The 144,179-nt window shown below is 35.7% G+C and overlaps 3 protein-coding genes across 15 annotated transcripts in view; 2 read left to right on the top strand and 1 right to left on the bottom strand.

Annotated features, from left to right (window-relative positions):
* LOC129272479 (myoferlin-like) overlaps positions 1-49,389 on the top strand; it is a 75,429-nt gene extending 26,040 nt beyond the window's left edge. The window contains exons 12-36 of one of the 13 annotated variants that reach the window (XM_064107755.1): positions 4,915-5,015; positions 5,837-6,253; positions 6,755-6,861; positions 7,571-7,766; positions 8,419-8,574; positions 10,314-10,364; positions 12,824-12,838; positions 16,880-17,023; positions 17,617-17,697; positions 18,133-18,212; positions 19,941-20,058; positions 20,786-20,888; positions 21,262-21,386; positions 24,250-24,423; positions 24,747-24,831; positions 25,332-25,409; positions 25,992-26,173; positions 28,703-28,855; positions 29,509-29,607; positions 29,994-30,155; positions 30,899-31,067; positions 35,980-36,111; positions 37,981-38,082; positions 44,964-45,166; positions 49,207-49,389. In XM_064107755.1, coding sequence (XP_063963825.1) covers positions 4,915-5,015; positions 5,837-6,253; positions 6,755-6,861; positions 7,571-7,766; positions 8,419-8,574; positions 10,314-10,364; positions 12,824-12,838; positions 16,880-17,023; positions 17,617-17,697; positions 18,133-18,212; positions 19,941-20,058; positions 20,786-20,888; positions 21,262-21,386; positions 24,250-24,423; positions 24,747-24,831; positions 25,332-25,409; positions 25,992-26,173; positions 28,703-28,855; positions 29,509-29,607; positions 29,994-30,155; positions 30,899-31,067; positions 35,980-36,111; positions 37,981-38,082; positions 44,964-45,166; positions 49,207-49,374 — 3,401 coding nt within the window. In that variant the 3' untranslated portion in view covers positions 49,375-49,389. Of the gene's footprint in view, positions 1-4,914; positions 5,016-5,836; positions 6,254-6,754; positions 6,862-7,570; positions 7,767-8,418; positions 8,575-10,313; positions 10,365-12,823; positions 12,839-16,879; positions 17,024-17,616; positions 17,698-18,132; positions 18,213-19,940; positions 20,059-20,785; positions 20,889-21,261; positions 21,387-24,249; positions 24,424-24,746; positions 24,832-25,331; positions 25,410-25,991; positions 26,174-28,702; positions 28,856-29,508; positions 29,608-29,993; positions 30,156-30,898; positions 31,068-35,979; positions 36,112-37,980; positions 38,083-44,963; positions 45,167-46,663; positions 46,778-49,206 lie in introns of those variants that run through there. The other 12 variants (XM_064107758.1, XM_064107756.1, XM_064107761.1 and 9 more) reach the window with 12 other exon arrangements.
* Positions 49,390-62,041: 12,652 nt separating this feature from the next.
* On the top strand, positions 62,042-125,323 carry LOC129273610 (myoferlin-like). Its single transcript, XM_064107883.1, has 13 exons — positions 62,042-62,182; positions 63,599-63,727; positions 66,665-66,820; positions 77,371-77,462; positions 78,148-78,318; positions 78,811-78,956; positions 79,659-79,887; positions 81,474-81,569; positions 82,358-82,496; positions 86,961-87,060; positions 88,863-89,047; positions 90,907-91,016; positions 123,047-125,323. Exons 1-13 carry the CDS (start codon positions 62,057-62,059, stop codon positions 123,228-123,230), a joined length of 1,863 nt encoding a protein of 620 aa, XP_063963953.1. The 5' UTR covers positions 62,042-62,056; the 3' UTR covers positions 123,231-125,323.
* A 286-nt stretch (positions 125,324-125,609) lies between these two features.
* Positions 125,610-137,035, bottom strand: LOC129272478 (cytochrome P450 26A1-like; the record flags this gene model as incomplete). The annotated part of the gene is made up of 6 exons (XM_054909621.2): positions 125,610-130,308; positions 130,913-131,173; positions 131,824-132,000; positions 132,656-132,871; positions 134,599-134,736; positions 136,886-137,035. Coding segments are annotated over 6 exons (1,398 nt in total), but the record flags the coding sequence as incomplete, so codon positions are not given.
* Between the last annotated feature and the right edge of the window lie 7,144 nt (positions 137,036-144,179).

Below are 144,179 nucleotides of genomic sequence, written 5' to 3'. Positions count from 1 at the left end.
ATAACTCTTTGTAACTCATTTTTTGACCTTTTCTTCTCATTTTATAATAAAATTACTCTTTTATAATCGTTTTTCACGGCATGATTGAAATATTTTTTACATTGAGAATGAGATAGTGAGTGGCACTCTATAATAGTGTGGTGTAAGCTAAGTTAGTGTTAACCGAACCAAGGCAATATAGAATACCACTTTACAAAGTCTATGGAAAATACAAAATTCACCAAATTTGTTAGATTGTGCAACTCTGTTTTTAAAGTGATATTTACACTAATTTTCATGCACTAAACCATTCATTTTTCCTCTTCATTTTCACCAAACCCCTCTACAACTTTCCTTCCATCAAACCATTTTGCATGTCTGTTCATTTCAATCATGTGATACCCATGACACTCATCATGTGACTGATCACATGATCAGTGTTGTTTGGAGGTAACAATGCCATTGAAGAGGAGGAGTTAGAGGGGCAGGCACCGGACGACTGTGCGGTGGTAGGAGGGGGAGGAAGAGGGGATGAATTAATAACGTTTACAGCGGGAGATGGAGATGGTATGGAGTAAATAATATTAAAGATGATATTTAAAAAAAAAATCTTGCTTCAAATATCCCACTTTCCAATTCCAATTTATCCTATTTTCCCTTAAAATAGTAAAGGCTCATGCATGCAATTCAGGGGAGTGTTTCATGAAACATGTTGTCAGTGAGTTTCACTGACAAGTCTGCTCTCAGCCAATCAGATGCAAGGATTCCCATTGCCTATAACATTAGTCAGGGAATTGTACAGATGAATTGTTCCATGAAACATATCCCAGACTGTTTTTATCAAGTGACGATAAGAGTGATACATTTACAGAATTTTAAGATTGAAGAAAAAATAAACAAGCAAAATCCATCAGATTCTTTGACTTTTAAAAAATCTGACTCATTTAATGATACCTGATTGATTTTTACAAATAATATTGCACTGCATTTCAATCTAAAATGGTGTGGGATTTGTTATATCACCTTTTTTCTCTCTCTTTTGGAGAATTTTTTTTTCTCCTGTTTTAATATTTCCTCCTTTTTATTGCCAAACAGGTATGATTTTATTTCCCTTTTTGGTGGTGTTGGGAGGGCAGTGACAAATCAAAATGTTTGCACAAATCACAGTGATTCTCCCCTTTTGACCTCTCTTTATCTATTTTACCTATTCTAGAGTTCCGAAGCTCTTAACCAAGTCTGAGCAGCATGTTAAATGTATTGATTTTTTTGTTTTAAAACGAAAGGTAGATTTGCAAAAAATCAGTAGAAATGATATTTCATAAATTTTCCCAAAATGGTGGTAGTAGACAAATTTTAGATTATGTAAAAAAAGGAAAATGTCTGAATTTAACCTAAATGATAAAATGGTCATGCTTGAAGTAAGTTTTCTATGCCTTTAAAAGAAAGTGTATGTACAGGTATCTCTGTATTTCTTAGTATTAGAGTTAGAAGTCAACTAAAATATTTAGATATGAGTAACTTATGATATTATACAAATATTCTGGTTGTATCTTTTTATATTATTGTGGTTTGCATGTGGAAAAAAGGACATCCGGTTCACATCACACATTATTTTTCATTTGATGAACATATAGGATTTATTGCAACCCATAATGATTTTATAGGGCAATTAGATTAGATGATTAAATTTTATGTTTTTCCTCCGTCTGTGAGCATTAGATAAATCTCATTGCTGCCTACCAAATTTATCCATTAAATAACCGTGACAGATTCAGTCAAATCCTGCTTCTCTGGAAGATTTTTGCATGGCAATGTTATCATATTAGCTTTTGTTGAAATACAGGAAGTTGGTGGTCCCCGTTCAAATTCTGAGTATTCAGTAGTCAAATGGTTAACCCTTAAACTAACAAAAATTGCCGTTGTAAGAGATTTTTGTATATGGAGTACTGCAGCAATATATATATTTTTTCATTTCAGTGTTTTTGATATAATATCTAGGTGGATGAAAAAACTTCCACAGTCCAAATTTGGTGGGAACTGGTCCATGCGGTCCGGAGATATGGTCGCATTAATATCTTTTTTGCCACATTGAAATCCGTGTGATTTGGCCTGGTTCCAAACAATGATTCTTGATAATTTACACTGATTTCAGTGGGGGTAATAAGGGGTTTGTGTGGCCATAACTTGGACCACTATGAACTGAAACAAATTTGATGTGTGGGCGATTTCCATCATGTACTTCCCAAAATGAGGTCATAAAAATGCTGAAATGTGGAGAAATAAAAAAAAAAGTTTCAATTTAGTATTCTACTATATGGTTTAAAATGCTGAGGATTTAATAATGAAGGTGACATGCTTAGATCATTTCCATCATATTTTAAAAGTTATATTTTTTCCATGCAATCCTGCCTATAAACAATTAAAAGGTAGGTGAATATTACAATTTTAGTTTTGAGACTTTCTGATTGTGATATCTCCTAATTTGAATTGATAACTTGCATTTGAATTAAAATTCTAAAGACACCCCTGAAAATCAATGAACGGCTGAGATAGGTAATGATGGAATCTATCTAAAATTACTTATGAGTTGATTAAAAGATAGGAAAGAACTAATTAACGAAAAAGAATCCTGCAATGTATATTTCATTCTCCATTACCGTGTTCACACGCTGCATCGCAGAATCGGCTTTTTCATTGCGTATAAACGCGATTAACTTGCATCGGCTCTCGGTTCAGAATCAGCAATTTGCACCACCAAAGTAGTAGGTTCAGAACCGCGAGCCGATGCAGAATCGGCTTTTTTACTACGTGTAAACAGAAAGCCGATTCTGCATCGGCAATTTCATTTACTTTACCATTATGACGTACTTCAAAGCGCACGGATCCAGCGTTATCTTTATTATGACGTATATTGTTGGTGTGCGTATCATTTCAGGTTTTTGACATGCGAGCCGATTCTGCACTGTGAGCTGTAACAGCATGTAAACGCGATGCAAGATAAACCAAAAGCCGATTCTGCATTGGCTTTTGGTTCTGAACCAAAAGCCGATCACATGTAAACACGGTGCTTATGGCACTTCTAGATATCGTAAATAACTAAAAGTATATTTCAGGATGTGTATGATGAAATGAACATGGCATTCTTGTTACTGTCATCCTGTAATATACATTGATATGCACCTGTTGTTTCAAATATCTACCTTCAATACCACCTGTTACTTTGCCAGTGTTTTTTCATGGAAGATGAATTGATGTACAATGAGAATCTACCATTTCCCCAAACAGCTGTTTGCCTACCAGATCTCTATTTTGAATTCAATACAGCATATTACGTTTGTTATTGCAGTCTTGACGTTTATTTTATTTGTTTCTACTTTTGTATGGATAGTAATAGTAACAACAATAATAATGATTGAAAATAAGTAAAACATTTATATATGCCTATATGATGACACAAAGAAAGAAGAAAGAAAGTAAAAATAACTTACTTAAAATCCATATCAGATACATTAATGCTATTGTGCAGATATACTTATTCTTTTAGAGCTCAGTTTTAGTACATCTTTTGTTAAACTTACATCAAATAAAATTTGGGCTTTAATTGAAGATTATTATAAATGTTTATTAACTCTGCTAAGTTTCTTTTTTTTTGTCATCTAAACTTCATTTTTCTGCTATGAAGCTGTTGGTGAAAGAATGTTTGATGGTGAGATGAAAAACTTCAGTTTTGATCACTTTGAACCGTGGGGTCTGCTAATGGTTTGGTCCTCTATTGATCCATGCTATTCACTGCATGCTATAGTTCAAATTCCCAAAGAAAACCCCTGGTATTAATACAAGAGGAAAATTAAGGATGTTCAGCAGAAGAGGTGGAAAGGTGGATATAAGTTAGAGAGGAGTTGTGAGACAGAAAAGGAGGAAAGAATGAGGTGTTGGAAATGGAGAGAGCAAAAAAGGATAGGAGGATGAAGTGAAATGACAAAAATATATTATACATGCATACATGCATATAGAAATATGTATTAATAGATAAAGAAATTGCAATAGGAATGTGAAATTTTTTCCCTGTCAAACTGTTCTAAAGGTATCCCACCCCACCCCTACAAAACTAGACACACCTGCCTTGAAGTTGCTTTGTTCAGTGCATGCCAATTAAGGCTCAATATATTAAAACCATAATACAAGTATAGATATTATTGGTGAACCAAAGAGTATCTTGAAATACCCTACTGTAGGGGAGCAGTGTTCTTTTTTAAAGTGCATGATTTTTATCACAATTTTATCATAATTATAAGTATATTCATTAATTTGAATATGTCCTTTTATATCCATTCTATCATTGTTTGTTTTGGGGTTGTTGCTTATGTTTTTTGAAAATTTTATTGCAAAAGTAGAAGGAGAAAAATAAACCTATCCTTTGTGAAAAATTTATCTTTGTTAGAGTGGTCAAGTGTCTAGGGATTTCTGTCCGGTCACCAACTCATATACAGCACATGTGTGGGAAGACATTGCATGTCCTATCTGCAAATGGTTTATTAGACAGAGCCCAAGAGAGAGATATCGCTGAATGCATGAGAAGCTTGGAGATAGCAGACCCTGTCTATATTTAATGAAATTTGACCAAGAATGCATTTGTACTGTTCATATTGTTCTGCCATACTAAAATTATAATTTTTTATCATCTGTTGACGAGACTGATTGATAAACAAAATCAGTCTTTATCAATTCAGTCCACTGAAATATCTACATGATTACAATTTCAAAAGCTGTTTAATTATCTTTTCTTTTTACAGGTTTCTATCTACTTTGGCCAACCATTTAAAACTTTATGGTTCCAGCAGAGAGTGCTCATTTGAACGAAGCCTCTTACGGGTTTAAGATTATTTTTCACTGTAATTCACTGAATCTTCTGTTTTATTATCTTTATTTGTTCAGGTTTCCTACCAACATTTGGGCCAACATTTGTGAACTTCTATGGTTCAACCAGAGAGTTTTCAGACCTGCCAGATCAGTTTGAAGATCTCAACATGGGCAAGGTAAATGGTTGAATTCAAATAGTATGGTGGGCAGATTAGGTGCTCAGTTCATTAAGATGTTCTTAAAGAAATGTATGATATTAATGATATTAAATTAATTGGAATAAACCCTTAGGCCCGTATTCCGAAGTCAGGTTTAACTTAGACTATGGTCTAAACTCTGTGCTAAAATTGTGGGAAGCCAAAAGGGTCAATTTTTTTTTATTAAGTTGTACGTTTCTTATGTTTACTGTGCTCTTTCCTGATTCATCGATGGTGAAGACAATCATCTATTTATACTTCCTAGACTGATTTGAGAGCCAAATGAGCTGAAATATGATATCTCTACTGTTAGTGATTTATGTAACAATTGGCTATCCATACTTAAACCACAACTTTAAACCTGAGTTTAAGTTAAACCCGACTTCAGAATACGGGCCTTTAAGTGCTACTAGTTTGCTCAAAGCTTTTTCTGACTAGTCTACAAGTATGGCATTATTTCTGAAATTCATTAAAAATGTAGCAAACAAGATACTTGCACTATTAGTAAAAATAATTACTCCTCCATTTATGCTAACAAATATTTGTTTTTGATAGTTTTCAGTATATTAAACTGCCAGATGGAAATAATTCCCAGTACAAAAGAAACATATTTGCTTATTGAAAATGAGATGAGTGCAGAAATCCGGGTGAGGATGTAGAGAGCATAATATGCAGGTAATGCAAGCATTCACACAGGTGATTACTATGCGCTATTTACCTTAACGCATTATAAAGATCTCTTGTTATTAGTAAGGTCAGTTCAATAACTCTCTAAAATTATCAATCAACTTCCTGCTCAGGGTGAGGGTGTGGCTTACAGAGGGCGTGTCCTTGTCAAGATCGAGACCAAGCTCGGAGACCACCCAGAGAAGAACCTTGTGGAGATCGAGAACGCCGAGGTACAACGAGTCGGGAAGTTCCTCAGCAGACGCAAGTACCGTCTCTACTGCGCCGTCCTGGACGCTACCATGGTCAGCGAGTCTGACGATCCCGTTGAGTTCGAGGTTAGCATCGGCAACTACGGTAACAAGCTGGATGACACCGTGGCTCCTCAACCGTCCACCACCCAGCCGACCAACGCGGTGTACGATGGATGCAGGTATTACTTCTTGCCGTGGAGTGAGAACAAGCCACTGCTGATTGTCAACTCTGACTGGGAGGATATCTCCTTCAGATTGGATACTCTTAACATGATCCTACGCAAAACTGAACGATTGGTAAGACTTTAAAAGATATGTCCAAGGGCTCATTACATAAAGGATAGAGATTAATCGTACGCTTGATTTTCAAGATTATTTGTACATTGTAGACAGTTCAGTCAATCGTAAAAAAATATGCTCTATGATGATTGCTAAGCTTTGTGTTACGGCCCCCTAGGAATGATTAAATATTCTGTTTCAAGAGAAGGAGACCCCCCCCCCCCCGAGAAAAAAAAGATTATAAATAAATCTAGACAAAAAAAAAAAAAAAAACCATCCCGCTTGTAAGCAATGAATCAAACTTGTATTGTTGTATTCTGTTTTCTGTTATTTTTCTACTGATACATTATTTCATAATGTAAAGTCTCTAAAAAAAGATTTCATAGAAACGGCAAGCGGTTTACATGTATGTATGTACAATCTGAGCGTTTCAGTGTTACCAGATGAATAGACTGCTTTCAGAAGAAGAGCCACAATTGTAATACTGTTCTTGTATTATTTATCATGTGATGATTGTAGGAAGCCAATATGGAGGAAGTCCGCCTGTCTATCAAGTCTGGAGCCCCACAAGCAGAGATCGCTGCTCAGCTCATCGGCATGATTGATACTCTCATTGCTGACTGCAGGTATGACCTCCAGTTGACCTCTAGTTGACCTCTTATGGACCTAATTGACTTTTAATTGACTCACTGTTAAAAAATAAGTTTAATGCATAAAAGGGTAAAAGGGGCTATCTTTAATGTACTTGATCCAAGTTTGTGTACGATTTATATGTAATACTGTAGTTGCCAATGAGACTGGAAGTTAGTTTAGATAGTTTCCTTATTCTTATACTGAAATGGTAATGGTTATACAATAAGTAAAAAGAAGAGATGGGAATGAAATATAGGATTTTAGAAGAATACAATGTGTATTTAATCATTCAATAATGTTAGACTGTTTGTGAAACATCTCTTCAAAAAATGAGAATTGCCTTATTGTTCATTTTGGGACACGAGGCATGTGTTAGGGCATGAAAGCCCATATCATAATGTTGTATTTTTCTAAAAAAAATAGACTGATTATACAGTAATAATAATATGCAACATTACATAGTGCTTAATGCAATGTTTAAAACGCTTTGGCTTGGCTTAAGCACAGCTACCCTGATCGGACACTCAAGCATTCAATGGGTATCTTCCTACCGGTTACCCATTTACTACCCCTTGGTGGAGGGGGGCAAATGTACAAAATTGCCTTGCCAAAGGACGTGAGTGATGTGGTGGGATTCGAACTCCGGACCTTGAGGTTGAAAAATATTTCATCAACCTTTCTTCTACTCTCACACTCTCTCAGGATGCCCCTTCCTAATATTGATGAGTTAAAAGACAAGGTCAATGAACTTGACCGCCGCAAGTACGATCGCCGTGTCTACGCCTTGCAAACCATCGCCAATGATGCCCTGAAGTTGCGAGAAAATGCGACTGATGTGAACGAGGCCATGGATGATGTAGAAGGATACCTACATCTACTGCAAGATCTTGCTGTAGAGGTTAGTTCACATATTCATTCTTGTATCAAAACTAATCTTGATTAGTTTTTGAAGGCAGTAGTTTTAGAGTCATATTATCAGAGAAATATATTTAATTTGAATATGACTTAAAAGGTGCAGAAGTCACAGAAAGCATTTCATTTCTCACACCAAAGTCAAACTCGAGTAGTTGCATTTGGCAATAATTATTAAGGAAAGTCAATGTTTATTGTGATCATATGATCATAAAAAAAGATGTAAGTTTTAACATACACGTTGAAAAAGTCAGAAAACAATAATTTGAGAGAAAGACTGAATTTTTATCATATCAGTTTAAAGAAGATCTCCTAAGTTTTGTTAAATTAAACAAACAAAATGTTGTAAAATAATGGGAATTGTTTGATGACCATGTTCATTGAAAATTGTTGACCTAGATAGCACTTGTATGCACATGCATTACTAGGAGATTTGAATAAGACCAGTCTAATAACATTACAATCCTTACAACTGAGCAATTATTATCTTTATACCAAAATCATTTGGTAAATAATAGTTATATATATGATTTGATTATCACCACCTGGTTAATGCTGAAACAGGAGTCTTGATGCAAAGAATAAACATATCAAATCTGTTGCTCACTTTTTATCAAATGCTCTTCTGAAAATTTCAGCCCCAGAACTGCATGCCCGATGTGATCATCTGGATGTTGAGTGGAAGCAAGCGTATCGCCTACACACGCTTCCCGGCCTACCATCTTCTCTATTCCTCCCGCTGCGAGGATGCTTGTGGCAAGTTCTGCGGAAAGATCTCAAGCTTCTTCCTCAAGGTCAGTACAAGGTCATATCCAGTACGGTTAGAAAAGAGCATGAGATCTTTAAGAGAGTTAGAATAGACATCTTACCTCTGAAATATACTACATTCTATTTAGAATTAGAAGCACACTTCGTATCTACCTGTATTATTCTAACTTTTCTTTTCCAACCCTCTTGAAGAGTTGAAGTGAGTAGTTTTTCCATTTTGTAGATTAGATTTTGATTAGGTGAGAGGTTCAAGACTAATTCTCGTTGGATACTTCCACAACAAAAGTTATTTTCACTTCAGAACCTTGTATGCAGAAACAAATTGTACCAATCACATTGGGTATGATTCCTCATTTATGTTCCTTTGAAATTCAAATTTGGTAAAATTCAGTCTTGTTAATAAAGAAATCTTTTTATTGATTTTCCTTCTATTGTGTTTTGGGAATTGATCTTTTAATAAAATAAGTGTATTAAAGATTCAGTAAAAGAAATGTCCTTACTTTTTTCAATTCTTTCAAGAAAACCCCCACACTTTTCACTGATACCTGTGTTTGTGTCCCAAGTCAAATGTTTGAAATAGACAACTCATAATCTGTTAATTCATTTGCTAACCCATTGATAGTAGCTTCCATACAGTTTTGGAACTGCTCCCTGACATGAAGTTCTTATAAAAATTATGTGGAAGCTTTTCGTTTTGTGTTCATCATTTAACATTGATATCCTCACTGCTTTACAAAATTCTGGCATTTGTTATTCATCGATAGACCCTCTTTTAATCTGTTCTCACTCAATGATTCAAGTATATTCTTCCTTCTGTGAACATTTTTAGAATTTCTCATATAAAATATAGATTCCATGTGATTACATGTAGAATAGAGGAAGTGGCATTTTAGTGCGTATATTGTTTTGCTTTTATCTCATTATCCATTTTCCGTTCAAATTTGATCAGAATGGAAAGTTAGAGGAGTATAAGAATATGTTTATTATAAAGAGAATTGTGTATAAAATGATCCCTGATAATTCTGTTACAAATATGAATAACTGCATGGACATTATGATATACATTTGTAATAGCACCCTTGATATTAAGATTTATTTTTGGAATGAAACTTAGCCATAATGTCATATAATTTGCCACCAAAGAAGTGTGTATATAATTTGATCTAATAAATATTGTCATTGATAATTTCTGGTTGCAGAAATATTTGTAAATGGTAGAATCTTTAAGATGCCACTTCCCAAACATTTGTCAACTTTAATGTTCCCAAGTAATTTTCCTCTTAATAATACATGTATATGGTGCTACCCAATAACACTTTATGCACATAATGAAATATATACTGTTTGTGTTGCTTTAAAAAAAAAACCTATACTGTTGTGTCCATGTACGATGTTTCTGTTTTGTATTCATATGCAGTGATGCCATTACTTACTTTTTGCAATATACTTAACAAACAAAAAACCCAAAGAATTGAAGGGAAAAGGTGTTATCCCTGAATTGTTTTCAATCATACATCTATATGTATATGTACTATATCTATACAATGCACTGCAGGAGATCTACATGTAAGACACTGTCTTTTATTTCACCAAAACTAAAGGAAAAAAAAAGATTTAGTCCTCAGAATATTGCAGTAATATCGGACAAATTTGACATCTCTGCATATGTTACAAACATTAGCCCCTTAGATCTTTGTACATATATGTCTGGTATGTTAAAATAATACAAACAGGGGTTTAAAGGAGATTGATTTTTTGGTACCAGGAACCAACGACCGAGCCCGACAAGAGAGCACCGGATAGAGTTCCATCCATGGTAAAAAACAGCTACAATCTTCTCTCTTTTCCCCTTCACGTCATATCGATGTATGCTCAGCATCTGTCTTCATTGTCAAAACCGCTTTTGCCCTTCCCTTTGGTTGTACCTGACATTTGGTTTTCAATGTGTGTGCTTTATACCTGTGCTTTTAACCCCCAAACCCTTGGCTGACTCGAGTATGGTTTTGGCTGATGTGTTTCATTAACCATCAACAATGAATTTGTGATGTCCAGCTGTTATTAATTACTTGGAGCAGAATCAGTATATTGGATGATTTTGAGTCTTTCCCCCTTTTATATAAACCAATCCTGTTGCTCTTTTGAAAGTGGCAACTGAACAAGAAAAAAAATCTTAATTGCTTTCATTAACACAAAATGAAAATTGGTGGAAATACCCATTACATGTACAAGTTCAATTCACTGTACATTTGTAGTTTGATTTACACAATGTATTCTACTGATTTAACGAACCATCTAGTACGGTATACAATGTACACTTTCTCTCAAATGAAATGTCATTATTGTACCAAATCAGCCAAAACTGTAATCAAAGCCTACCCAAGGGACACTTCCCAATGGTTTTTTTTTATTTCTTCTGACATTTTATTCAAGTGTTGTAAAGTTCTTCTCATGATACTTTTCACACTTAATTTTTCTTGCTTTTTAGCAGAAATTTGGAAAGCTTCAGTATCTGTAACATAATCCCCCTCTTTTCTCTTTCTTTTTTAAAGATATTGATGTGAACTCCCAAGTGTTTTTTTTTTTTCATGCTTATTAGATGATATGTTTGCAAATATATATTAAAAAGTTCTCACAGCCCCCCAAAAGAAAGATGAATAATACCATTCTAAAAATATGACACTGATTAAATGGTATTATCTTTCAATTTGATTTAAATTCCAACTTACTTTGACATCCCTCTTAAGGAGAAGTAAAAAAAAAAAAAATACCATTCTAGAAATGTTTCATTGAATATACTAGTATGGTATTATACATGTACCTTCGAATTTGATTGCAAGTTCAAATTAATGAAGAAGAAAAAAAAATAGAATGTTAGCTGCAAATATTGTCAGAACAAAGATTTCTTAATTTTTTGCAAAAAGTTCATTTTTTAAATACTCAAGTTTAAGGAAGTATATGTACTGACCAGAAAAAATGAATGTCTGAATGGAGTGGAGGTAGACCAACTATAAGAAATTAATTTTTTTTTGAGCCCTTAATTTTTCTCAGCATTGTTTAGGAAGAGTTTTGTCATTTCTTGCGTGAGTTTCTATTCATTCAACCTGCTTCTTCCCTGCTTGAGCTTCTCCTTTTTTTTTTTTTTACAAAAGAAAACCCAATTCCTAAAGCAAAATCTGACTTTTCTTGCATAGTTTATATGCTTTATATGCATACCCATTGATATGAATCGAGATATTAATAAAGTTACATGATATTTTCTTCATAAGTTTCAAAAGACAGTTTTAATCAAGTTTGCCCCTGGTTTATATTTGAACTAGGGATTAAATCAGTCTTAATTCGCATCTTGTGAAAAAATAATTTGATTTCCCAATTCTTCCTTTTTAAAATGACCCCCCCTCCTTATCTGCCATATCATAGTTTATGTGAAATTCACAGCTCCCTTATTCATGAACATATTTTTACACTGATTTGATCATACATGTATATTTCATATTTTTATGTAATTTTATTTTTCTTCCCCAACAAAAATCATTCATAATTATTTTCTATACCCACATCATGATGCCCTATTCATTTTCCTGGTCTTGAGAAGATAGTAATTAAATAAATGTTTTTGAATTATATTTTATCTATATATATATATATATATATATATATAATTCAAATTATTGTCTCTTTGATTCATAATAGATTATTGTCAGAGGCAACTATCTGATTTAGCCAATTAATACTGCTTATAACTTTCATGTGTTCCCGTAAAAAACGTTGAGTTATAAATGACTATTAATCTTGATGCAATCTATCTTAATGTATATACTGAATACTGATATATATATCAAAATTGTGTTAATATATAAAATATTTAATCTCTTGGGTGTCTTAATAATTATAAATTAAATACATGTATGTACTCTCTTGTATAATATGTATAACAAACAATTTTACAAAGGGGAACCCAAATTAATATGCACTTTCAACATATTTTTTCAGTGGAAAATGTATCTACTAATTACTGTTAATCACCTTAACTTGTTATTAAATGATTTGTCACAATAATTGAAGAAAATGTGGGAAACGGGAGGAAAACAGGAAAAATGTTGTGGGAAACAGGTGGAAGAAAGGAAACACATTTGAATCAGATCATATAGTTGATTCTTTATTTATGGTTATGTGTTTTATATTATTGTAACTTGGTTTTCTGACTATGTTTCTGTTGTGGTTTGTGTTCCCATGTGCACGCTATATCTGTCCATTACACACATACACACACACCAGAGTGGAATGCCAATGGTAAGATTTCTGCACCCTTCAACAAGATTGTCCCCACATGCACAACCCCAATGAAACTGGAATGGATTTTTATTGATTTTGTCAGCCAAATGACTGCACCCTGGGAATGAGTGCCCCCCCTCCACCATCTCAAATCAGTTATATACATGTACCCCCACTTTTCTCCTTCATATTCATGTACATGTATTTTCATAGCATAAGAATGTTGCAGTTTCATCTTATGGCTGCCATTTTATGAATTTCATTTCAGTATTTCTATTTTGTTTGCGAATGTTCATGGAATGTTTTTGCAATTTTAGTGATGGATGGCAGTGCATTTGGTTTCAAGTAGATTGGGTGTTCTGAGGAGATTTTGGTGTGGTTCAGGCAAGGTGGATAGGTACTTTTAAAGAATCATGCACGACATGGCATTGTAGAAGAAGCCAAGTATTAAAACACTAGACCTTTAATGGTTTTGTGAAAAGAAATGCAAGAAGAAAGGCATGCTCAATTTGAGGAGAAATCTGCAGGATGAACCACAAGTTTTTCTTCAATATTTTTGATCTGTTAGGTTTTGTCCTGAGTGACAGTAATAGTGCTTCTGTAGTTGGAATATATGATTGCATATATTTGCAATGAGTACTAAAAAGAAATTGCAATTACTTGTAGTTCAGCTTTGATGAACTGGGTAAACACTGCATGAATTCTGTGCTAATTTACAGTATATCAAAGGCAAAGCTATGAAGTTGAATCAAAATTAGTTCCTATTTGTCAGCGCAAATTAAGTATGAGAATGAATACCTGAAGGTCAGTTGAATTTTGCTTTGATTAGAAGGGTTAGCATTGTTGGACTAGATTTACTGAGAGGGAAACAAAGGATTTACAAGACATAAGTTTACCCCTCATTTCCTATTCACCAAAGAATCTCCCGAGGGAGTGGAAGAAATATTGCCTGAAATTAAAAGTCAATCAAATTCTACTCTTTCTTATTAGAGATAGAAATAGTGGATTAGATAGAAAGCTTAGTTGCAAGAAATGGAACTTAACTCCATTTCTCATATTTGCCGAGGGAATTTAGTTGAAGCTAATTAGCTGATGCATGGATGCTTGAAAGAAAATTAGAACAGATTTGACATGCAGATCTTTTTCTTTCTTGTGCTTGAGGAATTTCAATGAAACAAATGCATTGCTATGATTGCATGTTGAATATTTTGAATATTTTAACCTTAAGTGATATCTGTACCCGAGGCTTAATTACTATTTTTAAGACCTGATGTAACTTCATTTTTTCTGCCATCATTTCAATACATTTTCCCATATGCTTACAGGTAGTTTATTGATAGGAATATGGCTCTGAGAAGCAGATGTGCTGTGGGTGCTGTCACCCCAAAGTTTTTTTTTTTAGTTTAAAAAAAAATAGGTCATTGCTCCTAAATTACAGAGATTTGGGAGCAATGACCTATTTTTCCTTTATTATTTTTTATTCTATATTTTTTGCTTGTCAATTTTTTTTTCTGACAACACACCTCTGTAGTAAAAACCCTTGAACCCCATATTTAAAACCATTCCCAGGGCCCTAGATAGGATTACGAATATGTACAAGTATATTTATGAATTTTTTCTAAATTTATATTTCAGTACATCGGGTAGCCATTATGATCATCTTTAAATTAATATTTCAATAACCCTTACTCTGTTTTCTACATAATATTTACACTTTGGATAACTAGTACAGTGTGAAATATTTTAAGCTCACTTTGCCCATTTTGACATGAATCCATGGCCTACATCCACATGTACATGTATGTACCATGTCACTCAAAGGGGGTGTTGCAAAAACGTGTGATCAATTGCAAAAGAGAAGATATAAAATCAATAGTAAGCCTTGAAATTAGTTTCAATTTTATGATCAATTGCTGCACTGTTTGCAATAGAAAGATTTACACTGTAGATGATTTGCTAAGTTGAAATTGATCATCAGTTGCAAATTTGCATTTCCTATTTGCAATTGGTGGCAATTTAGATTTTCAATGCCCCCTTATAAACTTATGCAATGATCATTGGTAATTTTTTAACATACATGTATGCACTTCAAGTCCGTCAAACATGTATCATAATTCATAAACATACATACATTTTTATCCTGCAGCTATTTGTACTATACCTGTACATTTTGATTATTTTTTTTTCTTATTCATGAAAATGCAAATGGTAATTTGTCTTGTTTTTTTCATATTTACAGTAGTATGTGTAATACATTTTGCTGATATATAGGAAATCATTTGTTTTTATAACGAACAAATTTGTGAAATTTTGCTAATATTCTGAACCCATATTCCATCATATGTCCCTGTAACAAAGATTTGCACTGTTGTGAAACGTTAAGGTTTAATGTTGTGTGCATACAATATAAGCCTACCAATTATCACTCATTTAAAATCATTGTTTTGGAAATTGTGATTTATTGCAACTCTTTTTGTTGTGTTTCCCTATGTGAAAGTGGAACATAGACTACAGTATATTTACACTGTGTGATCAGGGGACATTTCATAAAAATTAAAATAATGGCAACTTTGACTTTATGGAAAATACTCCGCAACCTTGAGTTGATTGGCTGCTGAGCACTTGATATTATCTTGACAAAGTTACCATAATCATATACATATACATCATTTTTGTGAACCTGGCTCCTACTCTACATGTTACTGATTCCCTTTTTCTCTAATAGGCATTTCATCTGTAGATGTGTTTCCTCTGTGTTTTTTTCAGTGTATTTATGTATTTACTGGTATTCTTTATCAGATTGTACTGTATCCTATCTCTTTTTTAATTCTTTTAGTAAATCTACATTGTTTACTGACATCTTCCTCCTATGTCCCTTACCATTGTTTTTCTTTACTCTTTTCCTACTTTCCAATCATTTCTAATTATCCCAAGATGGCTTTCTGAATTAACTCAAACCTTTTATTGGTATTGCTAACAGGTGTATACATGGAGAAGGTGGATCAGTATGGAAAACTGATGTGGGGTACAAGCTACAAACCAACACATTATGGAGGGCATTTTCTGTGTTTTAATCTTGTATATACGTATTTCCATTTCAATTCAAGGTTATAAGAATTCATCATATTTTTGGATGATTGAGAGACACAAGTTCAGGCCACCATCGAGGAAGTCCATTTGCAAGCCCTTGCCTCAATTCAAACTCATTTCACACATGCATGTACAAGTCTTTGATTTTTTCTTTATTAGCAGTCATTTGCTCCTAATAGGTTAATCTCATCGGGCAGTCTCTGGACATTTGCTCTTGCTACAATTGCTCCAATGAAAAATCAGAGTTATTATAACGATACTACAGTGTAGCCTGAAACCTAACCCTAACCGTGCAATTCAACCCTTATCCTTATCCTCATCTTCATATTCTTATGACACAACCCCATGACAACCCTAATCCTAGACCGATTTCTAGTAACAAAAAGACAGGAGCAATTTTGTTAGGAGCAAATGTCAGGTCACCCTTCAAGCCCTGGGGGGGGGGGGGCATTGCATGAATGTTAATCATCAGCACTGACCAGATGACAGCTCTGACAATTTCAGCGAAAGCTTTGGTTTTGATTAGCTGAGAAGCGCTGGCCTCAGACTGCTAATATGGGGCAATTCCATAAAATATGTACGTCCGACCCCCTATATGTGGGACCTTCATGAAATTTTCTGTCTCTGATTTCTGGTTCTTTTGATAGTCTGTAATGCTCTCAAATGACCATGACTTGGTCAGTTTATGAAGTGAAGTAACACTGGAGAAAAATGGGGGTCGAATGTACAAAGAGGTTGATCATTTTATGGAATTGCCCTATGGTAACTTTTAACAGAATGGTACATGTAACTTGTCAGTGTTGTCAGGCTTCATGGAATGGTGCCCTTAACCTTGGTTGTTGATATCATCCATACTTAGCTACTCACATCAACATGTCCATTTTGCATTAAAACCAAGGTTACTCTTCATAAACATTCACCAAATTGATTCTTACACTGCTATTCTTTGGTTGCCTCTGTATCTGACAGTTCCCAGGGAAGAAGACCAGCAACATCGGGGTCAAGGAGGTACCGGGAATGATCAGGGCCAAGATGTGGCTCGGCCTTGAGAAGGACAGTCCTCAGTTCCAGGGTGGACTCACAGACTCCAGCATTGTGGTCTTTGCAGAGACGGTAAGCAATCCGAACCTAGCAAATTTTAAACTTACCTGCCAACTCTGCCTATTTCATAGCGTCAGTTCAGGATATTTAGTGAAAGAGAGACTCACTTCAAGCACTTTGTCCCGATATTTGTGAGAAATTTGTATGCAGTAATGTATGGGAAACTCTGCATTGTCCCTTATTACATTTTCTGACTATATGTTGGCAGGTATGAAAATTCAATTTTTGCTGTTTCTGTGAAAAAAAATTAGAGTAATTTGAAAGGAAAGGAATACATTGTTTTGTTATTTAATTAATTTTGTTACCTTAATTAGTGACTAAATTTGACATTGGACTTTATTATGATAATGATATTAAAAGTTGATATTTCTGTAATGCCTCGTCCATAAGATACCCAGCACTATGAGATACATGTACTGTACCATCCCTGGTCAGCATAGGATTTGACATATTACCAAGCAGTAACAGTATCGGTCTAAGTCCAGTGGGTAAAACTGAATGATCCCTGTATTTGACATGGTCAGAAGATATTAGTGAGGTTTTGTTCTCTATATTTATACTTGTTCTCACTTTCTAATGAAGTATATATGTTTTGTTTAATATAGTATGAGAATCAGATGAGTGTTATAGGTAACTGGACCAGCAAGGCACTGCCAAGACCAAAATGGTCTGATGCATCAGGAAAGGTAAGCTTTAGCCATTTCAAAACAATCTAAGAATTGTATAACATGACAGTAGTTTTCAGGCAAATACCTGTTAGCAGCCAACTGCTTCTTTAGGCCTTGGTGCACCTTTGTTCTTTGTGATTTATGGATATACTGAATGCCATGAAGTACATTTCATGTTTTGTATCATCTAAGTCAATCCCATAACATGTTCATCTGGACCGTTTCCCGATTATGTATGTATGGGGCCTTTCTGAAATGATTCATTGTGATTCATCTCTTCTTTTTCGTTCATTTGCAAGTGATCATCATGGCATGTTCAAGAATATGGAGCAAAATCAAATTTTTTGTTTAATTTTGGTGAATATTAGATATTTGATTGTATGATTTAATTTAATAGTCAAATTTAATAGTCAAATATAAATGAGTATTTTGTTTATTTTCATTTTAATTTAGATCAAACTACCGAAGGAGAAATTCCAGCTGCCTCCTGGATGGCGATGGGACGGTGATTGGTTCAAGAGCCCCGAACTCAGGTATACAGCCAGATATCACAAGTGCGTCTAGGCCTTGGCATGCACACCGCATCTGCATGCGATAGCCTGACCACGATAAGTCTGTTTTATTAATGGAAAAAAAAATATCTGCATGGTATCATTTTTATCAGCAGGAACATATAATTTTCGTCTAAGAAGTAAGTGAAAATACAGTTTTATTTTTCGTCTTTGCTATTATGACATTGTAAATCATCCACAATCCATTTTCCTTTCATAAGCATGGCCTGTTTTATGATAGATACCTCTTTACATGGAATGACTTTAATCAATCATTTTATTTATGCTCTGGTTTTCAACTGTTCTTTGATTTGAAAAAATCTAAAATGTTTGTGTGTTTAGTTTTGGTTCCCATTTTCGTTCAAATACATATTGTAACAAAATATTTGTTAAAAACAACAACCTAATAATGCATTTTCTATACATTGCTACTGGAGAAAAATTTGAATGCTTGAATGTAGAATAAGGTCAGTGAGGTATTGATAAGCATCCTTAGTAGTATTAAAATATTAATACTGCACGCATACAATTTCTCTAATGTAATGTTTCCTTCAGAACTCTGTCTAGCCTTTGATTTTGTTTTTCTCATAGGGATAATGTAGTTACCTAACTTTGTTTTCATGAGCAGCAAAATGCACCGTTCATTGAATCAGTTTAAATGGTAGAGACATGTTCAGATCGAACATGCAATACTGGATAAAAGCCAGGAATTTTTTTTTTTCATGATTAATACTCCACCAGCAAGCCTGAATCATTCCATGCATGAAGCTAGTCTGAGATTCTGCATGAGTGTAGCTTTTGTGTACTTTTAGTAGAAAATAATCCTTGTTGTTTTCCTTGTAGTTTCTAACCTTCATCATCTTCAAACAGCCGATTGCCAAGTGGCGTGATATGATTGTGAAAAGGTTATTCTGTTTCAGTGAAGTTCATTTGAAAAGGTTGTCGATCAGTTTGCTTTTCTGTTTATAAAAGGGAGTAATGATGATGATCTGGCTCTAGTTTTATTCACAAGTGAAAAGAAAAAAATCATTAACAGGATGTTGAAAATGACCATCTTTGGATGTGAAAAGTAGTTGAAGCTGAAACAGTAGACTGCTCAAGTCTCAAACAATGGGAAGAATATCATTAGAATAGAGGGTGTTCTTTTCCAAGTCCAATGTTGGCCTTAGTGTTGGTGTTGGAATTTTGATTGCTTCCCCTAGCTCCGAAACTTATTCAGAGTTTGTAAAACTGATCCAGATCACAATATTGACATCTCAAACAATATTGAGTGACTTTTCGCGACCATCTTCATTTTATGTTTGGCGTTATAATCGTGTAAAAAATGACCTAACACCAACACCAAAAGGTCAACACTGAACTTGAAGTCACCCATTGTGAGATGTTTGTATGGCTGGGGCATTGTACAGCCTGCTTCTTTGCAGCTATCAGATCATTTTGGCCACACTACTGCTACTTAAGACCCTTTTTTTATGTGCTGGCACCCAAAAGAAGGCAGTCTAGATCATGATTAATATGGTGCAGTATTCATTAGCATGAAAAACATCAAAACAAGAGTATTGGTAAGATGAAGTACACTAGCAAATCACTTCTTGTACAACCGTTTCACATGAACTTCGCTGCTGAAGAATTCCCTTTCCACAGTCAATATACAGACAATCTTTTCTATGTATCGGTCATATTTATTCTTTTCATTATCTGTGTCATCAGCTTGATGTTCGATGCAGATGCAGGACAGACCAAGTTCCTGGAAGACATCTATGAGCACGAGCAAAGGAACATCCCTGGAGGGGCGTGGCAGGTCGCTACTGTACCTTACGCCAATGTGGTAAGTGACAGACGGAGTGGCTAAAACTTTGCTGGCCAGTCAAAATTCTGTTAATTAGTGAAATATACATTGGAAAGTGTTTTTTCTTGGTGATTTTGTTGCAATGTTCATATTGCAGAGTCAATGCACCAGGCTATATTTTCTGTATCGTGTAGAGTGAATCATTGCCTCGGATTGAAATTTGAAGATTAGAAAATTACAGACATTCTTGGCTCCATATCCCATTTATATGGATGGGGGAGTGGGGAGCTTGGTTCCATCAGGGAGGCATTGTACCGAAAGCCAAATTTACCTGATGGTGCGATAGTAAGGAGATATATTAAATCAGTTTGTATTGAAGGAAATTTAAAATAAACAAGATTGACTTGCTCAATGCAGAAGACAAAGAAGGTATAGATATCTATAAATATTTCTAAGATAATATATAAGTAGGTGTGTTGAAATAGGGAAATGAAGTGAGTGCCGATAGGAGTTAAAAGAGTTAAACGCTAATTGTGTACAAATAGTAAGAAACCTAATGGCCCACCCCCAAAACCTTCACCTGATTGGAATGTTCCCTTGCCACTGATAACTAGTTCATGTCAATTTTTGTGATAGAAAATATGATATCAGATTGACATGTTCAATGCATTTTATTTTGTGTGAATTTTAAAGGTGATAAACGCTTTGAGCCTAATGCGAACATCGCAGTATAAGTAGAAATAATAATTTTTTCCTTTGTTTATAGAAAGGAGATCCCACTGCTAAGAAGGATGAGTTCGAATGCCCTGAAGGATGGGGTTGGGATGATGCGTGGGCTCTAGATAACAACAGAGCTTGTGATGAAGATGGTAAGTTTATATCAATATGATGCACCCTAGAACCTTTACCTCTCCCCCTCATGCTGACAGAAATGAGAAAAATGTCCTGTCAATGCTGCATTACTTATGTTACGACACAGATAAATATTTAATATAGTGTTAAGATATTTCAGTCTTCTTTTTATAGCATATAAAGTACTTTTTATCGAGTTGCCTATTGAAAGGTAAAGTGTATATCACCCTGGCTTAAGCTCGTAAGTGATACATTTCTACATTTTCTTACATAATAAAGTTTCTTTGTAGCAAATGTTGGCTACTCTCTGTATCATAGTATACTGAATTTTAACTTTAGGTGAACAAGAATAATTTAGTAATTATCAAATTGACTTGTTTATTCTGCCAGGTTTTGAGTATTGTGTGGAATCATCTGTTGCTAGCTGGGGACCTGTTGAGAGGACGTACCATCTGTGCAGACGTCGACGATGGGTTCGACCTCGATCTCTTGTTGCTGACCCCAAGGCTTTGGCTGTAAGTATTTCTAAAAAAATGAATAGTAGTAGTAGACATGAAGTAGTAAATTCTGTGAACAGGGTGGCCTAGTTAATATCCTACACTCAAAGCAATATCACCCATTTGCCCAATTCAATGCATCATCTATCCATTTGGTTTGACCAAAAATTACTTTCAAGGGCCCAATAATAAAAATTCAATCAAAATTGAATAATAGTGATAATTACGATATTTTTGAATTCATAACTGTGAATTTTCATCTGATTTTGAAGATTTTGATCCTCTCTTGTTTGGTTCAACTTGATACGGTATCCTCCCCTTAATTGAGTCTAGTTTCAGAAAACGATAATTGGGAAATATATAAAATCATGCCCACAATAAGAAAAAAGGTGCAATTCATGTACTAGTATATATAAATGTTCTTAAAATGAATCAATTTTATTGCCATAAGGATGGAGATTTAAATGTTTGAATTCACTGCCAATGTCTTTGTGATAATGGGGAGAGAGGTAAAATCTGATAAATGTGATTATTTGTTACAGCTCTCTGTTGCTGTTGATTGCTTGTGTATTTGTTATCTTATATTTTCCAGACAATGGGGATCAAAGCTTTCCATCTATGTATCTTAATTCAATTGTATTGTGCTGTTTGTATTGTTACCAGTTGCACTGTATCTCAATGAACACTGTGTATTTTATGTTGTTTCTGATCGCTTCTCTTGTCTACATGTATGTCTGTTGTCATTCTCTGTACTTTATTTCATATGTTATGCTGTTTTAAGTTTGTTTCTTCAAATAAAACTCTCAAATGTTGTGTAAATGATGCAAATTGCAGGAGAAAAGAAGATTGGAGATTGAGGAAATTGTAAGTGGTGATAAAATGTTCAAGATTTAGCTTGTTTTAATGGTTTAACCACCAATATGTAATCCCCCATAGTTAACAATGCATGGGATTCCCTAAATGGGTGAAAGTGAAGAAAGGAAAATCCCTAGCATGTGTTGCAGTCCAAGTTTGGATGTTGATGTAAGCTTTAAAATGTTGGGCATGATCGCTTTTAACATGTTCAGTCTTTTTTGAGGGTGTGAGTACAATGCACAATTAAGGTTTTCAATCTCTCACATTTATTTGTTGTGCAAAAAATAGTTCTGAATGTTTTATAGTTTTGATGTATAAAATTTATTTTGTCTCATTTCAGAACAGGTTAAAATTCAAACAGCATACAAGTATGATATCGGGGTTGAAACAGCACTAATACCATTTCTTTGATGGTATTTCCTCTTGAAATATTTCAGCACCTTACAATTCACTCTTGCGAAAAATTACATCTTGTACTTGCTTATTCCTTATCTAGATATCTGTTCCCATTTTTGATTGGTAAAGAAAAGGTTTAAATGAGTTAATCCTTTGTACAGGGTTGATTGTGATTACGTGTACGTTCAGGGTATGGTACTTGGTGTTATAAAAAGATTGTAAATGAATGTATAGTTCCAAATTGATGGTATTGCATGTAGTTGTGGTGGTGGAATTCAGATGCGCATGATAACTGTTAAAGAGAAGCAAGATACCTATATAAAATGGCTGGCAAGAAAGGGTAAATTATTATAGGAGCTGAATAGCGATAAGATATAGTAATGACCAGATGAAGAAAAATCTTTTAAAAAAAGACAAGAAAAGAGAGAAATTTCTTAAGGTTATCAAACCTGTACATGTGTATTGTTGAAGTTCTTTTTTGTCAAAACAGTTGTGTGATTGATTTGAATCAAACTTGAACTAAAATCCTATCACTTTAAGTACAGTGTGTACAATTAAGATCAATCTTAATTGTAGGACTTATCTTAATAATTTATGGCATTGAGATGTGTGTTATCAATCAAGTATTTGTTTTAATCAAAATATGAATTTGATGTTAAGAATGTATTAATGCATGATGCATTTTATGTACCCCCTTACTTGTACCTTTTAAAAACCATTCAAACCTACTTTGCTCAAGTTATTGAAGGTACAAAGTTGAGAAACAGTCTCGTAAGCATGGTCTAACCAATGTAATATTGCGCTGTATACCACACACAATTGGAATTAACGTGGCATTTACTTGTTAAAGAACCTACCCGTAAGAGACTTAAAACAACTTTTTATGACATGGGGCCCAGGTGAATGGTCTCTTTATATATAAGTCCTCTTATTAGTTTTGATCAGATACATGTATCAACCTTACAAACCAAAGCGACTAAACACAGACACCCTTGTTTCATATTTGTTTACAACTAGTCATTAGTTTTCACATTCCCAATTAGAATCGTGATCAAGCAGACCTGGGGCCCGTTTTACAAAGAGTTGCGATTGATCCGATTGAAATGTCAATCGCAACTATGGAAAGCCAGCAAAGTCAACATATAAAATGCATGTTTGTTCAAAAAAAAATTCTAGATATAAATGTATATCTATTAATTAATTGATTTCTTGACAATTTGGTGTGTTCTCCTTTGTTTACTAAGGACATTTTGCAAATTTCCTGTAGAAAAAATTACGACACTGATGGATTTCCATAGAGTGACGATTGATTGGATCAATCGTAACTCTTTGTAAGACAGGGCCCTGTTTTTTTTATGTATTTTTCTCAGTCCTATCCATCTCTTTGAAACAGTAACCAGCCATTGGCTTTTTATATTATCTTGGGGGGGGGGGGGGGAATTGGATGAAATTATCTCGACTCTGGTTTATTGTGTAATGGTACTCATACCCAAAACTTCTTCACGATATTAACATATCAAATTGGCAATCACTGTCCTGCCTGCTAACAATCCTTACCTATTCTTTGTTAGTTTTGGATAATTATTTATCCATATTCCAACAATGATTTCCCCTCTTTCTCTCTCTGCAGAAGAAAAAGAAGAAGGAGATGGACCAGCAGGAGGGGTGGGAGTACGCCCCTCTCTTCAATATGAAATTCCATGCTTCCGAGAGAAAGATGGACATGGTCCGTCGACGACGATGGCATCGCAAGATGTTGGCCGAGTCTCCAAATGCTGCAGCGGTCTTCTCCGTGACAGGACCTGTAAGTTTCTTCTAGATTGTGTTTCAGTATGAAAACAAATATTGTGGAAAAAATGGTTGACCCAAATTAATTCATTTCAATTGGGGGGGGGGAAGGGTGGAGGGGGGGGGGGCTGGAAGCTCTTCATAGACAAAATAATGGGTAATGGGTAAAGTAACTATAAAAATATGCTTAGGCATGTACAAGTTGCCTTGCATGTAGTTTGCTAAATGATTACATTTTTTTACCAGTATCGACACTCGATTGAGTTGTGGTCTGTTTGAATTCATATTGCAATGTAACTGAAGTTTTTCTAGTTTTTTTTTCTCTTTTCTTTTCCTTAGGATGATGAAGAGGATAAGAAGGACAAGGACAAAGATGATAAGGCCTCCAGGAAGTCAGCACCAAGGATATTCGTCAACTACTCAGGTATGGGGGATATCACTGCTTGGCAATTAACCTTGTGGCCGGGGGAGAGTTTAATGAAGCATCTTGACAGTGATTTTCAAGGATTTATTTGTTCTGTGCCAATCATGTGTATGGATTTCATGGGGTTATCCCAGTTGTTGGTGGAAGCCACTGTATTTGTGTAATGAATGCTCCCATGTATTCTGAACTCTGGTTTAATTATACTTTGGTTTTAGCTCTAAAAGGACGGGGGAAGGGGGAGGAGGTGGCATCATGGCCCCCCCTCAAAGCTTCTTGCAATCTTTCCGAAAGGCACAAAGATAGCGCCGCACGATGTGACTTGTCTAGCATTTTGAGTGCCTCACATGAAGACTGTTCGAATGAGGGATGTGCATACGGGAATGACTGATTTTATCCATGACCAGGGTAATGATCTGTAAGCGCTTAGATGCGTACAGTGTATGTCTTACACTCTTCTTCTTTACGAATAACTTGATGATTATTATGATTTTCTTGTTCAGTATCTCACAAGTACCAATTGAGAGCATACATCTACCAGGCCAGGGATCTCATTGCTTCTGATTCAGATAGCTTCTCAGGTAAGTCTCCTTCAAAGTGAAAATGTTTGCATCATATCAAATCAAAGTGTGGATCTGTTGCTAAAGACAGCATATGAATGCAACTTTGCAAAACCAAACACAATTTGTACATGCATGCTTTTGATTAATTGAAAATCAATCTGCATTTGGTTTTTCCTGGTGTGATTATTTTTTGATGTTCCAGCAAAAATCCCCTTGACCCAGTAGGCCCCTATGTCTTTTTTTTTTATTGTTCTCGGGGAAATTCTTGAAAGCAAGGGAGTTTGAAAATTCTCTTTCCAGAAGCAATAGCTGAAGGAAATTTGGGGATTTTTTTTTGGAGATTCATGATATTTATTCAAGATATGTTTGTAATTTTAGCAATCATGCCCTCTGACTTGTCCAGCATTTGAGGAACTCATATAACTGTTGTAACTCTGCAAATCAGCACTCCGTATATTCAAGTAATATGTAATCATGGTATTTTGCATAAAGAATTTTGAAAAATTACCCCTGTTCTAAACTATTATCAGTATTGTCCTTACAGATTTAATTCAGTGCTAAAATAACTGATACTGAATATGTCATTGTTCCGAACATTAGATCCATTTGCATACGTGAGCTTCCTGAACCGCAGTCAACAGTCTGAGACCATCAAGACTACCCTTAGTCCAACCTGGGACCAGACCTTGATCTTTGATGAGATTGAGATCCACGGAGATCCAAAGATCATTGCTGCCAACCCGCCGGACATCTGCATTGAGGTCTTCGACTTTGACAGTTTCGTAAGTTGAATTGTTCCCTTTGAATTTATAATAACATTGAATTGGTAATGAAGATTATGTAATGGTAGTGGTGACGATCATCAATTATGGTATTAAGCATTTCTTGTTCGGGTTTTATGCTGTGCTCAATGTATTTTTTTCTTCTTCTTGCATATGAATTCAAAGAATGATAATGTTAAAAAATTAGTGTCTTTTTTCCTGATTTTAATTTAGTGAAAGCAAACTAAAAAAGCAAAACAAAAAAAAAGTTTCTTATTTGACATGCTCAGCTTTACAATGACATGGGTGGATTCTTTAAATGTATCATACACGTTGATAATCAATTAATAATATTTGTCTTACTAAATTTCTCTTCATGTAAATCCACTTATTTTAATATCATATTCAAATGTAAATTTATATGCACAAACTATTCAAATATAGTTAGTATTTGAAAGGAAAGAAAAGAATGTTCCATTACGTATCCAAATTGTCAATAATTGTCTCAGTAACTATGAAATCACTAGTTAAATTCATTTAACAGATACTAAACAGAAATGGATATGTATGGTACACTTCTTAATTGGCAGAATATAAAGTGAAGTAGAATTTTTTATAACTTCCAGATTTTTTTTCTCTTTTGGGGATTTGTTTCTTCAACTATTTATTACCATTTTTTTATTTTCAGGGATGGAAGATGGTATGGTTTTGTATGAACCATTAAGAATCATTCATTTTACTTGGTTACTTTATTAATTCCATTTGTAACCAACATGTATTCTAAACTCTGGTGAACTAGATTAATTATCGGATTATTTCTATCATCTTATTATGCAGGGCAATTTGACACTTATTGAACTGTACTGTATATAGCTTTGGTATGATGGTTTTAGATGCAAAATGCATTAAAATCTTTTGAAAATGAGGAATAAGTTAATTGCTACCAGCTATCGTGAAAACACAGATTTTAATTCACAGTGAAATGAACCAGAACAAGGGCCTTTAAACAATAAACTTGATTATTTTGTATATAAGGTGTATCATTAAAAAAAAATGAAGCCAAGATTACTGGCTTGATTTTGGGTTCTATTGGGTTTTTGTATTTGAATCCTTTCATTTATTTGAATTACTCTCATTTTGCTTTTCTTTCCTGCTATTTCCTATCTCACATGGATCACTCTTTGGTTTACGGTTGTATACGATTTGTTTATATTATTCAAATGTTATAGAGCATTATGGGAGGAGTAAGTGTAGATACTTTACTGCTTCTTTTCTCAATTTCACTTCACTTGCACTTTTGATTGAAATATTACTTAGCAGTCACTGAAAATGCCTCTCTTTTGTTTATAACACTCTTGAATAAGTGATTGCATTTTAAGAGAAAATGTAATGAATTGTTATCTTATCGTAATTGTTTGGTGGAAGCTCGATAATTTAAAAATGGTTGAAGCATGTATTGTAATTTGTTAGATATGTAAAGAGCATCCTTTCTCTAAATATTCCTTCCTGGGTTCCTGTTTTAACCTATATGCTATTGGAATTGGTAACATTGTGATACGAGTCTTGTACAATGATGCAAATTATTGTAGGTAGGACTGTATTCATGACTGGTTGCATTGATAATTGCATGCAATCAATCCTAAAAATTAGTCTTTAAGAATAGTGAAATCAATCGTAAAAATCAGTCATAGTTTGTCAAAAAGTAGATTTAAAAAACAAACAATATTAGCATTCCCCCTTGACCGTCTCCCCTTCCTGAAACCAATTTCCCACTGATCTCCAAATATCCCAATGCATTATGGGACAAGGATCGAAGTGAATTAATGCATTAAATTGATACTAATGACTTGATTGCCTTTCAATATATTAATGAATGGATAACATACGTTGGGTTTCGTCATGTAGAAAATAATTTCAACCCTGATACACCTATTCTTTGGCTAGCAAGTACATGTATGCAGGGCTTAGATGGTAGTTAAAGCCTGGTTTATTCTGAATGATTAAAGGCTCCTTTATGAATCTATTTTATTTTTTTGTTGTGTTTGTTATCAATTGAAAGGATTATTGTGACAAATAAATATATGATGCCAATAAATCAATAATTTCAAAATGCAAATTTTCTCCAAGTCATACACACTATATAAAAAAATCCATGCTGATGAATGAATCGATTCTGGCCTTTCAGAGGCTTGTATATTTCTGAGAGAGTAATTCTGGAGCAACCATTTTATTTTAATCATTGTTTATTTTTCTGTCATCTTTCATTTTTGTTAAGCAATTTACCCGAACATTGAACATGCACAAAATAGTTTTGTTCTAACTAGATTCTAACAACACTGTGTAGAGAATGCAATAAAAAATATAAATTATACTGTTTTTAAAGTCTGATGTATTCTGAAACTAATCTGCAGAAAGCGTGAATGTCACCCTTTTAAACTATATTTCAAGCACTCCTTACTAAATTATTAATTTTTGAGTTATGCACTGATGTTCCTGTGACTACCGGTATTACGCATTGACATACGTTTACTTGTCGTATTTGCTTTACAGGGAAGCAATGAATTCATGGGCCGTACAGTAGTGCGCCCTCTTGTGAAGCTAGATGCTGCTGATCAGCGTGTTGCTCGTCTGGCCTGGCATCAGTTCTATAAGGGGTCTGGAACGGCCGGAGAACTCCTCGCCTCCTTTGAACTCTTCTTGATGGTAAGAAAATTAAATTTTTGAGAAATTGGATATTGTCAAAATTCTTTAAGAAATTGTATTTTTGGTTAAAAATAAGAGTTTAACCATCTGATTTTAAAGGATGGTTTGAGAGATGATTTTTTTCTAATTGCTCTAAGAAGTACAAATTTTAAGAACTAAATTTAGATTAATAATAGATTGCAAAAATTTTTGAATCACATTTTGATAATAGATTTTTAGCAACATTTCAAAATCACCCTCTTCCCCATGATTCCAGTTTCATAGAAATACATGAATTCAGATGTATTTTATTCCTTTTTTTTTTACATGTATGTATCGCCTATAATTGACATGCATATGAATTTCATAATGTTTAAACACACATGATCACTATACATATCAATAATTATGTAATTATCTTCATAGAGCCTCTTCTATGGGTACATGAATGTTAAATATTTTACCGTGATAAGAAATAAGGTTGCAGTCCCCCCATATATACATGTATATACATGTACGTGCCTTTGAAAATCACATGATAGTGCTAGAATAGATTGCAACTGCATTTATGGGTTCTCCTCATTGTTTTGGTATTATCAATTACTATGGCAATATACGAATATATACTCTTTGTGGATGCTAATGATTTTTTCATTCCTTTCTTTTTCGTACAGTCTGAAGGCACGGATCTTCCTTTCATGCCACCAAAGAAGGGAGAATTATTCATTGTTCCCAACGGTATCAGGCCGGTTCTACAACGTACAGGAGTTGAGGTGAGTGAAGTTACTTATAAATGTATGGTAATCAAACTATTATCTTGTTTACCAGTTACTTTGGATATTGTGGAGGTGTTGTGGCTCAGTGTTTACATCTCTTGACTTTGAATCACAAGGTCTGGAGTTCAAAACCCACCTCAGCATTCATTTAATGCTTGAGCACCTGATCAAGGTAGCTGTGCTAACGCCGGGGTAGTAGTGCAGTGCTTAGAAACATTAAAAAACCATTGTTATTATTGTTATGATCATGCCCTTTTAAGTCCTCTCTACCTCATTAAAGTTTACTTCATTGAAATTACAAAAGAAGTAGTGAATGCTGAACTAACCTCTGATGAAACTTTAAGATGTTTCTGTTGGTTTATTCCCTGTCTTGTTATATGTAGATCCTCTGCTGGGGAGTTCGTAACATGAAGAGGTACCAGCTAGCCTCTGTCACCTCACCCAGTCTTGAGTTTGAGGTCGGGGGTAAGATCATCAAGTCAAAGGTCATCAAGAACACCAAGAAGAATCCCAACTTTGATCAGCCTCTCCTCTTCCTGGAAGTGGTAAGGTTTAGCTCATGATGAAGAGTTTTCTTACCCCATTGTTCAAATACAATCATATAGAATACATGTTGGAATAACCTATTTTTCAGAGGGAATGGGAGAGAAGGGAAAGGAAGGGAATGATGAATGCTCATAGAGGACAGGGAGGAAGGAAGAGGAGGGAGGGAGATTAAGAGGAAGGAGGGAGATTACGAGGAAGGAGAAATAAGAGGGGTGGAAGGGAGAGTAGGGAGAGGAAGGTAGAGGAGGTGTAGGAGGAGGAATAGAAAGGAAGAGGAGGGGGTGAGGGAGAAAAATAATAGGGGGAGATGGATGCGAAGCAGGAGGGAGGGGGGTGACAAGGAAGGAAGAGGGGTTAGAGGAGGTTAATAAGAGGAGGGGAAGGGAGATGGGTGAGACGCAGGAGGAGGGGGCAACAAGGTAGGAAGAGGGGTGTGATGGGGAAGAAGTAAAAGGAAAGGAAGGGTGTTGGATGAGAATTAGGAGGAGGGGGTGGAAAAGGAAAGGGACAGAAGAGGAGGGGGTAATAAATAGAGGGAAAGGGAGATGGATGAGAAAAAATAGGAGGAGGGCAAGGGAGGGAGAAGTGAGGGTTAAGGAGAAGAAATAAGAGTTGGGGACGAGAGGTGGAGGAGGAGTGGATGGATTATTAGGAGAAAGGAGGAGGGGGAATGGGGAAGAACCGATAAAGATCGGTGGGAACAAGAGAGAAAATATCCATTCTATTGTGTCTTTCCCTACAGCATCTACCCAAGGAGGAGCTCTATACCCCTCCAATCAACATCAAGGTCCGCGACCACCGGGCCTTCGGTCGCAAGCCTATTGTCGGTGTGTGCTCCATCAAGAAGCTTGAACCCTATCGCTGCATACCTGCCATTGAGGGCGAAACCACAGAACCAGGGGATGCACCAGGTAAAAAACAAATCCCCCCTTTTTTTTGCTAGAACCATGATGCATTTGTGACTTGAGCAGTATTTAATCATTCCTTGCATCTCACCTCAGTTTCTTGTTAAATGATGTTCTGTTTGATACACATATCTGTTTTATCAGGCCACTAGTGACATTGAAAAGCTACATTAAAGGCATGCCAAAGTTTGGATTTGTCTCACTGCGTATGCATGTATCTTGCATGTGGCCTACAGGTGTACATGCATCGTAAATGTATGAACAAATCTATTGGAGCAAATATGGCTGTATATCCAAGGAAGGAATTTCACCAAAAAATTGAAAACAGCTAATAGAGCATATGATTATGGCACTAATTTCGCATTGTAGGTCTAGATTTGAGAATAGAATAAAGCAGCAAAGATCACATTTAAGAAAATTACCTTATCAAATTTATTGCGCTAGTATATAAAAGTCGATTTACTATCCAATCTAGCATGGTTTTGTGCAGCTTTTCAAAGTCTCTATATCAACTTAGCATCAATACTAACCCTTGTTACATTTTCATTACTAATATGCATCCTTTTGAGACGACATATAACCCTGTTTTTATTAGCAGTCCCATATAGTTATAGATCACATGATAAACGTCATTACATTTATCAGAAGATTTAGAAAATGATCAATCATTCAGTGCATTAATAGCCTCCAAATTTTCTTCTTCAAATACAGCCGGAATCAACATATTACTAGGCGAAAAATACTATACAGCTTTACTGCACAAAGCTCAACACCTTTTGAAATTTTCAAACATGTATATCAGTTATGATCAAGATTATCAATCAATTAAAGTATTTATAGATTCATATTTGCATACGAAGTAATAACAATAGTTTACAGCTTGTTTGAAGTATATAAAAATCAGATCGACGCTTTATTAAGATACATATATCTTCACGATTGCCCCATTTTATATATTTCATATAAGTTGGAAGCATATCAAGGATATATTTTCATCGATCCTGTGGCACATATCCAATGGTTATCAAGTAAAGTTGTCTAGAGGTCGCAAATTTTGTGTTTATCGCAGATTCAAACACATTTTGGCTTTTACAATCTGCCACGTTTTGGTCAGGTTTTGGTGCTGTACCTTGCTAATATTTACTGAACCCTTAAGAAAAAAAAAATCTGCCTGGATATCCAGTAAATGTTGACTCCTTGTATTAATTAATGAGAGTAATCAAACCAAAAATTGACTTTGCCTCTGTCATTTTCTCTTGGTAGAAATACTATTGTAAGCTCCAAGACAAGTTTGAATATATGATGATAATACCCAATAGGCTCAATTTGTTAGGCTTCATACAATTTTTTTTTATTACCTTGTAATTTTATGTTTTTGGATATGAGAAGCAGGATTGAATGTTATTATCCCTTGACAGTACATGTTTAAATACAGGCTTCATTTATCAACAATACATTATACAATGTATATCAAACTGCTGACCATCGAACATGTATAAAAGGTTAATCTAATCAATATTTACTGGACAACATGAATCCGAATATACCTTAAATTTATACCTCGTTTGTATCTTCAGTGGGACCTAGTTCTGTAAATACCATTAACAGCTTTCTGATAACCTGTTGCAGTGTTAACCAATAATTGTAACATATTTTTCAAGACAGAAGTATTGAATTGTACACTCTTAAAAAGATTGGTCAAAGTAACAAATCTGTTGAAAATGTGGGTCTTACTGATAAAAATGGTCAATATCAACTAAAATTCTGGTAGAATCGTCCCGAATAGTTTGGATGATTTTGACCATTATTGTAGGTCGTGGACATAATCACCAACACGTAGGTTAATTTGACCAATCCTCTTTTAGTGTGGTAATTTTATGAACATGTAAAAGAAAACTTGAAAAAAAATGGAATGAATTGAAAGCTTTATGTATCTTGAAACAAATTGTATGTTAAGAATTGCAGTGGTATTGATTTGGATTGATATTTGTTCATATTTCTTAAAACTGTCACAACTCCAAAATCATAATGTCCCAAGAAAATATAGTTTTGAGTGAATTTTACAAATTGCATACTGAACAAATTTCTTTCTATTGGACATTAAAAAAATTAGAGATAAAACTTACAGTTTTGGAGGTGTTCTCTCAGGCCCTATTGCACAAAAACTGTTCCAGGAGAATGACCCTGATACAAATTGAAATACAATTTACTAGCAAACATAAGACTATGCAATTGCATTTACTTGTCAAATAATAAAGTATAGGGTAATTTTCCTCTGGTAAAGTGTTTTTGTGCAATAGGCCTTTGTGTTTATTTTCATGTGAATGATTTTATAAAAAATTAATGAATAATTCATGGTGTAATTTAATGTTAGGATATCTCTGTTCCTGAAAAGCTACCTCTAAAAAAAAGGGTAACCTTCGGTCACAGTGCAGACACAGTTGTGTTGGAACACATCTTTTGAAAAAAAATCAAGTGCAAATCCGGCTTCTTATTGATGGAAAATCAAGTAACATACGATTGCATCTCTTTCTGTAATCAACGTTATATGATTACCACATTTTACCATTCCTGGGTAACCGGGTACGGAATAAAAGTGTATACTTTGTTGCAACATGTGTATAATGACCTTGTGACCCCCTCTCCCAGGTGTAAGATCAGTGGTGTAAATCTAATCCTTCCCTCAGTGTCTATGGCCCATATTCTGAACTCAGGTTTATTTAAGACCGTGGTCTAGTTCTGTGCTAAACCTGCCAGACAGTTAAAGGGGAAGTTCACCCTGTCAAAAAGTTTATTGTAAAAATAGCAGAAAAAATATTTAAAAATATTGCCGAAGGTTTGAGAAAAAATCATCAAATAATTAAAAAGTTATTAGAATTTCAATTATTTGATTTGTGACATCATATGCGAGCAGCATTCCTACATAGCGAATGGTAAAAAATCAATGAAATGTCATTTTCTCAGAAAATTGAAAATGGTTTTCACTATACCTTTTGTATATTAATAGACAAATCATTTCACACCCGATCATGAATAGAAAACAAAATTAAGTCATCAGGAACCATACAAAATTTGAAATTCATGCATTTTATAAATTACATAACACATGGGGCAGCTGCTCGTTTATGACGTCACAAATCCAAAACTTTGAACTCTAATAACTTGCTTGTGCTATGGAAATCCTCACATCTTATTGGCTGAGAGCGAATGTGTCGGTGTAAATCACTGACAAGATGACTCATGAAATACTCCTGGGCCCTGTTGCATAAAAGGTACCATTATGGTAACTTTGCCATCCAATGGTATCTTTTATGCAACGTTACCCTGGTTTGACATACATATATGTATACTACCCCTTTTCCATCTAGCATAAGTTTTGGTTGGCCAAAAGAGTATTTGGCTACTCAAAATCTACCAACGAAAGTTCACATCACCAAGATTGTGACAGGCTAAAAACTTTTCATGCTGGTAAAAAAATTGTTTCAGCTCGTGTGACTTGGATTTAGGTAATCTAAAAGCTTTGTATCCTTGCTCATCTGGAAATAATCCATCTGCCCCGGTCAGACTATGGTAGCATTTCATGGAAAGTTTTGTCACTGATTTTATCTGACTAATTTGGTCTCAGCCTAGCAAATTCAAGGATTCCAGTAGCTTATAACAGTTGTCAGTGATATATCACTGATTATTTGTTTCATAAAATACCCATGTTCAAATTTTAATTGCCTCTTAGCCCAGTCAAAACGCTTTCCCATCCAGCCAAAGCCTGTGCTTAGGAAAAGGGTTAACTTATCTACAGGTACATTCTAATTTGGTATCAACGATGTCTAAAACTGATGTAATTATCCTTTTTGTATCACAGCTGGGCGAAACAAGCAGTTTAACTCACATCAGTGGTTAATTTAAGATTTCATATTTGGTGTAATATTCACTCATGAATTGAACTGCCTCTGGATAAAGATGATGATTCCCTGTATGTGGTGTGTCAAAAGTATCTATGTAAACTGGTTATGATGAATGTAACCGTTCTAATTTTCCCCCCATAAATTCAACCCTACATGTATGAGACTGATTGTTATATAAGAACTTATACTCATGTTGTAACCTGCCTACATACATGTACACAAGTTTAGTATTACCATTACACTTTTTCATCTTATGCATAATTTTAGCATTCTATTTATGTAGTGTATTACTAAATGCTACAGCCAAGAAACTAAAGACAATTTGATGCAACCTATCTATGAAGGCCTGTTTTACTGTTTTACAATTTCTTGAATAATTGAAATGTTGTGTTCTATGATTCCAAGAGCTTTTTTAATCTGTCAGTTAAGACCAATTGTGACCTTCCACCTCGAAACCCATTTTAAGTCATCCAAATGAATTCTGTGATTTTCATTCAGGTTGAAAAACGCTTTTAAGCTATTAAAAATAATATATTACTTGTCAAGATTGATCAACAATATCCCATCAAGTACTTTATTATAAATGTAGAAAATTTGAGTGAGAGCTGCAAAGAAAGTCCAAGCAGTCATGTAAACATGTATTTTGGGTTTGACTTTCGGCATCAAATTTTGACAGGATGGAGAAGAATCATTACTCTTTCTGCCATTAAAGATGATTTTCTAAATATTGAATTTGAAGACCAAGTGACTGTTTTGGTAATTAAGTAACAGAGCACCTTGCCCTGTTATATGATCTTGGTTTTGATGTGGATGGTCGCAAACGTAATTTTGCCGTAAATAGAGTAACCTTTCTCTTTAGATTATGATCATAAAAAGCTACCGAGTTCCTTCCATTGGCACCCCCTCAGTAGAGGTGTGTCACAACCTGTATATAAAGCCTTGGCGAATCTTACCCCATGATGTAGCCGGTCTTTGTACGCAGGTTTTAACTGTATAACGTTTCCACACTGTTGTAGCAACCAATGGTAACGGTAATGGTGCAAGAACCCCTGCACCTCCTCAACAGCAACAACAGCCCCAACAACAAGCACAACAACCACCACCACAACAACAACCCTCTGCTGAGGGGACATCACCGGCTGAGAAAGGTAACGCAGTTGACACGCCCCGCTTTGCTGTGCTTTATTCCCTTTCATCTCATTCAACACTCTATCACTACAGTCATACAACTTAGATTTAGTTGTGTCATATTCATGTAAAATCGATACAATGACATTTTTACGTCTTCATGCGCTCTCATACTAACACTCTCTCCCTCTCTTTCGTGGTTTTATTGTGATTATCTAATTGCAGTCAACTGGTTTTGTTTGTTTATAGATGCTTTAAGCACTTGGCACTGTTCTCCTTTTGCTTGTCGATGTATAATGCTATTTTCGTAATGCTTGTGTTTAACAGCATGCCCTTAAAACTTTGTTGAAATGAATAGAGATCCCAATCGTTCACAGTCTGAAGATTTGTGGAAGAAATTGTAAACGTGTTGACTTGGTGTATGCCATGCATGTTTCATGTGCAAAATCATTTATATGAGAAGCACGATTTGCACTTTGCATTGAGTATAATATATGTAAGTGTTGTTCTCGTGTAGATTGTGAAAAAAAAAAAAGCATCTTTAGTTAAGATTATGAGAGAGAGAGATTGGGAGGGGAGTAAAAGAGACTAGAAGTAAGAGGGGAGAAGGAGAAAGAGGGGATTGGTTTCATGTATATCCCATGACAGTCTATTTTCATTTTAATGTACAGTGTACATTTGTGATATTTTTCTATTAATGCTTTGAAAGTGGTCAAAGAGAACATGTAGGTATGATTGGCAAAAGTCAGGATTTTACACAGCATGTGGATCACCTGTGATGACGTTCAAAATCTTATTGTTTATTGAATGGCTTTTTGTACAAAAACAATGAAGAAAAGACACAAAAAGAAACATTGGAATTCATGTGTGCTCCACCAGACAAAATTTAAAGACCTTGAATTCTAATTTAATGATAGGATATGATGTGCGCTCATATATACATGTACAATGATTATGATCATTAGTGCAAATTTGTATACGATTCATTTTTCTTAATTGATTCATATTGCAATAAGCTTTACTTTACATGTACATGTTGTTGAATAAAGATCAAAACTGTTTGTTGCCTGTTGGAATGGAAAGAGCAAGTTTGCTGTGACGAAAGAAATATGCTCGAATTATCATAATTATATACCTCAATATATAGGCCTATACATCAAGTTGCAACAATCACTCATATGAATATGCATGAGACTCACTCAACAGTGCTTTGAAATATTATTTGAGGAATCCAACCTTCCTTTAACGTCCATTCATCTTTTTCTTTTAATAATTACGTATTATTTACATGTTGAAATTCATGATTTATTTTCTATCATTCATATCATTGAAGAAATTAAAACACGTTAAAAGGTGTAGGCCTATTTGTTAAGATTTTTAAGCAAGTCTGCTCTACAAAAGTATTATTTCCATTTGAAGACTATGAAAGGGATAGTGTTGGTGATATGAATTGGGTAAAAGACAGAAAGATCATGATCATGCATAGATAAAATTAGTTATCAAAGGATTGATTTACAGAATTTTGTGTCCTTTTTTAGGGGGGGGGGGGCTGGTGTTTGAGGGTTTTATTTATACGTAGGGCACTATGATCTTTTGTCTCTACAATAAATTATCATTTACTTCACATTTTCTCATAAACATACAAGTGTCATGTAACAATGCACTCTTTTTTTTATTTGTCATTCATTAATTTTCTATCTTGTAAAGTACATGTAGAAGGTTGCAGGAACCTCATTTTATTCCAAACTTTACATAGCCTTAAATCCGAATGAGGAACATTACATTGTTCAAATAATAATATTGATGGAGAATCAAAACTGGTAAATCAGACTTCATCCTGATGGGAATTTCTCTGCTCCGAATAATCTCTTGCCTTTCGATATGTATAGGGAAAGATGAAGATGGTCTTGGTATAACAGGAGACGAAGTGGCCCTTATAACTAGCGATTTATTGGAAACAAGCATACGGAAGTTAACCAAACCGAAGCCAGGTCAGCCCAGCCCACAATCAAACCATCCCTTCTCGTAGTGTCAGTCCAAGCTTGCCTCAATTCCTTCCATTTTATCTATCTTCTACTGATATTCAAAATTCACCCCATGCTGGTTCTTGTCTATACATCATATTTAATCCATCAATGACATACAATTTTCGTCACATGTGGGACTGACTTGGGCTGCGCAATGAGTGGTAGAATATTACTCCATATTTCACTATCGCATCTTGATATGTAACCATTACTAACAATGTTATAAAATTTGCATCTTTTCAGACTTCATACTTCTGAGTGTTCATTACATCTACATGTACATATGGTTGTCTTTTTAAAAGCTTTTAAAAATATATATAAAATGCACTCATTAATGTAGCAAGAAGATATTGCAGGTTTTTTTTCAATGTTTCAACAGGCTTTCATTGAAAAAAAAATCACATTTTATCCTTATGGATTTTTTCATTTATTTATTTTTTTGGTGTGATTTATGAATCAACAAAGATAATTAGTGATGCCCAAAATCATATATTTTGCTGTATTTATATGAACCGAGAAGAATACTACATCATCGTCAAGATAATCTATAGTATATATAAAAAAAATTATTTCCTATGTGCTTTGAAGATGTCACTCACATTGCACTTTCGTGAATAGCAAACTGTTACTAACCAAACAATGTTTTCTTATTTCACCCAGGTTTTCCGCACTTTGTTCTTATACCTACACACAAGGTGTAACTAATTTTATCAAACTCCAGTCTAATTTTCTTACTATTTCTAATTTTTTGTGTCCTTTCTAGATAAGAAGGTATCAATATCTAAATCCATCTACTGTGTTTTTTTTTTATTAATTCACATTCCTTATTGTCAAATATATTCAGAGTGAGAATTTAATTATTAATCCTGCTAAATCAGAAAAAAAAAGCTCAAAGAAAGTGCTCCAATATTTCAAATTCAAGGAAGTATATTTTTGCTTTACATTAAAAAAAATAGATATACAGTTAATTAGATTTACAGGGCCCAGTAACATGGAGCTTAACATCTAATCATCTGGCTATTTCTATGATTGATTGCATTGTTTACTGTTTATGATCAATTGTAGAACTCAGCCGTATGATCGATTGCTAAGCTTTATGATACAGGTCCATAGATTTGCAGTACTTAAGAAGTACATAACAATTAGATTGTCTGTGTGTGCAGTAAATGCTGAAATCATGCCCATGCCCATCATGGTTATATTTGATAGTGATATGATATTATACTCTTCTTTTGAAGGAGTTAAGTTTTAACTTGGATTGGCGCCAGCTAAGAGTTGACTCTGTTGGGAGTCAAAGTGACTTGTTTTCGAGTTACCTTGACTCGGTATTTGACTTGGCAGAAATAAGAGTGTTGTGACATTAGTTGCCCTCGAACAATATGAGCAAACAAAGTATTGGATGTACGAGAGACACCCCTTTCGGGTGCTGTCGCCGATGGCGTTGGATAACATATTGCTACTTTATCGCCAGAAATGCGACCGCATTTGTGCTGTGGATGACAATGTGCGAAAAGATTTGAAATACGTGTTTCACCTGATCACCAATGTTGATAACTAGTTGGATTTAGTTGTGCGTAATACTCTTAAAATTATTTGCATTGCGATGTTATGTCACCATGAGCAATGTGCATTGTGATGCATGATATGTCGCAAGTGGTGATACCATTTAAATGGCATGTTAATACTGATCGCCTGTTGCGATCTTTTGCCCCTTGTGATACTGTGACAGTTACTGATCACCACTGGTGATTGATAACGCTATCCGTCACGAGTGGTGATGATGTCTGAAAGCGCCCGCTGTGTGTATCATTGGCTTGCTCCCCCATTAAAATTGCTAGTAATAAAGTTTCATGTACATTGCATGCACTGTATTATTGTAGTTAACATGTACAGCTGCATTTGTTGTTGTTATAATTGTGTGATATTGCTCCAAAGCCCAGTCTAATGAAAAGTGACTTATTTAAATCAACTATAAAAAAAAAAAATCTGTAACACCAAACTATATAAAACCTGTTACACCAGCAGATAGTTTGAATTGAAAAAAAAAAATTACACCAAATAAAACAAATGGAAATGCCCCAAAGCCATGTTTGTGTGGACATCAAGACTTTATAGAATAATTTTATGCAATATGAATTAAAAATTAATTTTAATTCAGTTTTTCTTTTCCAATTAAGCCATTTTTAATATGCCAGAGATTGGTAACATGGGTTTCATAAATATTGTTTTAATCACACGCAACAACAGGAAATATTTAGACAAAAATAACTGATATCTGTATACCCCTCCCATTACACCTTGGATTAGTTGCCAATTTACAATGATTCTTAAATCACGCAAAGGAGGGGCAAACAATTTTAGAATATAATGTAGATAGTTGTTTTTAATCCTCCCATCTGGAAATCTGCCACTTTATGTTGTTGAAATGTAAAATAAATGTGGCTCATGTCCAAATTTCTTTTTAGAATAATTAAATTTGAAACTCTTCAATTGATTTGAAACACAAAGTCAACTAAAATAAGCTGCTACACAATCTTCCAAATCTATGCAAAGTTGGGCGTATTACAGCAACTGACAGTTGAATAAATTATATGAAAGTTTATATGGAAAATTATGTAATTGTAATTTTGCTTAATACTTGAAATTATCACAATAGTGCTAATAATATTAACTCTTACTCTGCCAGGCCCAATACCCCTCTACTGCCAGGGATATTCGAGGGAATCCTAAATTGACCGAAATGTGAGCAGCGACTGATTTTAAAACGGTCATAATTCTTTACCCGTACGTTGTATAATAAAACCTTCTACATATGAAATGATGCATGGTTCATGGGCTTTATGGTCGTGTTATCATCTTTCATTTTCGCGTTTGGAAAAATGGAGAAAAGATGTAATATTTTACATCATTTTTTTTTCAATAAGTAAAACCTAGAAAATTATGATTTCATGAACATTTCAAAGAGTAAATAACCTGAGGAATTGTAGAGATACCAAGAAATTAAGAAGATAAAATGAAAGTTCAATGTTTACCCTTTCAAATGACGTATCTATTGATGAAATTGAACAAACAGAAATAACGAAAAATAATGCTCTTTTGAATGAAATACTATTTTGCTATTCAAGTTATTTCCTCTGAAGTACGAGAAAGCGACCTGTTCCAAAAAAGGGCATTGTCGCCGATCAAGTGACCAATCACAGCACAGCTGCGATCCCCAAGCAAACACACACAATAATACATTAGAGCCATGTATCTTCAAAGTGCGGCCAACCGTAACCTTTCATTCGTGTAGTCTTCAAAATAAGACTCTGTAATTTTTTTCTATTCGTAGTGTAACAAACAAAGTTATTGCCAGTCAGAAGGAGACAAAATATAAAAGAACTAAAGATGATATATTGAAATATAGATAAAGAGGGGTCGGACAGATTCAATACTTACAAGTTTGGGGTATAAAATCCCACAAAATAATATGGGCGTTCTTGGCAAAGTGCACAGAAGTAAGAAAAAAAAAGTTTATTTGTCGTGAATCAAAGAAGAGGGAATGCAAATCAGTTACAAACAAAAAATCAATACAAATTTTCAAAAAGAAAATAGGCCTATTTGTTCTGTATTACTGGTCTGACCAAAGTAGCCACCTGTTAACATTCTAAGTGACTACATTCTTTTGTTCATGCCACCAAGTCATAAACAATAGATGCCCAGACTCTCTTTCATGAGGAATCTCTAATCCGCGCTCCCTCCTGACCTATTATCTAGGAGAGTAATTTAGCACAGGATGTTCATAGAAATCGGGGCTTTCGCGCGTCTTTTGATTTGACTTTTGAATACTTTCAAAGGTTCCGGTATTGATTTCTTATGGGTGACCCAGGTAAAGAGAAAACAATTTGCCCCCCTACAGAAAAATCCTGCATCCGCCCAGGGCCTCCCCAGCTCGTAGCACTATCCGTGGTAAAAGAAATAATTTGTTCAGATAACATAGTGTACAATAATATGCGTGGTATAAAGAAATGTAATATTCAACCCGTTATCATTTTCATTTCTACTCTCTAAAGTCGTTTTAAAATCCCCTTGATAGTGACGTCAATGATGCAGCAACTAACAGGTCGGTCTGATCGGTTTTGTTAATGTATCCCTTTCTTTATTTTCCTCAAAACATCTGATATTACTGCATATACTCCGTTTACTTTTTCTCTGACCAATGGTTTGATTTAGCAAAGGAAAAACATCCACCTTGAAAAAAGATCAATCTTGAGACGAATAAAGCGGTATTATCGGCCGTTTTAATTATCACATTTATTTGTTTTGCTTCTTCCTATTTTATTCGAGGAGAATATTGAACGATTCATATTTTTGTGAGAAGTTTGAATATGATATTGATAAGCATAACAATGTCAATCATTCTTCTTTTTAATGGTTTGGGCTATAAAAACACAAACGAAATTGAACCGTTATTTACCTGATCTTAAGTTTATGAAGAGAGAGTTTGGCTGCAGAAGGAATGCAATTGATATGATTACAATTATTTTTGAATAATAATCATAATGATGATGATGATGATTCTGATGGCAATAACATTAATAAAAAGAAGGTGAAGGAGAAGAATAATGATAATAATAATAATAATGATAATAATGATTACGATAATAGTAATACTAATAATGATAATAATAATAACAATAATAAATTAATAAATAAATAATGAGTGTGATGATTGCAGTGCGATGAGAGTTGGAAATGACAGCCTTCTTTACTCATATATTTATAACGAGAACAATTTTGTGAGAATGCTAAAAAAACAAAGTATAAGACCTTCCCCCCCCCCCACCCCCCCCCCTCCCCCAAAAAAATCTCCCCCCAAAAAATCTCCCCCAAACCGTGCACATTTGCAGGCAGAAAAAAGCCTTGACACAAGAATACTACCATACCGGCATGCAAAAAACCGATCGATAGCTCATGAATATTCATAAAACAATAGCGAATGGGTGAGTAGCGTTGGGTGAGAGACATCGTACCACTCTGTCATTGGTCAATTCTGAGCTGAATGCCTTCGCACTCTCGCCTTTGCCCTGCCCATAGAAGTACGTGTATTGCTACACACAACCTTTATATCACACGTGTCTATATGAGAAATATTGATTCAGATCGCGGCAATATCCGAAATCAACTCTTCAAAATAATGATGCAAAAATGCCATTTTACTCAAAAAATTTCTATGTAAACCACTATTTTCTATATAACAAAATCAATTGTGAATTCCTTGCCAATGTAACAACATAAAAAACACAGAACATGGTGTTGATTTTCTGACTGTAAAATTGGTTAAACAAAAAAAAGTTACTTGGGCAACTATAGCTGCCAGTGGCACTAGAGGGCTATGGGCAACTATAGCTGCCAATGGCTCTTAAAGAGTTAATAATGATGTATTATAATTAATTTGGGCTGAAAATCACATCAGGCCAAATCCAATCAAATGAGTCCAGTTGTCACTGTATTTCATTTGTATTTTCCTTTCAATTGTAAAAAAAAAATTGTATAAATACCAAATTCAATGTTACACCATTAATAATAATTTTTTCTAAATCTCTGTGTGTTTCTTTTGAAAATAATTTTTCTTTGTGCCTTTCTTCAGTTATCACTAATATTTGATTTTCTCTAACCAATAACAATAATTATATTTGTTAAATTGCACAAGCCACTGTCGTAGTGATGTTTCACATTCATATTTTTCGTACCCCTCCCCATTGTTGTGTTTTGTGAAACATATTTACTCTGATATTTTTTATTTTTTATCAAGAAAAAAAAAGATCAGGTATTTGTGCTATCAGCCACTATATCTTTGTTGCAACAAAAATAATAAGCAAGAGATGAACTCTGTAATGAATATAGAAAAGCAGCAATGGGCAAGCATGTAGAAATGGTTGTTTGGATATTATTAAAACAATTATTTAGTTTCTTACTGTATATGAACTGATTGTTTATCTCTTAGGGTAATGCCAGTGTTGTAGGAACAATGTTTCTCATATTATTCATATTGTAACATACATACATATGGGTCATGTAGTTTGAAAGCTGTTTCGTTTTGTATCAATGCTCGAGCTTTCATTATCTTTGCAGATCACTGTTTAGTTTTGTAGAAAGTTGTAGTAGAATGTTTACATGTATGAAATCACTCACCTTCTGAAAAAATGCTTCATACAGTGTTTTATATTATAGCTTTTGCTATATGTTTTGTGTGCATATGCTTGCTTAATAGTTCTAGAAATCAACAGTATACTTCAATTATATATTTCTTCCCATTATAGATATTGATTATCAAAGAAGTCATTTTTCAAGCTGTCTTGCAGACTCCATATGTCAGATAATTTGAATTGTTTAGTGTTTATGATTATTATATATGATATGGCGTTATTTCAAATAAATAGCCTTCACAAAATGCATAAAATATTCAGTGAAAAATTGTGATCGTTTGCGAAGTTTTTATGTTGACAAACCTTTCTTTGTCTGGAGGAAAAAGCTCCTTCTTCAATGTTGTTATGATGACAAAATGATGTCAAGTCTTAAAGTCTACTAAGTCCACAGACTCTGTTTGCCTAAAATCGGTAGTAAGCTTAGTTAGAAGTTTATGTTTAATGTTTGAAACTCGGCTTTATAACAGTTCCCATCACGGTGATAAAGTTTCTGGTTGTTCAATAAACCGTTAATTATGAAAGTGATTATCGTTATGTATCAGGTGTTTTAAACCACACTTTTTTCATCTGAAGTTGTGAATCAGTTGATGGAGGTAGTCGAATAACCTTCCTATTTTTCCATTATCTTCCTCTTTCCCCAATCATTCTCATATAAAGAGATGCCTACACTGGCTGAAGATGGCAAGACACCACTGCCCCCAGCTGCACAGACTGCTCCAGGTCAGCCAAGAGAGGGCAGCACACACAGTCATGAGAATGCTGGAGAGGGTGACCATGTGATCATGATGCCGGAAGAAGAACCTCCAAAGAAGGGAGACAAGAAGGGGAAGGGTGGAGAAGAAGAAAAAGTCAAGAAGAAGGTATGACATTATGATAAAATTGCTCTTCACTAATTTTTCTTTAAAATAAAAAAACAACAATGATAATTCATTGCTAAGTACTCATCATCGGCAGCAGCAATGCCATAATCATCATTGTCATCATCATCGTCATAATCATCATTGTTTAATCATCATCATCATCATTTCCATCATCATTATTGCCATTTTTGTTTATTATTCATCTATTTATTTATTTATTCATTCATTCGTTCATTCATTCATCCATTTATTTATTTATTTTATTTATTTATTATCATCATCATTATCATCACTGATATTTTTTTGTTATTTGTGTTACAATATTTATAAATACAAATCTTCAAATGTCTATCTCATGATACAGGTATTATTCATAGTATGACATCAATTCGCATTCATTCATCTGTATTTTGTAATTCTGTTATGATCATCTGAACGTAAAAAAACCCCATTGGATTGTCAATGAAAACTAACAAATTGTTTTTATCAATTTTGCATTCCTACAATTTGTTTCAAATTGTCATGCATGATTTATATGTCACATTAATTCGCTGTTAGTACATTTAAATCCTGCATAGTCCAACCCAACCAAACCCTTATGACCCCACTCATTAACTGTTTCTATGCACATGTCTGTATAATTGATTTTCACAGTGTGAGCCAAAATTTTTAATGTATAGCAGGCTTTGTTTCAATAAATTTTATTCATTTTTATCATAATTATTTCATTAATTTGTTTGATGCCATTTAAAATTGTACATGTAAGTGCACATTATATTTATACTAGAAATTGTTAGGAGGGGGAGGGGTGATTAAGAACTTGGAAAAAAATAATAGTTGGTACCTTGATGCCAAGTTTTGAATTGATTCAAAGACTTATGTTATACCATTGTCCTTAGTATCTGATTCAAAAGTCCTCTTTTTAAATGGATTTTTTTTAAATTAATTTTTTTGTTCTACTTATTAAATGTTGTCATTTGCTCACAATAAGCCAAGCTCATTTCATCCATGTTTGCAAGTCAAAGCAAGGCTGTGATGTTCAGTGTTATGTGTAGCAGATTCTAGCTAAATTATTTGCCACAACTTTATCACGACCCTCCTGGGCTAGTGGGAGCTTACGTGTCCATGTATCCCCCTGCCTGGGTATCAAAGCCAATTAACCCTGTGGAAAGGATGTAAAACCATAGAGCTACCTTGGTAGTGTACTTGTAAAGCATATGGTTGCTGTTCTTAGTAAAAAGGGTAAAGCTTACTATACAACATTCAAAGATCACTTTTGAAAGGCCCTTTAAAATCATTTCTCAAAATATAGAGGCCCAGGAGGGAATATAGTATTTACATTTATGGCTGAATTCTAAACTGTGTTGCCTTATACACCCACTCATCCATGCTATAATTTTGTTTCCTTGTAATGTATATATTGTATTCCCTGTGACCCATTGTCATGTTTGTATGCCATTGTTCCTCTTTTTATTTAATTTTGAAACTGACCAAAAGTTCTTCAAATATTTGGATAAATTTTCTGTGAACGAAAACAATAAGGTAAGTACTCCAACAAACACACGTCTTTGTACACAACACAGCAAAATATAACACAAAAGCTACAGTAAACTTACACACAAGCACACCAGTTTTTGTTTAAATTTTATAAGCTGTTAAGCACTTATTAATGACACATTTGTAAGATACAACAATTAATTTTGCTTTTCATATTTGATTCAATATTGTAGTAGTTGGGAAAATTTTTCATTAAAGTTCTTTAAGGTCTTAAAATGCTATATAAAATACATTTTTAGCAATCATAAACAAAGCATGGAAATTGCTAAGATGAACCAAGAAAGTTAATCTCGGAATACATGTAGTTTTCAAATATATACCATTTTGGTTGTGTAACTTTCAAACTTTACAATAAATCAAAGGAAATTTGGTTTAATTATATGATTTGCCTAGCAAAAATCACAAGTCTCTGATGAGATTACATTTTATATACATGTAACTATAAATTCAGAAGATTGAAGTTTTGTAAAATTAATTTTTAGAATAAGTTATTAGGTAAATGCACATTACAATTTTTTTTTTAATTTTTAAATTAACCAAACCTGCATGTGTTGTTGGTTGTCAACTTAATTCTGAATGTTACTCTGTTCTTGGGTGTGTTAACATATATATGAATCGGATGATATAACTGTTAATGAGAAAGAGTAGAATAGAGTTTGGCCTGTTGTGTTCTCTCTGCATATACATGTAGGGACAGATTGCAAATGAAATAGAGGTGGAAATATCACATCTACAATAGTGTATTCTTTAAACCATATCACAGTTCAATCAGGGGCGGTACCAGAGAATAAGCCGGGGGGGGGGGGCAAGTTGGATTATGAGGGGATGTCAATTAATTTATGATTACGACAATAATGGGATAGGTTTATTACTCAGCCTTCTTTTTTCAATACTCTTCTTTCTTCCTCTTTCCCCTACTTTTGTTTACTTTTATCTCCTTTTATTATTATATATATGTATTTTTATTATTTGGAAGATCTGGGGGTACAATTTGGGATGCTGCACCTGAATATAATACACATGCACAGCATTGATTTCAGAACAAGGAACATTTTCAAGCAACCATATCAAATGATATAAAACAAAAATGCACTTTTAGAAATAATCATTCTTGGCGATGTGTTTGGTCCTGAAAAAGAACCACCCGAAAGACGTCAAGCACAGTCCTTTTCAGGATCAAATGCACGCTCAGGAATTAACATGCATATTACAAAACCTCTACAATGAGTTGTTCAATGCCCCAGAAACCTCACAAACACTGTTCCTAAAAGTTTAGAAGTTTCACACACTTTATTTTAATGCTATGGAGAGGATTATTCAAACATTACCCCACCATAGTCATTTCACTACCAACTTAACCACCATTTTCATTGTTACTAACTTTTATTTATTTGCAGTGTGATTGGTGTCTCTGTTCTGACTTGTATTTTACTCAAAATAGATTAGCTGCAAGTTGTTTGCTTGTCATTATTAGTTTATTTATACATGGTTATCTTTTTATTTATTGTTTGACAGTTATAGACAAATTGAATCTCAGTTCGTACTAAGAGGGATTAATAAGTGATTTAATTTTTTTGTAGTATTTATTCTTATCAATTTCTGATATTTTCAGAAGTTCTATAAAAAGACTCATTTTTATTCACTCATCTAGATATATTTCAATTTCTGATTTTTGAATATTTTTTTTCTTGAATTTTGATATTTTTAAAGAAAGAATGAATGTAGATAGAACTTAATTTAATCAAACTTTTGGTTTGATACAAGCATGTTTTATTGGTGAGCATATTGGCATGTGATGATCTCATATTAAAATGACTCATCATTTTTCATTATTCATTGATATATATATTAAAAAAAATATAATTTACAGTCTTTTTCAGATTTTTCTTTCTTTCATAACTATACTGTACCTTCCTTTATTTCTACTTCTCATAGCTAATTAAGATTATCTCTAATGTTAGTTTGATTTTTGATTATTTATTATCACTATTATGAATTCTTTTTTACATCATCAAATTGTACGTGGTCAGCACAAAATTTGATCGCCGAAAATGAGATAAGAATAGTAATTCAATTATCTTCTAATCATGAATTCAAATGATTTTTGTTCACCTTTTGGAGAATGTTTATTTTATTGCTCCGGTCTTTTCACCATTGCTTGAAGCTGTCTCAGACAAAATATTTTTAAAGATGTAGTATTTTGTTCAAACTGAGAAATTTTCAAGATTTTGATATTCTTTTGAAATCAATACAACAAGAAATTCCTCAACAAACCATAATAAAAAAAAATGATAGTGATTGAATATGAATTTGTCCTCGAAAAACTAATGATACATTTTCCTTTTCTCTTTAGCAGATGGATATCGAGGATATTTCTACTCATTTATTTTCCATTCATAATTGACCATCACCGATTTATCTTTTGTTCTCCCTCTCTGATTCTTTTCTTTTTCATTTCTTCGACTAATCTACTTTGGAGTCAGAAGAAAAAGAAAGGCATCAGGAAGCTTGTTTCCTTTGGCAAGAGGAAACTGGGGAAGAGTTATCGGGTTTGTAGCGATAAATTGACCCGCAAAACCCACCTTATCACTCTCAGGGACCCATTCCTATGTACCACTCTCAATCCTAAGGGAAGAATGTGGATCCCTTGATGGAGAATCTTAGTTAGAATTTAAAAAAAACCAGACACCCATTTGCATTCCTGGGATACCTGATTGTACACCCCCAACACACCAGTAAGGCTGGAACCTTCTGAGCAGACAGTGGTTTATAGGGTCGAACCATTGCTAACACACACTGGCACACCCCTCCATATCTTTGTCTTGCCATAACATTTCAGCATCACTTCAACACCAGTGCTCTACCTATAGCCCTTCAACCATTGAAAAGTTCCACCTAGGCCTGATTTCACAAAGAGCTGATCAAGTCATATCAGTCATAACTTTGTGATTGATTGAAACTTTGTAATAAGCCTTTATCATGACATTAATCATTAAGATTAATTGATTGAAATTTGTATCTCTTACAAAGTTGATTCAATCTGAAGTTTGAAATTGATTTAAACCAATCTTTGTGAGACATGGTATATACTAGCCTTATTTTTTTTCTCTAAAAATTCTGCCTACGGTACTCGAAATCCCTAGAAATTTACTTTTAATGCAAACACTATTCCTTTGATATCATTTTGGGCATGTGGACCTTCTGGATCCTCTATAAAGAATTCAATAGTTCAGGAAATTGTTAGCCAATTGGTGAAATAAACAAAAGTTAAGGGGACTATCTAGTTCTAATGTGGTATTCTGGGTAATAATAGTGTAGTACTTGCAGTAATGATTGACCCACCCAAACATTTATGTTGGAGGATGAAATGAATACCTATTTGACTGTCATGTTTTTCTTTGTTTATACTTACTTTCTGCTTTCTCCTTCAATTATTATGGAAAAGGCAACCAGGGAAGAGAAAAGTACCTTGGTGAAAATGGGTGAATCATTTTTTTTAAATCCTGCTACCCAATGCTGGTGAAAAGTAAGTGGCAAGTTGATAAGGATGTGTTTTCCCTTGTATTGGCCATATTGGGTAACTATAGTATAGTGGTGGATGAAAAGGAATTGTTATTAGTGCATGCATGGTGTTAACTTTTTGCAGGTTCAGTCTAGTTTTGTTGCAGTTCGGAGAAAGATCGGATAAGAATTTATTCTAGAAGCTGTAATCCTCGCTTCATCACATTATAATTGAGCTTGGAATATAATATTTTTTTACCCCCTCTTTTTCTTCCCCAATACATGTTATTACACCCCCCTCCTCCCTCACCACCAACAAGTGCATGAAGTTTCAATAGTTAACAGGAATGCATGATATGGCTGCTCAACTGAAACTTTATCATGGAATAATAAAGTAATCTGTCAAAGTTTTATATCCTGATTCTTAAATTTTCTTTCAGGCTTCATTTGCCTATTTCTAGAAAATATTCTTTGTTTTAAAAAGTAGAGCCATGTTTTGTGGTATTGGAATTCTAATAATCTATTGCAACTAAGCGCTGATAGGTGTTGGAAAGATGGGGGAAAAGCATGTTTCAACTTATTCATTTCTGCTGTGTTAAAATTTGATTTAAACATTACCTCATACTGTTCCAAGATATTGGTAAATGTATGTAGGAAAATTCAAGAATCTATCATCTCTTTTTGAATAATTGCTCCATCTTTCGTTAAATTGATGGATTTAAGTAGGAGGACAAAATTAGCTGACTTTGCCAATGATATCTTCTGTGTTGGGATTTCAATTAATCTTTTTGTTTTGCTCCATTTCTCGCAAGAGTTGGCATGGTGTCAAATTGGCAACTTCCATGTACATTGGACCCTGGATTGTGTGAAAACTTCATTTTTGATGAACTTCACTATACTCTAACTTCATCTCTTTCCTTCATTGTATTAGCTCTGTAAAACTATCATATCTCATCACTTATCTATTGTTGTCATGTTTTTGCATTTGATTTTTCTTGATAATTGATGAAGTTATATCAGCATAATTGATTGTTCCTCTCCAGATTTCCTCCAGAAATATTTTTTATAATGAACTTTCTACCTCTTTACCAGTTTGCCTTTAAATCCATTTTGTAATTGTTCAAAAGAAATTCCAATTCAATTCTTCTGTTTTCTATTTAGCATCCAGTAGTATCCATTCATATTCCTATAGCTTTCAATTCCTTCTCAAACGTTACATTTCATTAGTCACATAATTTCTTCTTTTCTTCACTCCAGGATAATTCTGTATCTTTTGTTTGATTGCTTATACACTGAGGTTCTTCCCCAAATTATATCCTGTTCTCATCTCTATCCATTCATCCATATTTTTCTGTCAAAAACGAAGTTCACACAACCCAAGAAAATTAGTCAATTTTTTGAAATAAGAGCTTGAACTTTGCAAAATACACATTTTAAAGAAAGCATGACATAACATTTGAATTTTGTTTCTGTGAAATTAGTGTTGAATTTCTTTCCTCTGGCAATTTTCTTTGATTTTCTTTTTCTCCGTTTGAAATGATCCAACAGAGGCTGAGAGAGGTTAGTTTTCAAATGAGAAATATTTAGATACATTAAAAACAAATAATCTTTAAAAATGTGTGAATAACAGATGTGTTGCTCCAATTTATTTCAGAGAAGTGAGATAAGCAATTCAATTTAGGTTATCTTTAAGGATCTTGCATTAAGTCAGACTTGCAGTGTTAGTTACAATTATATTATGATGTCTACTAATTGTTTTTGGCGCGAATAATAAGAATGAGAAAATAGCTTTTCTTTTATAATATTGATGATGTATGAAGATAATTAGAGGAAGTCTACCAATATTAAGTACAATATTTGAACATATAACAAGGATAGACACAAATGAGCTCAGTACTAGGAACTGAATTTAGAGGTCAACCAGGTTAGGATCAATTAGAAACTACCACAAGGCGTCGGAGAGGTAACCCTGAAAGATTGTTGTCTGGGGTGAGCGTTGGGGTGCAAATTTGTCGCGTGTCCTAAGACTAAATGTAGCCCTCATATGTGGGAAAACCACACAATCTGTCAAAAATGTTGTTTTGCTTTATCGCCTGACCGCAAATCAAGGCCCGAAAGTAAAGAAATCCCTCTACCCAAAATTCATTACTCATCCTCATCAACTGTTTGGTATGATTGTTGGTGAAGTATGCAACAAGGAACGACCAAAGCGTTGAATGGCTAACGAATCACAGAAAGCTGTGCTTAATTATGCGTTTCCTCTTATCCCTAATGAGAGGACAGCCCAAGGGAATGGCTTACATGAATGTCCTCTCTGGGAAGGGTTAAATTGTCAACCAATGATCTGATGAAAAGTTGGAAGGGTTATTTATTTACTTAAGTCATGTTGTTAATAAAGATTTTATTATTTTTTGTTATTGATTTGATCACCATCTCGGTTTTTCTTTTTTCTAGCTTAAGATAGGTGGTTAGAGGAACATTGTGGTTGACAATTTACCAAAATAACCATGAACCCTAAATTTTAGATTTAAAAAAGGTTATTACTCAAGTTTACAAGTTTAACTTTTAAAATTAATTGTGTAGAATTTGACAAACTTGAAAACGCAAATAATGCTAGTCTTGTAGTTGAAGAGTATTAAAACTATCAGAGAAAAGGGTATCTATGAGCTTTAATTAATGTTTTGATTATACCAAAAATATGTGTATGCTGTAGACTTATTTTTGTGAATATAAAACAAGGGTTTTTAGAATTCATAGTTAAAAAAAACTACATACTTTAATTCATTGGTTGATTATGCAGGCGTTTATGTTTTAGACTTATTTTGGTGAAATCTTGTAACTAACAATATCTGTTTAACCTTCCGCTTTTCAAATGGTCTAGTGGCAGGCTACAGGAGACGATCTGAAAGGAGAGGTGATATATCTTTAGAAATATTTTAAATCATTTATTGTTTTTGCGACGCTTTAGCTTTGAATTGATACATGTTCGAAGTTTAGTCACTTGCATGATATAAATCATGTAGTTTTATAAAAAGTTGTTCAAGAGGGTGGATGGATATTTTGGAGTGAAAAGGTCAATTTACATGTGAAGGAAAAGAAAGGTAGGAAGGGGGCAAAATATGAAGGACAAACAAGAAATGCAGGACTAGATAGATCTTTGAAAAACATGATTGTGATAGAGCAATTGAATTGGAATTAGAATGATAATTTTCTGATTTTGGGGGAAATTGTAGAATGTTTTGATAATAGATGGTGGTTTTAAGGCAAGATGTGGGAGACATGTTCTAGAGAATGGTCCAGGCAGTGGACTAGGTTGGAATGAGTTTCGGGGTTGCATGTAAAGATAGAGTTCCTAAGATGATTTCCCTTTTATGATGTTTTTTTTTTGTTACCTTTTATACCACCACCACTTCAACTTTCCCACCTTTGCCCTATAACCTTTAACCCTTATCGGGTTCAACCCAATCTTTTAGTTTTTTTTTCTTCCCAAGCAGTAGTGTTCTTAAATTGTGCATGAATTGAAATCCACTAACATTGCATTGTCTCAGAGAGAAAAAGTATCGCAGGCATCCAAATGTAGCATTGAATATTGCAATATTCTTAATGGGAATGTGATAGAATACAGAGCAAGCGGTGGAGTGCTGTAGTAGGATGTGGGCGCGCAACTAAAAATGGAGATACAAACTTGACAGATGATGGTAAAAATTAGAGACTGAAAGTTATTTTGTTCTTATTCCCCTAAGTGTACATACCAAAAGATTTTGCCTAAATTTGTTAGTTCCTTCCACCCACTAAGGAAAGTACATCCCTCTTCCGTGGAAGCCTCCACATAATTCCATCTTAAGAAGAGGTCTTATTTACAAGTTGTTAGCGAGAGCACCGACGTGTTTACCAAAAAAACTTTATCAGATTACTTTCTTCATCCAGTGGGCCGGAAATTTGATCAAAGTTCTTGCAAAAGGCTGTCATGTTTTCTGGGTTCTCAGCAATTACTCAATAACATCTTATTAAGATTGAATCTGATTTTTGGTGGGAGTTGCCAAATGGATGATTACTAGTGATTTATATCTTTTGTACGGTGGGATGTTTGATGTGATAGAATAGGGCAAGCGGTATGATCGGGCCGATGATTTAATCATCGTCGAACAAATTGCTTCTCAGGTGCAAGTGCCCATGCTTTGTGTATATATTATAGAGATGATGTTTCAATCATCGTTTGGATAAAAAAAACAGCATGTAAGAAGTTCTATAGGATCTTATTCTGAAGGATAAAAATTACATGCTCAATCTTACCTCCACCATTTACTGATGACAGTAACACAAAAGTTTCCCATTCTCTATTTTGGTTTTCTTTCTTTTCTCTCTTTGTATTTTCTTTGTTTGTCCCTAATTTTCTTTCCATTCATCCCTTCCCCTGTGCCTATTTTCAGCAAATAATCTCTTTTGATCTGCTCATATTTTTCTAACCAATATTCTTCCCATCTTTCTTTCCGTCTCTCTCTCTCTGCTCATGTATTTTTTCCCTCTGCTCTTGTATTTGTTTCCCCTCTATTTGCCTATCTTTCTCTCATCTATCTATCTTCCTTTTCAATGTTCTCATGTCCCTACATTTCCATCTCTCTGCTTATTTCTGCTCATGTTTAAGCCTCACTTTCTCCTCATTCTAATCCCCCCTTTGTTCTTGTAAGATTTTTTTTTTTTTTACATCTTTCTACCTGAACGCCCTTCTTTTACCGAAGTATCTTTTTATTTTTTCCATATCCATTTCAGACGTTCTGCCTATCTTCTCTCTTTCTCTCCTTCATTAATTACTAACTTTATCTTTCTTCCTTCATTCAATCACTGTCTTTCTCTCTTTATTTATTTTCTGTCTGATGTCTAGTTAAAGTGTTAATCCTAAGCGGAGTAAAGTACAGCTGCAAAAAGAAAACTTTCCCAGGTCTCGCTTCATATTATGACAGCTCTGGCATTCGGCCATACTTTATGCACCCATATAACACACAAAAACCCTCCCCGGAGATCTCTCATGTTTAACACCCATATTTAAACAAGATTGCTTACCAGCTTAAGCATGAAAATAAACTTTACATAACCCCAGGATATGTATAATTACAATTTTTACCTGCTTCCAAATCACATAAAGCACAATCTACTTTACTAATTGGTTGGAATATGAATTCCTTTGATATTGTTTCCAAAATCACAGTTCATTAACATAGGTGCTAATTAGCAAGTCTTTTTTAGAGGCATGAGAGAAGTATCTATATCCTGTCCAGCTGTTTTTGGTGGTTAAGTATACCCCTTCTCATGAAAAATGTTGAGAAAAGGTCAACAAAATAACAAATAATGGTATTTTTGACAATTGAAATGATAAAATCTTCTTTCTGAAACTACCGGAAGTTTCCTTTATTTTAGGCCCCCAGTTCCGAGGTATTCGTTGTTTACACAAATTGCTTCGATGCCACAAAATCTGTGATATCCATAATGTATCTTATGACAGAATTGATGAGGGTTTGTAGTATTTTCATAAGAAATAAAGTGTGGAATTTCAGATGGAAGAGGATGAAATTGAGATGAAGAAGGGGTTCACTTGCGGTAACATTAGATAATCCAGGAGTCTAATGATTATGCCTTAGTTCTTTTTCTCCACTCTCTCTTAATTTTTCTTTCACTTTCCTTCTTGTTGTTGATGTCAGGAAACAATTATATGAGTTAATCCTCAAAGGAAAAAATGAGATTATTGTATTTCATTGTAACATGAATGAGTCCTACATGTATTTCTTTTAAACAACTTCTTTTATTAAAAGGTCGAAATAGTGTGAAGTTGCAAATAACTTGTATTGTTACATTGTGTTACAAAACTCAGCAAGGAAAATTGTATTTATTGATTTATTACATATGTTTTTTTCATTCTATAGATCAATAGTGTTTGGTTAAGTATATTAAGTTAATATATTTTCATTAATTTAACCATTACTGAAAAAAGTATTTATTAACTGTATGGTGAGAAAATGATTGGAGAGTACGAAAGTAGCACTAATTTGTAAAAGGATTATTTTGTACAAGTTCTTCTTGGGCATAAAAGCGCGTTCTTTGGATTTGATTTTAATGATGTGTAGTCATTTATACAGGAACAATAAAACTCCTGATTTCTACCTAAATACCAGTTTGTCATTTTAACTGCATGATTCATCCACTCATTACCCTCCGAAACAATCCCAAAGTTAAATGGACGATGTTCGCTCACCCGGGCTCTGTTTTGACGGCAGTGCTACCCTAGGGTCGATGAAGGATGACTAAACTTTTCAACTCTGGATGGCTAGGGTTTGATGCTGTAATTTCTATTTCCCGCCACCACCGCACCATTTCTCAGAAGACGTGTTGGACAAAGGCCTTACATGTGTGTTTTGATCAAGGATTGATGGTTGGTGAGGGGGCTAGGAGGTTTAGGGGAGGGACGGTAAAGGATTGGGTGGGGTACAGACAGCCAGGAAGGAAGGAAGCAAGGGAATTCTACAAAAAAAAAAAAAAAAAACATTCACCAAAGTATGAGAGATAAATGTTTAAATCAGCTAGCAAATATAATGTCCCTGGTTTGCTTTCAAAGAGATGTCCTTCAAGCATTTGAGTTATTGATTTTAAAAAGTCTTGTAATTCTTTTCATATTACATATGGTTCAAAATAGATCTAGAACCAAAGATATGATGATCACAAAGTAAATTCAAATTTCCCAAATAGTACGCTTTGTGTGATAGTCACTCTTTTCAATGCACACACGTTTCTGAAAGCTTTTAAATTTGAGTGACACACTGGAATCATTAAGTATATTACTGCCAATAATTTTTCCCTTTCCACCTGAAAAATTGAAAGCATGTCCATATATCTGTAAAATAACTTTTTAGATGAATGTATTTCTCTTCCCCCTAGTTTGATACCAGTAAATCTGCTCCATTTTACCATGTTCTTACATCGAAAGTGTCCTTCATTGATTTTTCTGTTGTGAATATTTTTTCTCTGATAATCTGTCTCTGAAAATTTGCTTTGAAAACACTTTTGAAAGGTCAGCTCATCTCTGTTTTTTGCGCCAATCGGCTCTTACCGAGCTCAACCTTTTTAACTTGACATTGAAGAGTAGGACTTTTGAATGAGTCTGAATTTAATATACTTGAGGTCAAATGGTAATTATATCTTGGGGATTGTTGATCTTGTCTATTTCTTTGATGAGCCAGGTTAATTATTGATTTCCTCGTTATTTGCCATATGGTACTGATTTAAAAGTAGGGATACTTCTGTATTTGAACTTCTTCAACTATATTTTTACTTATTTTATTTTCAACCTAATGAATTGAGTATCTGTATCATTATATTGGTTAATGGAGCGGTAATATTTGCATACACCCTGGATGGCACATTTTTTTTCTCTATATAAAAAACCAGGGGCCCGTTTCATAAAACTTGTTACAATTACAAATTTGCACTAAAGTTTAAAGCTACTGAAATCCTTCGATTTGATTGGCTGATGCATGTTAAATGGATTTTTATTGTAAGAAGTCTTTCTGAGTGAGACCTTGATAGGACTGAGAAATGTTTTTAGGGTAAGGCCTTACAAATAAAATCTAGGCCTGTTTTGACTACATTTTGCTGCACCTGCATCTAAATGTTTGGAGCTTCTTTCCGGGGCTAAGCCTCATGAAGGCTAAAATAGCCTTTCATAACTCTTAATGGGGAGGCATGTAAACATGAAATCATGCCCCTTTAAGCGTCTTTGAATGGTACTGGCCTATATTTACTGCGATAGCTTCCTGCTCTCTTTCCTCTGCTTTAATACCCAGCCCAGTAAATTTAGCCTCCCGATCAGCTGCGAGACATGTGTATGACGCACTCTACAGCTGAGCGTACTACGCGTTTACTACGTCCATTGACTCGCGACTTCTTGACATGCCGCATACTGTACCTATATGTACCCTGCTGTGCCCTGAACCAAAACAAAAACAAATGTATGGCGTGGCAAGTGGAGCTGTGTGCCAGCGAGGCAGTTTTAGTGTGGCCATTCTGACTTTGAAAATTTTTTGGAAAGGAAAAGTTTGCTTCTTGATGACTAAGAATCACGCAGCCGGTGGATGCTTGCCCATCTCTCCTGCTTAGTCTCAATTTTCAGACATATTTGTAACCAAATACAGTTTTCTTGATAATGATAGTTACGAGTCATTTTTATTTTAGATGAGTGAAATAAGAATAGTGATTACATCATGCAAAATCCTTTTTGTCCTCTTTATATAGACATCTGCTCTTTTACTTGATAGTTCAAGGTAGCTTTGGCAGTTTATGGAATGAAATAAGGCTTCAACCCCAAGTCTAATTAAAGCGTCCCTCTGGCGGTAAAAGATGCACATTTTGGTGATGACAGAAAGGTCTTGTACATGAGAACACGTAGTGAACTAACCAGGGTTGAGGGTGCGCTTCAATTTCAAGGCACTTCCGCCCATTTCATAACACAAGTAGAGCGCAATGCATTGTGGGTTGGATTAACGTAAAACGGGAGCCAAATTTTTATTTGGATACAAAATGAAAACCCCTGGATCAGTGATCTTGGCTGTCGGGTTGAATTTTCTATTTTGTCGTGCAAAGATATGTTTTTATTTTCTTTAATCCTCTTTTCTGTTGATCCCCCTCCCATATCTTACTCTGATGACCAAGAACAGCTGTAAAGATTGGCTGGATTCCAGAGAGCAACTCACCTTGAATATATCTTTCTGCTTTCCTCTTTGTTATCATGTTTTGTGCCAATTAATCAAGACGGTTCGACAAAGTAATGTAACCTTTGATAATCAACATGGAATTTCAATTTCAATTTGCATGTTTATGAAGACAATTAATTTTAAATCTTTCACTCTGGAGTATTGACATGTTGTCTTTGTTTACACATTGAAAACAGATCTATTTTGAATACCTTTCCGGCAGCTATCATTAATTTGTTAATTTTCCGTCTTTCCTGATATGCATTGAGTCCTTTTGGAAAGGTACAATGTGCTGTATGTGCTGCATAAGACTGTTTTATTATTGTTATTACTGTTCTTAAATAAAAGTAAGATTGTTGTATTGTATCTGTGTTTGTAACATCAGAAACTTTGTTCAGTTGTCTGATTCAGTTGTCTGATTGTCCAGTTGCATTTGAATTCTATAAGCTTTACAAAAATCTAATGAAATTGATCTGAATAGGAGTACCAACTGATCCTTGAATTTCCCGCTGGATGCCACCAAGTTTGGTGAATCCCAGGAGGCTGTAGAGGGTCCCACTCTTTACCTTCAGGAGTCGGGTGATTAACCAATGGCAATTGAATGATGGGTCTGGGAGCTTTTGAATGATCTATTGCTCTTCATCATCATCCATCACCATCATCATCACCACCACCACCATCATCTTCATCATCAGCACCTTTGTCACCATCATCAGTATGATATCTTGTGTACTTCAGTAAAGGTGTCACAACCGTATTTAATTTCAGTAAATACTTCTGATACCATGCTGATAATGTGACATGAACTTGAAAACAAACCCAAGGGTTCATTTCAGTGCACAGCCGAGGAAGTAGCAATTTGACGACATTAAGCAATTAAAGCATTTCTTCAGTATCATGCATTTCCTTGAAATGTTCATCAATCCGATTCAATGACTCAACGAGGGAACGAAACCTCAAGAGTCTCGAGTCTTTCTCCGTTCTATTGTTCGGAGGATTGAACCGGTCCACATTCGTCTGGTCGAAGTTAAATCTCTCCGGTATTGTCTCTTATTCCCAGTCCAGCACAAATTTTATACTTTGACATTGATTAAATCTGTCATCGAGGAGTAAAAATCGTTGGCAGTGAGCTGGCTAATTTGGCTGGAGGCCAGCTCAAAATGTCTTCCTTCGTGTCCTCCACGCATCTAGAAAGAGTGTCGTGTGCTACGCTACCTTAGGAGTTTGTTTTGATTCTCATTGTCATGGCGATGGGATGAAGCGCATTAAACCAGCTACAACTGGCACTGGACCAAGTGCCACTACAGGCAAACGGATGAGCTGCAGAGATTTGTGAAATACTTGACAACATTTTCTTTTCCTTGCAAGGGATTAGCTAATCTGAATGAACACTTCATACTTAGATTCTTGAAGGATGCAGGAATAATCAATTTTGCTGATTGTCCAGTAGGGTCATTTTGAAAAATAATGTTTGACATGTAGTGTAAAGTATGTTAATCTCTCGAACATTTTATGTAATGATGCATGATAGTTGCTGAGATTAAACAGTTTTATCAAAATAGCAGCTGCTTTTAATGTGAATATTTGTTGTTTTCCCCTCAGCATTTTGAATGGAATTTTTTTGACAAACTATTCATTCATTTTGGATGCTATACTGGGAAGCCATTGTGCTGTTGAATTTGTTGGAAGCTTTCAAAGGGAAATGTTATTTTTAGCTTCTATCCACTTTGTCAATTGCGACTTCTCTCAAAGCAAGTGAACCAAGCGTCTAAGATCGTACAGGTGTTCTTGTTGACTTCCTTAACAGATTGAGTATGCCAGGTCGTTCAAGTTTGATAGTTTCCTGCGGCATTAACGGCATTCCAGTAGAAGTCATCATACTCCGTGACACAACAGGAAGTACTAAGTGTCTGACCCCCTCGATGAATCTTTGTTTACATGTTTGAACAAGTCAGTTATAGTATGCTCCCGATGCGACGATGACAGGGGTTGACCATGATTGAGGGTTTGTAACTCGCCAATCTAGATCTGGAATAGAGAGGCGAACGCATGCATTTTGTCTTGTGAAGGTCATTTCAGATGTCGCAGGGAAGGGGATGGTTGTGAAGAGGGTGGGGATCATTTGTGGTGAGAGAGGTCGAAGGGGGATGGGGGAAGAGATGCGCTCGTTGCATAAAACTTGTAAACAAAGGGAGGAGTCTAGTGCTGACTTTGTTTAGCCAATCAGAACTCGAGCTGTGCTCATGGCCAGAAATGCTACTGTTTTGGTTTTTCTTTACAGAAATAAAATGTAAACAAAGCAGTCCCTGGCCAAGAACAATCAACCAATCACCTCGCTGGATTATCTTTTCCCTTGTTCCGACAAGCCCCTGGTTATTCTTTTCCTTTTTCTTTATTTATTTTAAATTACTACAACTTTGCTTCCTGTCAGATTATTGGCAAAGTGCCATGACTTTCTTTCTATGTTCTTCTTTATGATGATCAGAATTTCTTTTATATGGTTTGATACTGAAACGTATAATCCACGTCAGGCTATTTTTGAAATCAGATTAAGGTCGTCCATACTTGTGCACTCGGCGTCACCCTTGCTTCGTGTTTGAGCATGTCTGTGTTTGAAGGGGCAGGTGCGTGGCTAGGGGAGGGAAGGGGACGTCATCATCACTTCAAAACAAAGAGAGGGAAGATGGAGATGTTGTATTGGAGGATCTATGGGAGAGGAGGGGGAGAATGTGGTGTGGGGTAAGGTATGGTGGGGTCACCTGGGGGGTCATCTCTTCTCTTTATCTTTATCATCCTCCCCCGACAGAGATGCTGATTATATAAGGACACCTTTAGAGATCACCATCATAATCGCCGTCGTGAGCTTCGTCAATTTCCCTCGCAAATTCACAAACGTCTTCTCCAGCAGCCGATAGCATATTTTTCAACTTTTTCACATCATTTTCTACTCCTAGAAGCCTCATTTCCACAACCTGAAGGAATTCAGCATTAAAAAATTATACTCGAGTTAACATTCTCATCAATTCACTGATTCGATTTGTAATTTTGTGTTTTATTTCTGTTCTTTTCCGATCCACCCCAATTTTTCTTCACGATGGGTATTTGTCCGTGGCAGGATATTTTTGAAGACGAGATTGATTGGTGGTCCAAGTATTACGCCTCTACTGGGGAAACCGAGAAGTGTGGGGACTATCTGGAAAGAGGCTATGACAAGATAGAGGTGAAGTTTGGTTTATATCTTTTATTTTTAATATTTTATCATATAATTAATTTATTTTTATTTTTTTAACTGAAGTGAATTTATTTTATATGTGCTATTCTAGGTCTAACTTTTTATGAAACCGTAAAGAAATATGTTTCAAAACACGGAGTAGAAGTTTTAATCTCATTCTTGATTTTATAGAAGAATTCTCACATTATTTTAAAATGATTTAATATAAAGGGTTTTTCATTTTAATTTGGTGACCAACATTATTTTCCATTTTTTGGGTCAGTTTAGATGATACACAGAAGTAGCGAAATTATGCATTCATTTTCTTTAAATTAGATAAAAGAATATATTTTGTATTTTGATTAGTCTTAAAATTTACATTTAACTTTTATGAATTAGTAAGAGTGCCATTATCAAGTATTTCAAACATGATTTTACACAGAATCTTGTGAACACTATTTACCTGTGGGCCCTAAGCACATCCAAAATCAAATTTACCTTTAAAAACCACAGAGAAATCTATTTTTGACCAATGACTGTTTATTCTGGCATTCGACATAGCCAAAGGCGGCCATGTTTTATTGTGTTTTGATTTGGCTGCAACATTCATCAATGGGAATATCAGATTATTTTTATCTCAGTTTTGAAGATACTTCATCAAAGAGCAATCCTCTCTCAAAATATCAAAGGATTTTCATTTCACTTAGTATTGCTTAAGATTTTACAGGAAATTGTTCAATTATTTCTGAAAGCACACTGGATTTGAATCTAAGGAAAATAAACTTTTGCATTTTGGAATACATAAAGATTTATTGGTATGTATATAAATTGATAAATTTTCTGAAATATATATTTTTTTTCCCGGAATCATTTGGAGACTGATTTTATTTGAAGAAACATCTTTATGGCTTTTCATATGAAAACTAGTTGTGCTGAATCAACATTCATTTTTAAGAAAGTGTAGAATTATTTTTTGTAATTTTTTTTTCAATCTGACAACAATCAAAGGCTAGAATCAGTTGAGCATTCTTTAATTATGAATCAAGCATCAAAATAATTGAAAATCAGTAATGAAAGTATAGCTCAAATTTTGACATTTTTAAATGCTTTTTAAAACAAGGGAATAATTTTGTCTACACAATAAATGATTTTCAAATTATGTACACTGTCATGTTTTAATGAACGAAGACAGAAATAAAATTATGAGAGTCATTCTAAGTTGCTTTGATTTCCAATCTTTATTTTGTTCACCTTAATGTTTTGATAATTGTCAGCATGGATGTTTCTGTATGAAAGCAACTTTTTTTTGGAGGGGGGGAACTTCTTCTTTACAAAAGGCTCATTTTATTTTCCTTTCGTAAGGGGTATCTCTGACGCATATCTTGTAAGAATTGATGGATTGAAACATTTAAAATGTTATTGCAGATCTACAACAAGCCTTTGGAAGTTCTTGGGACGAACGATTTCTTCCAGGACTTCTGCAACTGCTACGATCTGAACCGTGGAAAGCAAGAAGATGAGGATGAGGAATCCAGCGGAGTGGGAGAATTCAAGGTAAAAAATCTCTTGATATTTGTCCATTTCTTGAATCAATTATTGCCCTAAAGTTTTATGAGGTGCATTAAAGAGCTTGTGGTCACCTCACTCTTTCATAGACATGTTTCTGAAATATGGAATACCTTTTCATTTGTTTACCTGTATGTGACCAGCCTCCCCAAAACCAACAATATGTCATCCAAAATAAATAGAATTTTATTGAGCTAGAATAAGCACTTCCTAAGCTTTAAAGTGATATATATCTTGTCAAAATTGATAAACAATATCCCTCATAAGTGCTTTATTGAATCCAGAGGAAATTCAGTGAGAGCTTAAAAAATAAGGAGAAATCAAGGTTTGAAGTTCGAGGTTAACTCAAGCATGAGATGTGCACACTGTATAATCTAAGAGTAATACCTCAGTCACATTTTATCTACGGCAGCCGTGTGGCGAGTCGAAAACAGCTGTTTTAACATTTTTTGTACCAGCTACATGTAGGTGGTTTGAATAAAAAATAATAAAACGGCTGTTTTTGACCCGCCGTAGGAGAAATGTAACTGTAGGTTAATTTCCAAGCAGTTCGAAAAATAGTGTCAAAGAAGTTCTTGTATCTTTTCTTTTATTCAACTTTAAAACTTCAAATTTTTACAGTATAAAAAAAAACAATTGCTCTATCAGATGAGTTACCTTTGTGAATTGTGCTTTTGGAGACCAAATTATTATTTTGGATATTTCCAGAGTATCTTGCCTGGCAACAAAAAGCTTTGCATTTACACACATTTTAATCTTGTTAGATTAGATTGTGTATTAACTCCTTAGTAATATATGATGAGGAATAGTGAAAGTATGATGTGCGTAACATGAAAGAAAAATAGTCTACTTTCCCATTTTAAAGCAGCAAAATTTATAAGACAATAATTATAATATTAAAATCTTAGAGGTGCATAATACCATACGTTTGTAGTATCTGCAGTATGTGTGTGGAAATATAGAGCTTTTAAACACAGATTTGAATCTGTCAAAATCTCTAATTGATCTGATATCTTGGGGAAGATTATTCTACAAGATTAGTGCCATTTTCTCAAAAGCTCTATGTATTTTAAGTAAGGAATTCTATTTTATTGATATAAGTTTGATGATGTGTCACTATGTAGAAGACTGTGATTTGGCCACCTTTCTGAGAAAGATTTTCTTTTAAAATCATGAACAGTTCTAGATATAATAGAGGAATTGATGAATCAACAACTTGGCAAAAATGTTATTGCGATAATCCAGCAATACTCAAGAAACACTTTTTATGATTATTTGAACCCAATGAATACTAAATTACATGTATGTCATTCTCATAGGTTTTTTAAAAGGACCATCCAGTTCTAATAGGCAGTAGGTTATTTACATGTAGGGAATATTGAATGGCCTTGAGTGGGATGCGAAGAAATTTTGTACGAGCTGAAGAACAATATTGGATGAGTCGAAGATGAATCCAATATTGTTCTTCAGCGAGTAAAAATATTTCTACGCATCCCACAAAATTTGGTCATCCAATATTGTTATTATTATTTAGATACCCCCACAAAACTAAACAAAGTCATAAAGCAAAAAGCAAAAAAAAATATATAGTTTTAGTAACCATCATTTATGGCAATCCTGTAAATCATGAGCATGGCGCCTGGGTACTATCTCTATAATAAAGCAAAGATGCGCTAGCGTATAGTGCAAGCGCATTTGAATTCAATAAATTAACGCTCGTTTACCACACCTGGCAACTATTACGCAATGCAATTTCATTGTGACGTAACAATAGCTTCATGCGGACAATCATTTATTAACCAATGATAATCTTGTGGGCGGCGCAAAGTATTAATTTCTTCCAACATTTTCAATATTGGATGGTTTTCATAGGCATGCACGTTAAAAATAAGTTTTGATATTTTGTCTTTTTGAAACAACCTCGCAAGACGTCAAAAAATATTTGCACCTCTAAAACCCTACATCTAAATACTAATTATATAATATTGACTGGCCTTGAGGGGAACATCAAATATGTCACCCGCAACAGAATCATATTGGCCCGAGTCTTTAGACGAGGGCAATATGGTTCTATTAAGGGCGACATATTTGATGTTTCCCAAAAGAAGAGCCAGTCAATATTATTATTATTACCTATGAATGTACAATGTGTAATTCAAGCTACTATTTGGAACAATTTATATGCTTGTTTGCTCATCACTACTTCTGATTTCAGGTTATTCACGACCTTAGCAATAAGCAATTGTGATGTAATTGTTACCTTGCAGTCGGGCATCATGCATGGCGCGCACATACACTCAACGCTTAGAAATCTTGCGCTTGGGTTACGTTTGTGAATGCACTGGCCGCGCCGCGCATTATCTACAATGCGTTGATTTATAAACTGGTTCCAGCCAGATTGGTAATTGAGTAATGTATTAGTTCTATCCTTCATATATTTTGACATGTATAGACTTGTCCCATGAGTCATATGATGTACCTCTTTATGGCTTCATTTAAGTTTGACCAGGTGGTGCTTTCTTTTTAACAGTATATTCATGTTTCATCATGTTTCTATCAGTATTAGTGCTCTCAGCTATCCTTCATGGTCAAACATTAATTATTCTTGATGTTTTCATGTTGTACAGGGATCCTTTGAAGTTTTTTTTTCACATAATGAAACTGTTTTGAAAAAAGTGTACACATTCCACTTAACCCCGAACTTTGTTGTTTGGCCAAATTATTTTTCATGCACAACCCTAAAAATGTAGAAAAGATATTTTAATAATACTGCATAGTGTATCTGTAAATGATAATGATAATGATGATGATGATTGGCAGAATGGTGAAACAATTTACACCCTAGTAATCGACAATTAATTGTGAATGCCCTCCAATCATTATTTCTATATTTACATAAAATTTATGATCTGTCTCCATTTATAGGGTCTGTTTAGGATCTACCCGTTGCCTGGTGACCTGAAGGCCGAACTGCCACCTAAGCAGTTCAGCCACCTACCCCCATCAGCACCGGTGGAGTGTGTCATCCGTATCTACATTGTCAAGGCCCTTGATCTCCAGCCTCAAGATCCCTCTGGATTGGTGAGTTGCATTTGGGTCCGGTCACAAAAAGTTTAGTAATTGATTGTAAGGTTGATTTGTATGATTGATTTTGCAAAATGATCAATGCAATCAAGTTTAAAAGTCAGCCCAATGATCAAACTGTACTAAGATTTGTGCTACAGAGACCTGGAGCCTGTTTCAGAAAAAGTTGCATTTAAACACATCTCACGAAATTAAGCCTAAATCTCTAATACATTTTTCTTTTAGTTGGGATTGTGCAACTCTTTCTGCATTGGGCCCTTGGACGCTCCTTGCAATCAGTTGAATGTCTGCTGTAGGTTCCTGAATCAATTATAAACTCATTTAATTAATTGCAACTTTGCAATTGATCGTTAGACTTTGTTTTACAAATTATTGCAGTTCAAATCAAACACAAATTGAGATTGAACTCCATTCCTGTACCTTTTTATACACAGCCAATCAATACATTACAATTTCTTAGCTTAACAGTGATTACAAGTTTGGTGAAACAGCGCCCTAACTTTATGCAGTGAACTTGATTTGACATGATGGGATTGCCAATGAAGACTACTAATTATCTTCCAGTGGGATCTCTCACAAGTGTATGAATTACTTTGTTTGATTTAAACAATTTGTGGGTATTACCACTTGGGACAAGGCATTCAGAGAACAGTCAGACCGCAGCTCGCACGATAATGAGCATATTCACTGAGATTTATTCAGCGGCCCTCTAGCGGTCTCCGAAGGAAAACGTGCGATCAATTTGGCTTGATTTTCCCACTGAATTGGAGGGGCTGAAGTTATAGCTCTGTACTGGTCGCTAACTTCAGTTTACAATGTACGTCAAAACGAATTGTGGTAAGTTATTCTCAAAACCTTCATCTACATTTTGGTATATAATTTTCCATATTTCGACATTTTCAACCTACCATTTTTACCTCTTTAATTGATGCTTATTTTAGTAATATTTTAACTGCGATTTTGTAGTCGGAATTTCATTTTTGGTTCCTGACTTTGCTACATAACCAAATTGTTTCGATCTGGGTTTTTTAGAAAGAAGAAAAGTCACTGTTCAAAATATGTCAGAACCAACTTGACGCAAACTCACCTTATATTTTTATTTTAGAGAAAATGATACCCTAAAAATCAAGAAATTTATGTTTTACCCGGAAGTAACCTTCTCGTTCACTCCACGATGGCGCGAAATAATGCAAAAATTACGTTCGTCGCGGGTTGGTAGAATTTCGCCTTTGGTCCCATACGTTGAAACTTCTGTAATGATGGCAGATGGCTCGCATTATATTTGTGACTGTGGACGGCGGACTTGTTTTTTTTTTTATTAAGACTTAATATAAACGAAGCTTAATAAGTAGATCCCTTCTAAAGTTTTATTCAAATGATTATCAGGTTTCCGAATTCCATCAAGTTTTTATAGATTGAGATATTTCTTGATTTATGTTGAAAATTGTTAACCTTTGTTCTTAATTAGTCGAAGTTGAGCCCCATGATGATTTTTGCCCCAGGCTGCGGTTAAGAATTAAATGATGATTAGCTCAGACAGTCTACTCTAGAGACTATAAACAGTTTAAAGTCAAAGTAAAAAGTCTGGTACTACCGTACTCAGTAGTATTTATAAACCATTTTGTTCAAAGAAAAAAATTGTGGCTGTCACAGACCCCGGGGGGGGGGGGGGGGGCACTCAGTATATAATGCATAGTGGGTATGTGCCGCGGAGGGGACCCCCATTTTTACACTCAAATTTCCGTTCCAAGGCATAGCATTTTTGTCTTATTGAGAAAAGAACAAAGAAAGCCGCTCCAAAGCATAGTATTTTCTTCTTATCGAGAAAGAAGAAGAAAGAAATCCGCTCCAAAGCTTCGCATATTTTTCGTTACGCCGTTCCGGTCGCATTGATCTGCAACAAGGAGCTGCATTTTGGTGAAAAGCGGCAGCAAAGCGCTGTCCAACCATCGCCTCTGCGCGAGCGCACCCGGCGGAGGCCGCGCTAGCTGCATCATGCACGCATGCCCGTTCCATAGGGATGCATACGCACTCATCACACGCTGGCGATCCGTTCCAAGGACCCCCGTTTTCACAAACATTTGTAGTTCCGAGGACCCTCCTTTTTACAATTAGCCCGCTCCAAGGCCCCCGTTTTTTGTCTCGCCCGCGGCACACCCCTACCACTTTTTTGGTCGAGTGCCCCCCCCCCCCCCCCCCCCCCCCCGGGTCACAGACAGTACTTAGTTAGTCTCTTAATTGACTTACATGTAACATAATTCATACTTATTTCTCTCTTTTTTGTCTCTTCTACACACAGATCTGCATACTTGCTGACTCTGGTCTCTGCTTGCTACTTCATTCTGGGAGATTCCATCATGTACTATAATGATCAGACCATGATTTGGACAAAGCCCTTTTTTCGTTTGCAAATTTTAGACTGATAATGATACAACAGAAAATTGATCTTTATCGATATTGGAAACAAAAAAATTAGAGCACAGTTTTGGGGAGGACTAAGAATACTGACTTGGACAGGAATACAGCTTGACAAAAATAAAAATTCACAATTCAAAACCAAAGAACATTTTTAATGCATTGCAAGAAACTTTCTACTCAATCACACATTGCAAAATTAAGGGTAAGTCCTTTGATTAAACACAAACATATAGTTGATTTGCAATTGAACATAAGTTTCTTGCAATGCCCCATAATTATATTTTGTTCTTAATAATAATAATAATAATAATATAGGATATTTATATTGCGCACATATCCACCTTGTTAGGTGCTCAAGGCGCTCCTATATTACCCGGCTAAGCTAGGCGTTCATAGCGCACACAGCTTAAGCAACTCTGTTATATGTTATCTAATGTGCTGAAGGTTAAGTGCCATGTATGTTCACAATTTTTTTTTTTCGAAAGGTATAATATATTTGTCCTTTTAAACGGTATTTGAATGTGGTTACGCCTTGTTTTTGTTTTCCACAGTAATTATTGCATATATGAACAGAAGTGAAATATTTGTTGTGAAGCACTGTATGAATGTTGTGTGATCATGGAGCTATGGTGTGATGGTATTATAATTAATTCATAATTTTTGTTATAAGACTGTAAACCTGGTGGATGTGAGGGAGTGGCCTGGATGAAAGGAAAGTGAGCATGTGTCCAATTACTGATTTGCATACGTATGTTTAGACAATTTTGTTCGTGGATAAATATTAATGTGCATTCCCTATTCCAAGCAAAGAGTAAAGGAGAAGTCCACCCCACCAAAAAATTAATTTGAATTTAAAGAAAAATAAAGTATTGCAGAGAATTTCATAAAAACTATGATTCAAAATTCAAAAAATTACTATTTTGACATTGAGAAATTTGCCTAATTTTATAAAACAATTATATGCTCATCTTGGTAAATGTGCAAATTACAGAACCGATTATGTCACACGCACTCTAATTTCTTGTGTATTTTTTTGTTTGATACATGTACATGACATGTATATTTTATTTTAATTTTCATTAACAAATTTTGAGAGGGATTTTAATTCCTCCATCAACATTCGTAGTTTCCATAAATGTAACCTATTGTGATTCGAGAAAGATTTTTTACATCAAATTTGCTAAAATTTATATAATAAAAATGCAACAAAAATTTAAAAAGTAATTTGATGTGAGTGACATAATCAACTCTATTTGCATACCATTGTTTTGTGTATATAACTGTTTTGTGTTAAAACAGGGAAATTTCTGTATTTATTCAAATACTTTTTTGTTGATGTGCACTTGACCTTTAACTCACTTCCCTTCCCACCCCTGTAGTGGAGCGGTTATGTGACAAAAAATGGCCAAGATGCTCGGATCTGGCAGAAAGTGTGAAATTTGGCATACAGGGGTATTTTTGGGCGCTGATTTCAAAAATTGCCGGCCCCAAGCGATTTGACCATCGGGTCGGCCGCCATTTTGAAATCCAAGATGGCCGCCATGAAATATCATTAAATGTCAATTTCTTGAGTTTTACATGACATGTGACACTGAAATTTGGCATATAGGGGTATTTTGAGGCACTGATTTCAAATATTGCCGCCCATCAGCAATTTGACCATTTGGTCGGCGGCAAAATGGCCGCCATCTTGAAATCCAAGATGGCCGCCATGATATATTATTGCAATCATTTTCTCGAGTTTTATATGAACTGCGGTATTGAAATTTGGCATATAGGCTTAATTTGGGGTGCTGATTTCAAATATTGCCGGCCCCAAGTGATTTGACCATCGGGTCGGCCGCCATTTTGAAATCCAAGATGGCCGCCATGAGAAATTCATTAATGTCATTTTCATGAGTTTTACATGACGTGTGACACTGAAATTTGGTATGTTGGGGTATATTTAGGCACTGATTTCAAATATTGCCGGCCCCCAGCAATTTGACCACTTGGTCAGTGGCTAAATGGCCGCCATTTTGAAATCCAAGATGGCCGCCATGAAAAATCATTAAATGTCATTTTCTTGAGTTTTACATGATATGTGACACTGAAATTTGGCATATAGGCTTAATTCGGGGTGCTGATTTCATATATTGCCGGCCTCAAGCGATTTGAACATCGGGTCAGCCGCCATTTGAAATCCAAGATGGCCGCCATGAAAAATCATTGAACTCATTTTCTTGAATTTTACATATGTACCCCTGAAATTTGTAGTATATCGGTATCTAGGTGAGTTCATTTAAAACATTGCTGGCTCCAAGCAATCTGACAATTGGTCGGCGGAAAAATGGCCCACATCTTGAATTCGAAGCTGGCTGCCTTAGAAATATTGCAATTATTTCGTTGAGTTTTATATTATCTGCGGTATTGCACTTTGACATATAGAAGTAGTGTGGGGAGCTTATTTCAAATATTGCTGGCCCTCAGCGATCTGATCTCCTGAGTCAGGGTTATACGGGCCAAAGATATTCATTCGAGCCAATTAACCCATTTAATTCTCAATTTTTAATTTTGATATTGCTGATTGACAAAAATGAATGAATATGATTGATAATCAAACACTGATTCTAGGGAGGGTAACTTTACTGAACTTCCTTTTTTCAAATTGGGAAGAAATATCGCCACTTTGGAACTATTTTTATACTGGCGGGAGAAGTATTGCCATTTTACTGTCTCAAGTGATGAATTTGATCCTGTCAGGTGTAGTCTTCATAAATGCCGATTTATTTTTAAAATGAGCTGGTCGAGGTACCCTTTTCTGGTCAGATATGGAATGTCAGACATATATCCTATCCACTGGACAGGTAGTAAACATTCAATTCTCGAATTTCATCCTTATTTTTTTAGAGCGTCTCTTTAACACACGAGTCTATGGGAAATAGTTTAGGCCCGTGATACCTCAGCTGCAAAATGGCAGCCATCTTGAAATCCAAGATGGCTGCCATAAAAAAAAATCATTAAAAAAAATAAAGTATCATAATTATAACGTAGGTATTATTTTGAAATCTTGGGGTATTGAAATTTCCCCCCCAGTAATCTGTCCAATATATATACTGCAAAATGGCCACCATCTTGAAATCTAGAGAGGATCGACTGTCATGAAAATTCATTAAAATAATTTTCTTGAGTTTTAAATAAGTTGAGGCACTGCATTTTAAACATACAGGCAGGTTTTGGCCTGCTGGTTTTAGAATATTGCTGCCCCAGTGATTGATCCACCGGGTCAGCTGAAAATTACCGCAACTTTGACATCTAAGATGGCTACTACGAAATATCTTTCAAATTTTTTTCCTGAATTCTACATAACCTGCGACACTGTAAATTGGTATTATGAAGCAAAAACTTGTATTGTATGTTAATTTCAAATATGGATAGATAATGAACATATAACACATAACACACTTTATCTGCCATTTTAAATTCCAATATGACCCATCATGACACAAAGGACATGATTACCTAGCTTAGTTCTAAATATTGATCATTGTGGGGGAAAATAAGTACAATATGATAGCACGAATCAAAATTCATGTATGGTATAACTGATGGTAATCCATTTATTATTGCTATCAATCATTTATATGCTAGGCGGTTGACAGTGAATCTTACAGATCTCCAGGAATTACTTTGAAACGATTCAATTGATAACCATTGTGTGTTCGACAATCTGACAATGGGAGCATGTTCGCCTCACAATCGGGAGATCAAGCTCCGACAGCATAAGACCAAAAGATGTTAAAAGAGGGGAGTTGCTTCTACCCTGTTTGGCGGTCAACGAATTAAAGGGGAAGTTCACCCTGACAAAAAGTTTATTGAAACAATAACATAATAAATAATGAAAACAATATTGAAGGTTTGAGGAAATTCCATCAAATATTTAAAAAGCTATTGGAATTTCATTTAGTGTATTTGTGACGTCAGATGCAAGCAGTTCCCCCATGTTTCTTATAGTACAAAACTCAATGAAATGTAGCCTCCTAAAAAAAATGAAAATGTTTTTTATTGAACCCTCAGTATATCAACAAACAAATGATTTCACACCCGCTCCAGAAAGAAAAAAATTACCCATGATGAACCATTTATGCATTTTGTATCACACAACATAATGGGGCAGCTGCTCGTACAGTATATGACGTCACAAATCAAAAACTTAAAATTCTGATATCTTAGATGGATTTACCAATATCTTTTTTGTATCATATTTTCTTGTGTTTTTACAACAAACTTTTCTCCGAGGTGAACTTCCCTTTTTAAGGGATAGAGCAACGTCCGACGTGGCGCTGCTAAGTTGCTGCCGGGCTCACGATCTACAGGGTATGGGCAAAATAAATTTTCGGAGCATTTCTGTTACTGAATTCTATTTTGAACAATAAAATATGTATTATTATCATTCATCATTAATATTAATTCATCATCATCATCATCATACCACTATATAACCATCAGTACTTCAAGTCTGGAGCAGTTTTATCTTCATGTCGATTTGTAATAAAATATCACAATTAGTGGAGCAATATTCTGAAACAAGCAGGCCAAAAACCTGCCTGTATGTCTAAAATGCAGTGCCTCAAATTATTTAAAACCAAGAAAATGATTTCAATGAATTTTCATGACAGTCGATCCTCTCTAGATTTCAAGATGGTGGCCATTTTGCAGCATATCTATTGGACAGATTACTGGGGGCAATTTCAATATCCCTAGATGCCAAATGTTGAAATAATACATTACGTGATACTAGATAAAGTGATTTTTTTTTAATGATCTTTTTTAATGGCAGCCATCTTGGATTTCAAGATGGCTGACATTTTGCTTCTGACTCAGGGGATCAGATCGCTGAGGGCCAGCAATATTTGAAATAAGCACCCCGCACTCCGTCGATATATGTCAAAGTGCAATACTGCAGATCATATAAAACTCAAAGAAATAATTTACAGCCTCTCAACAGAAAATGATTGTTCCGGATGGTTATTATTCAACCAAAGCCACTTCAAATGTGGAACTGCAGAAGAAGCTAGCTGGTTTTTGTATTCATGGTGCTTCATACTTACGTAACATCTATATCAGCAATTAAGGGTGCCAAAGTTGCAACGGACAAAGATGTGGTTGTGTTGGATTTGTTTTCAGTGCCAATACAACGGGTTTTACTCACCATTATAATGTTGTACATCATTCAAACTTGGTAACCATATTTGAATTCAAAATAGCATATTTTTAATATGTTTTTTTTCATTGATCAAGGATGCAAAGTTTTTCTCCAAATTCAAAGTGTTAAAGGCAATACGTAAGACTTGAGCAAATAATCTTTCATGGCGGCCATCTTGTATTTCAAAATGGCAACCAAACAGGGGTCTGACAATAATCAGTGCCTAAATATATGCCTATATGACAACTTTCAGGGCCAGAGTTCATGTAAAACTCAAGACAATTATCATTGCTTTTAATTCATGGCGGTCATTTTGCCGAAACTGGGTGGTTACATTGCTGGTGGCCGGCAAAAATCAGTGCCACGTACTTCTGTATGCCAAAGTTTGGTGTCATATATAATGTAAAATCCAAGAAAATTATTTTGATATGGTTTTTCATGGCAGCCATCTTGCCGCTGAACTGATGGTCAGAGCACTTGTGGCTGGCAATATTTGAAATCAGCACCCAAAAATAGGTACTCTATTTGCCAAAGTTCAGAGCACATGTAAAATTCAAGAAAATGATTTTTAGTGATTTTCATGGCGGCCATCTTAGATTTCAAGATGGCGGCAGACCTGGTGGTAAGACTATTTGAAATAAGTGCCCTAAACTACACCTACACTGTATATGCTAAATTTCAATACCATAGCTCATACAAAACTCGAGAAAATTATTGCAACGATATTTCATGGTGGCCATCTTGGATTTTAAGATGGCGGCCGTTTTGCCGCTGACCTGGAGGTCAAATTGCTGGGGGGCCGGCAATATTTGAAATCAGTACCTCAAAATACCCCTATATGCCAAATTTCAGTGTCACATATCATGTAAAACTCAAGAAAATGACATTTAATGATTTTCATGGTGGCCATCTTGGATTTCAAAATGGCGGCCATTTAGACGCCGACCAAATGGTCAAATTGCTGGGGGCCGGCAATATTTGAAATCAGTGCCTAAAAATACCCCTGTATGCCAAATTTCAGTGTCACACGTCATGTAAAACTCAAGAAAATGACATTAATGAATTTCTCATGGCGGCCATCTTGGATTTCAAAATGGCGGCCGACCCGATGGTCAAATCACTTGGGGCCGGCAATATTTAAAATCAGCACCCCGAATTAAGCCTATATGCCAAATTTCAGTGTCACATATCATGTAAAACTCAAGAAAATGACATTTAGTGATTTTTCATGGCGGCCATCTTGGATTTCAAAATGGCGGCCATTTAGCCACCGACCAAATGGTCTAATTGCTGGGGGGCGGCAATATTTGAAATCAGTGCCTATAAATACCTCAACATACCGAATTTCAGTGTCACACGTCATGTAAAACTCAAGAAAGTGACATTAATAATTTCTCAGGGCGGCCATCTTGGATTTCAAAATGGCGGCCGACCCGATGGTCAAATCGCTTGGGGCCGGCAATATTTGAAATCAGCACCCCAAATTAAGCCTATATGCCAAATTTCAATACCGCAGTTCATATAAAACTCGAGAAAATGATTGCAATAATATATCATGGCGGCCATCTTGGATTTCAAGATGGCGGCCATTTTGCCGCCGACCAAATGGTCAAATTGCTGGGGGCCGGCAATATTTGAAATCAGTGCCTCAAAATACCCCTATATGCCAAATTTCAGTGTCACATGTCATGTAAAACTCAAGAAATTTACATTTAATGATTTATCATGGCGGCCATCTTGGATTTCAAAATGGCGGCCGACCCGATGGTCAAATCGCTTGGGGCCGGCAATTTTTGAAATCAGCGCCCAAAAATACCCCTGTATGCCAAATTTCACACTTTCTGCCAGATTCGAGCATCTTTTTCACATATCTACTGGACTACTGCCCAAATAAGTGTAATCAAGAACTTGAAAATCAAAAGCAGTGATTAAGAAGAAGTAAGAATTAATCATAGAGCTATTAATATCTCCATGATTTAATAAATACAGGCCTAAATAGAACTTCATATGAAAGTAAAAAGAGAATAAAGCTGGGTAGGAACGATGAAGGAATATGATTTAAAGAAAAAGCATAAACATATCCCTATCAACCCCCCCCCCAAAAAAAAAAAAAAAAACACAGTCCGGCGGGTTCGAACCAAGGTCCTTGCACACGTCAAAACATAGCGCTCACACAATGCGCCATCGATCTTTTCCGTATTTTTTCCGGGTTTTTAAAGCTATATATAATGTTGTAAGTCTGTGCGCCGCTGTTGACCAATCAGAACGCGTCGGCAATTCTACTACAATTCCAATCATTTCGCGATGGACATTGCCGTGGTTTTTTGTGGTTCCTGACTTTGCTACATCATGAAATTTCATAATTATTTTTCAGTCGTAAAGAAGAATGTCTACGCTTTATATTGATTATAATATCAATTTGACGCAAGTGTGATTTCGATGCAAAAATGCGCTCTGTTTATTCACATATATTTCTTGAAAAAAATCATTTTTTCTAAGCTAAATATCGGTCTTCAAAATACATTAAATGTGCATTTTATTTAGCTGATCAGAAATTTCAAAGTTTTATCTATAAAATAAGACCAATTATGTGAGGAATAAACGATTCTAAGAGCAAAAAACACCGATCGGAAAGTTCGTCTTCACAGCTCATTACGTATGCATAACCACGGACGGCTATGCATACCGCTGAATAAAATAGAGCACTTTCGGACGGGCTGCGGACTGACTGAGAAGTTAAAGAGGACAAAGACTCTAGCAGTCAGTCACATCTATAAATAATGATTCCCTGTCTCTATGATGCTTCTCTGACTGTCTTCTTTACCAAAACACATACTTGTTGTTGATTCATATTGTCATCCTGATGTAAAATTTACCTTTATTGTTCTTAAATGTAGATTATCTTTAAATTAACGCTTGTTTGTTTTTGTTTTCTGTTTTTTAGGCTGATCCTTACCTGAAGATCAAGCTTGGAAAGAAGAAGATTGATGATGAAGATGACTACCTACCAAACACCCTCAACCCGGTCTTTGGAAAGTGAGTATCAGTCCTCGTAATATTTGGGAGTTATCACAACGCGACGCAGATTGAATACAGTGAGGTCTTTTCAGCAAATTGTTGAACCAAACAGCAGTTTCATCTTAAGTTTCTGAGCTGACAGAAAATTGCAGAGATGTTGTTTGTCCAGAGTCCAGGATAAATCTGCTGTTTTGATTCACCAATTTTCCTCAAAGACTTCTTGGTTGATCTTTGTCATGAAGTGCATTTGACAATATTTTTTCTATGTCCTTGAATCTGCTCTGTGTCGCGATGTGAACACTCCATACTGCCTTGGTTCTTTTAAAAGATACACATTATCTTCAAGATTGGAAGTCCTAATAATCATAATCCAAGGAAGATGAAATGATAAGATGAGTGGATAATGATGTCAGATGAGTTGTTTCATCTGGCATGAGGTATAATGGAACATTGTTAACCTATTGTCTACTGAATTCTGTAATTCCTGTATGCTTTGTAAAGGGTTCACCTTATCCAGTATGCAACTGGTTATTAATGAAATGAAATTGAAAGGTTAAAGAATGTATATTGGTAATTGTGATATTAGGAAATATCAAGTAAAGCTGTAATCACATGGTCCAAACATGTTTCCCAAGTAACCCATTGGGGACATTAAGTCCAATAAAATGCAAATATCAATAAGTTATTTCTCCCCATTTTTCAGGATGTTTGAGGTCAAGACGTTCTTACCAGTTCACAAAGATCTCAAGGTTACCGTCATGGATAAGGACTTGCTGAGCAAAGATGACATAATTGGTGAAACAGAGATTGATCTGGAAAACCGATTCCTCACCAAATACCGTGCAACAGTTGGACTACCAGAGAGTTATAACACGTTAGTTTTTCCCTGTTTTGTTTATTCTCATTCACAATTAATTGTTATGAATGTCTAATATGCTAGGATGATGAATTTCCAACTTTGATGTTTCATATATACTTTTTGTTTACATATCAAATAAGTATTTCAAATGATTTGATGACATCCTTGCTGTATCACCTGATAGAAAGAAGAAAAAAAAATTACAAAAGAAATTATGAACGGTTGGGCCATGTGAGGAGAGGATGTAGGCATTAAAGATGATCAAGTTTAATTGATATGAAATGGACAGATTTAGACACAGATTCCATCAGAGTCAGATGTAGATTCAGACAGATACATGTACATTTACATGCACATGCACATGTGTCTACAGAAACAGACACAGATTTAGACAGAAACAGACTTATAGAGACAAATTCAGGTAGATATAGATACAGATGAAGAGACAGGTACCATTGTACAAGTTTGCATGGCAATAAAGCTCTGGTACTTTATTTTTCTTATCAGCTCTGGCCCCAACAAGTGGCGTGACCAGAAGACACCGAGAGAACTGCTTGAGGATTACTGTAAGCTACAGAAGCTCCCTGGACCATTCTTCTATGGATCCACCAAACTTACCATGGAGGGCAAGATGTACAATTTGGCTGACTTTGGTAAGGCATAATGTATAGCTCCCTTCTGTGAAAGATGAATTTCAAGGGGTGTTGCTAGAAAACTTTCAATTACAGTTATATTTGCCTAAGTAATCGGCAATTTGGGTTTAATTTTAGTTGAAGTTAGGAGGAATAGAATGTGTCCCAAAGATGTTCCTTATGGTACTTCCATATATGAGTTCTTTCATGTTACTCTGAGTTACTGGTGGCAGCAGTGGGATGTATTTCTGGGCTCAGTTACATGAAATATACTATTATCGTAACTTTGTCATCCGATGATAAGTACCATGGTAACAATGCTAATCAGCCAATCAAAATCAAGGATTCATTGGAAGTAACCATTGTTTGGCAAAGTTTTATGCAAACTGGGACTGCTAATGACTTTTTATTGTTTCATTTATTAGTAGATTTGTTTATCAATTTATTTTCTTATGTGATTTATTATAATTTTGTTTAATTTTATATGTTTTTATTTTTTGTATGGGGGCGTTCGATAGACATCTACTGTTGATTGAACTGTGGCATGCAACTATAAGCCAAGCTGCTGGCAACATCTAAAGAATGATGATGTTAAAGATGTGAATAATCATCTCTGAGAAAACTTAAGCACGCACACAATATAATTTTTTCCTATACCTGTATCTTTACCTCTTTCTAAATCTTCATTCACGATCACGGGACTTTTTGTTTTCTTTTTCACAGAAACGAACAAGATGCACAGTGAGCACGAGGGACCCCAGGACCAGCGCCTGGCCCTCTACGCACTCCGCCAGTTCCCCCTGGTGAGGGAACACATCGAGACACGCCCGCTCTACAGCCCTCTGCTGCCGGGCATTGAACAGGGCAAGCTGCAGATGTGGGTGGATATCTTCCCTATGACCATGGGGCCACCGGGCCCTCCCTGTGACATCACTCCCAGGAAACCCAAGAAGTAAGTTGCACTTGATCCTCTATTGTCATCAGTTATATTTATCATTATTCTTCCAGCTTACTTAATGTTGGGGATTAATGGGCCTATTTTTCAAATAGCCAATTAATTACTTTTAAATGGAACATATATTTTTAATATATATTGGCATATACTCTGCTACGCTGAAGAAATATAATATAACCCCAGCTGTAGCTCAGTGGCCGTGTATGTCAAGAAATTTATCCAGTCAGGCATTCACCCTGATGAAGGATTTGAAGCATGAGCTATACGTACAACATGAATAGTGTACCCAATGTGTCTTACATTACCTATTAGCTGAAGCCAATTCTGATCTTGAGTGTAGTGGTTTCACAATACACCATGTGTTCATCCTTGGGCATGTGTTGGTCCTGAAAAGGATCACCAAAACTCGAAATTTTGATAAGTGTGTTCTTGTCGCCTTCAGGATCAATCTTGTTCTTGTGCATATTCCTGGATTAGACTTAGTGTTCTATTTGAACAATGCAGTTATTTAAAAAAAATTATTGACCATTCTATGTGCTCAATATTTGTTCAGCAGTCAGTGTTTAGAGACCGAGATATTGGAAATTATTTACAGTCAGATGAGCATATGCTAGCAAGAGAGGGCAGTAGACCACTTTTTTTTTCATACCTCATAAAGTGAATTCTACTTTAACCACCTAAGGTCGCATGTGTAGATCATTGAAGTATCTTCCTTACACCTCTTCATCAAAATATTTGGGCCAGTAATCAATTCGATACTTAAGCCAGAATTTTAAGTATTTTACTCAGTATTTTGCTTAAGTGAAATATTTATCTATCTTTGGTATTTAATCACATCTTGCGGCTAAGTATTTTGCTTAAATCAAAGTCAGCTGCCTCCCTGGCTTCAGTCTGGCTTGCGTGCAGTTTATAATGTATATACAAAGTTAACCATGCTGCGCACAGACTGATACATTCATGGTGCATTCTTTTGTTAACTCTTTATGATGTCTTAGTGGTTATTAGTAAGTGTTTTGATTGCTTAAAGTTGGCTTTATAAAGTAAACTACTTAGAAGTGAATTGAATATGAGTATAAGCATTTTACTTAGGCAAGTATAATGCCAAGTAAAATACTTACTCAAACCATACTTTCAATTGAATACTGGCCTTGGTGTCTAGTCCAAACTGATAATTTTGTATGTTGAATGTGCTTTTGTAACTCTTCTTCAAACATTTTAAATTCCACATGTTGGGGAAAGAAGAGAACTTTCATAGAAAAAGGTTCTCTTTCTTTTCATTGCACTTATCTTGGAAATGTGACAAACAAACGTTTCTGCTCAATGGTCTTGTCAGATTTACAGTGTAGTCCCATACACTTCTTTCTTCATACAGCCCAACTTCCTCTGGGTGGTTAAGGAACATAATTAACCACCATATTATGCAATCTATCCATATGTGTTTATGTTCAAGTAATGTAACTTATTATTAGCCTGGGAACAATTTCATACATGGAAATCAGAGTAGGGCTACCATATCTAACAATGATCAGACCTTTTTCTCTCTTGATTCTAATTGTCCTTGCTTTGTTCCTTATTTCTTTCAGGTACGTTGTTCGCTGCGTCGTCTGGAATGCTAAAGATGTTATCTTGGATGAAACCTCCATCACTGGAGAGAGAATGAGTGACATCTACGTCAAGGGGTGAGAGCCTTTTCTTTTTCATATAACCCCTTTGTGGCAATGATCTACATGTATATGACTCCTTGTTTGAGCAGCCTTTATTCTTTATATTGGCATTGATAATATTCTGTCATTGCTCTATATCTTCACTTAAAGTTTTGTCTCAGAAATCAGTAAATATTGGGGACAAAAGTGTCTAAAAACTTAGAAATTGATGAAAAAACACAAATTTGACCTTTCTAGTATGTTGCCATTTGAGGGATTGTAGTGATCATTTTCTTAGTATTATTTTCTTTGTACTTATAAAAGATACTGTTGCAATAAGAATGGTTAAAGAATGGGGAGAATTCTTTAAATCTTCCTTTTGATGTATTTTGTATAATCTGTGGGGCTTTGTATCAAAGAATCTAAAGCCATGCCACAAATGTGATCACTACACCCAGTAGTGATGAAAGTTGATGAAAGTAGCTAGAACTTGTATAAATCAGATGGGCAAACTCCATAAAATAAGTTTGTCCACCCTTCCCCCTCTCCTGGCTCTATCATGAAGTGAAGTAAGGAAGGGAAAATGGTGGTCAGATGTATAAAATGATTTACTGTTTTATGGAAAGTCCCATGCATGAATGTGTGTTATTTGCACTAAATCACAGATGGATTCTGAATAAGATTATTGTGTAGTAAAAAAAAAGAAATTGATTAAAAATTTTGATTAAACTGATGTTGATTTTGGATGATCATTTGCTGTTGCAGTCTAAAACAAATCTTTCATTTCATTCTCTTTTATTCATTTTCATTTTTTAAAAATTCAGCTGGATGGCTGGTGAGGATGAGAAGCAGGAGACCGATGTCCACTACCGGTCACTCAACGGTGAAGGAAACTTCAACTGGAGATTATGTTTCCCCATCGAGTACATTCCTCCTGAACAGGTCCTAGTCATCAAGAAGAAGGTATTTGTCGAATTCTTTTTCTGCAACAAATACTTTTTTGCCAATTTTTTTTGCCTGTCAATTGGTCCACAATGATACACACAAATCTTATAGAGCTACCTGGACCACGTTGCATGAAACTTACTCTCATGGTAACATTGATATCCAATGGTAACTCCCATGGTAAGGTCGTTCAACAGCCAATCGAAATCAAGAATAGCAGATATGGAATGTCACAAGAGTAACTTTCATGCAACAGGTTGCTGGCCTGTCAGAGTGAATGTCAAAATGATATATCCCAGTTATTTCATTTTATCTTGTTTATAGAGGTGATATTATGTGTCGTGATAAAAAACGAACCTCACATGATTTATTACTGTTATTTCCTATTCTCCTTCTTTTCAACTTATTCGAGCCTGAAAAAATGGAGGTGCTGGCAGAGAAAATTAAACTTTCAAGGTTTTGCTCCCATGACCAAGACATTTAAAGAGAATAGAGATATTTCATCAGAAACATAAAAAGGGTTAAGTGTTTTAGATTATTGTAACATAATAATATCATAATATATCAGTATTGATCCCTTCCAACTCTTTATGCCACTTTTGTTTTATCTGATTTGTAAGGTTCCATTTAGAGTTGGCTTCCAAATTACAATTTAATGATTCATTGTTTTTCTGCCATTTTATTTTTGACCTCTTCAACTGTTTGAATTTTATCAGTCTAAACTATCCTTATGGTTGATAGATTGTGTTTTCTACACCCAATCCAATTTCAATGTTTTTCACATTCTTATAAAACTATCCTTCATAACTTTAGACATGCCTTACATGCCAATACATATTACACTGCACTTTATATGGTCACACACTATACACTAAATGATTGCATATAAAATATGTGTATCATTATATAATGTATAAAATCATGTTTACACTAAAACATTGTCTGAATCATTTTCATGTTTTGTTTGATATTATATTTATAATAGACATGTGATTGCTCTTAATATTTCATGAGGTCATGGCTCATATAATCTTTTAAGATAAAATTTTACTTTGGGTATTACTACATACATGTACATGTCTTAACTCTAAATGAAATTGCCTTAATTGTGCGCTCACTCAAGTATTTCTTGAATAAGTAAGTTATTTTGCCTACAACCTTGTCATTGAAAAGGTACACCATTACCATGTAAGGTATTTTTGTTTTTTTATTATAAAGCAAGTATATACCAAGGACTTTCAGAAGTATATTGCCAAGTTTGGAAGAAAGTGGGAAACTGACTCGAAATATAAAGTTTTGAGTTGAGGGATCCAAATTCATGAAAAAAAAGTAATCTGAAGTATGTTATATTGTCAGCTACAGGGCATTACATTTTTAACATATTATTAACAGACAAATTGATGCATCAGTCAATGAGCATTAAATGATGAGCTTTGTTGTTGTTTCTGCTATTCATGTATGAGTGAACCTTAGTACTAGAAATCCAGTTACTCTTACTTGTTGCTATACCAGGCTCCCTTCCCTATGTGAATGCTTTCTGATTGTCAAGAACAGTTTTTGTTTGAACACTGTATAAATTTGGAATACTTTGCTGATAAAGGCTCTTACCAAACAATAAATAAATTCAGGACATCTAGTCAAATCCCCAAGTTGGTTGTTGTTTCAAATAAATTCTTAACAATTTTCCGGATGATCTATAAGTTACTTTTAGAAGATATGAATTGTAGTCCATTACTTCTTAGTTACAGAGTCATTTAAATCAATAAATGTGCAAATTGTTTGTATTTCTTTTGAAATTTCCAGGGATTTTTGGTAGGTATTTTTGGTGGATGATTGTTAGCAATTAGATGGTATTAAAAGGTAGGCCTATACATAAGTAATTCCTCAAAAAGTTGTGAGCACCGGAATCGGTAGCCCAGCTTATCCTGGTAATATAGGAGTGCCTTGGACACCTAACGAGGTGAATATGTGTGCTATACAAATACCCTACATGTATATCATTATTATTCTAATATTGTTATTATTTGAATGTTTGATTAATTTATTTGATATCGGTGTAAAGCATTTAGTACAATTAACATACAGACATGCCCCTGTTGCATCAAAACTAATTGTCATGGTGTCTTTGTCAATAATGTATATACCATGATAACGTGGCTCAGCAGCCAATCAAAATCTAGGATTCCAGTATGGTTACCATAATGGCAAAGTTACACCATTAAAGTAATTTTTGTGCAATAGGACAGAGGTGTATGTATGCCCTCTTAACCCCTCTTATATCCTCTTAACACCGAAGATACATGAATAAGAGAATTTAGTATTCAATGGGTCAATAACGACATTGTGAACTCTTGATGGTTTTTTGGAATGTATCATCTTGGAACAAAATTGTATGTGTATGTTGATAATACCCCAAGTAAAAGTATCTTTTTATCTGTATTCAATTTTGAATGAATGTATTGAATTGTCATTTGAATTTGATATTAGATAATTGTGAGTAATCAATATCATTGTATAGTTTTAACTTCTGAGGAAAGGAGAGAATTTATTGCTCTCCTAAAGCTCTGGATACTAACAATAATTATGTTCCCAAATATTTCATCTCCTTTTCCCCATATGTTAAACATTATTTACAGAGGGAATGATGCACAGGCAGAGTATTGTTTTATACACTTAATAATATTAAAAACTTTCTGTGGGTGTCAGATCAGGGTATATTATAATGCAATTATATTCATGTTTTTAACAAATTTTTTGTGAATTACAAATTGTTTAGTTAATTATTCAGGTGTTCATTAATTTGTAGATCGGAAACAATTTTTTTCTGGGCAAACTCTATTTTTTTTTTGGGGGGGGGGGGGTTGGGGTGGTGGTTAACAATTCGTTTTCTGGGAATTCCAAGTGTAAGTTTTCTTGATCATCAAATCAGATATCTGGGTTAATTATAATTGTAGTAATATGTAAACACCTAAAAACTGTCTTGTAAGGGCCTCATGAAAATAGCTTTACTAAATTATTCATTGATCATTCATTAATTTGTGAAAATTATATTTTTTTCTGGGACAAACTATATACAGTATATATATATTTTTTTTTTTGGGGGGGGGGTTGGGGTTGGCGGTGGTGGTTAACATTTCATTTTCTGGGAATTCCAATTGTAAGTCTTCTTGATCATCAAATCAGATATCTGGGTTAATTGTAATAATATGTAAACACCTAAAAACTGTTGTAATGGCCTTATGAAAATAACTTTGCTAAATTATTCATTGATCATTATAATAAAAAGTAGTACACAAATTCAGCAAACAATCAAAATGAAATGGTTTATTTTGTGGATAACTCTATTTGTTTGGTACACAAATTTTCAGATTTTCCTCATTATCTTTCAAATTGCATCTTGCCTCCTTCTGAGCACATCATATGTCATGGGAAAATATAATTCACACCACATGTGTCAAGGTCAGGAGGACATAATGTGACATATGTAAAATAAAGGGGAAAATCTGAAAATTTGTGTACAAAACAAATGGAGAGTTGTCCACAAAATCAGCCATTTTGAAGCACGTTTGCCAATTTGCGGATCCCCATAGAAAGTACAACAAAACTTTTTAAACATCCATAACGTGCTTATTTCATAACCGTTTTGATAAAACTTGTTTTAAGTTGTTCCTCTCATTTTACTCTTTCCAATATTTCCCAACACTACATGATTTTATTTAATGTTTATCGTGAAAATATATGAATTGTGGGAGAAAGGGATGTAGTGTACCCAATCTTTCTTTTTTTGAATAAAACATTGGAATGTTTCATTGCCATTTGCTTTGGAGTGCTAAAGGGCATGGGTCTGTAAGATGGACTCCTGATTAGTGTAATTCAAAACAAATAATGTGAAATAAGGCACGATACCATTTTTTAAAGGAAGTAAACTCATCTTATAAGTTAGATTTTTTTTCATAAACTATTAGATGTCAACTGAAATTAATTTGGAAATTGTGAAAGAGATCTGTTTCTCTATTTGTGTCTTGGTTACAACTGATGAAATTCAACTAATATCATTTAAAGTAATTCTAGTGCCATATGACCTTAGAAAGATAATTGAAAGAGATGCTAAATTTGTTGCCAAGATGTGTAGCAAATTAAGGCTAAATTTCTGATTAAGTATCAAATAACTTCAATTAGATTGGCAATTATTGTCTTTCTTACATGTATAATGACAGCATTTTTTATCAGTTCTTAAAATTCTTACATAAAGTTGAGAAAGAGTACATTTTTGTTTTAAAAAAGAAATGAAAATAATTTCTTTAAAATAGTGTCTTGACAATAAATATTATGCTATAATGCATTGGATTCAACGTACTTGTGTCATCTTGGAATGTTAAGTGATAACGTGTATATTGCTAAACCTAGTGCCAAATGTAGACAAGAAGTGATGTTCACTCACTTATTAAATATACTCTCCTATCATTTTTATGTCCATTTTAGGAACATTTCTGGAGTTTGGACAAGACTGAGACTCACGTCCCACCTGTTCTTATCGCTCAGATCTGGGACAATGACAAGTTCTCACCCGATGACTTCTTAGGTTAGTCAGTCCAAGTTATTTGTTTATTTAAAGGAAAACCTAAGTGTTTATTCCGCTTTATTTGCATGTACTTCATGTATCCTGCTTCAGTGGAATTAAGGAAAATTTAAGTCGGGTGTTTATAGAGAATTTCTCACCCGATGGCTTCTTGGGTTCGTCGGATGACGTTATTTGTGTATTAAAGGAAAACTCAAGTGCTCTTTCTGCTTTATTTTCATTAATTCCAATATGCTCCCTCAAAGATTTAAGAAAAATTTATAGTCAAATTTTCTCTTAATGACTAGTTTGGAATCTCAACATTCAATTCTATATTTTTCTGTTGTGTGTAACTATTTGTCTGTAAAGAAATGAGTATGGTTTATAATTACTTGTAATTAGATTTGAGAGGAGAGTGGGGTTGTCTTTTAGCATGAGTTTTCAAAATCATTACCCCACCCCTATACCTTGAACACATCCTTAACATGGATCACAAGATCATATGAATTTGATTTCTAATAACCTTGATATGTTACCCACACGATTACATGTCCTACATGTGCTTTCAATGCATTCAACCTTTAACGTTGCAGATCTTCAAGTAGAGAATGGTAGCCCCCTTAATTCAATTCAAACGATTTGGACCAATTTGCAGTTTAATTCTTGATCTTGAGTGGAACACGAGGACAATGTTCTAAACAGGAAAGATACAAGTCAGACACAATACAATCTAATGAATTTCAAATGATGCCCTCAGAAAGGGGCAGGTGCCACCATTGCTCAAGTCTTTGCCCCTTAATCCAATATTGCATTTTACGATGTATTGTTCCAAGTGTTCCTTGGGCTAAAAGCTGTCTTGTGTTTTTTCCCTAAAGAATTTATCTTTATATTGTAAAATCTACATGGGTGACATTGCTATTTTCTCTGTTTAGCATGCCACAGTAACAATTACATGAACATATGCTCCAAGGCCAGGCTCACACTTTGACTGATGTCTTCATTTCATCCCTTTAGCAGATACTGCATGTAACCCTTTATATTATATCTTGTATTATTTTTTTCGCCATTTATTATAATTTTTACTATTGGACACTTTCAAGAATATAACAATGAAACAATTTATTTGATAAAGTGATTACAGAATTAGTCCACAGAGTGAAACGATTGGTGGCCAAGAAAGATAAGAGCCCAGTAAACTTGAGACTTGTAGGCCTGTATGCTCAAAAGGGATTTAAATGTACCATGGTATGAAACCATAGACTATGCAGACTTATTGTATTGTGCTTCTATTTGGCGTTCTTTTCCAAAAGCGTACATTTATACTTGGAATTTTCTTAGTGTGCGCAATGAAATAGCAAAGTTATGTACCTGTACAAAAATCTGCATAGTCCATGGTTTGTACCATGATGCAATTGAAACCTCTTTTTTTAATACAGGCCATAGAGAAGTTTTTGAAACATTTTTGGCTACCTATTATTTACACACAAATTAATATGCCATAGCTTTAAACAAACCAGGGGCCCGTTTCATAGTACTTGCAACTGTTGTAACTTTGCCATTATGGCAACTACCATGGTAAACTTGATTCTGATTGGCTGCTAAGTCCTGTTACCATGGCAGTTGCCATTATGGCAAAGTTACAACAGTTGCAAGTCCTTTATGAAACAGGCCTTCAGATTTCAGAATACATGCCGTAGAGGAATATTTCTTTGATAACTTCTCAGACAGTCTTAAAGCGATACTGTAGAGGGTCTGACTAGGACCCTTAGCAGTATCGCTTTAAGCATATGTTTTTAATGGAAATTATTTTTCTTTGTTCTCTTCAGGATCCATTGAGCTAAATCTGAACGGTATGCCAAACCCCGTCAAGAAGGCAGGGAGTTGTTCCCTCAAGCAGCTACCAAATGAAGCCAAGGGAAAAGAAGTTAGCTTGGTGTCTCTCTTTGAGGCCAAGCGTCTCAAGGGTTGGTGGCCTGTCATCAGCGAGGAGTCCGGAGAACGGGAGCTCACTGTAAGTCCAAAGATGGTTTCTTGGTTTCCTGACACTTTCTCCAGTGAACCGTGGTTTAAGACTTATGCAAAAAAAAAATGTTGTATTGGCGTAACCCGCCCGAACCTAGAAATATCCCTGACCCTGCATTTTTTTTCCCCTTTTTTCTATTGCTATCGATATCAGGTATCGTGCTGACTTCGCGATTGAATTTGCCGTGTTGAAAACCTGGAAGTGTTGCAGACAGAATAGCTATTTTCCCGCCGTAAAGTATTTGTTTCGAGCGGCTTCAGTGGCAAGAGTACTTTCCATGAGCACCGTTGAGATGTATTTAGTATTCTTGAGCATGCCCAATACCGCTTAATGGTGGGACGATATCTACGCCCAAATTTGGGTCGATTCACCCTCAAGACAGGTGAGGGTGACTTGACTTGATTCCCTACTCGTGAGAGGGTACGCTCTCATGTACATTTTAATAGAGCAATCTGTCTCGAGGGCGACTTGTCTGGAGCCCCTTCACCGTATTGCTGTATCAGTGGCTTTCTCTTGAAGATAAAACAAAAAGAAACCGCCCTACCTGTACCTACCCTTTTCCTCAGTGACTCGTTACTCCAATACAACAATTTTTTTTGCCTGAGTGCGAGATTGGTGATACTCTACCGGAGTGTAACATGGTGTTTGAGTGAAGATGAGATGGGGATATCTGATTGTAAGTTTTAAAGATTATTTGTTGGTTCCATATCATTTTCTTCAGTAAAACCATGGTTTTAGAGTTGTGAAATTGGTGATGCTGTATGGAATTGTGACATGGTGTTTGAGTGAAAATTATATGGGCATTTTGGGGAAGGACAGAGAGGGAACAATGGTGAGAGTGATGTGCGATGATGGGTAGGAAGAAGACTGATGCCTTGATACAAATGTTGGGTTTGGAAGAAGTGGTAGACTGGTAGGCGAAGGCAAATGAGGTGTGTTGGTACAGGCGTGAAGTGGGGGATGATGGGTGTTTTTAAGATGGGCTTTTGAGTTCAAGGTGTTCGGTTCGGGGAGGAGGGAATGGCCAAAGAAGACACAAGGAAACAGTGGAGGAGAAGAGTGGATAGATTGGTTTGAGGAACGAGGATGCACTGAATTACACAAAGTATAGAGATGAGAGGAGGTACATGTACAATGTGAGGTTGATTGCCACCAGTGTGAGTTCAAGCTGGCTATCCTTGTTCAATATTGACAAAAATGGGTTTAAACCTATGGACTCCTCACTAGCTCTCCATAAATGTTCCCTCATCTGTTTTCTTTCAGTGTGTAGTGTATTAAATGCATGCCTGCTCATTAAGGTTTGCTTGATTAAACATATCTTTCAAGATGAACATTTCTTAATTCAAGCATTTTGGGTTTGGGCTATAATTGTTAGGTGAAATTGATGTGCATCAAGATGGCTGTAAAATTAATTTTAAGGCCATCATAGGCCATGGCCATCGATGCTCTTTTGATTGGCCTCCATGCCCCTCTGATTCGGCCTAGAGATTTACTGTGCCTTTTTTGTATTTTCCATTTGTGCTTTTATATAGAAAGGTGCCCTTTTTGAAACCGGCATGATGGCTTGATCGGTTGAGCGCCAGTTTCATGAACGGTTACGGGTTTATCACTGACCGGGTCATACCAAAAACTTTCTGCACCTTCTCCCTTCTAGCCTGGTGCTAGGCAGTTCAGAATGGAAAAGGGATATGATAAAATTATGTTATGCAGGGTCCGCTGGGAGAACAGTTCATAAGAACTTAAGTTGCTACCCTGGGTAGATATCACATATATTTATTTTTTTTAATAAATGTTGCTTTGCCCTATTAATTAAAAGCCGGTGGCGATACTCTTGTCTTGTATTTCAGGGCAAACTGGAGTTGGAGCTTGAGATCTTGACGGAGCAAGAAGCCGAGGAAAGGCCAGCTGGGCAAGCCAGAGATGAACCAAACGCCAATCCTGTCCTGGATCCTCCAAAGTAAGTCAATTTTTTATCTGGGTCATGTTTCACGAAACAAATAGTCAGTGATTTTTCTCTGATTATTGTTATAAGCTACCGAAATCCTTGTATCTGACTGGCTGATAGCAAATTGGTCAGTGAATCTTTGCACTGCTTCGCCTATTCTAGAGTACATGTAAATGGATCATTATCCTGGCAGGTAAATTTAGTTGTTAAAGGGGAAGTTCACCCTGAAGAAAAGTTTATTGTAAAAATAGCAGAAAAAAATGATAAAAGATATTGGTGAAGGTTTGAGAAAAATCCACTACAGTTTTAAAAAGTTATTAGAATTTTAAGTTTTGGATTTGTGACGTCATAAACAAGAAGTTGCCTCATACGTTATGTAATATAAAATGCATAAATTTCATGTTCTTGGTAGTTTGTGATGACTAATTTTTGTTTTCTTTTTAGGAACTGATTCAAAATAATTTGTTTATTGATATACTGAATGTACAGTAATAACCATTTCCAATTATCTGAAAAAATAAATTTCATTGATTTTTTACAAATTCTAATAACTTTTTAAATCTTTGATGGATTTTTTTCAAACCTTAAGCGATATTTCTTTATTATATTTACTGCTATTTTTACTATCAACTGTTTGTCAGGGTGAACTTCCCCTTAAGCAAGTATCCCAGATTTTCAGCCCTTGTATTTGTATTTATAAATACAGGTTTATTGGTACGTTGTGATTTTCTCTTTAGATTATATTTAAAAAATATATGCCACTTACTCATATTTGCTTCCTGTTACCCAGGGGTAGTGTATGATTCATGAAGTGCAGTGTGCGTTAATTATGGCTGCCAGACTAGAACTAAGTTGAGTGAAGTGTCAGCAGTTAAGCTTAATATGTATTTGCCTAACTGTGTGAGGGTTCCCTTCAGGCATGCAGAGAAATTGAGGTAGAGTTAGGTACATGTATAGCTTAGAGTTAGGCAAGTCCCATATCTTGTAACATCCATTAGAATCTGACTAGCATCAGCAAACTGGCAATGTACAAATTTTATTCAATTTTCAATAGTGGACGAGCCTCAATAAATTTGCCTAACTCTGTGTGAGGTAGAGCTGGAGGCAAATATATCACACGGCCCCTGGGAAGTGCGGGTGCGGATTTTCTTGGGGTGTACAGTACCCAGGCCCCTGAAAATATGGTTAGAGTTAGGCAAAGTTTAATTCATTGTTCATATTCTATAAGGAATGGACATATTGCATCTTTAGAATTGTTTAACTGTGTAGTGGTGCAGTAATGTTGTTGATGATACCGATCTTGACATGGATGGTGATGATCATGATTGATAACTATGATGTTGATGGTGGTGGTGAATAAATGTGAAGATGTTATTCGAACCTTGATTCAGTGCCAAATCTAGTTGAGCATCGCAGTTTGATTTCTACCTTGCTTGGAATAAAATCATCGCAAAACATGAAGCTGTTAGTGTGTCAAGTCATCAAAAGCAAGCATGGAAAAGTCATGTTGCTTTCAGAAATTAATGAACTTTGTTGAAGAAAAAAGTGCTTAAGTTCTCACTGACTCGGAGGTATATTGTACCTCTTCGATGAAATGGAAGTCATTAAAGGTTTTATAAGCAACAAATTTTGAGGTTCGTCTTCATTTTGCATGAGAGTATCCTGTAAGCAAAGGCGATGCATTCAAGGATGAACACAAGCATGCGAAACACATAAGCTAGGCCTACTGGAAGAAGTCTTAATGGATATCTTGGTACTTTCATCATGATATGTGATTTGTCAACCACATTGCTTTTAGAGCTTGATTTCTGTCTGATCTGATTTTGATTATGATTAAATATATATGTAGCTGCTGAATCACAGGTATTCATTGAGAATCATAGGCAACGCTACTAACCACCTCTAATGGGAGAACCTTTCTCACTTAGTGACAATTGACTTCTAATCCAGTTTCGGTTGTTGGAAGATGCTGGCTAGAAAACTGCATGGTTTATCTTGCAGGAATATTCCATATTTTCTTGTCTCAGACATTATCTTGGTGTGATCATTATATTAATTTCACTTTCCTCTCTATGAATAACTTGGATGGATGTAAGAAGTATTGCTTATTTAAAAGAATGATCATAATGTTTCTTGCAACTGTTGCTCACACAAAGTCATGTAGTTATGACACTTGTCAAGGATGCTTTCGATGCTATTCTTCCAAGGTCATCTCATCATTGTCCTCATCGAAGGTTTAATGATAGAATTTCCAAGGCAAAACTGATCTGTCATTGCTAGAATGTTTGTGATTTCCTGTTTGTCAAGGTGGAGGGAATTTCCCCAAAAGTACAATGAGAATGTTCGAACATGCATGTTGGCCTTGGAAGTGTACTTCAGAGATTCGTGCCTTCCGTCACATTCCTGCCTCGTCAGACCATTCCTTCACTCAACAACCAGCAATTAATCCATTGTCATGTGACAATCATATGTAGAACTAGTAGCCGAAGAACATGATACCCTTCCTTATACATTAAAAGAACAAAGTAGGGGAAAATTGCATACTCTTATTGAGGTGAAAGGTACTTGGAATCTTGAACTGTCTTAGATGGCGGAGAGGTTAGCGCCTGAATGGCCACTCACTCACTGACAATCAACACACCTATAACTCCTTCAACACCAAAGCTGAGAGCTGATGACTTTGGCCATGCTGCAATGGCTGCAGCGGATGGGTTAAGAAGGATGTCCCTAGTGGCCTTTGGGATCTCATCCTCCTCTCATTTCTGGCTGTCCCCTGGCTGAACCTGATGTCACAGTCATCCCCCATCCTGTTGCTTTGATCTGGAGAAGACAAATACATGCCAGATTTGTCATGGACGAGCTGGCCACCAACCAAGAGTCTTTCACACCAGGGGAGTGTTTCCTCAAGCTTTTTTTTCAGGGATTCTCGTTCTAAGCTACTGAAATCCTTGGATGTGATTTGCCAAGAGTAAACTTGCGAGTTAAAATCCCGAAGGGGTTGATTCAGGAAATACTCCAGGGGATGCTTGCTGGTTCAAGGCTTGGTCAGATGGGTAATAATTAGCGAAGAGCCAAATGTTTGAGACCCTATGAGTACATAGCAAGAGTTATGTTCTTTGCAAACTGCTACACGTATCTCTAACAAAGAGTGGCAATTTTGGTATGAGAAATTCTGGTGCTTTGTAACTTTTGTGTGTTTGTCCAAAATTGATCGATGCAAGAGTATCTCTAATTAACATAAACAGTGCTTTACAAGTATTTTTGAGTTTTTAGTAGGTGGTAAAATTAATCCACAAAAGGCTAGTTTGCGATTTGAAAGCCTTTTCTCTATATGGAATGTATAGCTACTAGCCATCATGCTAACTGTTATCTCGACGTGTTATTTAGCGGACTTGATTTCCAAGTAAATATTCTTATCATAAAGTGTAACCAAAATGATATTAGATGATCTATCAATAAAAGCAGTTCATGTTCCTTTCTAAACTAATCTCATCTTTGCTGCACACAGCTGAAGCCATTTACATTTTTATTTTTAATGAATCTGTTATACAGATCACCATATTGGTACTACAAGGTGTTCAAACTTTATTCACGCATGTAAGGTCTACTTGTTTACTCTTAATGCTTAAAAATCCCATCAAGTTTTTAAAAAAATGTAAAATGGCGCTATTGCCTTCAGAAATTTAGCAGGCCATGTCTTATCCTGTAAAACTTCACACAAAGATCCTCAGTAAGCTGATTACTTGCCTCTAAGGTTCATCACATTCTTAGATTCTCTGTCTATCTCAAAAGTTTGACAGGGATATGCATGTAATGCTTTGTGCTTTGTCCAGCCTTAACCCATCCTTTCTTTAACTGATATATCAAACCCCAATAGTTATGAACTGTGAACATACAGTAACTTCATCACTGAATGGAAGAGGTTAAAAGTAGATGTTCATGAAGAATTAAGCTAATATATAAGTAAGTTTGGAAACTATCTAGTCAACAACAAATTTAATATTACTAGAGATGCATAAGATTCTGAACTGATATTAAGAGTTATACTAAAACTGACAAAGTTTTTGTTCTGATTGATTGATTGTAGTAGCATTTGATGAAAATCTCATACTGAGGTGCATTCATACAGGGAGTTTTTCTTGGCTAGGAGAAAAGTATTGGCTTTTTAATATAATATCTGAATTATGTTTATATATATATTTTGATTCATCACAACATCACAATATTGTACAACCACCAAAGTGGCGGTAAAGTGAATACAATATGGAATAGATATACCTCATTTCCATTTTTCTTTACGAAGCAATCCAGGTATATTTGTAACTGTAAGTTCTATTTCTGAAATATGGTCTCTTAGGGTTCAAAGCCATCATGAATGATAGAACTTGTTAATTTTCAGGTGTGAATTGGTGCTTAATGTGCGGTGGCTGTCAGGAAGACGCCCGATTCATATGTCAACAGCCATTTTGGGCACTGCACAAATATTGCGGGGAAGCGTTTTATCATCGGCTTAGCAAAAGTACACAGGAGGGAGAGAGAGCGCGGACGGAAAAGGATGATGCCGTTTTTCGTTCCCCCTCTTCCCGTATCCATCCTGCTCATCTCCTGTGTGCTAGAGGTACCGTCCCTCGTCGGGAGGGGGAAGCCCATTTCCAGGAGGCGCGCAATCGTGCCAGTCATGGTGCCATATGTGAATGGTTGTGCAGTCACGATCACAACGCGTGTTGCCAATTTGACAATTTCCATGCTTTGCAAGAGATAGAGTGGTCATGTTTCATTAAGAGGATTTGAAGAGAAGCTTTAGGGAGGAAGCAATGAGGGGATGAGGTCAAATCAGGGGCAAATCTTTCTCAGAAAATTGAGTAAAATGCCCCCAGTGATTGTCTCTTCTCTCTCTTCCCACTTTCCCCTTGCGATGATTGACAAAGGGTGTACTCATTTCTTCTTGTTTAGTTGCTACTGAACAGTTGTCATGGAAAGGTCAGAGATTGGGCAACCATTCAGGAGAGTAATTAAAGTGTTTAGAGCTTGACATGGAACGGGAGGGCAAGAGTGCAACGTTGGTGATGATCTCATTTGAAAAATAGTGCATGGGGCTGGGACTCATTCTTTGCTTCTTTTGAAAGAATGACATCCCTGGTATATGAAAGTAAAATTAAATTTCAGTAACCATTGGGAATTTTCCCTTAATGTTCTTATTAATCTATTTATCCATGTTATTTCAATTTTGGTTAAAGCTGTTTGGGAACCTTCCTTACTGTCAATTTTGTAAATTGTTTTAATTTTCTCCTTTTTCTGCTGCTGACCCTGTCTCATGCATCATTGAGAAATGAGATTAAAAGTATGAAATATTTGCCTACCTGAACTTTAAATATAATTTTTTTAAAGGATGAAATATGATTTGCTAAATAATTCGTAATGGTTCATTGATTCAGGTTAGTACTAATGCATTCATCTCAATAAGATTTCATGCCAAAGTTCCAAAGTCCTTTGCACAAAATAGATTTGGTTGCTTACAATGGACCCAAGGAAAAAAAAGTAAATCAAATTTCTTTCCAGCCCTGCCTATCAAAAAGGTATTGAACTGTGAAACTGCAAAACACAGAGATTAGGTAATGTGGCAGATGAATAGCAAAGGTAACGGTGAGCCCTCGAGTTTAGGGGGTCAACTGCTGTGAATGTCGAGAGACTTACAGTAGAAGTGATGATTAATAGTCACTTATTTCTGTTTTTATTTGTGGATTGATTTTGTTTTTTGTTCCAGTTCTTTCATCACGTATTTTAAGGCTGCATTGAAACAACTTGAAGCCCAAATAACTAAATAATTCCTGTTAGCAAATGGCAGATATTCTAGGACTATCAATATTCTGACAAATTTCTATAGCATTCTCGATACAAGTAGGCCTAGTAAATAAAAATTAAATTCTTGAGAGGGAAGGCAAGGGGTAAGAATGAAGTAAAGCAGACTGTGATAAACAGAAAGAGAAAGAGGAGATCTAAAAAAAAAGGTGAGAGAGAGAGAGAGATAGAAAGAGAGAGAGAATACAAAACAAAAACAGGAATGAGGTCAATCAAGGCATGAATTGGGTTAACGAGAAAAGAGAAAATATCACTGATATGCGCTCTTCCGACCTTTTCGATGAAGGTGATGGGGAGGAAGAAACAAAAGTGGCATTTACAGGGCACCATACAGAGAACTACTCAACTTCAATTTTCATCATCGAAAAAATTAAAAGTGTTTAGTTACAAAATGCTAGAAACAATGAATTCTGTCCATATGACAGCATTAATCATGCATTATTTATTCAGAGATTGGAATTAATTAAAATCGATGAGAGGCAATGTGCTATATGCGATTGCGTTACAGAGAAATCATGACATTCTGAAAGATAATTGTTTATGACTTGTTGGTTATTGGCAGGTAGTGTCCCCACTGTGAGAATATTCTGACAGAGAGGGTATCAAGAGATATGTTCATACGACATACCAGAATATTTTAAATTACTCTTTTGTTGCCTTATTACTATTAGTGCTTGAACAAGAAAAACTATAATCCTTCTCACTCCAAAAATAATGCACTTAGAGAAAGTTTAGTTTAGTAATATTAGGATATCTTGTCCTTATCCAACATATTTTCATTTTATTCTTTTATGTTCACAATGTTTGATTTTAACAACCTGTAACTTCTAAGTCTGCCAGAGGCTTGCCAGATATACCAACAGGTAATACACCGCTTGCCTATCTTGAATATAAAAAGTTTTCTTTTTCGTTAGATCGCTCTTCAAATCTTTCATCCCACCAACTTGACATTAAACCCATGAACCCATGTGTGAACACGGCTGGTATCATTGGTATTTTGTGGTTTGCGTGAAGTGAGTCATCGGGTTACCAATTATTTCTCTTGTGTTTCTCTCTATCTCGTTTTTCTCTGACGAACGAAACGTCGGTCGGTCGGAGCGGGGAGGGTATCCCTGCTGTCAAAACCTGAACTATTCACCTGACTTTTACTTGAACTTGACATGACAAGAATCAATCAAAGTGCAGAGATGTACATCTACCTTCAAGCTTTAAAGGAAAAGTCAGGTTTTGATAAGAATTCAAATCCATTGCAGTTTTTTGTTCATACAGTAGTCTAAAAGTGATAAGTTTACGATGATGTGAACTTTTTGCTCATCTAGATATGTAATGGGCCAAGAAGATACAAAATAGACTTATTTACTCCTTTTTTTTGGCTCTGAAACCACGACTAGGATACAAAAAAAAAATCAAGTTTTGATAAGATATCAATCTGATTTCTCCCAGTTTTTGCTATGTAGATAGTTGATTAATATTAAGACAAAGGTATGAATAAGATGCAGAATTTTGTTTTTATCATTTAGATGAGTAATGGCAAATTAGAGGGAAAGTAGACAAAATCGACTTAGCTACTCTTCTTTGGCTTTAAAACCATGGTTACACGTGTAGAAAAGTCAGATTCTACACATGTAGAATAGATATTAGCTTGAAAGAGAAATTTAAGAAACTCCTTGGTGTTTTCAATTTCAACCTGTTTCTCCCTTTACATTTTCCCCCTTTTTTTAATATTCTACGATATGAAATCTTCTAACTATGCATTTCTCTCTATTTGTTTGAATAAACTATACAAATAATCTTTTTTTTAAAGTGCTCCTGTTTTAATGATAGGTGTGTCTTGGCAGAATTTGGCCAAGATGTCTTTCTTCATCAACATGAATAATCATAGTTTAGTCATTGGCTTGGGGAGAGTTAAGCATTTTCTTCATTTTCTTTTTTTTTTGTTCATGAACAAGTCTCAAGTTAAGTTATGAAAAAGTGACAGAAGTTGGTAGGTTGGATGACTCTTTTTTTTTCTTCTAAATTGTTATTTTGAATAAAGAAGGGTAATATTAAATGGGTGATTAAAATTCTGATACTGGTATTATTTCCTGTAGCTGGAGAATAGCAGAGTAGGGGGCAGGTTCATGAACTTTTAAAGAGATAGTGCAGATTTGTTCATAGGATGTAATAATGTGATTTAGGAGGACCTTTCATTGGGGGAAAATTATTGCTTTTAGGAGGGATAGGGAAGCAACGTTCCTGCACCCCTATATGTTGGCAAGGCAGACTTTCAGAAATATTAAAGATCATTTTGTCTTTAAACTATACCATGAAGATATTGTAGATAATCTACCTCTTGACATGTACGTGAACTGATCGTTAGGTGATTAATCAAGTAGCCTTTGACAGGTCACGCTTTTGTGGCTTCAATCTTTTGTGACATTCATACCTGTTTTGTTTCTATCTGTGCTATGTCAGCAATTGTATAGATCCTATAAAGGTGTGCATGTACTTGCTTGACTCAAGTAACACCAGAAGTTCTCATACTTTGACTTTCTTTTAGGCTTATTTCGTTTCTGTTCCCTTGTATGTATGAAAAGAGGGGGGTTGTTTGTTTAGAATGTGAATTCCCAAAATTCCAAATCCAGAAGTTGCGTGGTTGAAGTTACAGGAAAATAATCTTTCCGGACTTCTCCCTGGATGCATGATCCAGAAAACAACCATTTCAGATCCATTTTGACGTATTTCTGATACCAGATATCATTGATTACAGATTGTGTTGTCGTGAAGTATGTACAGAGTTGACAGCTCCACGACTTTGGGTCCCAGCACACCGATACTATCTGAATCAGAGCATGGAATACTTACAATAGCAGTATGAAATATTTCTTCGAATGGTGCCTTTTTCTTTCTAAACCGTATGCCATAACTCCTGGTGACATTGTGTCGTCATTTATTTCTTCTTTATGACATCATGGAACACAATGAATGAAGGGAACATGGTATTTGGCTTTTCATAAAGTTTCTTGTAGGGTATTGTATGAGTGGAGGCAAGAGGTTGCCAGATTTGAATCCCAGTCCTCTATTGATAATTCCATTGATAAGACTTATCAATCAATGAACGTTTAAACTCCCCATCGAAATGGTACGTGTGCATTGTTCAATCATAGTTCTGTTGAACATCTCAGATCCTTTTTGTCAATGAACAAGTTCACCTTTTCCCCCTTTTTTTCTTAGGGGATAAAATGTTGGTCTTTTTGTGGTATGAATCTTTTTATCACCCCTTCACCCCACAGTTTTCTGCCTCCATGTTTTTAAGGTAATTATGGTATAACCATTTAAAAAAAAACTATTATACTGGAGTCAATAGTACATTTTCTCCCAAATATTTTGGTGAGCCTTTCATTGTGTTGATCTTTACTCATCTCTTTCCAAAAGTGTGTTTTATGAAAAATATTTTGTTGAGTCTATTGTGGAAAACATGTGGTTACGTGCAGACTCCAGCATTGTACCATGAAGACGTCACATGGTCAAATCCGAGACTTTTCAGATCAATACCACTTGAAATGTCATTCCTTTAAAATCCTGGGGTGACAGTATTTTTCATTGCAATAGAGCATGGAACTCACAAAAAGAGTTGGTTGAATGGCTTCAGGTATCTTAACATCGGCATAAGCTAGGTTACTTTATGACTGATAAATAACTAAATTCTAGGCCTAGACACATGATCTTATACTGTCACTCCACATTTCCAATGGGTTGCCTGGCATTGCAACATGAGGTTTACGTGTGATGGGCGAATCATGAACAGAATATCATTGTCTCTCTTCATCAGTTCATCCCAAGGAAAACTTCAGGTCATTTTCAATACAAGTTTTCAATTGGATTGCCTGGCATTGCAGCATGAGGTTCATGTGTTATGGGCAAATCAAGGAGAGAAAAGCCTTGCCTCCTCTATTCATCCCAATCATTGCAATGCTGGGTTTGGATCCAGGAAGAAAGGGGTGCCTCCTCTATTTGGTATATCATTCAGACCATATATTTCAGATGGTAAGATATCATTATGTACAATAACAGGGAAAAAGATATATACCCAATATTTAGGGATTTATTAACCCAAAATTGTATACCTTGGCTTGTTAAAAATTTATAAATTGAGAAGAAGCAATCCATTAAAAAAATTGCACCTTATTTCTGTTAAGCTTAGGTTACCTAGGGAGGCAAGAACCCCTTCCCACATGGCAACAAGACTGCTGTACATGAAGTGGTTCTGGAAACCAGATCAGGAGATGGTGGTGAGAACGCTAGCGAAGCAATCTTCTAAACTGATTTCCTATACTGGTTTAAAGATGGTTGTTAGAACGCTAGCAAAGCAATCTTCTAATTTGATTTCCTTAACTGGTTTAAAGATGGTTGTGAGAACGCTAGCGAAGCAATCTTCTTAACTGATTTCTTAAACTGACTCAAAGTTAAAGGGAAACCAAATCTAAAAAGCAGATGAGAATAGGGTCTTATATAAATTCTTGGATAAGGAATAAGAACCTTTTTTGCTTGTGTGGGGGGACAAAAATGTTAGAATTACAGTGCGTAGCGGCATATCAAAACCATGTCGCAAGAATTTCATTGTGTATCATTTGAAAGCTCCTGTCATGTACTCTTAATACTGATGGTTCAGTTACTGTAAACACCGATCCTTGCATAATGAAGATATGCCAAGTTGCAGGTCGATCATGGGGAAAATGAAAATCCGCCTCAAGATGGGATAATCGGGGTTAGGGAAAGGTCAGATCTGAAAATGATCTCCTTAATGCCACAGTAGAAAATAAAAGAGCTAGTGATGCATGTATTATATGATAATATCAATCTCTCTTCTCTCGTTTATGCAGTCTTTTAAGTCTTTGCCAGCTTTATTCACTTCTCTGACCAAATTGAAATGTTACTTCAGCTTGCACATAGTCCATATACAAGAGGGATAGCGAGAGATATCCCATATGGGCAAATAAGGATATCTTTATACATTGCAACATAATAGTTAATATAAAGTTAATACTTTCAAGGAGTGGGGTTGTTTATATTTAACAGTAGGTAGGAATGCCTAATAAATTTGAATCCAGTGGATGTTACATGTAGATTTGACTGATCGAACTGTCAAATGACTTCCGCATTCCTTATTCCCCAAGATTAATTTCTCGACAGTGACGAACCAGATTGTGAACGCAACTGTTAAGAAATGTGGCTTAGGCAACAAATAGCGGATCATCAATTCCCTTCTCAATTCACCTGGATATGAACCTGGTGATCCCAACAGAATCTTAGGGTCAAATCAACAACTTTCCAAAAAAAAAAACCCTCGGAAAGCTCAAATGCTGTCAGAGTGTCATGCAAAGTTCACCAAGTCTTACTTTTTTCTTTGGCATGTTTGTACAGATCTATTGCAACATAATGAACCTTAATTTACCTTCATCACGCTGGGATTTAAACAGAAAAGGGGCCAATGAGCTCTGCAATAGGGTCACTTCTTCTTTACTTGTTACATCTCTTGCTTTCTCAGAAAACACACTCCGGGGTCAAACATTAATTTCTCTATCCCTGAACTGTTAATTGAATTTCCTGGACAATTATTCGATCAAGGGTACCCTGGGATGGCTGGGTACATACAGACAAGTTTCATAAGATGATTAGGAGGGGAAAATAAAACATTCTCCAGGCCTTTCGTTTGTGCGGTGAACGATCCCTTTACCAGACCATTATTGTGAAATTTCCAGGAACGACTGATAATTAGCTGTGTTTCAGTCCCTTGGGTCACTCAGCTATGGAAGCTATGGGTAAATTCCTAGAAACGGGCCTGTTTGTGACTGAACAATACATTGCCAAATACTTTTCCGTACTCCAAGTTCATTCAACCCCATATATGATTACTATTGTCAAAGTCTAATATTGCCAAACCAACAAAATTGTGTTTTGACGTGTATATGAACCTGAAGTCTTGGCCATCACTGCTTTCTACCTTTGGAGTCAGTGGGAGATGGCAAGGGAAGCTGAGAAGGTTGGCTTGATACCAAATACAAGAACAAATATTTACATCAAGTACTTGTTTCCATAATTCAATTGGAATATTATACAAAACAGTAATACTCTATAAAATCAAGTGATAAGATTCAAAAGGAGGTTTTTAATCTCTATAAACTGAGAGCGTTAGAAATGGTGGTTGATAGACAAAGCCTGTTTTTAGTATTTGGGTATTAAATTGTAAATGGGTTAATTAAGGCAATTAGAGGATTATTTCAGTGTAATCATTAAGCTAAGCATCTAACCTAATCAGAAATAAAGGGTGTGAAGATTAGTCTTCATGGGTTCAATTCTGTTGAACTTTTATTAGGATTCCAAGAATCTGAATTTTTTTTTGTTTCTTAATTTTCAGTCGGAAAAATAAAGTCTCCCCACATTTTCTGAGTCACAAAGGAAAATTTTAAAAGAGCAGGGAGGGAGGGAGAGAGAGAGAGAGAGTCAAGGGGTAGAAAGGGGGGGGGGTAGTTGAAAAAGGTAGGGTGACAAGAAGATGAAACTTGTATTTAAAATAGTTGTTATCTATACAACCTACTTTCAATGAACTTTGAAATGAGAGGGTTCAATTATTCTGTGTGGACATTGATGGATGGTACCATTATAGCATCTTACGGTATTACAAAATAGCTCAAGATTTGGGCGGGAGAAGACATAATATTTGGATATTTCGTAGGTTAACCAGGGAGCATTTCTATGGTAACGTGGCAATGTTATGGTGTCTGCCAAGAGAAAAAAATAGGCTCATTGTCTCAGAGTTAAAACCTCCTGTTAATCCAACGTGAACATGAATAAAGAATTTTTTTTTTTAATAATCATTTTAGATGCGTTTCCAAACAAAAAATTGATGTTGTTCTATACAACTTTTAGACTGGTTATGAAATAAGTGAAAGATTCCATGACCCCTCATCAGATATTTGTTTGGCCATTAAGTACTGGTCTATTAGCCATCAGTTCAACCAAGAACATAACTTGGGAATTAAACAATTCATCTTTCGCTAGTCCCTATATATTGCCTAATCCAGGGTAGCTGGATTTTACTAACTGCCTGTTCAGACAATACCGAAATTAATAAACATCTCATGATTAGTCAACAGACACTAATATGCTTTTCACACTGCACTTTTTCCCTTAACCCCAGGAAATTGGTGGGGCTAAGGGGGGGTCTTAGCCCCACCAATTTCCCAGGGTTAAGCTTAGCCCACTTCGTTTTCACACTACGTTTTAGCAAAGTGGGCTAGCACGGTAAATAGTACGGTACTATCTGGCCCTGCATAAAAGCAGGGTTAGCCGGCTTATTGTGGTGCTAGCACCACAATTGCGGTGCTAAGAGATGCAGTGTGAAACGAAACAGGGCTATGGAAAAGTGGGGCTAAGCATTAGCCAATCACAGAAGTTGAAATTGCACGTTAATCGCGCTCTGTATGGTAAAATCATCAATATTAATCAGCTGTGTGATTGCCCGGGGTTAAGGCGTTAACCCGGCTAAGCAAATAGTAGGGGGTTAAGAAAGACAGTGTGAATCGAAAAAAAGATAGTATGGGGTTAAGGATAGTCCGGGGTTAAGGATAGTATGGGGTTAAGGAAATGCAGTGTGAAAAGCATATAAGACTGCATGAATAGAAAAGAAAACATTGAAGAGATATGCAGTTTTCCATCATTTGTGTTTTGCTTTTGGTCATTTCAGGCCTTTCTCCTTGAAAGTAGTTTTTTTTTTTCTCAGCCCCATTCTTGTTTTGGTCACCACACTTCAATTCACTAAATAGCATTACGTTAGTCAGTGGTTAAATGTATATTTTCATTCCATGTTAGTAAAACCAAACAGTTATTATCTAGAGTTATTGATAAATTTGATAATGCCATTTTGCAACACTTATGTAGCTCTTCATACAAATAATTCGAAGTGCTGGATATTATTACCCCCACTATAGCATCGCTGCTCATACTTAGCGTTTCAAGGAATAAGTTCATTTACCTCACCTGGGTAGAGAGTGGCAAATGTATATTAACACCTGGCTATAGGACGTTTGGGATGAGGCGGGAATTGAACCAAGAACATCTGGTGTGGATAGATATCCACTAGACCATGACACCTCTGCAGTGTCCATACACAGGAGTATTGGAAAATAGGATGAACCAAACTTGGCCGTAGAGGGCTCACATCAAGATAATGAAGAACCCCCAGGGGCTTGTAACACAAAGCTTAGCAATGATCGTAGAACATTTTTCTACGATTGATTCCATTGACCACAATGTACAATCAATCGTAAAAAATCAAGCGTACGATCAATCGCTAACCTTTGTGTTACGGGGCCCAGGTCTGTCTTTCTTTCTGTCTCTTGAATTGTGTAATAGATGCAGATGGGACTGCAAGGGGCATTTCACTAATTTTGTTATTATTTCTTGGTAGTGGAACTCTCTCCCACCTGTCCACCAGAGTTTTGGTTTGCAATTAAATTTCCAAATACCAATGACCAATCCTGATCATTGTTGCATGTGCACTTTGTTCAGTACACTGACCAGGAACCAATCAGAGCGGTTCTTTTATATTCATAATTCATCACCAACCTTTATGTAAAGGGGCCCTGCTGATTGCTCTCCACATATCAGGCATCTGTTTGATATTGGACAATTATATTTATATTTAGATGTTCATGGCAGGAAAAGAAAAACAGGGGATTTGCTCTGATTGGAAATTATTTTGAATATTGCAATGCTCGGTGGACTTTCCTGCCTGAAATGAGAATCTGGAAATAGTTGCACTCGTAACCTTTCACATTCTCCTTTTCCCAAGGTACATCTTTTATAACTCCTAGTTTCGAACTCTAAATGTTAAACCTCTATCAGTGTTGACACAGATTTATGTGAGAAATGTGACTTTGATTCCAAATAGCTGACTGCATCTCGGCTTTAGATGTTGGCTATTCCCAGGGTGTTTTGAAATTGGAAAATTTCCAGTGTGTTGATTGGAGTGAGTTGTAAGTGTAGAGTTTCTTTGATTTGTTTGGCTATATGGAGTTTACATCATTTTCTGCCCTTTCAACTTTCACCTCCCCCTCCCACTCCCATTCTTTTCTATTATGTTATGTTATAAATGCTATTTTTATCCCATCTGTATCTACATCTATACCACCTTTCAAAAATGTGGTTGGAAAATGTGTCTTTCTTTTGGAAATTATGCTCCAAAGATTTTTTTCAAAGCAGAAAAAGAGTCATAAATGTTTAAAATTTTTGTTACAAATGTTTTAATTTCCTCTTTGTATCTAAAATTCATTGATTTCTAATTAAATGAAAAGAAAAATATGGAATAGTTAAATCGGTAGGCTTGTTGGTTGATTTGTCATTTCTGTGCCCCTGACAAAAAGTCTTTTAGCAGCATAAAGCACTGCCCCTGTCTGTCCTGTCCAACTGTCCTTCCGTTCATCCCCGGAATTTGATTACTGCACCAATATTTAAAACATAGGCCTATTAGACGTTTTGTTTTGCTTGAAAACAGACTTGATGTCTCGTTAAATGACACTGACATAAATATACAAGTCCGGTTTGAATAAATTCAAAGGTCAGAGATCACAGCCCATTAGCGCATATATATTTAACCCCCCCCCCCCGCATGTTAAAACTTTTTTAAATGGATTTTAAACATTCATTGTGTGTAGATAGATGATCCTAATAAACAAGTCATCTTCAAATCGAGATTCCACTATCCATAGCTTGTTATGAATTCAATACTTAAATAAATAAATGAATTAAATCTAAAAAATGTGTTAGATTTTCTCTTCAGGTAACAGGCAAATAATTCTTTCATCTCCATGGATAATAAGACCCAATATAAGGTTACATTATGTTGAAATTACATAAAAATTCATATAGAGCACTTGTTGACTCAATTTATACCGGAGTACCATATGTATTTATTTTTGTTATAATTGATGTATATTATTATTTTTCTTACTTATGTTGTTTATTTCTTGGTTTCATCTGGGATGCACATTGACAAATGCGCAGAATCGGTTTTGAAAATCTGAGTGACTGGTAGGACCGTAGGAGGGAAGAATAATGTTTTCTATGACATTGTTTCCCCAGCCCTATGGGAGCATCATGTAAGTAGGGGTTAATGGACCCGATTGCTCCTCCCACTCAATTCTATTACGATCTGTCTTCGAGGAACAGGTTCCGACATCAAAATGTCCGATTGGGCCCTCACCATCAAGCTATCGTATCGATTACCCGTCCAAGTTCAAGTTAATTGAATCATGGCAGTGTTTACCCCAAACAGTTCCCCCTTGAAAACATCACCCTGGTATTCTGCAGGATGTTGAGGTGATAGCAGAGGAGCTGATGACTCTAAGATGCGTTGCTGTGGCATCGGGGGAACGGGACGTGGTACGGGGTGGGCGGAGTACCCATTTTGTGATATTGTTATTTAATCGTGGTGTCGCCAGTGTGATGATGATGTAAGGAACAAAAGCAGGCCGTTAATGGCAGCCATATGTTGTGGATCTCATGTAACCCATACCTGTCTGTCAGTACCTGTCGTCTCTTGACGATACGCTCAGAATTTCTGGCTAACACTCCCGTTACTCAACCGAAACTTTGATCTCTGTTATGACATCCATCCAGAATAAAAACTTTTCGCCTCAAAATGATCTTCATCTGAAGTTCAAGAAACTTTTTAATGATATCTTATAAATCAATGCGCAGAGCTTTAGAGGCACATTGAGATGTCAAATCAAAATTTGATTTCTGCTGTACTAGAAATGTGTATCAGTATCATTTTTGCTGCATACATTATTCTTTAAATGTTGAGGTAGTTCTTAAGTTCTATCGGTAAACCAAAAAATGTTTGTGTGTGGAAAGCTCCTTAGATTTTTGTAAATGATTACTTGGGGGGGGGGGGTATGACAGATATAAAAATCAAAGGCAGAGAGTTTTCACCCAGATTTGTAGTTGCGAAGATGTCTAGACATTACTAACTGGATTTGGCCTTGGAATTTTACAAAATGGCTGCAAAAATTGTTTCAATTTCATCAATTTTGATACCTTGACATGACTTATTATTTTATTTTTTTACACATTGTTTTAGGGGGATACATGTATGTTTGTTTATTTGTTATTTATGAACAGGTGGTGTTGCAAATGAATCAAACAGAATTTTCCCAAATATGGTGTTGAAGTTAAACTGTGCACATGTATGGGCTGAGTTGTGATCATCACTTCATAATTGGTTGATATGAAACAGCATTACATCGCTGTCATTCAGAAATCCATGTTCTGTCATGTATGCGTTGTAACCCGAGACATCCAGGGTAGCGTCCTTGCCCTCCCAGAACATCTTCAGGACATAAGTAATCAGTTGGAAACTACTATCCCCTATTTCAGAGCCCTTCAGACAAGCATGGAAGTGTCGTGTGGTGGTTCTGATTCTTGCCTTGGAATCAGAGGGTCATGTATTCGAGTCCCACCAGGTCCTAGGTTCCTTTCGCAAGTTATCAATCCACACTTTGCCACTCTCGATCCAGGTGTTTATGGGTACCTGGTAGGGTGCGAAAGCGTATGTCGTATGCCTTGCAATCGAGTCTAGGAACTCTTTAAGTTGGAATGCTCTACAGGAAGTGAAGTAAATGCATACATTCTAACCCAATCATCATGACCAAAGTCTCTTGAATGCAATCATCTTTGTAATCACGCTGCTGTCCAGTGATGGACTTCAGGAAAGACTTCTTTTATTGTATCCTGATTTATTTGGGTCAAAAATTTGTGTGAACATGACACTGGAATGATAGGTAGATCATGTGAAGGCTCTTTAGATGGTTTGAAACTGCCTCGATAGCAAGAATCCCTGTTAAATTACAAGAATTTTTTAAGGCTAAAACATACCTGATTATTATTTCCACATTCACACCGCCCCGAGCCCCCGACATACTATTCGGGGAAAGCAGTACGGTCTGATAAGCAGGCATGGTGCGAGATTCAAAATCGCTAGCTCAACAGCCACCCACGGCGCCCTCACCCAACTACACGCTGGGCTAAAAGTTCCCGTAATTTGCTATCACACTGCCAAAATACCTGCGATCCTCTCGAAAGTTCTTGTAATTTTAGGAGGTTTCAGACTGCCTCGAAGTTCGTCAGTTCCAGGTATTTTTGCTGTGTGAAAGCAAATTGCGCGTAATCTCCCCGAAAGAAAATACCCGCTAAATATTAGGTACTTGTCAAAATATACGGATAGATCACTCTATTCAGAGCCATTGATATAATGGCTCTGTTCTTTCTAGAGGTATAATTATCTATGAGGCCATTCTCGTTACGTTTTCTAAAACTAGTTTACTGGAAACCGGTTCAGGAAACCAGTTTGGAAGATCACTTTGCTAGCGTTCCCACCTGATCACACAAAAGTGGTTTTCAAAATCACTTCACGTAAAGCGATCTTGTTGCTATTGAAATGCTCTCAGTTTCCGCTAAACTAGTTTCCAGTAAACTAGTATTAGGAACGTAGTGAGAATGGTGTCTAAGAGACTTTCAGCAAAACAAACATGGCTGAATAGATATGCCTATGTACGAAGTGATAGCCAGCCCTCGGTCAAAGTCTACAGAATCTCATCCTCTATTCAACATAACAGGTTTGAGTTTCTTACAAAAATTAGGTAGAGAACCTGGAAACTATTTTATGTACTGCAATTTTCTTCATCATTAAACCAAAGGCAATACAAATGACAAATATCCAAATTGGAGAACAGATGAATAAACCAACTAGTGACCATTATCGAGAAACCCTTGCTTTATATCTGTACCACAGAACATGCAATTGTACAACACATTCTGAAAGAAGAGATGATGAAGAAAAGTCTCTTTGCTTACACATTGATCCCCCTCCCCCCAATTAACCTTACTCCCACAGATCAAAAAGTTGCCTTATACAGAACTTGCTGTGATCTGATTCTTACTATTTTGTACAATGTATTTTGTTGTGATTTTTATACAGTAAATAAAACCAAACCAAACCTTTTTTTCTTCGGCCAAAATAATCTTTCTTGTAAGGTTGCTGATTCGATTTAGATATCTGTGCCTACTAATCACAAGGTTAGGAATGGGTCACAGAAGTTCATTGATCTCCTCCAGCTATGGATTAAAGACTAATCCTGCCTCAGTCATTAATCTCACAATGTTTCACCAGAGTAAAGTATTTTCGCTTTTCTCTGTCTCAAGCTTTTTTTGCTGTATCTCTTTCTCCTCTCTCTGCATATTTTTCTTTCTCACTCTTTCTCTTACTTTCTCCATCTCCATATTTTGTTTCTCTCTGTTCCCCTCAGTCTCTCTTGCTGTCTCTTCCATCTTCTTTACTTTCTGCTATTCTTCTTGCACCGTTTTGTGTCTTAATAATGAATCTTCTGGAGCTGGAATGGTGGGGATTAGCGGATGCCTGGTAGCACAGTGGCATGTTCATCTGTCAGTACATGATTATGCCCTTGGGCCCAGGGGTTCCAGAAACATGAGTGCCTTAAAGAGAACTAGTCAGCATGTGTATAGGTATCAAGCTGTGTGCCTCTAATGTTACATCATTCGCTATTGCGGATGCATTCAAGCAACCGTTTTCACCATAGAATCACGATTTTCAAAGATGTTCAGTACAACCACTGCCTCCTTGATTTAAAGCATGGCAGCATTATTTTATCTTAAAAAACTTTAAAAATGTAACTATGAAGTGCTAAAAATTGTGTCTTTGTTAAAGGATTCTGCAAATTCATGAGGGCAAAAAGGTAAATTGAATGCAAAAGCCATCTCAGTGACATCACTCTTGTAGTCCACTTAAGTTTCAAATAGGCCTAGACTTGAATACTCACTGATCAAGAATTCTTGGGTCACACTGTGCAGGAGCTGTAAATGAGAGAGAATCAGCATTAATCGTAATTCACTTGAACACTGTCCCTCAGTAACTGTTTTATGTTTGCTGTTCTAGCTAAAGAATAGCTTGAATGCATCCCACTTCATACGACCCTCAGTCACCTGTAGTATTACAAGTGAAGCCAGAGACATCTATTATATCCTTTGGGGGGAAAATTATACACTTGGTTCAGCGTAATGGGAACCCTTTTTAACTGTTTGAGCGTGTTTATATATCTGTTTGTGCTTAAATTCAATTTATCTCATGGTCTAACCTTGCTTTCTTGTTCGGATGAGATTAATTGGTCAACATCTTAGGAAGACGATCTCCACAAATAAATTGGAACCATAAGTTGTTTATTGTAAAATTCTTACAGCTTCTATTAGTTTTCCACTTAATTATATTTTCTATGATACTTAACTGTTACATGAAGCGAAATATTTAAGATAATAACAACTCGTTTTATTGTTATGGTAATCTCGTCCCAGTAATTATTCAACATCTTAGGAAGATGATATTCACAGAAAATTAACTCCCCATATCAGTCTTTTCTCAGATACTTCAATTTTCTATTGGTTTCCCAAATTCCCATTCTATCATTTTCTTACTTTGAAATATCTTAGTCTGTTTATTAGTAATCTATTGATCAGTGATTTAGAAAGATATTCATGGGTTTTGAGACAGGAGCTACCATGCTCCCATAATCAAAATGGTTTGATTTAAAATTGCTTGGCTTTCAACATAAGGGACATGTAACATAATGAGCTACAATTAATATTTACTAGGGATCCCATCATTTTGTTCATGTTTTATATAAACACTTGTATGTCGCATGCTCCATATTTGCTAAGAGTTTACCCATCATGCCATTGCGTGTATTGACCTCGGGCACATCATTGTGGGTAATGCTAAATTCATAAAATCTAAGAACGGGTAAAACTGTTAAACCCATACAGTAGCTGATAGCTAGTACATGGAATCCTACCATTAATTCCGTCTTAATTGCGCTGTGCAGGAATGGAATTGGAGGATGATACAATGTAGCCATTTCAAGGCTCTTTCAAACATTTCCTGGATTCAAAATTGCTCCATCCCCGATCTCTGTAATGACTTCTAGTCATGAGTTCCTCTATCAAGCCGAGAGATTTCTTGTACAAATCAGCGCATTGCCCCCTCCACCTGTTCATGTTAATTCAGCTTCGTTGCTTGATGATCTACCAAACTGACACCTTGGCTTTGAGATGACGGGAGCAGCAGTTCCCCCTTACATGAAATGATCGGCTCATGGAGGATTATTGCGGGCACATGGAAGGGGTGAACGATCGCTACTTTTAAAGGCTTAAAGTCATCGGATTTGCTTGTGAATCTCAGGAAATATCTGTATACTTGTACCAATGAGAATGATCTGCAGCCTGTTTTAGATTGAGCAAGGGGTGACTGTGCATTCTGTCTGCATTTCTAGGTGGTTAACCTAATGCCTAATACAGAAGGGTGGATCCAGTGTAAACCTGATGGAAATTAAAGAATACAATATTCAGGTTATTACATGACAGCTTTTACATGCTATTGGTGAGCTATTCGGAGAAACTGATCATTAGTTCTTTTTTTTTTTGGATTATCGTATCACGACTGACATCTGTTTAGATTCTTGACAAATGAAACATATATCTTATTGAATTGAATTCAGCAGACCCAACCAGATTGCTTGAGTAGTACAAATGAATTTTAACAATCCTGATTTATACATACTTTGCTCAAAAATATATTTGCACAGTGTGTTTGATATGTTTGTATTCAGTGTCATTTAAGCTAATTTATGTTTTATATTTCATGAACTTATCAATCTTTAGGCATTTTCAGCCTCAGGAAGTCAAAGCAATATTCATTTGATTGGCAAAGCAACTGACAAATTGTGTGTGTAGAGAGATGCATTTGGCCAAAGAACTTGTTGAACTTGTCTTATAAGGCGGGGCTGCACCGCCCCGAGTTTGCTCAATCTCAAGAGTGTAGCACGATCAGCCCTCTTCGCGATTAATCTCTAGATTCAAGAAACCCCATCTCCATCAGCGCAAGAAGAACAATTCGTGCTCGAGCGAGGCATTGATGCATTATGGTCTGGTGCCGTGAATTGATAATCCCGAGTTGAATCTTTGAGTGTGTCTGCACTTAATGAAGAGCACGCTATTATGCAAACAATGCTAAGTTGACTTAGGATTGCAATCTGGAGATTAATCCAGCGAAGTATCGTGATGATTGCATCTCCATTACAAATAATCTTGAGATTGTTTAGATCAAGAGAATTTGGCGGATCAGAAATAGGGTGATTATTTGAAAAGTCAAGCTGATGCAAATGGCCCTGTAGACTTGATGGGTAACCCCAATTCTTTGCTGGTTAATGAGTAATACATGTGATTATACACACCAGAGCACTCACAAGAAAAGTGGATTACATTCAGGACCTTAACTTTCTGTCATCTTCTTAAGATCTAGATGTATTGTGAATAGCCCTTCCCTCTGGTCTTTTCTCCTGTATCATGTTTATCTCTTGTTTTCTTCAACTTGTCAAGTTCATGAACTGTTGAATTTCTTGCCTTAGCCATGATTATCCCCATGCTTATCTGTTTGAGTCTTGCATATTCTGTTATTTTCATTATTTGTTATTTTGTTTTTCCTTCTCTTATTTTGATATTCTTTTGATGCATTATTCCTCAGGTGATACAGCAGAATAATCTTATGTTTTATTGTGTGCTTATTTTCAAACTTTCCCTCTCTTTATTTCTTTGTAGCCTCTTTTCATCCCCCAAATCCTTCTCTTCCATCCATCTGTCCTCCCACACATTGTATATGCCTAATTCTCGCATTCTATTTATCTTTTATTACTATTTTTTATGATAATCTTCAATTATTAATATTTTTTTACTTGGACTTCTTTCTGTAAACATGTTTGGTTGATCGGATGATGCGTTGGGCTCATCATTCTGTGCTTCTGTTTTTATCTGCTTAGTTTGCAGCACCCTCCCCTCTTTCCTCACACACACCTACCAACCCACCCTAGCACACTGCAAATACACTCTCTCACCCTCACCTATACAAGTATCGTATCAGCCCCTCCCCTCTGTCTTCACATAAACTTACACACCCTCCAACCCACCCTAGCACACCGCAAACACACTCTCTCATCCTCACCATACAAGGATTGCATCAGCCCCTCCCCTCTGTCTTCACACAAACACACACACTCTCCAACCCACCCTCGCACAACACAAACACACTCTCTCACCCTCACCAGCCCCTCCCCTTTGTCTTCACACACACACACCATCCAACCCACCCTAGCACACCGCAAACACACTCTCTCACCCTCACCATACAAGTATCGTATTAGCCCCTCCCCTCTGTCTTCAGACACATACACACACCCTTACACCATCCAACCCACCCTAACAGACCACAAATACCCCCTCTCACCCTCGCCCATACAAGTATCGTATTAGCCCCTCCCCTCTGTTTTCACACATACAGACATACACACCCCCCAGCCCACCCTAGCACACAAGTACACTCTCTCACACTCACCTATACAAGTATCCTATCACTCAGCCCCTCCCTCTATATTCACACACTCCAACCCACACAAGCATACCATTTTTTTTTCAACAATACCATCATTGAACTTACTCCCACACCCTCACCCACATAATCATCATATCACCCCCTACTACTCTCTCCTCACAGACACGCACACCTCCACCCACATTTACCCTCCAACCCACACAAGCACACTGCAAATACACTCTCTCACATCCTCACCCACACTAGTATCATTTCAGCCCCTCCCCCGCTCTCCTGCACACACAAACACACCCCAACACACACACCAATACACATTCACACCCTCACCCACATAAAACATCATATCAAGTGTAGTTTAGTTGTTTGTCACCCATCACTCTCTATACCTTCTTTCCTTGGCTTTATCTATCTCTGAGGTGACCTCTTCCTCAACTTTGCATTGAAGTCCTACTTTGTCAGCATGCTGCTCTTTCTTTTTCTCTCACTACCCTCATGGAATGCAACAGTGACATATCTCTCAACTGTCACTCTTCAGCTGATGCTTTCCAGATATCTTCCCTACCAAAAAGACCTTCCTTGGCTAAGAAACAACATAAACTAGTGCCCTTTTGGCGCTGAGCAGATGATATCATCTTCTGTTTACATCTAAGGCTTCTTCTTTTCCTTCCAGCCGAACAATGGCAGAGTGAAAGATGTCAATATCTTGTGGGAGAAAACAACAGTTCAGGTAAAAGGGAGGGAGTCCTTGTATCCCGTATGGCTTCCGAAAACATTCTGAATTGTCTGATGCAGTTAGGCATTCTGCTACCTTTATTTGGGTCAGTAGTAAACAGATTAATTAAAGTGTGCTACCTGTTGTCAAATCACCAATGCTTCTTTACCAGCAGTAGTGACATCACTAACCTTCCAGCACCCATACTGCCTGCTGCATACATTGTGCTTATTATCATTACTTTTTTTTCCAGAAACTGAAGACTTGAAGAATACAGTCTTACTACTGTTACCCTTATAAAAAAAAACCTTATTATTCTATAACGAGTACATTCCTCCCTGCTGATTGGAACTATTCAAGTCTATTATTAAATTCGCAGTAAGGAGCATTTAAAACTTTTTATATTCACAGACAGTACTGTCCTTATGGTCAAGAGTTCATTGATCCATTGTTAGCTTGAGAAGAATGACACCTTCCCTGCTGTTCCACTACTACAGGTACCTGTGTTGCATTCATCTTTAAAGCAAATTCATGGAAAAGCAGATTTTGAAGTAAAATGCAAAAATATGAAACTGTTCTGTTGAAAATAGTAAACAGTTGAGTAAATTAGTAGCATCGAATGACTCACCCCCTGGCCTTGATAGTCACAAAAGGTGCTATTGATCACCCCTTCAATTAATCAATCAAAATCTTAAAGAACTTATAAGCACTCCATTACTTTAGTCCATAGAGATTAGAGGAGTATACAATGCTATACGTATTATGCCAGAACCGCTGTAAGGCCACTTAAAGACTTATGGAGATAACATAGACATGAAACAGCTATCTCAAGAAATGAACAATTTACATCCATTGTAGCGCTCCATTTTTTCCCATCATAAAGCCAAATATATCCATTATTGAATATTTAACAATAATAACGGACCGCTACTTCGTCTGTGTTTTGACCTTGGTTATAATACTGTTTCTAATCTCTCTTTATTGAAGTAAATGAATTGCTCTCTTACCTTAATAATAGTGATGTGCATAATAAGATTTAAAGATTAGATTTCTTGTAGGGGAATGTATTATTGACATTTAAAATGGGTGTTTATGGGATACATGATCAAAAAGTCAAAATGCCAATGAATTATGCTAGAACCACAACCCTTTCTTTTTTTTTAATTTACAATATGCCATGCACTCTGTTGCACCAAATGCTTATAAAAAGCAGATGTGACTTTTATTTCAGTGAAGGTTTGTGGGGGATTTCTGTCATTCAGTTGTGATGAGGAGTGGAAATAAGCTTTGTGATAAGTCATGACGGGTTGTTTGACTGATGTCTTTAATTTCAGAATTAGCCAGGGAATGCTTTTTGGTTTGGAAAGACTTTCTCTATTGGTTGAAAAAACTGGTTTAATCTGTTCATCAGTCAAAGAATTGGAAAGTGTCTTTTAGAATTCATATTGAGTGAAGTGATGAGGTGAATAGTAATATTGATTTTTTTTATTTTAGAGTGGTGAAATACATATAAAAACTGTTCACTATATTGTAAATGCGGATTTAAATTTATTCATTAAATGATGTGTCCTTCCACTCCAAATAAAACAATTTGTCGTACCTTTATTGAAAGAGAAGTTCTTACACATTTTCTTACACTTTTCCCATTGAAAAAAACAGATTTGCTATTGTATGTCAGGCAATTTGTGAATAGTTCAAAACATGTTTGCAACCTGTTGCTTACTTGACATTGCACTTTCAAATCAAACCACTTTGATCATTATCCTGCTCTGTGCCATGTGGTAGTGTGTTATGGAATACTTAACCCCCTTGATTTGTTGTTGAATAGTGACAAATGGTTAACAATGGTAGGTATGTGTGTAGGTGTGAAAAGTCTATACCCAAAGGTCCATGCCCGTATCCTCACCTTTTCAACTTACCAAATCCAGAATAGAAATTTCTCAAATTGCTCTATTTTTGCCTCATAAACAGAATTTATTTCCCTTTATCATTTCTGTGGATTTGAGCTTTCATGTTTTCAAGGAGGGATAAACAAGGTTTGTTTTTTCCTTCAAATCCTGCCAATATATTATTTTGCTTCTTCCGTAAGCTCTCAATTTGTGGTGGAGAAAGGTTCAATCAACCAAACGTTACCCATTAATGGTACCATTAATCGTCATTTCTCAAAGTAAAGTACTATTTTATGCTTTTTGAGTTGGTTAACTTGAGAGTCATGGAGGGTAAAAGTTCATCGCTTGGTCATGTAGCTTTATTACAAAAATTGCACACTCTGCATTAAAAAAAATATTTTCCACCTTATTTTTTCTTCCCTGAGAATTCAGCCCTCCCTTTGAACCATAAAGCAATAATTATTATTTCTATTATAACTCAACAGCTATGAACCCATAAAGTACATTGGCATGACCAAAATAAAGAAGGAAGTGAGAAAATTGTTATTTCAAACATGACAAGTTTTGATAGGGCCCTATTTTGTATGTGAAGGAGGGGCAGAAAAGACAATGCAGTTTCAAGGCAGCATGGCGTATAGATGTTTTTCCTTACAAATGAAAAAAAAGGAGCCCTTTAACCAGTTGTTACGTCATTCTCATTCCTACGATAAGGTAGTTGTCTGGATCAGAAACAGTCACTTCAGTGAATGGTGAACTTTTGACAGTTTCCAATTTATCTTTATTTTTTGCATTTCATTCGTTAAACATGAGGTAAGGACTACCTCAACCCCAGCCCCCAAACATCACTAGATTCAGAATTTACCCCCAGAATACCTTTTCCGTCTGAGTTTCATGGGTTTGATCCCAGCCATGATTGTGTTAATGTCCTACCACAAGAAAATCATGCATTTTGTGTTGCACCTGACCCAGGTGTAGTAAGTGGGTACTGGACAGGAATATTAATTTTCTGAAATGCCTGTGCACCTGGAAGGTAGCCGGCTATACTAATGGTAATAATGACAAATGGTTCATTGAGAATTCTGCAGCAAGGACACAAGTGCTACTTTAATATCTTATCATTAAAGTTGTAAAAGGAGATACTTTTAATAGAACCAGAAAGCAGCAGTTCAAAATATATGAAATTCAAATTCAACATTTGTCAATATTTCAGCATTTTTTGTAGAACAGAGAATTCAAATTGTTTGTTCGATTGCCAAGGAAACAGAAAAGCTCTTGGGTCTTATTCACCACTATTGTGCTCCCCCCCATTAATCATATAAGTTTTATCAACATTTGTCTTTCTTTGTCACAGAAGTAATTCTTTCCATTATCTGAGTATTGCTTTCGTGGCCTCTTTCAAGCAATTGCCTTTTTGATGGGCTCTGTTTAAAAGAGCAATTACATACTGCATTTTAGCGCTGAGTGCAGACCCATCGTTTTGATTGTTATGTTTGTAAGCGAACAATGTACAAGGTTACTCATGACAGTTTGTAACTACTAAATCAATACCATTTTGGTTCATTTATTGTGGTTGAAGTTATTGATCCTATGTTTAGCCTTTATAGGTGTTGGCCTTATCATAGTTACAAAAATAATTTATGAGCGGGTTTTTAGAGAGAGTAAATCGATGTCTTACAGACATACAATTTGAGCAGTTAACTAAGATACCTTGTCAACAGTCAGAACGGCGTCTTTCGCACGGGAATCCTGCAAGCAGTCTAATATGACACTGCATCATTTAGAAAACAATGGGAAATACAACCTAGAATGTTTTAATGATCTTGTAAAGATCTTTGTTCTTTACCTCAGTAAGTTGATGAAAATGAATCAGTATATTCCTAGAAAAATTCATAATTAATAGCTTGATCTTTAATTTCTGGTGTTCAACTTACTCTGCTCACAATATCTGATTGGATATTATATGAAATGAATATGAGATGGGACTGAGTTGGGACTGAAGATGATTTTTTTTAGCATCCACCCCCGTCAAAAGGCCCCCAACCCTTCAAGACACTGCTTCAGGACTACGTCTAGCCGGACAGAAGAAAGGCACATGATCAATATAATTGAAGGGAGAGTAAGACAGAGACATCTTCTTTCAAGTATGGATGATAAAACATTCATGTAGTTTCCGTGACAAGATAACAAAGGAATCATTTGAGGGGTTCAAGCGGGGGTCAACCGGCGCTTAATGGAAAAATCGAAAGGGGTAGAACGTGCCGGGAATAGGCTGGGGCTGGTTAAGTGGATGCGGAAACGTGATTTCTTCCGCTCCGATGCAAGGACGAGATGCAGGCAATGGCATCCCAAGCAGAGAGAGAGAGAAACGAAGGATGTTGCCAAGATGTTTTATTCTTCATCCTCCTATTGCACACCTTGGAAAGATTAGGAAGGGAAGAAATGATAATGGACCCTATAGGATCAGTTTAAAGGCCATACTGCACAGCCACCTTCAATACAAACACCTCCTGTTCTCAATTACCCAAAGTGTCTCTTTTTGTTACCCAGAATGCTATGCCTTCACTATATTGAGTCTGATAATATAGTCCTATTAACCAAATCTCTTGACTACTCATTGCAATATTCATAGACCAAATAGGTTGCCAACAAGCAAAGGGCCAAAAATCCACTTCCAAAGATTGATGATTTCAATTAGACTAAGAAGCCATTGTAATTGTTATAGCATAGGTCACACCTAATCTCCAAAAAAATGTTCGCATCAGGACAAATGCTGCGACATGGGAGCCTTTGTTTCTCTTAAGATAACACTCTCACTTTAATACTTTCCAGAGTATCGCAAGCTTGCTACCTTAAACTTTTGAAAATTATGCTTCCATCCTGTTTGTCAACATGTGAGCTGCTTAGTATACTTTGGCAACACTGGATTACTGTTATTTGGTAAAAAACAGGTTTTATCTTTATCCCCAAAACAGGAGAAGATAAAATGAGTTGTTTTTCCTTCAATAGACAACTCCATGCAAATGCAGTAGTATCAAAATGCAAGAGTTAATGTTACACTCCATTAACTCTCCCTGTTTGACATAATGTGACAGATTTCTTTATACTTAACAAGGAGCATTGGTGCTTCATTGTGTCATGGAATTATTAAGTCTTTGGTAATTCTTTGACTACCAAATAAAGCTTGTTGAGCCATAATTAATGGTACTTTTAACCAATGGACAAATTCTATTTTGTTTGAGTAATAAATGACCGCTCCAATTCTGTAGAAGATTGATTCATCCCTCAAATCTGGTGGATGACCAAATTTAACAATAAAGTTTACCTTTCAAATGTACAATTTATTTCTTTAATTTGTTGATTACAGTGCATAATCCTCTTTTGATTTGAATTCAATTGCATCACTCATGTCATATTTGGTATCTAACATCAATTTAATCAAAATAAGTTATAAGAGAGTGTCTTTGAAGAAAAAAAAGCCTTTGAAAATAAACTTTCTCATGGGCATTTTAATTTGTTAATTGCAGTGCATAATCTTCTTTTTATATTGATTAAATTGCATCACTCGTGTCATGTTTGGAATTTAATATCAATTTAAGCAAAATAAAGTTATCAAAGAGTGTCTCTGAAGAAACAAAAACAGCTTTGAAAATAAGCTTTCTCATGGGCATTTGAGGCTGTGAGAGAGAAGAATGGTGAATAATTTTGCATGACCTAGATATCTCATGAAAGGAATTCATGTTATGAAAGGTATTCTTACAGTTTGTTTTTCATTTGAAACACATCAAGACCTTGAAGTCATTTCATTCCTTTTAGGATGTGATTGACATGTCACAGTGCCGAATCAACACCTCATATAAAGCACTTTATTCTTTCCTTTTGAGCTGTCATGTGAAGACTCAAGCTAACTTTCTCGCCTCTCAAGGCAGTGCTTTGCGCCCAGGAATGGTCTTCAAGAATGTTTCAGTTACATCAGTGGACAGATATGGTGTCACAGTATTGAACTTTTGATGACCCATCCACAATAGCATCGTGCGAACAATAACTTATGTTGTGTTGGCGATATGATGATTAAATCTAATTCCCGTTACAATACCGTCCATAATAAATGTACAGGGGTGACAAATATCGCTCATTGATTTCTCAAGTATTCAATTTATCATTCTTTGCCCTCCCTTTAATGATCGCATTTTTTTCTCAATCATAGTTCGAACAATAATAATTATTCTTTACATTGCTCATTTATCACGTCAGAACTGAAGTATCGGTATGCAGCCTTGTCGCTAATAATGTCGAGATGTGTCGCTCACAATAGAATCAGATCTGGGGCTGTAGCTTTTTATTTAGCATAGCGCCGATAATGTGCAATCTGTCTTCTATTGTCATAAATGCCTGCTATTAATGTATTTCCTTAGACCCTTACTGCAAACATAATCTCTGTTTCACCTTGCTACACCCAATTGTATGTCACAATTCAACAAAGAAAGGAAAGAGACTCAAGCGATTTCATAAAAACCTCATTATGACCTGAAGATGTCTCAGACAATGCATCAAATAGTTATACAACAAAAACATTTTCAGATTGTTTGGAGGATTTATTATAAAAGAAACTGAAATCCAATTTATTCATGTTCAAAAAGAAGGCAATCTTTAAAGGTGTTCTTGGAAAATTTCGGATTTACCTCGAGCGTACGCAATCTATCAAACTTGCAATGCTGTCTTTTGTATTTTTCATTTAAATGTTCATGTATAATTCTCCTCTTTCTATTGAAATATAACATGATTGAAGCGTGATCAGAGGATAATGACATCTAAGGTGAATTTGACGTAGATGAAAGAATTAACTATTCAGTTCTGATGACTCATTAAATTAATAGGTGATCACCATGATAAATTGGTCATCTTTGGAGCCAAAATGGAGATTTCTTGCCTCTTGCTGTACATTGAAATAATCGGTATCCATGGCTACGCTGCATGAAGGCAGGGCTTCTCTGCGTCTGTTCCTTTTATCTTTGTTGCAGAAATTGGAGGAATTGGAAAAAAAAGATGCTGTGTTGGATTTCAGTGGTTAACTTGGCTTCGATGTTATGATGTTATGGTGTCTTACAGCTTTGTCTTACACCTCAAACTGAATTGGAATTAACGTCAGGATCACTGGTTCAGTGACTTAAGATTGCATTGAGCAAAAAATAAGATTGATGAGGGTTAGGAGAATAGAAAATAGATCTTTCTTTTAAACTTCTAAACGATGGGGCTGTGTGCTGAACTGTTTCTAATTGCATTTTGCAAATTATGTCCCAGGGCTGTATATGACGTAAGCTACGGGTCATGTCGGGGACAGGTTTTGTCATGGTTCCATGCACAGTAAATGTAAAATGTAAAGGCAGTGATGCAGAGCTGATATGCTGTACTGATGTTTTCAAATTGCTATGTTTGTTTCTCTTTCTGTCAATGATGGTATGAATGAGCAGTTGAAATTAGCAATTTTATAGAGTAATAGAGACATTTCAGTTTATCAGGTGTCCTATAGTTAACCATTTCCTACACCAGAAGGAAGACATACCATGGACCTATTACAAATGCTATTGTAATGACATAGCAAGATTAATAGCTTTGTTTGTACTTTGTAGGTTCATTGTTCTGTCTGACATTAAAACATCTAATTTAGGTTTGTTGTCATGAATATTTTGTTATCAGTGTGTAAATTTGGAAAGATTTGGATTTCAAATAAAACAAATTGAAGAACTACCCCTGTTTGCTCCTAATTGGGGTCAACCAAGGGCCACTTGAGTTTTATAAAGAATTGCATATACCATTTTATGTATGTTTTTCACTCTGTTGGGGAATATAGCCAGTCACTATGTAATGATGATCATGATGGTGATGATGATAAAGTAGCTTATAAAGTGGTAATTTCCACTCTGCAGAGTGCAGAGCAAAGCAGATATAAAATAATTTCTAATCCTCCTGATCACCCGTTTAAAACTTGGGTGAAGAGTGGCAAATATAAATCAATATCCAGTTGAGTCATCACCATGCCCTGTTCGACAATGAGAGTAACTAACACATTGTTTTTTTTTTCTTTCCTATGTAGTCGCCCAGAGACGTCCTTCTTGTGGTTCACCTCCCCCTGGAAGACCCTGAAGTATATCATCTGGCACAACTACAAATGGTACATCCTTGGATTCCTTCTCCTGCTCCTCCTGGTAGCCTTCATCGTCCTCATCATATACAACGTACCAGGAGCTGGGGTCAACAGGCTGTTCGGTAACATATAATAATCCTTGGTTTGAGGACATCCAAAAGCCTCCAAAGACCACTCATAGCTGTAGGGTCAGTACCATTACCAATGGATGGATGTATGGGGGTTGTCAGTCAAGAATGGATCAAGGGCAACCTACCAGATTGGCCACAAGGTATCTAGTCTTGTTGAGCTTGGTTAAAAGCACTTTCAAATAGTTTCAAAGGCAGCTAGCAATGCTAGTTTGGTTTGGTCCTATATGTTCCTTGATTTGATTTGGGGAAGATGGTAGGAGCAAAATAAACCCATGTCTAGAGTTGTATCCTAGATTACTCTTTCATCATATGTAATGGAATTGTCTTCACTTCACAAATCATGTGAAACGTGCTTTAATCTTAATGTCAGGTATTCTTACGAAAGCAATAGAAGAATTCTACAATTCCGAATGTATGCCTTATACCAAATATTTCTCGAACCAACTGTGTCAGTCTGTGCCTGTCATGAATTTGTATTTGCTAATAGTGTTCTGACACTGGGCACCATTTAACATGCCACATTAACGTACTTACTTTTGATTTTATTTTAATCTGTTGATTACACCATAGCTTTATACAGGAATTACAATATATTTGTAGCATGTGGGTTAAAAAGTTATATTATGCATTGAATTGTTTAAAATAATTTATTAATAATGGAATGACACAGGGATGTCTTTTCCCCACTCATATTTTTCAAGGAAAAAAATAAAATCATGAATGAATTCAAATTACTCAAAAGTGCTTATTACAATTTTTATTTACTTAGAAATAAAGGAATGAACGTATTTATATATATTTTGAATAGTAAAATCATGTCATTTCCAATTAAGTCTTGTTAAATTGTGAAATTTATTGGGACTTTGCTTTTGAAAGATATGAATTTGCAGTGTAATTCTTGTAAATTAAATTCAAGAAAAGGGGTTTTGTTAAACAAATGATACTCTTGCGAGTAAACAAATCATGCATTGCAAAATCAGTCTGGCAAAATGTAATGTAAAATAATGATAGCCTAGTGAAAAGAACCAATAAAAATGTATATGCGATGTAGATATGATGTATTATGTTTTTTTATATGTATGTCTTATTCAATTTATGTTTCTCTTATTGTCTTTTCTAAATGTCTTGTAAACTTTTTTATTGTTTTACTTATTCAGTTTATTAATCATGGCATTTACAAGGTAGTCAACAGCTAACATACATTTGTGAAATGGTGTTTGTTGCAATGAGAGAACATTTGTTTATTGATATTATACCATAGTATAGTTTATGAAGTATATTTCAGTGTCTTGTATGTAGAAAAGGTGGCAAAGAGTATATATTTTGTTACATGGGGTAATAATGAATCTTATCACAAGTTCAGCTAAGATTGTCTTGAGATTGTGGCATTTATTTAGGATTTGTTTGAATAATATGAATTATCATAAGGAATTGTATGTATGATTGAATTGATGTGGATGTGTGAAATGATGACCATTCATTATTTTCTTTAAAAGTAATAACACAAAACTTCTTCCAAGAATGATCATGCCTTGATTGAAATATCATGCCTTAAACATTTAGCAAATGAAATGAAACTTAATGAATTTGACAAATATATTTCTATTATAATTATCTATTTGATAGATGGAGACAATATGTGAATATATGAAAGTATGATTATGTAATGTCCAATAAACGTATAACACTTACTACATTGACAGACCAAAAAGGATTAGTTTGAAGAATTTTTCTGTTTAATGTAAGTCTGTCAGGAATGGAACTTAATCTGAATACACATGTTATTATTTAATGTTACAATCACTGATCAATTAAAATGAGAACTACATGTATTTCCAATTTATTTTGTTCATTCTACCAATTTTGAAGATTCATTGAGGAGATGCAATGAATGCTCACTATAAATCTAATTTTCTGCCTTAACGTATTGAATGGGATGAACATGCCGAATTATGATGTAATATTTCCATGCCTTCTGGTTGCTTCATAGTGGTAGTACGGAACGGGTATTTTGACTGTCTCTCTCTCTCTCTTTCTATCATACTTTGTATTTAGATCACTCTTTTTTGCTCAAATTAAATTCCAAGAGTGAAAACAGGTGTCTGATGTCTTTTAATTACTTGATTACATTGTGATAGGAAGAGTTTGGATGGTTGAATGTGTATTTTGAAGGTATGATGAAAAGTTTAAAAATATGAATTACTTTATACAATGATATATTATGACTTTCAAAGAAATGGTTAAAAGAAATAATGTAAAGAAAGTAGAAAAAGGTACATTAATGGGCTTTGCGATATTGTGCGTGTGTGGGGGTGAGGGTGTGTTTATGTGTATGTGGGGATGCTTGCAGTGACCAACTTCTGGAGACATTTTTTTAAATATTTTACCCATCAACCTGGAAAGTCATTACTGCCGGGGACATTCCCATCCCAGGTAACAATGCTAATCAATTCCTCATCTCATTTCAAAGCAATTCATATTGTAAACTCGGGATTCGTAAAAAGTTCCTGTGTGGCCAGTTAAGTCAAGTTGTGTGTGTGTGACACTATTGAATTATTAAACTGAATATTTAGCATAAAAGGTTACCTTTAATTGTAACTACATGTACCTTCATTGTTAAAAAAAAAAACTTTCATGAAAGCAGTACTCAAGAGCCAATCAAGTTTTCTATGGAAATTACTGTTAATATGGCAGTGTTCAAATTATTTCAAAATTTTTTAAACTTAAATTTCATTCAAATATATAACCTATTGTGACTTAAATGTTAAACTTGTTTCTGTGAAACTGTTATGGGAATATCTTAAAAACAAACATTTTATAGTTTTATATCAATACTAATTTATGTACATGAGAGAAGAGCTCAGGATAATTGTTCAGAAAGCTTTTTCTGATAGTCATATGTCTGACACAAATGTCTTTTTGGTGCATATCCTATATTTCTTTGTCATAATTTCTGTTCTCTCTCTCTCCTTGTCTCACTCCTTGTTCTCGCTCTCTCTCTCTCGTCCTCTGCCCCCCCCCCTCTCTATACCATCATCATCCCTTCATTGCTCATTTTACGTTATAATTAGTCACATAATCAACTAATCAAGGAAACAACATGAATAAGAATTGCACACTGACACATTAGTTTTCTCTTACAGCTGTTAATACGCATAAATATTTTACTGAGTAAAAATGATAGAAATATATGGTACATGGATGTCAAACAACTGTCCAAAATATACAGAAGTATATATAATAATGATAATGTTTGATTAGATAATACCACTTACAATAATCATATAGTTGAAGTAATAATAATACCTCTATTTGAAATGAAATCACAAACAGCGATATTAGCCCATGAAGTACAAAACTTAAGGGTTACGCCTATTTTCTTAAAAGTAAAGCTCAATCCCAAATGGTCAACATGATTGTATACTTACAAACAGGTTTTTGAATAGATATATAATAACATTTCACAACAGCAATTTCATATATTTGTTATTTTTTAAGCTGAAAAAAGATTGAATCTTTTTAGTCTAATCTAAATATAACCATAAATAGAAGGAAGAGTTCTCGGGATAATTGGTACTTACAGCAACAAGAATAAATGATTGGATACTATTTGTTTTCTCTTTCTGTATTTTTGTATCCCCCCCCCCTCTCTCTCTCTCTCTTCCACTCTCTTGCTCTATTCGTAACACACTCATTATGGGGCACAAAAATTAGGTTCAAAATAATGAAAAGCTTTAATTCAGTATATTAAAATATTTATCATACCTCTGAACAAAAGTCATCAAAAAGGGTTCTAATTATATCTTCTCTCTAATTCAATCTAGGAAGAAGATAAACACATAAAATTTGACATGATTTGGCACTTGTTTTTCTTGAATTTGATTCCCAACAATCAAGTTGTCATGGAAACAAATTATTTTGCTAACAGCACTAAGCTCTCTCATAAGTTCAAGGTATAACCAAAAATGCACAAAAATATTCAATACTTTTTCAAGAAACACATTCTAATCTTAAATTTTGGCACACTCCTGGTGCATTATTTGAAGGAATACTTTGAATTAAAAAATGTTTGGATATGTTTTAAAGGGGGAAATTAACTTTAAATTTGTAAGGTTGTAAAAGGGAAAAAAGCACACAAACGCATGAAAAATATCCCTGTATCAAAAATATGCAACAGTAAAAACCTCACTACACACTGGTAAAATACTGCTAAGATCATACAAATATTTCAAAACATGAATTGTTCCTCCATCCTGACTCGCTCTCACTTTTTTCTCAATAAATTCTGGTACAAAAGATGGACATCTCAAAGTTACACACCTTGTTTGGAATAAGGTCACTTTTGAATGTCATCTATAAGGGTTGATCCCCACTGCTCTGTAATCTGTGACAATCATATTCTTAATACATACTTGTTGGCAAGCCTGTGCTCGCCCATTGCCCGACTCCCAGGTATGCTCACATTGAAACAAACTACAGAGCCTGTGGGAACGTCTCCTTTATTATGACCCACACACAAGAGGATTTAGTTAGTTACCAATATCCTTTTCATATCTTTCTGATATATGTACACATTTGCATTTTAATGTCGACAATTTAAAATCCAGATTGAACAAGCAAGTTTTCATTGTTTTACTTATTAGAAAGAGGTTGAGGTGTTTTCTGATTACTTAGCATTTAATTTTCCCTTGTGTTCGTGGTTAGTTTTTCAGTGTATTATATGAAAAAATGGCAATGGTGTCAAGGAATATTGTGATGTAAAATGTTGCCAATCAAATGAGCATAAATGAATTGGCTCCTTATTTTGAAATTATATGTGAAGATGAATATTCCAAGGTGTTTGTAAATCATTGAAATCTAAATAATGTTACGCCTAATTGTTTAATAGGTTAAGGATACATTTCTTTTGTTGCGCTGACGCAATACTGCTGTCTGATTTCAGCAACAAGTTATATTTAGTTTGCTATTAATTATTTAATGAATGAATAAAATTGTCAATACTCTTTTTTGGAAATTTGCAAGTAAATAGTTGACATCCATAGTATTTTGTGCACAATGTACATATTGAATGGAAACAGATGATGAAAAGTCATGTCTTAAAAAAAACAAATCAGAAAGCATATTTTCATGCCATGTCACCGACCTCCCTTCTATACAAAATCAATATAGCCACTTACATTACCCGTTTTGTCTGAAAACATTGTTCATCCATTCAAAAAATGTAACAATACATACTTTTCTTTATATAAAAGAATTCTTTTGGCAATACTATACACATATAAATACATAAAAATTTACTTTTACAGTTAAGACAAAAACAAACACTGTAAATGCAATTCTTTCGAGCTATTAAATCAATAAGCTTGAATAAGACCAGCATTTAAACCACAAGGTTTTAAAAATACATTAAATAGCATCAAAACAACACCGTTATCTTTTTGACATTTTTTTGTGATCGTAGGTGATCTATAATTTGATTTGTTCCTCATAAATCATGTTCTTCATAAATTAATCTACATCCTTATCCATTCCAATACTTTATTCTTATCTGCAACTACAAGTCACTTATCACCTGAGAGTACAAGGTGAAATCCATTTTCGCATACCTACCATATCGTGCAACAAAAGTTTTCATTTTCCACTTTCAAACAGAAAAATGCAACTAAACATTTTACAAGTACAGATCCAGATTACATTTCAAATAAAGCTCTATCTCTTTCTTTGTCCGGAAACAAGATACGTACTTAATGAAAAAATAAGCAATAAATAAATACATTACATATCTACCTTTCTGAATAAAACTTAAGCTGCTTTTTCTGCTCATCTTTAAACTCATAAAGAGTCAAGTATTTCTCCAAGTTGGTACAAAATACTGTCACACTACATGTACATGTATGTATGTATGTATAAGTAGAATAATCGCAAACCAACGTTACGACTACCACGCTTCATCAAGTAGAAACAAGATGTTGGCTAAGAAATATCTGCCTATCAAATGAAAATAAGCTTTGGAAAGACATTGAAGACAAGACATGATATTTACAGTGTTGCAAATTGATAAAATATGAATATTAAGGTGCCTTGTCATCACAAAATGCCTGAAATGAATACATAGATAATTGATAACCTATCAGTGAATAGATTCATGACTATGGAATACCGTCAAAAGGCAATATATATATATAAATTATATATATATATGTATATGTGTGTATTCAAATGTATACATATTTATATTTTTGCCTTTACATCTTGTCAACCTCCATACTTTTGATTACTTTCCAAAGCATACACCGAAGATCTTTATTTTCACCATGTCATCAAGAGCCTTCAGCGCGAAACATGTCGATGAATGTAGAATGGTTTGCTGGCATTTGGTTGAAATCAAGGACATATTGGATTGTTTAATCAGTTTCTCATGACCACTGTCTATATGCATTCGTAATGCAAAGCCACAGTGCAAGGTTACAGTTTAAAGGGAACGTGTCGTGTAGAGACAATCAAATCGATCCCTATAACAGAGCGTCATAATTTCTTCATTTCAAACGTGTTCGCTAAGATCAGAGCTTTGTGCGTGTAAATGTCCAGTTCTTCTCAAAATACAATGTCCAATTTTGAATGTCTTCATGCTGCATGACACGTTGCACTTCTCTGATGGACACCATCTCCTGATGGACCCTCATCGTCCTGAGATATCGAAGACTTAGAGTAGCAGACCTCGTTCTCATTTTGATCCACCATAACTTTCCGCGTGAACCGCGTCGGCATACCACCCTTGGGTTTCGGGGACGGCAGCCATGCGAATTTAATCTTCTCTACATTAGGTGTTTCAAAGTCACAGGTGCGCGCCAACTCGATAAGCAAGATGCGTAACGTGAGAAGTGCAAAGTTCTGTCCGATACAGCTGTGGGTGCCATGGCCAAAGACGGGCATGGAGAAGCGACCAGCAACCTTGTCCTCCCTGCGTTCTGGTGAGAATCTATCAGGATCAAATTCGTGGGTGTTGGTGAAGGAATTTGATAAGTGGATGGTCTCCCGGATACTCCAGAATACTGTCCAACCCTTGGGAACTTGCTTGCCCTGCAGAAGAAGAAAACAAAATATTTGATGGAATCAGCAATGGCATACACCCAGTTAATTATACAAACGCTACGAGTGTCAACTGAACAAAAGGCCAGAAACTATCATTATCAGTTAAGATTTGACTAAACAGTATGAGATGCAATGATATCTTTGCTATGACCAAAGACGTTCTGTACTTCCTACATCCTAAGAGATAGAAGAGTTTGATTTGATATCCCTAATACTAATATTTGACATTGCCTCATCCATCTGTATATTGGTATTGTCAGCCCTGAATAAAACTTCAATTACATTATTGTTTTTCTACAGTTGCTCCTCGTATATCTCACTTTCGTTTCTACAGGAAAGGAGGTAAACAACTTCACACCAAAACCCTTTCATATAAAGTCATTTCTAAAGCAACCAATATCTTTGTACCACGAAATAGAGCCAGAGTCACATTATCAACTTTACCCTAGGGTCTACAGAGTGTTATGAGAATTATAGAATTCACTTGGCAACCAGGCAACACTTTCTTGAAAACCCTGGGCAATCCGTTGCTGCTCTTCCCAGACCAACTATATCCCGAAGGCAAATGCCACACCCGTAGCAGCTTACTTACGTCTAACTCAAAGGTCTTGAGTGCAGTCCTGAAGGTAGCACCAATGGGAGGGACCATTCTTAAAGATTCCTTGATAACTTGCATGACATAGTGGCATTGGTTGATCTTGTTAAGGGTTAGAGGGGTGTAGTCGGTCAACAGGCCATACTGGTTCAGCTCTTCCCGAACCTTGGCTAGGACCTCTGGCTTCCTGGCGAGGTGGTACAGCATGGTGCTTGCTGCAGAACTGAGCGACAGCATTCCGCTTATCAAAAACTCAATCTGAAAAAATGGGGAAGAAACACCAAAATTAAGAAATGTCAAAATGTCAAAATGTCAAAAATGAATGACTGGATTACCAACACTGATATAAAGATGTTTATCGATAACCTGAATTGTACTTCTGATCTAGATTCCTTGCCAAGTCAGGGCCAAATTTCACAATGGCCAATATCGGGAACTGTAACCAGTTTGTCAACCATTCTTAATCTCAAATTACTACATAGACAAAACAATGGGATGTATACAGATAACTGGTGTGAAATACTAGCTTTGGTAAGGCCATGAAATTATTGCATATGATACGTGATTAGCCGACTTTGACTTCTATTCAACCTTCCTCAATATTCTTTGCAGCGCACTGAAAATGAAATTCAATAATGATATGAGTAGTGAATGATCTTAATTTTATATGTACAGTAACCCATATTAAAGTGCCTGGTTCTTCATAACAGATTATTTGAAAATTTATTTGAAACCCAGTTATCCTGCAGAGACATTTCAAGAAAAATCTTAACTCATTCTTTATTGGAGTGGGATTGTCCTGTATAAGCATATATGAATGACAGAATGAGGGGTAAATGGGTAATAATGAATGAAAAAGTCCAATTTAAGCCAGTGTGCTTTATTTTATTGAAGGAAGAGGAGCATACCGTTTGGTTCTTGATGGCTTCATACAAGCCTTCCTTGGAAGTATTGCAGTCTGATTTATTGGCTAGGTTGATCAGGATTCGCATGGCATCTTGGGTGTCTTCCTCGGGATCTAGGTTAGCCTTGCGCATCACATTCTCGTCCAGGTTCTGTTTGATGAAGTCACGAGCCTTCAGGGCCTAGATCATCGAAAGGTGAAGAGAGAACAAGAGATTGAAAAGGGAAATAATTCATAGGGTGTTTGTATGTGAAATGGAAGAGAAATACAAAGAGAAAGATAAGGATAGATAGAGGGTAAGAGGGAGAGAGAAAGATAGTAATTTAGAGATAGAGAAAAAGGTCTTTAATGAAATCACATCTGTTCCCGGACCCTTGATATGAGAGATTTCACCAACGTAATCTCAGTGTAGAAGTATTACCAGAAGTAATATTATGGAGACTTGAAAGACTTTGATACATTCTTTTCCTTGCAGGGACCGTGGAACGGTTTTCAAAGTGGGGGGGGGGGGGCTGACCATGCAAGAAATCACAATCATATGGTAATTTTTACGTTTTTGTACATGGTTTTGAAAAAAAGTGGGGGGTCTGAAGCCCCCCCAGCCCCCCGCCTTCGCGGCCCCTGCCTTGGACTTGTATCTTTTCATAATCAGCTTGGGGTTTAAATGTATTCAATTATTTGTATTTGGAACTTGTAAATTATACATGTAGAACAGACATGGAAAAGGGAACCAGAGGGGATTGTGCTATATGTAATCACATGGCACGTGTCATTAAAAAAAATAAACTTGAAGTTCGAAAACAAGAAAGTATAATGAAGTTAGTGTCACTGCTCACCTTTCTAAATGTAGAGAAGGGCAAATCGAAAGGGATTGTCATGATGCCTTTCATGATTTCGTCAAACTTCTGACAGAGCGTTGTCACGTCCTCGTCGGTGTAACGGAAGCCACAGATAACATCAGCAGCAACACGGAATGACAGATGTCTCAAGACATTGCTGGCTAGCACCTCATCAGACTGACACCACTTCTCGATGGCTGTCCTGACGGGTTTCTGTATTCACAAAAAAAGAGTAGAGTATTGTTTGATTATAATGAAGATGACGATCAATAATAAGAATAATTGTATTGCAGGTAGCTTTGCCGAAGACAATTGGTATCCCAGAAATCTGTTCGACTTGTGGAAAGTCAATTTTGCAGATTTACCAACAGACCATTTACGCCAATTTAAAGTATCCCATATGCTCCTATGTTCCCAAGCTGAGCTAGATTACCTATTAAACATATTTAATTGCCAACAGCATCCAAAGAGACCCATCCTGTCATTATCCATCCACCTGGGTTGAGAGCATCAATGTAGCAAAGTCTTCCAAAAAAATATTTTGTTCATCACTTTTCATTTGTAGATATTAATCATTTGATCTCACTGCAAACATGCTTTAATTTTATGACTACTATCAATAATTTTGTTTATGTTACTTAATTTGAATAAAATAAAAATTTGGATTTAATTGTAAAATACCTTTGGGGCCCAATTTCATAAAACATATTATAATAACAAATTTGCAGTTTAAAGCTACTGATATCCATCAATCTGATTGGTTGATAGTGAGTTTGTTATAGAAATGAGGCATTTGTTATTGTAACAAGTCTTTATGAAATGAGATCCTGGAGTGAAAAGGCTTAAACTCATGATGGCCACAGCTGGAAGCCTCAAAAAAATTACAAAGGGAATTACAATAGATTATGCAAATGGTAAGGTGCTTTCAGAGGCTTTCTCTGTTAGTGTCTTTTGTTAGGGATTCTTGAACCCAATTGGAAACTAGCATAATACCCTGGATTGGCCAAATGCCTTTCAAAATCAGCAGACCAGCAACATCTTTTTAAATCAAATCATTGGTTCAACCTAGCCATATGATGATCCAGCCACAACATGATGTTCATACAGCACTGTGACTCAATACATGATAGGTCAGGCAAAATCACCTTTAACGCTCCACCATTACACTAAGGTAATTGTTTTGGTTGCAAATCAACAGATGGTCAATAAAGACAGTCTTATAAGAAGACTTAACCCTACGGAGTACATTTTTTCCACTCTGGACAGCTGTGATGTTGTAGTATAGGCTTACTGGATTCTAAAGTTGGATAACTAATATTTGAATATTATTTGCTTTTTAATTTCAACTTTCGCCAGTACATACTCATCGTAAGGCCTGACTGCTGATGTTTTTTTTATTTCTCTTTAACCACTGTTAGCCGATATCATCTGAGGATATTTTTATATTTTCTTTGATTGCTGGGAACCAAGCTTTTTCCTTTTGGGTTATGCATGTATGGACACTACTTCCACTGGATTTCCACCCTTATTTACAACTATCATCATATCCATGGCAACACAGGGAACAAATTGGACTATTGGACATGGTGAGGGTGAGTTCTGCAATCTCTTTTTTATGATAATATTATTGAGTTTTTATGATTATAAATCTATGGCTTATTTTAATGTTCAAGCGCTGATGAGGAGAACATTTATATTTTGTGGAGGGGGTAACTGACTGGACTCCCGACACCACATATCACTGCACCCCCCTCAAGTTTTCCCCGGAGACAATGCAGACAATACTCTGGCTATGCATACTGTGCATACAAGCTAACTCTGAATTACCTGTATTACATCTGTATAAATGTCTCACGTTGCACATTTGTGACCATATGTCTGCTCTACTTAGATTTGGCGTTATGAGCAGAATGAATCTACTGCACTTTTAATGTACCTACCTGAATCATAGAGACATAACCACTGAGAGCTGAGTGTGAAAAGGCTACATACACCCTTTTCTTCATGAATGCATGTTCCTCGGCCTGTGCCATGGCGAGGGTGTCTTCCCCAAGGATGAGACGGGTTGAAGCTGGCCACTGAATTTAAAAAAAATATATATATATCTAAATATATAAATCATTAATCTTTAGACTAAATATAGGTTGAAATCTATAATTTCTTCATAATACAAATTTCATGGTTGATGAATGTTTTAGCAAGTTTCATTTTTTTTCACTGACAATTTTACTCTCAGCTAATCAGATGCGAAGATTTCAAATACCTAGGAACACTTGTTTGTGAAAAAGGCTTTGCTCGATTTTGTATGTATGACTATATGTATACAGGGAATGTTTTGAACGGGTGAATGTCCTTTGAAAGTTGAAGTTCGTGAAGCTGCCAAGCGGGGGAGAATGCTCAAATACAATTACTCTATCACATAGGAACTGATTGATTGGTCCCGGAAAGTGGGAGCTTGAAAATGATAGGGAAACGTGAGATTTGTGATATCGATAGCACGGTGGAGAGAAAGAGTGGAAGGAATGATGGAGAGGAGACCATGAACGGGGTGTTGCATTTTACTCCATAAACATAAAGGTTGTGATATCAAGATAGGCATAAAAGGAAAGAAAGATGGAGAGACAGCGATGGTGGGAGCAAGAGGTATACAGAGAAGAGGGGATAGAGGGTGGCTATAATTATAGACAAGGAGAAAAAGAGTCGGCGAGGGCGGCAGAAAAATAGAGGGAAAGAGCGGGGGAAAGAGAGGGGGAGAGAGATGGGGTGAGGCGCTTTGTGAGAGAGAGGGAGATATGGGTTAGGGAAATGATTGAGGGTAGAGAAAAATAGAGAAAATTAATCATTGCATGAGAATATAAAGGGGTGACTGGAAAAAGCAGAGTAAAAAGACTAAAGAATGCTAGATTAAACACAAAGACTTTCAAATAGATCGAGATCATTATAAAAAAGGATGCTCTAAAACGGGATAAATTGACCTATACACTGATCCAAGAAAAAAAAACTAAGGAAAGTAAAGAAAGTGAATGAGGGTAATGGGAGATGGAAAATGGAAGAACTGTAGGAGAAAGGAAATAAAAGGGGCGAGAAAGCGAGTTGACAAAAAAAGTAGGTAAATAATTTTAAGAACAGCGACGCACGGTGAGTGAGGTACAAGTTCAGTTCGGAAGAGAAAAGTATGCTTCAGCCAAAAATTTATTAGATGAAAAGTGCAAATGTTATTTCTTATGATCTGTTAAAGGTCAACCAAGTTATTTTCATGCTTTTAACTGCTGCTTTCAATCAAAACTAATGAAGTATATAACTTGATGAATAAGGGGTATTGAAATATAATAATTTGTACAAATTAGGCAGTTTGGCAATGTTTCACGATTTGGATGGAGGGAGTTCTATTTTTCATGAGCCGTTTTCTAAAGAATAATTCTTTAAAGGAAAATCCATGTTACAGTCCTTGCAAAATCATTTGTACTTTTTTCAGGAATTAAAAGAAAGGGACATAATGTATCGTGTTTCTGGGGGTCAACACTTGTTAAGGGGGTGACATGTATAGATAACGCACTTAGAAGACGTGAATAGCGTTGAGAAATAAGTAATTAGAATGTTCAAGGGGTAGCTCCAAAGCTGTGCCGCCACATAGTAAAGCCAAGATTACTCCCTATCTAGACCCTTTCAATCGCTAACAATGTCCTTAACTTCACGACAGGTTTCAGACAAACTTAAATTTCGATCAAACATGAAAGAGGCAGACAGGGAAAATTGTTGATTCATTACGATTAGTTAAAAATATACCCAGTTGTCATCATCATCATTATTATTATTATTATTTCTTGTTATTTGCTATTTTGTGTCATTGGTTTTTCTTTGTAGGAAAAATGATAGGCCCATAATGGACCCGTTCCCGTTTATTTCCTATTTTATATCTTAATAAATTTTCAATGATAAATATTTTTTTAAACTAGTGCCTATATTTGATGGGGTTCAAGAATCCCTATTAAATAGACACTGACAGGATAACAACCTGACAGCAATGAATAAGAGGTGATTACTTTATACGATAATCTACTTTACCTGAAGGCGAAATAAAATATGAAAGCACATTCTCCTATTCTTTTACTCAAGTGGTGCCCTTTCAAAAAGCCAATTACTGTAACTTGTCTGATAATAAAGAAAAATGATTATCAAAACTTCTCCCATTTTCGATGCATACAAAATTACGAACTTCACACTTACCGTTGAAGTCACAATATCATTCTCCCCTTGAAGTATCTTGGCGATATTATCTTTCCCGTAAACTCGAACAGTGGGGTTCAGAAATAGGTGCGTCTTGAAGATTCGTCCAAATTTCGCAAAGTTTTTCTCGTAAAACGACGGTCCCTGAAAAAGCAACAACAAAAAAGAAACAATAAATTAATCAATGTATTGAGAGATATCAATATTTGTCAATATTTGCTCAAATAATGTAAAATCAATTTATCATAAACATTAAAAGGTACTTCTAGCTTAAATAATTCAGTCAGTTTTAATGATAATAACAATATAGATTTATAGAGCGCAGAAACTATTTAAAAAGTATGTGTTCTACTGCACTTTATAGGACTCCTAAAATGCTTGTTATTAATTGAATAGATGTGTTTTGAGTTTAGATTTAAAGTTGTTTAAGGATGGTGCTTTCCTAGGGGTAAGCTATTCCAGAGCTTGGGGGCTACACAAGCAAAAAATGCTCGATCACCTAGCGTTAAAACTAGAGAATCAATTGAACTGCACAAATTGCGACCATGATGACTGATTCTGTAACTAATGTTAGTAAACAATATATAGTATTTCATGTATAGTATAGTTAGGCTAATCGTGAATATTGATTTTTTTTTTCTTTTTTACACACTCGTAATCCTTCCATTGAAACGCACGTGTCAAGATTCTGCGAACTACTTCACACCTCACACTGTCAAAATACCGTTGACAGGCGTTCACACCTATTGAGCAGGATTACAGCGTGGAATTCTGTTGCCTTTCACACCTGCTCTTGGATTATGAAAGAATTCTTTTCCGCCCCGATGCAGTTAGCCTATCCTTCACCACTCTGCCCTGCAAGTTAACCTGCATTTAACCCAGGAATAACCCCTAACTTCAATCGAAACACCTTTCTGGAATGCCTCTGTGTAATATCGAGGAGCGAGAGTGGGGAATGAAGATGACGACTGACGACACGATGACAAAGGGCAAACTGAAGCAAACGAACTTTTCAAAAGTTGAAGCCCTCTCAAATGAGAAAGTGGGTTTATTCCCATACTAAATGCTTTTTTGCTATCAGAGTCATAATGACTTAGTCCTTATGTCATTCAGTTCAATTCATAATAAACTGCGTGGCACCAAGAATTAAAAAACGTGCCCCCTTTCTGCCTTCCTCCTCCCAAACTGATGATTTTATTGCAATGACTCGAAGGTCCATCTTCTGGCAGAGGTTCTAATTATTTCCTTCCCGCCACGGAATTAAGTTATGTCAATCTCGTCACAATATCGATACATGACGTTTGGAAAGTCGGCGAGAAATTAATCTGATACTGCCTTCCTCCTTCGCTGGTTTGCATTTTTGCTCCAAAAACCGCAAATCATTTCCCGCTTTCCCCTTTGATTTTCAAATCGATTCTTCAGGCTTTGCTTATTAGCCTGACTACATCTGACTGCTAAAATGCGAATTACGATGGTTCTCACTTCTTAATGATATTTTAATCAAAAAGCTTATTATTAGCTTTAGTTTAATTTAACTTTAGCTTGTACCTTATTTTAACTAACGTATCCCATACCCATAGTAAGTTCACTTGAAATACATTTACAAATAGGCCTAAGGAAAACACTATTTCGAATATAAGTCAACCATTAAATATCTATTAATCCAGAATTCAGAATATTGAGAAAAAAAAATATTGTCTTACAAAACTGGTATGAAGAAATTTTAAAGAAGTAATTCGCAGAATACCGTATCATCCAAACTAAATTATATCGCGCGAGCGATTTAATCTAACTTCTATGATATTATATATATTCACGCTACAACAACAACTGAATTCATACCAAGAATGATCACAAAATACAAAGCGCCATGATACGTGTAAATTTGACAGCTATATTTTTCTATCTGTCATTTTACAATAAGTTTATAAATAGCAGCAGCATAATAGAAGAGAATGCTGGACGTAATATGCATTTTCATACCCCAGTTGAGCTAAACACACAAACACAACGATGGAATCAGCTATACACCTGTCAAAGAAAATGTATATATGGCATGCACAGGTATTTGCTTTTCTATGAGAAGATAGATCGCAGTGATACACTTTCCTACATTGACCTATTAATAAAGAAAAAAATAATTTCAACAGCAAAGAGATTAGGGTTTCAGTTACATACTGATAGGATTATGCTCCTTTTTATGGATGAATTGCAGGTGTAATATCGGAAAAAGGGGATATCCTCTTTCATCATAATTTTATTCAAAGCAAATAGCTTCTGTTTTTTTAAATGATCATTAGATGATTTATTGAATTAGTAATTTGCGGAGTTTTGCATGAAAGATCAATAATATTTATGCTAGAACATTCAACAATGCAAACTTTTTCCAAAATTGTTTATTAATATTTGTATTTTTCTTCATGACACATAAGATTGTAATTTCGGAAAAGTCAATATTTTGGATTCTGAATGTAAACTCTACATTCCGACAGATTAGTTTAAAACGAAGGATCAGATGAAAATTTAACATTAAATTAATGTTGTTCTGCTTGTCTTGGCCCTGGTTTTGTCCACCCACCCCCCTCTCCCTCTCGCACACTCTTCTCATTAAGCCCAGGGGAAACAAAAGAACATTTAATTGATAAAATGTCAATCAATTCTTAAAGGGGAATCCAACCCAAATAAAAACTTGTTTTTATAAGAAAAAGAAAAATCAGACAAGTTGATAGGTGAAAGTTTGAACAATATTGGACAAACAACAAGAAAATTATGAATTTTTAAATGTTGTAAATATCGGTAATCACTATACCCATGGAGACTTCAAATTGGCTGCATATGGGATGTCATAGTGATGTAAGGCAAGGACTACTCTTCCATGTACTTCAATACATATTATGGCTAAAATGTCATTTTACCCAAAAGTTTTATTTCAAATTATTTTTTTTTTTCATGAGGACATAAAACAATATACTACCTGGGTTATATTTAGATTACTGCCCCAGGGGAATGGGTACTTAGGAGAAAACTACAAATCCCTGATAATAAAGTACATGGCCTATGGGAAAGTTGTCCTTGCCCCTTGTCATAATTTACTTACCTAGTTGCCAATTTGAAATCTACATACTATTAGTGATCTCAATTTTAAAGCAGCTATAACTTTCTTATTGCTTGTCCGATTTCTTTCAAACTTTCACCATTCTGTTTAATTTATTTTTCTCCTTCCCAACACAACATTTTATGGCCAAGGCTGGATTCCCCTTTAAAGCCCGATCAACCGATACTAAAGTGAAAAGAAACACACATGGACCATTAATGTCGGACACAACTAACCGCGGAAACTGGTCTTCATCGTGTGGAAAATACTGAGCCTCAATGACGGGAATGGCACTAATTGAATTGCAGTTTGAGCCAGGGATTAAGGTATTACATTGTATGCAGATTTACTTTGGGGACTTAATGCTTTCATATTTCAATATTAGGTTGTATTGGCAGGTTTTGACGTATATAGTCAACCGCAGAACCACCTTGCAAGAGCCGAGTGCATGAAGGGACAGGACGAGAAAGAGAGAGAGAGAGCGAGAGAGGGTGAGCGCAAAATTTGAGTTAGTAATTAAGGGAGGGTGTGTGGGTGTGTGTGTGCTTACTAGCGAGCGTGTGTGTATGTAGAGAGAGACAGTGGAAGGGGAAGTGGGGAGAGAACGATAAGTCAGCCTATACGAGTGAAAGCAAAAGAGGATGCAATGCGGGGTGTGCATTTTGATGGTATGTTTTGTGTGTGTGCGTGCTCAGAGGGTAAAAGCGAAAAAAAGGGGATGGAGGCAAGGGTTCAGAGGAAAAGATACAGAAATGTGGCGTGGATTTGTGTATTGAAGAAGAAGGGGAAAGAGGTGATGAGGAAGAAGAGAGAGACAGAGAGAAGGAGAGAGGGAGCATAAAAAGGAGGTCGGGGTCATAACTGACAGATTTAATCAAAACGCCAAGGCAGCCTCGCCGCAGATTCCCCAGAACGACATCGAGGTTTCACCACAGGTAAATAGTTATGAGGTGCACTTTGGGGACATATCACTGCAACACGATTTAAATACACCAGGTAATTAGATGAAATAAAAAAGAAAAGAAAGCGAAAGAGATGACTGATTGTTCACTGGATTAGGTTAACAACAATCGAGATGATCATGCCAAAGAGAGAGAGAGAGTTGTGTTAACGCTTGCTTGAGATCTTATCAGCATAGGCGGCCCTGGAAATATTCCAAAATCATCAACAGACATTGCGCGTGAAGTTCAATTACTAAAACTTGTACTCGAGATGGCATGGGGTTCAATGGCAAGGGCGAAACAGGGATCGATAATTGTTTTGGAAAAGGACAGATGTATTCCGACAAGGTAATTATCACCTATAGCTTGTAGATGCCTTATCTTAAAAGGTCCAGGGTCCATATGTCACAATCATTTTGTTATCAAGAGTATGGACGTGATAGTGACAGTCACGACGTATCATAATAGGTTTTTGGGGGATAGTGGTGATAACAATTGATGTTGGTGATGATCAAAATGGGTGTTGCTTCACATCTGCAAGAACTGCCACTTCCCCGACTCCTGAAAGTCTCTCCTGTGGCACGACCAACAAAAAATACTAACCACCCGCATTGGGAACTGGGAATGATTTTATTGTAAATTTGACAAGCAAAAAAAGGGGGGGTTTCACCGCAAACTACAAAATGAAGATCGTTTTAGTCCAAAGAAATTCGACAAGCAAAAAAAAAAGTTTCAACACTAAATGGTAGTAATTTTCAATACATTTCTCCAATATGACACACCTACCAGAATTCCAGGGGGTGCTGCCTGTGGAAAATAATACACGCAGCCCCCTCCCCGGAGGGAATCTTTCCAGGGCCATGATTACCATCCCCTCCAACAACTGTCCCTGGATGATAGCTTTCCCCGGGGATGCTTCCAAGGACTTCTCCTTAGGCCAGAAAGGGACTTTGTCTTGAATTAGTTCTAGAAAAACATTGCGCTCCATGACCATAATCAGTAATCAGGAAACTAAAATAATTAGCCAGAACATTTAGTAAGGTTACATTTAAATCTAATTATTCTACAAAGATGAGCAAGACATCACCTCTTTGGTTACGCCACCTCCTGTATACCACCATGCTTGGCGCCCCGGAGGGGTGACACTATATACCCACTCCCTTCCAAACAATAATCCACTATACTCGAACATACGCCAGTGACATACACATGGTCAAGTTCGTAGGTCAGAGGGATCCCTTTAACTCTGTTGGTATTTCTGACGCCGTTGTCTCCTAGGATCTGCCACCCTTCCGGGGCCAACCCATCTCTCATCACCTATCAAATGCTTCCTGTAATTATTTAACCCCGACCTTTTCATAGAATAAGTTATATAAATGCTGGCCTGGTCTCTTCAGACTCAAGCAACATAATACTTAGGAGATACACTCACGACCCTATGTATTTGGAAAGGCACCCCAAATCGCTACATATGTCATAATCTTCTGCAAAATAGATGCATACGGGTAAATGGGATACGCGATAGCGGTGAGCGGAGTAGAAATGGTTGTTAATCGCAGAAAGGTTCATCGCTTTTAAATCATAAGAATCATAATCAGATCATGTCTTCAAAATAAAGTTACGGAAAACTAGTCAATTGTCAGACACAGATGCGTGAACAAATATACCTGTGGTCAGTGCAGGAATCTCGATGTTTCATTTCATTTCTGCATATAGGGGGATAATTTTCAGAGAAAAGGATACAGATGCATATCTCAAAATAGGGGACATGGCGATGTAATACGACAGAACCAATCATGCCAGCCAATCAAACCATGAAACGATTGGTTTATTTTCGTTCGGGATGGACACGGATCCTCTACAAAATAGACAACCCTAACATAATGCGGAGTTTGATTGATTTTTTTAGAGTCTCTCGATTGCTCTTCAAATGTCTGCGACCCTATATTGGCACTGTGGACTTCATGGGAACCTGATGGGCTGGTATATAAGCATCCTTCGCTTGAAAAGGATCCTTCGTTCCTCGTCGGCAATCCCGCGTCTTGTTGACAGGCAGGTAACGAGAAAACAAAGCAACGCTCGAATCGTTTTAGAAGATGTCAATTGAAGCGATTGATTGCCCTGGAATCCCCTTTGTAACTGATACCAACGATGACAGGTACAGAAATTTACCGGTCCGTACTAGGTCCTTCGTGCTACGGACGCAGGGATGCAGAACGGGCGACCTCTACACTGACAATACCTGTATAGTACTTTTAATACCCTGTTACCTTCATAACTTTTACTTTTATTGTATGCATACCAACGTGAAAATGTAAACATCTTGTTTGTTTACAAATACCAGAGTCACCTTTCTTTACGAATTGAATGTCTATATAACGTATCTCCATTATAGTATGTTTTCATCTACTATAGATCGTAGATAGACCTTTGGTGAACAATGCATTGTAATACCAACACAAAAGCTTTGCGGTATTTTATTCGTAATGTCAATGTGTATGGCTTTTTTAAGGACGGTGTTATGGTATTTCGAGGGAGGGCTAAGGCGATTTAATGTTATTATTTTTCTATTGAATGATGGGTGTATTAGAGTTAAACGACCCAAAACTCTCCTGTATTGCTCTTCGTTCTCCCATGATATTCCCCTTCCCTTTCTCTTTCTTTTTTTTCACTACTTATAAAATCAGGGGGTTGGGTTATCTGCACCGCCTTAACCAGTTAACGATCGAGTGGGCAAATCTGTGGTAGATTTATACGATCGTTTCCAGATCAAAGCATAATCCTGTTTATTAAAAAAAAATGTTTATGTTGTAAATTCATAAATATGTCCCTTTTCCCTCGGATTCCATTGTTTTTGTGATATCAATAATAATCACTACTGATAACACTAATAAAAAATAATGATATTATGATAATTATACTATTACGAGTCTTGTACTAATACCACTAATAATAACCATGATGGTAAATAATCATGGTCAGGGTTCAGTTCTGCCCCTATACAGATAACATCCATGCTCTACTATCACGGCTATGCGTAGCCGTTGCTTTATATAAAAAAAAGAATTTGTAGTAATATGTGTAAAAAAAATTCAATTTGAATCGAAGTAAATTGTGGTTTCAAAAGTGCACGGATACACGGCTTTTACATATCGAGTAGTCATAGCAAACAGAATGAAAGAAATCCAGTGCAATTTGAAATGCGATAGTTCTTCAGTATATATTTCTATTTCAAAACACAATACCTCTCGGACAATTA

Source organism: Lytechinus pictus, chromosome 12, assembly GCF_037042905.1.
Source record: "Lytechinus pictus isolate F3 Inbred chromosome 12, Lp3.0, whole genome shotgun sequence".
Classification (NCBI taxonomy): domain Eukaryota; kingdom Metazoa; phylum Echinodermata; class Echinoidea; order Temnopleuroida; family Toxopneustidae; genus Lytechinus; species Lytechinus pictus.
This window is presented reverse-complemented; position numbering and strand designations above follow the sequence as displayed.

Excerpts from the sequence above, each read along its gene's own strand:
- LOC129273610 (XM_064107883.1), top strand. The coding sequence starts at position 62,057 with ATGGGTATTTGTCCGTGGCAGGATATTTTTGAAGACGAGATTGATTGG. Across the intron at positions 66,821-77,370 it reads CTCAAGATCCCTCTGGATTG|GCTGATCCTTACCTGAAGAT; the intron begins GTGAGTTGCATT and ends TCTGTTTTTTAG. Across the intron at positions 82,497-86,960 it reads TCCTAGTCATCAAGAAGAAG|GAACATTTCTGGAGTTTGGA; the intron begins GTATTTGTCGAA and ends TGTCCATTTTAG.